Below are 114,429 nucleotides of genomic sequence, written 5' to 3' on the forward strand. Positions count from 1 at the left end.
GTTGATAATTAAAAATTATTAAATGATAATTTAGTCAAATCTATCAATTATCTAACGAACTCTTAACTATCAATTTCACGTGAAGATAATTTAGGCGATGAAATTCAACAATTACAGTACCGAACCAAACATGCAACAGCAATAGCAATACCTAACATGTGAGGATGTTGCTGGGATTATTACTATACATGCAATACCTAACATCCAACAACTTCTTTTGGGGATTTCTACTACGTACACATAAAAAGTACCTCTCTATATTTTCTATAAAAACTTAAAAAGTGAAAAAAAAATGAATTATTTCCGTGTAACTTAATAAGTAATTAAGGTTTTAATGAAAATTATTTGTTCACATCACAAGTCACAACACCCTATTAAATAACGATGTTAACTTAAAAAAATGAAAAGAATGTTCAATTATTCACATAAATCAAATTAAAGTCAATAAATTAATTAAAATGGATTTACCGACAAATAATACTAATAAATCAATGAATTTGGATTTAACAGATGAGAGCCTTTTTATAGTGACATCTTATTTTTCAAAAGCATATAATAGATCAGATCATCACAATTAGTGAAATGTGGGCACAAGATATGATTAATATAATTAGTTGTTTAACTATTTGTTCCTTAATCATTATCCTAGATCCTAAAAAAATATTAATATTTTCATTTGTTTAGTATAATTAGGATGCACACACTTTATTTTCTTATTATTATGGTAATAAGCAATATCAATTTTATGATCATATAATTCTAATCAAGAATCAATGCATTTGGGAGTTGACGGGATTGACGGTGCAATTGTTATTTGCCACGATTGGCAGAGAGCATTGACGATGTTAATGCAAAAATAATTACATCCCAACGACCCTTTTGTCGCTGGGACCTTCACCCTTTAATTCCTTCCCACATAAGGCAACAGTTTATTTATTTATTTATGATTCAAACCAAACACACGAAAAACATAGAAATGATGTTTATGGAGGCTAAACAGTTTAAGGTGGCTACATACATTTTATAATGTGAATTTTAGATAATTTAATATGTTTAATTTTTTGTGTGTATCTTTTTAATATGTTTGATTAAATTATTTAAGAATTTATAATATTATTCATATATAAAGATGTTTTTATTGAAGTAACCTCTAAATTTTAAATATGAAAGAATAATGAGTATGTATCTTTCTGATCCACATTTATACAAAATACTAATATAACATCCATCTAAAAAATAAATTATAGTTTATGGAGTATATTTAAAATATTTAAAATATATTTATAAAAAATTGACTAATATTATTTAAATATAAAGCAAAAAAATAAAAAATATTGATCACCTAACATTTTTTATGACAATATACCATTGGATATATGTATAATTTCTTTTTATATATTATCATGAATATAAAATAAATTTTATTCATAATTAAACATTTTTAAAATATAATTTAATTTTGATACTCTATACGTATAAAACCGTTATACATGTTTATTTATTTAATCACATAACGTCACATTAGTAAAAATAATTACTTTTTACGATCATTCGAAAGAACGGTTATGATTGAACGACTATCAAAATTAAACCCTTTAAAATATGGTGAAAACTCAGGTGAAGTCGACTTCATGTGAAGTTAATATCTGAGAGCTGTTAGATAAAAATTTAGTCAAATCAGTCAAATCATCTAACGACTATCGGTTATCAACTTCACATAAAATCCACTGCACCTTTCCACCATTAAAATATATATTAAATATATTTTAAGAGATTGAGAACTACTCCTCCTAAATATATTTCTTTAATTTTAAATTGCTCTCCAAAATTGTATATAAACACCCTCACAACCACACTTTCAATGCATCCCAATAATCCATACTACTACTACTAGTGTTTGCACTAATCATCAATTATTCAAAACATCATGATGATGAAGAAGGTGTGTGCAGTGTTGGTGGTGGCACTAATGGTTCTTGTGGAGGTGGCTCCAATGGCTGAGGCTGTGACTTGCACCCCAACAGAGTTGAGCCCATGTCTTGGGGCCATCACCGGCGGCTCACCACCATCAAGTGTATGCTGCCAGAAGCTGAGGGCCCAGAAGCCATGCTTATGTAATTACATCAAAAACCCAGCCTTGAGGACTTATGTTAACTCTCCTGGTGCTAGAAGGGTTGCTAGTTCTTGTGGGGTTCCTTTACCTTCATGTTAATTCACTATGTTCCTTTTTCTACACATAAAAATAAAAAATATTGTTAGAATTATTTCGACGGAAATTATAAATAAGCATGCATGATGGTTCGTTATTAGATGAAATAAATTAAAATGGTTCATTTGACCAATTTAATTTAATCATTCATCTAATAATCGATAATCATACATGCATGCTTGTTTATTATGTTCTGTCGATTAAATTCTAACAAAGTTTCTCGTTGTGCTCTTTGGTTTTTTTTTTCTTTCTTTTTGAACTTTTAAATAATGGGCTGGATGATATTCTAATAAGGGTATTATTTAGTTTTGAAGTGTTTATTGTATATCGTTGCTTGTGTAACAACGATGTATAATTAGCGTCTATTTTGTTATGTGTAACAAAACTTAAAAAAATTAATGGAATAATTCCTTAATCTCTAGGGTCTAGAGTGGTATTTGTTGTATATATATATATATATGAAATGAACTATGTATGTTGAATAATTTAATAACTCATGAATTAAGGTTTATCAGTATAAACTACATCTTTTAACAATATAAAACTATTACAGGTATGATAATTGAATTGCTAAGTTTAATTATTTTTTTTCGAATGATCTTCAAAGAATTAGTGTTTTTATGTATTGATTTTAAATTAATTGAGAATGAGATACGTGAAGGAGAGTTCATGATAACTCAATACCAAGAAGGAAAAAAAAAAATTCGGCATTTATTAGTAGTATCATATCTATATTCATCACTTCAATAAAGTGGTCACTAGCTACTACTAGTAAAAAGAAACAATGACGAAAATTCTAACATGTTTATATGCTATAAATTATTTAATCTAAATCCTAATCAATTTAATACTATAAATTGACTATAAAAAAACCCTTACTTAATTTTCCACTATTATCAACGTAAGGTTGATGACGAGGCTTATAGCCTTATATGCATTCGAAGATAAAAAAAATTGAATAGCACACATTTATCTTCCATAATAAAAATTTTTAGCCTAATTATTTGTCGGTATTTATTTTTAAATGAAGTGAGTATGGTCACATCATGGTGAGCACGCATGGCAGTTATTACAAATTGTGGTGGAAATTTCCTTTGCCTTGTGCCCCATTACGTGTCACTTCAATCTCATATGTATGGTCATTGGCAGGCAAAAAAAAAAAAAAAAAGAAGGCAATACACACATTTAAGTGCTTGTACTGATGAATCAATTAATGTGTATGTACTATACATGATAGAAAGGTAGTTATGAAATGTAAGCACCGAATTTTCTTATGAAAATGAAATACATACCCTTCAGTTTAGGTAGTAACAATAAGTAGCAACCAATAGAAAAGAGTACACCGGCAGCTATAGGAGGAATGATGATCAAGTCTCTAATTAAATTAACAATTTCGCTAGGTTATCAACATTTCTGTCAACTTTTACCAACTCTTATTTATAACTATGTTTAATAGAAATATTTTTGTGGATGTATTTAATAAAAATATTTTTTTATGATTGAGTTTAATAAAAATATTTTTATAGAAGTATTTATCAAATATATCTTTTTATACATGTGTTTAAAATATAATAATTAATTATTATTGACAATAAATTAACAGATAATCTATTAGTACTTTATACTTTTCCTTAAATTAATGTGTATAATTTCTAGTAAATATAAATATAAATTATATATATTTTTTATGTGTAAAATTTTTATAAATATAAATGTAAATTATTATTAATTAAATATTAATAAAAAAATAATAATATTTATTCGTCATACAACATTAATATTGCTCGGTATCGATCTATTTAATATAGCGAAAGAAGCTAAGCTAAGTGAGATCAGAGAACAATATATAGGAGACCATGTTTGTAAGTAGCATATAAGAAATTATTATGCGTTTGGTGTATGGTCTTCATCAAAAAGAAAATGAGCAAAACATAACATAAAAGTACGAACGTACCATATTATTCTATCCTATAATAATATAGGAAGATTTTTAAGTGTACTATTTCAGTAATTTTTAACCGTTGGGTACTTGAAAGTTTTCCAATAATACAAGCATTAAGTTTTCTTAGCTAGCTATCTACTTGAACAATAAAACCAATAATTAGTTTGAAGTGCTAAACAAGTCTGAAGAACATTATTAATGTATCATGCATGTAGTTTTCAATGCTCCACTTCTACTTTAATTTTCCACTTGTCGTTCATATATATAAATCATATATATGCTGTCATGAATACAATACGACCATAACATAAAATACAATACAGTTCTATATATTAAAAGGCTAATAATAGAAAATAAAGGAGATTCCATGTTGAAGTGGAAAAAGAAAAACTTCCAACTTTTTAAATAAAGAACATTTGATTTTCCCGATATTTACATGAAAGCATAATTGTCTGGGTGGTGTAGTTGGTTATCACGCTAGTCTCACACACTAGAGGTCCCCGATTCGAACCCGGGCTCAGACATATTTTTTTTTTTTCCTTTCCTTCAACGTCTATGTTTTTTTTTGGGCCGGACGAGGTGGGATGGGCTTCAAGTAAGATTTTTGTGTGAATCACAAACAACTATCTGGGCCTCAGTGAGTGGAGAAATGTTCCACCATCACCAAAAAAGATTAATTTTAAATATTTGGTCCAATGCCATGTCCAAAAGAAAAATATTTGGTCCCATTTAAATATAAAAAAAAATTAGGAGTCAATATTTGTCAATATTTTTTAATTAATATTAACAAATATTTTAGATTAACATTTATTTTTTATATTATTACAATTTAGAATTTTAACTTTAGAATTTAAGATTTAGAATCGTTGGCAAAAATTTATATAGCAATTACTTTATGTAACTGTAATCACGGGTCTTGATTATTGGTTTTTATATTACAAAAGGTTTCCCCTATTCCATCATGAGTTACTTTCCGTTGCAATACATAGCAATCAAATTTTTCCCTTAATATTTTGGATAGTAATACCTTAATTATTGTTCCATCATACCTAAATAGTAATAGTAATCTAAAATGTTAGGGACCAATTTATTAATTGTTTTTGAAAAAAAAAATGTTAAGAACCAATTTAAAAAATTTTATTCAATAAGTAAAGTTTCAGCAAATCATATACGTTTATTATCATTCAGTTTTAATGAATAATGTTTAAAGTCATGAATTGTTTGGTGAAATTGATCACTACTGATTGGATAAAGGTATTGCGTAGGCAGTGACAAAACAAGAGGAGGTATATATATCCTACAATTTCGAATTCAATTTTTAATTTGGAAACAGATAGATACATGTTATCCATGTTTGTTTTTATGTATCATTGTCTATTATTAATTATTAATAATTGTGGAATAATGGTCAATATATATGGTCAGCTGTTATAGGTAACATTATTTAAATGGCTTGATCTTGAAAATTAATAAACGGCATTAAACTTAGAAAACGGCAGTACTAGATAAGAGCTTCACCAAACAAAACCTTATTTTTATCAATAATGTGATGATCAACCCTAATCCTAATCTTTTTTACGTCTTTTATTATTCTATTTCTCTAACAACTGCCATGCATGGCATATTGGCCTATACCCATGTGTGGTTTTCCATGTGGATGTTAAAATATATGAAGCATGGCCATTAATATAGGACGATATGGAGGGGTGGCAAAGCGGGGTAGCCCAACCTATTCTGCCGCAGATTTCAAAATCTAGTTCAATCCATTTTTTTGGCGAGTTCGACGGATTGGTTCGACAAATTTGGCCTATTTTAAGATTTTACTATCTTTAATAATATGATATGATTTTTATTTAAGAATTATCAAATGGGTTGTAGTATATATCATTAATCATTAATTCATTAGTTAAAATAAAAGAGCTAAGATTCATGCATATTAATCAATACAACCTTTTAGCTAAACGAGAGGAATAATTATAATCTCGGCATTGAAATATATAAATTATTGTAAATTTGAGTAGTAATAATATGATTATTCGTCACACACACTTATATATAAATTAATTATGCACCTATTACATTGAGAGGATAATAGTGATTTAGTGAAAAATATATCAAAGGATCATAAATCAATGAAAAAAAAATTAAAATAGTCTCTGATAATTATCTCAAAATACAACGAGATCTTTGACAAAAAAAAAAAACTTAATCCGATCTCTAACAATTACCTCTAAAGGACAACGAAGTTTTTGTGCCAGAAAAAAAGACAATGTTATTTTTTTTTGGCATAGGAACTAATCTGTCCCAAAAATAAAAATTAGAAACAAAATTAGGTGTTTTTTTTTTTGGAGTCTCATTATCCTTTTAAAATAATTGTCAGAAATCAAATAGAGTATTCACTCTAAATCAATTTGTCAATATTAGACGTCTCAAATTTATCGATTTCTCAAAGATACAATCATACAATAATACATCAATTTGGTCATTTCATCCATTTGAAATATCCAATAGTAAAATATTTTTTTAATTATATGTTATTTAGACAGAAAAAATTAACCATAAAATTAATTATCTATATCAAATACATATTAAAAATATATAAAATAATATATAGTGCATTATTATATTGGTCCAACTTATGGTCTTGTATATATAGTAAATACACCATAGCTAGGTACAGATCATGCGTTCTCATTCCTTAGATAATTTTGTTAAAAAAAGGACTCCAAGTCCCTAGATATAGGAGTGCCGACCTAACAGCAAATAATTCAATTATTTATTCATTTATTTAAATAATAAAAAATCAATTATGTTACATGTACATTAAAATTAATCACTAAAATCAATAATTAGTATAAAATATACGTTAAAAATAAATTAAATCATACATGTATTTATTGGTAATAACTGTATTTTTTTTAAAAGGCGTTGAAAATTGAAAGTATGGAAGATACGCGGAGGCACGGTGGCGCTCCCTTGAATTAGGTTAGTATGTGTCTCAAAAAGTTGGCATTTTTTTACTCTTTCAAGCTTTGACTCTCATAACAAAAAAACGCTAATTGCATTGTCATCATGCCTTAATTTTCATCCTTATCTTACTCATCAATTACTCCCATCCAACTCACTCTTTTCAATTTCCATTTCCATATATATATACCCATCAAACTCCTTCGATTTCTCATCATCGTCGTAAATTCATAAATTCATAATCATATTCATATTCATATTCATAATCATAGTCATGTCTTCTGATCTCTCGAATATTCTCCCTCGTGTTCTAATTGTTTCAAGGCGCACCGTTCGGAAGAACAAGTTCGTTGATTTTGTTGGTAAGCTAAGCCTCTTCATTCTTCAATCACATCAACTACTTTTTCAGCCATGTTATTTATATTATTGTTTATTTAAGCCTTTTTTGTTAATTATTATTATTGCATCAAATCAGAAAGAGATTTGTTCAAAGAAAGGGGATAACAATGTTCAAGAAAATCTGTTGAGTTAGTTGTACGTGTATTCAAGAACTACTGTAGATATAGACTGATTTGTTGAGTTGTTTTTATTAATTCTCAGGTGAGTATCACCTTGATCTTATAGTAGGATATGGTGCAGTACCAGTGATTGTTCCACGTGTTTCTGGGGTTCACACCTTGTTGGAAAGCTTTGAGCCAATTCATGGTGTTCTTCTCTGTGAAGGAGAAGACATTGATCCTTCATGGTATGAACAAGACACCACTGATCTGTCACAACAAGAGTTGGAAGAAATAAGGAGGATCCATGCAAGTGACACAGCCATTGATAAGGAGAAAGATTCAATTGAGCTTAGTCTTGCAAAGCTTTGCTTAGAGAGGAACATACCCTACTTGGGAATATGCAGAGGCTCACAAGTTCTTAATGTTGCTTGTGGGGGTACCCTTTATCAGGACATAGGTAAAGAGCTTTCAAAGAATGTTCCTTTGGAACAAAGAGTGATTCATATGAACTATGATGACTATGATGGACATAGGCATGTGGTGAAGGTTGTTGAAAAAACACCTTTGCATCATTGGTTTAAGGATTCTTTGGAAGAAGAGGGAATGAATATTTTGGTAAATAGTTATCACCATCAAGGTGTTAAGAGATTGGCACAACGTTTTGTTCCCATGGCATTTGCCCCTGATGGTTTGATTGAAGGGTTTTATGATCCTGATGCTTATAATCCAGAAGAGGGTAAGTTTATCATGGGATTGCAGTTTCATCCTGAGAGAATGAGGAAGCCTAATTCAGAAGAATTTGATTATCCTGGATGCCCTTTTGCTTATAAGGTATGAACTTGGTTTTGAAGTATTAGTAAAGACAATAATGTTCTTAAAATTGGATCAAGTTTAATTTTACTCTGTGAGTAACATGCATTCATGTACATAAATTTTGCAGGAATTTGTGAAGGCAGTGATTGCTTATCAGAAGAAGTTGAATAGCTTAACATGTGTTAAGAAGCCTTTGAAGCTTAATCAGGAGATGGAGAACAAAAGAAAAGTTATAGTGCGTAGTTTCTCACTTGCCAAAAACCTATACAATGCTGGCCATCATATAAGCTCCACCAAAGATTCTGATCTTGAAGCTGGGGCACAATTTCTTGAGGTAACACCAAATTTTCTCTCAAATGTTCATCCTAGCTAGCTGGTTTTGTTTAAGATTTTTGCAGTTAAAGTCTTAATTAACACCAGCATTATTACTGTTACAACAATAACAAGAATCTCTTATCCTATTAAATAGGTTAGTTATATGAATCAAACTTTGTCTATATTTACACAATCAATCATTAAGTCTAGAGAAAAGAAATGGGTTGTATTTATTATATGCAAATCCATGACTAATTTTTTATGTACATGTAACATTTTTGTCATAATTAAAGTGAAAAATTCTGTTGGATCACTGTTAGTATTGTATGATTGAAATCATATACAGTAGTGTGTATTAATTTATGTTGGAAAATGAATTTGCAGTCAAACACAGCATTGAGTGTGCAACAAGAGAAAAGGCTAAAGCAAATGGGTGCAACAGTGAGGAATGCAGGGTCATACATAGAGAGACTGAAGCTGAATCAAGAAAGAGAGAAATTGGCAAGAAAAGTTATGGAAAAAATGTCTGTGGAACAATTATCTGATTTACTGTCATTCTACAACTCAATGGGCCAAATTTGCAATGAAGTTTTGGAAATTAAGATTCATGGCCTTGAAATTGTCAATGAAAATGAGTGTGTATTATAGCCCATGATTTTGTTGACCATGGTTGGTGTAAGTAAATGTATTAAGTTAGGTGTGTGCTTTTAAATCTGAATTAGGTGATGTGATCTTTATTTTTTTGGTGGGGTTTTGATGTGTAGAGAAAATTAAATGATGAGAACCAATGTACAATATTTGGATAAACTTGGAATTAAGTCTATATATACCACTGCCATGGCCATACCAGTATGGTCACATTTTCTGAATTCGTTGATATTATGTGTCCACAGAATTTAATTATAACTTCTTAAAAGAAAAAGAAAGTAATGTAATAAAATGAGCATAATTTGCATTTTTCAGCTAAATGAAAGAGACTTCTCACATTTTTAATTTTATTTATTGGACCAATAATCCAGCTTTAATATAGATTGGGTTTATGTATAAAAGCAATATTTAAATTATAATTTTAGTGTATGATGATTATTATTTTTTGAAGGATTAATATCTAATAATTCGGATAATCTTGTTAATTTAAATTAAGTATAAATATATGCATGCTCATATATAACTAATTTTGGATGGAAACATGTTCTATACTAAAATTTTAACAACTAGTTATATAACTTCCAAAGAATTTTAACAAGTAGTCAATTATCTTTTTTTTTTATTATTATCTAGTTTGAGAGAATTCACACAAAATAAAATCATCATATATTACTAATAAAATCATTTTCATTAGTATTTAGTTGACAAATTTTTTAATTAAGAATCGTATTGTCTCAAAATAATATATTAAACCAATAGTCATATTATTTTTTTAAAGTTTAATATAATTTTATACATTAATTGATATTTAAATTTAATTTTCATATTAACGTTTATTTAATATTTTTAAAATTTTAAAAATTATTTTATTGAATGTACTTGTTATTATTTATACTTATTAAAAATTATTTTTAATTTAATTTACCAAATATAAATATTATAATTATCAAAGAATTATATTTTAAAAATAAATTTTTATAAACTATTTTTAAAAAATAAACATTTTACTAAGTCTCAAAGTGACACCAAAAATAAAAAACTATACATATTTCTTTAACACGCGCGGCTTCCTCATTATTAGGAGATGTCTAGAAGAGGGTTGTTAGGAATAATTAAATTAGGTTAATATCGTATTAGAGAGAAGTAAGCCATGTGCAGCTTATGACTATAATTTAATCAAGACTATATAAATGTAGATCTATATGTTATAATAATAACACTAATAACAATAACAATACTGATTTATATTTATCAATAAATTATAATTCAAATGACATAATTTTTCCATACTTATCTATCTTCGATAAAAGAAAAAAAATACTGATTCATATTGGCCCCATTTGGTGCATGGATTCATTTCAGTTCTAAGTCATCAAGCAACGAAAAAAGCTTATTGAACCAAATATAAAAAATATAATCCATGCATGCAAATCTCGATAATGCTATTAAAAAGGGAAAAAATAATTTTTTTTTCTTCTTTTCTTAAAGAAATCCACCACATTAAAGCTAAAGGCATTCATATCCTCTTTTTATGGTGTCTTTATAAAAAAATACAATGCCACTCATTCTTGATAATATCACTTTTTAGTTTTTACATAATCTTTTCTGTATTATATTTTTGTATACATTTACAAAGAAAGAAATAATATTATTAAAATAAAAATGACGGTAATATTTTTTATTTTATTATATTTACCACATTTTTTATTAATTATGTTAAATATATATTAAAATATAAAATATAATTTAAAAATTAATAAAATTTATTATTTTTTATTAATACTTTTTAATTATTAATTTAATTTTTTTAATCTAATAATTTAATAATATATTTTTAATTTATATTTTAAATATTACTGACGAATTAATAATTACTGATTAAAATAATAAATTTTAGTAATATTTTTATATTTTTTATATATACATAATAATTTTTTTTTTATATATATGATAGGAGTCACACTTTCACACAAACCTAGCTTTCACAACTAATCAATCCTTATCCGATCCTATAAAATATAAATGCATAACAGTTATTTATATAGGTCCAAATAAATCATTGGAGTCCGTAATATATAAAATTATAAATACAAGCTAATAAGCTTTTAAGCTCTTCATAGTTCTTCATAGCCAGTGCAGTGCAGTGTCAATTACCCTTCATTTTGCATCATCAAACCTTAGAGATATAAAGTGATAATGTCTTCTGAGCTCAATGCAATTCTCCCTCGGGTCCTAGTTGTTTCTAGACGCACCGTTCGCAAGAACAAGTTTGTTGATTTCGTTGGTATGTTTCATTTCCTTTTTCCAGATTAAAAAACAATGAAAAAAGGTGTAGGAATTTATTCATTAGAATTATATGTTGATATTTATGGTGACTCTTTGTCTTTGATGTTACTAATAAGAATCATGGTAGTTATGTTACCCAACAATTATTGTTATCTATGATACAACTTCTCTGTCTTTATTTTCTGTTTTGCAACATTTACCAAACACTTTTGATCAAAATGGTTGTTATGTTTGTGTGTGATTTTCAGGTGAGTATCACCTTGATCTTATAGTAGGCTATGGTGCAGTACCAGTGATTGTTCCACGTGTTTCTGGGGTCCACACCTTGTTGGATAGCTTTGAGCCAATCCATGGTGTTCTTCTCTGTGAAGGAGAAGACATTGATCCTTCATGGTATGAACAAGACACCACTGATCTGTCACAACAAGAGTTGGAAGAAATAAGGAGGATCCATTCAAGTGACACAGCCATTGATAAAGAGAAAGATTCAATTGAGCTTAGTCTTGCAAAGCTTTGCTTAGAGAGGAACATACCCTACATGGGAATATGCAGAGGCTCACAAGTTCTAAATGTTGCTTGTGGGGGTACCCTTTATCAGGACATAGGTAGTGAGCTTTCAAAGAATGTTCCTTTGGAGCAAAGAATGATTCATATGAACTATGATGACTATGATGGACATAGGCATGTGGTGAAGGTTGTTGAAGACACACCTTTGCATCATTGGTTTAAGGATTCTTTGGAAGAAAGGGGAATGAATATTTTGGTAAATAGTTATCACCATCAAGGGGTTAAGAGATTGGCGCAACGTTTTGTTCCAATGGCATTTGCTTCTGATGGTTTGATTGAAGGGTTCTATGATCCTAATGCTTATTGTCCAGAACAGGGTAAGTTTATTATGGGATTGCAATTTCACCCTGAAAGAATGAGGAGGCCTAATTCAGATGAATTTGATTATTCTGGATGCCCTTTTGCTTATAAGGTTTGAATTTCTTTGTTATTAATGTTAGAATATGGACTCATTAGCATTTTGGAAATTGCATTGCACTTTTAATGATGAAAAATATGCAGGAATTTGTGAAGGCAGTAATTGCTTATCAGAAGAAGCTAAATAATTCAACAGGTGTTGAAAATTCTTTAAAGCTTAATGAGGAAATGGAAAACAAAAGAAAAAGCATAGTACGTAGTTTCTCACTTGCCAAAGACTTGTATACCACTGGCCTTGAGTTAAACTCTGACAAAGAGTCTGAACTTGAAGTAGGGGCAGAATTTCTTGAGGTACTAGCATTATTAAATGTTGTAACAGATAATAGGAACATTCTTCAATCTTTTTTAGCCCTTTCCACTAATTATTATTTAATCTATATTTGAATTTGAAGTCAAACACAGCAATTAGTGTGCAACAAGAGCATAGGTTAAAGCAAATGGGTGCAACATTCAGGAATGGAAGGCCATGCATAGAGAGACTAAAGCTGAGTGAGGATAGAGAAAACAAAGCAAGAAATTTGATGTCTAAAATGTCAGAGGAGCAGTTATCTGAGTTATTATCTTTCTACCACACAATGGGGCAGATTTGTTCGGAAGTGTTGGATTCAAAAATATATAGCCTTGTCCAATGATTTTAGTTCATGATTTTGTTTATTTCCCTGTGTTTTGTAACCATGTGATTGTTGTAAGCTAGTTTGGTGTACTAAAAATAAGTTAATTATGAGATTTATATTAGGACAAATATTCATCATGAGTCAAAAGGTTTAAATGTAATATAATTTGAAATTGACATACTAGATATGTTTGATTTGTGTTTTTGTTTTGATTATGATGAAGATAAGAGGTTGATACAATAAAACAAAAATATAAAATATTATGATAAGTGACATATTATAAGTCATAAATAAGTCTTCTCATAAATTCTAACAAATTAATAAATTAGGTGTCCATTTAGATTAGCTACTTTTGGAATTTTTTTTAGTGCAAAAGTATTAATTTTTTTTATTTTAATTTAATAATATTTTTTAAAAAATAAAAAATAAATATTTCTTATACTTTTATCCAAATATATAATTATTTTAATAAAAAATCGAAAAAGAAAACTCTTTCTTAAACCTTTACATTACCTTAGCATGCTCCTGGCAACAGTGGTGCTGTTTGATGCACCGATGTTCACCATAAAATTTCTCTCTTTGATGCACCAATGCACAAAGAACCCAACATTATTTTCCTTCAAAGTTCGATTCTTTGGGTGTTTCACTTCCCAAAAGTTGGCACCCAAAAGAGCTAACAGAGAGTTTGCTGGGGCACTCAGAGTCCTTAACCTTGTAACCCCAAAAAAGAGTCTCATTGATGTTGAAAATCGTCGCAGTCATCTTCAGCTTATCGAGGGCATGCTGCAAAACGATGCCACAAAAACCATTGTTGTTGATGATTCTAGTTTGAGGGCCACAAAATCTGAAAGGAAGGTTCGTTCCACTGTTATTATGGAACAAGATTTGGAGATTGACGTGTGCTTCTTGTCACGTGCTGTGAGCTCGTGTGGCTCCCACCGTGACCTTTTTGGAGGTGTTCAATATCATTGCTTGGCAATTACAACTGGGTTCATTGCCAATGTCTATGTTGGAAGCTCTTTGATTAGTTTGTATGGTAGGTGTGCATTGTTGGGTGATGCATACCGGGTGTTCGATGAAATGCCTGAGAGAAATGTAGTTTCATGGTCAACAATTATCTCTGCATTTGCACAAGAATGGAGGGTTGATATGTGTTTGGAGCTCTTTTGTCAGATGAGGGGCTTGGCTGCGTTGAAGCCGAATTGCTTTACATTCACTAGTCTTCTTAGTGCTTGTATGGGAAGTGGAGCACTTGGACATGGAAAGGGTGCTCATTGTCAAATAATTCACATGGGTTTTCATTATTACCTCCACATTGAAAATGCTCTCATTGCCATGTATTCTAAGTGTGGGGCGCTTGACGATGCCTTGTTCATATTTGAAAATATGAAGCAAAGGGATGTTGTCACTTGGAACTCCATGATCGCAGCGTATGCGCAACACGGGCTGGCGCAAGAGGCAATTTCTCTTTTTGAAGAGATGATGAATCAAGGTGTTAATCCAGATGTGGTTACTTACCTTGGCATATTGTCCTCGTGTCGGCACGGAGGTCTTGTTAAAGAGGGTCAAGATTACTTGAATAACATGATTGAACAGGGCGTGCAGCCAGAACTGGATCATTACTCTTGCATTGTGGATCTTCTTGGTCGGGCTGGCTTGCTTCTGGAGGCTCGTGATTTCATCCGAAACATGCCTGTTTGTCCCAATGCTGTGATATGGGGTTCACTGCTTTCATCTTCTAGGCTTCATGGAGATGTTTGGATTGGCATCGAGGCGGCAGAGAGTAGGTTGTTACTTGAACCAAGGTGCACTGCAACACTTCAACAGCTGGCGAATCTGTATGCTAGTGTAGGTTGGTGGAATCAGGTAGCACAAGTGCGAAAGTCATTGAAGGACAAAGGTCTGAAACCAAATCCTGGTTGTAGTTGGATTGAAATCAAAAGCAGAGTTCATAGATTTGAAGCACAAGATAAGTCAAACAACAAAATGACTGACATTCTTTTGATCATGGGTAATTTGGTTGAGCACATGAGTAGTTTAGGTCTTCAGTCTCAGATCTCTGGTGAGGAAAATGTGTGGTCTTCATAATGCTAAGGGGATCTCCATTATTGGGCAGTTCACATTTATGCAGTACAAGCAAAATGGACTGTGTAAAGCTACCTTCATGTAAAGAAGATGTTGTACAAGACTTTGGCCCTTCATTCAAAGGAGATTCTGTTTGCCAAACCAGTAAGTTCTATATTCTAAAGAATTGAGGATGAATTAATTTGAACCATGTTTTTTATTCTAATCACCTGGAGAATGCTGTTGGATAATGTGGACAGGTGCAGCTTTGGTAAAGTCTGGTTCAATTCCTTGAGAGTTGAGACATGTGAACAAGATTGATCCCTGTAAGCACCCACAAAATGCTTTTAAGTTTTAAAGAAGTTTTTGTGGCAGGTTTATTGAATGCTGCAGGATCAACCATGACATGAGATGCTACTGGTGTTCTGAATATAGAAAATAGAGAAAGGTTATACAGATATATTTGACAAGAAAGGAGAAAAGAAAGGTCACTTGAAAGAGTTATAGACAATATTAGATAGAAACAAGGATATGTCACAGACCTGTACTAGTTTACTGAATAATTTTTTTCCCTCTTTAATCCTAGGCCAATAATCTGAGATTAAATTCTGTATTTACAATAATATGTAAGGTATTCTTTTGTCCCTTGGGCTTGGTTGGGTCACTCTCAAAATTGGCCTAAGCTGAGAAGTGAGAATCCATCAAACAAGTAGTTGATTTTATTCTGCATAGTATCAGTAGTTGGCAGATTTAGTTGTAGTAAGACTATTGGTGATTGCATCAGTTTCTGTCAACTTCATAAATGAAAAAGAAAAATGTGTTAGCCATCTTAATACTTACTTGTTACCATACGACCAAGTCTACTTAAAGACCTTACCAAAATAAAATAAGAAAATTTACTGAAATAGTTACTTTTGACCACTTCTATTAATGCTAGTTGTAAAAATGATCGTGATTCATCTTTAGAATATTATGCCGTTTATTCAAGGCATACTTTTCTTTGGATTTTAACTTTCTAAATTCCAAACTGTATATGCGAAAAAGTTTACAGCATTTTTTTTAATGGTAAGTATTCTTAAGATAATTGCTAGATAAATTCATAATTAGTTGTGCAATATGTTGGCCTAATTAAAATCCGGTATGTTAGTTGAGACAATAACACCGCTTTTTAAGTATATAACAACATTTTCTTTGATGATCCATAATAAAATATATAAAAGAAAAATAATTTTGGTGTTGTTTGCTTAGTACTCTAAAAATTGAATGAGGATTAAATCTTAAATAAATTATATGGATCGAATATGTATAAATAATGTTTAGTATTTTTTTTATTTGAATATTTAAATTCCTATATACACGTATACTCTATATATAAGTCAACGAAACTCTACAATACTTTATTAGTCTCAATTACTATCCTTTTCTTTGAATTTTCATGTCTTGTATTATCCCTTTAGTCTTGTTTAATTATCTGATTCATTTTGCAAAGTTAAACACATACACTAAGATCCTCTGCTATTTTCTAAAATGGCTTCTCTGCTTGTTATGCTTCTCCCTCACTTAATGATCCTCTTGATAATGATTCAGATTCCTCCATACTTAAGCTCCAATGATGATAACTATACAAGTTGTGCTGATACTCGCTATGATTGTGGGAAGATTAACAACATTGGTTTTCCATTCTGGGGAGGAAATCGTCCAAAGCAGTGTGGCCACCCTCTTCTACAACTCAACTGTGATCCTGATCATGACTCCACTACTTACATAACCATCAAGAACATGAGATACCGGGTTTTGCAAGCATACCCGGAAAACCAAACCATGAAGATAGCAAGAGTTGACTACTTTGAAGGTCTATGCCCTTCAAAAGCAGTAAACACAAGCCTTGACTTTGAGCTCTTTGATTATGGGCCTGGCAATAAGAATCTTACCCTCTTCTATCATTGTTCTTTAAATAATGGATTGTCCAATTCCATCCCCGGATTTCTTAATTGTTTCTCAAATAGAACTTCAGATGAATACTTTTATGCTAGGCCTGAAGCTCTAGGTGCTCCTCCTTCTAGTGTTGTTTGCACAACAAGTGTGTTTATTCCATTGTTGTTGCAATTTGATGTTAAAGTGGAGTTGACATGGAACAACATAGAAGGTGCTATCCAAAATGGATTCTTGGTGAAATGGATAGGAAGTGTAGCAGAATGTTTCAAGTGTATGAACACAGGTGGAGCCTGTGGCTATGATTTGAATTCAAATCAACCAACATGTTATTGCAAAGATCAGTCTGGCTATTCATATTTGGATGATGGGCACATCAAAATCTGTGATGCTTCTGCCACCTCACCAACTCAAGATGATCTTGGACGTTCAGGTATATGTCATATTTCTAACATGCAATTTGTTTTATAACTATATACAAGAAATAATATCATTTCTTATAGTAGTAGTAACTTATTATAGTCCTTATTAGTTCCTCTATATAACCAATTGTTTCTTTAGTTGAGTTTGATTGTAATCCCATACATAGTTTTCTGTTCTTACTTCTTACTCATATGGCTAAGTCAAATATAGCTTAAATATTTTAAACTAAAGTCATTATCTTACCCTTGCCTCCAAATAGATATCATTTATAGTGTAGAGCCACCTATTGCTATTAGAATATTATTTAATGAGTATCTTAAGAATATTTATTAAGAATATTATAAGTATATAGTTTTTCCAACTCTTAATTTCTTATATAGTGGTCAATTTCTAAATTTCTACGGTGACTTAAGCTCAAATTTTCTTTTCCAGCATTGTCTAATTTTTTATTCAGTATGATGAATTATATTACATATTTTTTAGATAAATTGGTCTATCATATCAATTTTGAAAATTTGTGACCGGATAATAATTTTATTAACAAATTAATACTTTTTTATTAATATTAGTGAATACTTTGAGTTAATATCTTATTTGTATACTTCGAGTTTAAATTATTGACCAAAAAAGTAGTAAATTTTGTTAGTCATATAATATTATTCATTTTTAGTTCTTTTTCCTTTTTTTCGTTTAAAAAGAGTTTTAGAGCAATGATTGAGTTGTCTCCGTAATGAATTCAAGTCGTGAAAATAGCCACTAATATTTATCAAGTTAGGCTGTATACATTATATTTTTCGGATATAGACCTTTTTTATTTCTACGATAATGTAGGATGCTTGTGCATCGAGATACCTTTTCCTATATTTTTTTGGTCCACATATATTGGAAAGTTAAATCTATCTAGGTTTGATTTTTCATTCCTCTGCCCTTCCATATTATGAATATAGTTCATCCTTTGAATTCTATTTTCCTTAGCTAAGCTAGTCTTAAGTTATATACTAATTTTCTTTATTTCTTAAGCTATTTTCCTTAGCTATGCTAGTCTTAAGTTATTTCTTTATTTCTTAAGCTATTTTAGTCAATAGATTTGACTAGCTAGCAAAACTCATATAAGTTTTCCTTTTTTTTTTTAAAATTAAGATGTAGTATTGGCTTGCCAATGAGTAATAGCTCAAATGACATAGTTTCTCCATACTCAATTAAGAGGTTGCGAGTTCGAGTCTCCTATCTTTGGTAAAAAAAAAAAAGATGTAGTATTGGCTTGTCAAAACGAAGTTTAGTTGGTCTAGTAGATAGTTCACTAGTCCGTTTAAACAAGTGTCGGAACTCATATAAGTTTTTTTTTTTTAATTAAGATGTAGTATTGGCTTGTCAAAACCAAGTTAGGTTGGTCTAATAGATATAGCTCACTAGTCCATTTAAGTAAGTATCGAAATTGGAATCCTGCCTTATACATACAACTCAAATAAAAGTATTGCCTTGTCAATCTTTTTGTTTGCAATGTTTTTTTTTTCTTTGTTTGTTCATATCTTTCCATCTAGATTTTGTTCATACTTTCCCCAATTAATTAAGTGGCCATCCTCCTCTCATTACAGTTTTCCACTACTTGTAAACTACGTTACTCGATCTCACAACGTGTATGAAGCGAAGCTAATTCCGTGTATGAAGCTAATTAATTAACCTCCCTAGACATTTTGATTCTTTTCCCTATATTTTCATTTTCATTATGACATCAGCTATGTGTTGTTGACGTCATCCAGCTTCTGCTTCTCCACTGTGTCCATTATTAGATTAACTGGGAATGAGATAAGTTGAATTCTTGTAGCACAAAATATATGTAAAATACAACATAACGCGTTTCCAAATTCCAAGTTATTTGAATGGACGTATATATTTTTATGTAGTTTGAAAGTTTAATTTTAGTTGACATGCACAAATAGGAAGAAAATTAGTGCACTAATTAAATACATGAGAGCGATGTAAATTATTAAGGAAGCTAAGGTGGTCAAAAAACGGGACCTCCGAGGATCCCCTTCTAGAATCACACTTTTCGGAATTCTAATTCAGAGAAAGTGGCAGATTTATGAGATTAATAAAGTAATTAAGTTCATCATATATAACAATATAATTTCTTTTTTCCATGTTCCTTTGCCTCAACTTTTCTATAATAAACCACTCTAATAAGATAAAAATTCACGTATAATTGTTTTAATGTGAAATTGATAATTAAGAGTCCTCAAGTAACAATTTAGTTAAATTTATTAAATTATCTAACGAATTTTGGTTATTATTTTCTTTTTGAGTACTGCTAAAGAGCCAATGACCTAAACGTACAATGTGTACAATGAGCTAAATTTTTTGTCTATGAATAAAATGAACATCACCCATACTATCTAGAATAACCATATCCAAAGATTGAACTATTGATCTTTCGGATCTAGAACTCTAATACCATATCATGAAACCACTCATCCCAAAAGCGTAACCTGACAGGACAATATAACACTAATGGTCATATTTCTAATATTTCCTAAACCTCCATTATACACATTGTACGCTTAGACCATTAGCTCCCGGTACTTATTCTTTCTTAATACAATGTAATATTTGAACGTAGAGACTCACTTGCCGTTTTCTTCGGTTAATGTAATAATATAACAACCTCCTAGAAACACGGCTTTTATATTTTATTATATATTCATTATTCAGTCTTCCTCTGTTTGCTGCACTTTGAACCCAACTCCTATATATTTTCTTCTTCTTTTCCATCATCACTTCTCCTTCTTGTTCTTCTTCTCCCTTTGCAACAATGAAACCTCTTTGTCGTCTTCGCCACCTATATTCCATATGGATGTTCATCTTAGCTCTTATTGTCCTGGCAACCCACGTTCCAACATCTGTAGGTGCCGCTGATAACGTTTATTACTTGGCGTGCAAGAACACTTTAAGCTGCGGATCCATCAGCCAACTCACTTACCCTTTCTGGGGTGAAATTGACAACACTAATGACAGGCCAAACTATTGCGGTGAGCCTAACTTGGAGATCACATGTGAAGATAACAACCATAATAATGGAGTCCCAAAGTTCACAGTGGATTCTGTCAAATACAGGATTCTTGATTGGGACGTCGGTAAACAGAATCTGACAGTTGCTAGGGACGATTACTTTAGTACTAGCATTGATTTCTGTTCAGGAGATTTCAGCAACAACACCTTGAATGAAACCATACTTCAATATGATGATAACAGTGTTGTCAATATCACAATCTTATACAAGTGTTCTTCAGAAACAAAGCCTTCAGATCAGTTTAAGATTGTTCAGAGTTGCGGCAGCAGTAGTGTCTACTATGCTGAACAAGATGATAATAAGGCGCTGCCTTATTATGAAGGTTGCAGCACTGTTATTTTTCCTGTTTCAAAGGCCCTAGCTTCGGCTTTTGCTAACAGTGCCAATAACCCCACTAGAATTCAGCAAGCGTTGCAAGGTGGTTTTGTCTTGAAATTATTGCCTCAAATCAATGATCAGTGCAGAGGATGCACTAACTCAGGTGGCAATTGTGGCAGCAATGATGGACATTTCGTCTGTTACTGTAATGATGGAACTCATTCAAATTCTTGTTCAGGTAAGTTTGTTTCTTAATTATTATTCATGATCATGCCTGCATGCGTGTGCTGGTTTCTGTCTTTCTGTTACCGCAATTGCTCCATCCAATACCCTTCTATATTTTGCTCGTGGTGGTTCATCCATGCAACAATTTCATGGACCAAAATTTATGTTAATAGTATTAGATAGATATTCTTAATCGAGATTAATTACTTAGGATTATTGTTAATGGGATTAACATGCGTCAAACCCTCTATCTCTTGATTAAGGGTATGTAGCTCTATTTTCTTTCTTTTTTTTTTTTTTTTTTTGCCTCATCAACACTATACGGAATCTGAAAGAACACATACAAGGTCAGAAATTGCTTGCAAGTTGATGTTTGACTTTTGGGGTACGGTACGCGGAAGAGTTCAGCTCCTTGATAAATTCCCATGTTGACCATTTCATTATTAGACTATTATATACGTAGTTTTCACTAAATTAATAGTAAAATATATTATATTATTATATAGTTTTATTCTTCTAATGCTTAACTCACGCCTGCCTCTCATCCAGGCATTGTTTTTATTTCACATCTTAGCAGCCCCCCGAGTTTCTAGTTATGTGGCTTCAAACTTCATTCAATTCTTTGATTTGGATTTTGTGTCCTGATTTTTTTATTTTTTCGGGGTACCATATGCTTAAGATAAGAATTTCCACTTGCATAAAATATTGGGGACTAGGACTTCAATTTATATTAAAGTTGATTTTTTTTTTCTGCTTTTATATTTGGAAGGTGTTCAAGTAGATATTAACTTATGATGCCAAAAGTAAAAGTTAAAACTGTGTTGCACCTCTTTTGACTTTTGAGTTCTGTTAGGCTGCGTTTGTTTCCGATAACAGGACAAGATACTGATGGACAGAGATAAAATTTTGTGTTCTTATATTCTATTTGGTGATAAACTAGAATAAATTATGAAAATTTAATTTATTTTTATTTTTTTTCATTAAAAAATTTGAGATGAAAAATATAATAATAAAAAATATAATTATAAAAAATTAACAAGAATAATGAAAGAAAAAAATAAAAAATAAGTTGTGTTTCTTGTTAGTGTCTCCGTGTCCTTCCTGTCAAGATGGACATAAAATATACTAATTTAGTGTCACTTGACACATTGTCTCTGCCTATGTCTTCTCTGCCAAACACGATTTTGTGTCTCTGTGTCTCTGTCTCAGTGTCCTATCTCTATAAACAAACGCAGCCTTTTATATATAAACCAAGAATTCAATAAAGGACCTAATTTTTTAGTTAATATCAATAAATTTTTGTAAACTTTAAATTATAAATTCTAATTTAAAAAAAAAAATTTTTAAAATTTTTTTTATATTAGACTAATATTAATTAATTAAAAATTAGTGTCTATATTTATTCATTGATAAAACATAAGCTCAATGGATATATTAGAAGGGAAATATTTGATAAAAAAATTAATAAAAAATAATATAAATTTATCTTATTTAACATTCATTAATTATTATTAAAATTAATAAATATTAAATAGAATAAATTTAAGTTATTTAGACTAATTTTTTATTATCTCTATAACATTACCGTTATTAGAGAGGTTATACATTATGTTTGGTCACTAATAGCCTAAACTGTTTGACTCTGGAGCAGTAGTGATCAGTGATGAGTGATCACCAACCCTTAAATTTTAAAAAACATTTAGCAGAATTAGGTAATCCCCATTTCCAACATAAAATATTACAATATTAATAGGTCACCTAAATTTGCATTCCTTACAATTGTGGTGTGGCTTATAAGAAGTCAATGGCATTACGCATCTCTCTTCTATATTTTAGTGTAATGTCATAAGTCTCTTTACCAAGCTATGTTTCTGAAGATGCAAATTCTTCATCCAATGAGTATCTTTTCCTCATTTTTGGTCACCATCATATCCATCATATTTCTGAATCAAGCCCCAACATCATTTTGTGCCATTGGTATGAGGATGGATACAAATTCAACTACTCTTCTTAATGGTTATGCCTCTTTGTTGAATGAAAGCAATAGTTTGTGTGGTGATGAATGCCCAAAAAGTGGTGGCCACTGTGATCTAAACCCTGTTTCAGGGGTTTTATCTTGCTATTGTAAAGATGGATCTGTTGTTCAATCTTCATGTCCATCAAGTAAGTATACTCATTACTCATGTAAGCTTTATAATACACTTTGAGTATGATTACTAACTTAATTAGTAGAGTGAATACCTCACTCGACTCCTCACAATTATCTCGAAAGGACAACGAGACAAAAAAAAAAAAAACATCTAACCCGGCCCCTGATCTTTTTTTTTTGGGACTGATTAGCTCCTGTGCAAAAAAAAAAACAACATTCACTTTTTTTGGTACAGAGGCTAATCAGTCCCGTAAAAGTAAAACTCAGGAGCCGGGTTGGTTTTTTTTTTTTTGTCGAAGATTTCGTTGTCTTTCGAAGTAATTGTCAGGGACTGTTTTGGGTTTTTCTCGAATTAGTAACCTAACAATATAAATTATACTTTGGATGAGAATTTTTATGATATTGAATATTTTTTAAACTTTATTTCTATTTTTAATGGACTAAAAATTTTTGTATCTAGATTTTCAATGATAAATATCTACGAGTTAAAAATGTTAATTGAGTCAATATTTGAGGGACATTTATATGATATGAATGCTTCTACTTAAGAATTGGTCTATGATGCAAAATGTGATTATTTTATTTAATTTATTTTCTCTCCATTTGTTTTTACCAAGTCAATAATATCTTGCAGCTTTACTACGTCATTGTGTAGTATAATTCTTGTATTAGGTAGAAGTAAGTAGCTATTAGTCCTTGTGAACACTGCACATATAATATTTAAAAAATTAGAGGTTGCTGTCTTTGATTGCAATTAAACTTCTTCTTTCACATTTTATAAAGTCAACAAATACAGGAAATTCATCAATTCTCTGCTTACTATTATTAGCATCTTAAATGCACTTAATTACATTTACAGTGAGTTTTAATAGGAGTGAAATTGGAAAACGGGTCAACAAGTTTTTTCAATTTTCTCCCTTTATAAGCAAAAAGTCTATGTGCATTAGTCAATATAGAAATTGAATAAGCTCATTTAAACCTCTTTTACATAGAAATATCATGGTGCTTGCAAAACAAGTGATTATAGTGTGTTGGAACTTGGAACATATATGCTTTTACAATTTGACATTGAAAAATATATTGACTGTGGACTATTCTAAGAGCTCACTTAAATTTGATTTGAAAAACTTACACAGTTCATCAGTTATTTCTGTTTATGTTTATCTTGTTATTCTTCCTCTGTTTTAATTTTTAACTTCTTTTCAACACAATAAAACATTATTTACAAAAAGTCAAACATTAAAATGGATTATTTTATACGTCTCTATTTATAACATTTTTTATAAAAAAAAATAGCACAATTTTTAACTTAAATCAAATTATCTAATATTTAAATTAAATAAAAATTCATATAAAATTATCTTTATATAAAATTAATAATTAAAAATTATTAAATAATAATTTAATTAAATATATTAAATTATCTAATAATTTTTAATTAATTACTTTATATAAAGATAACTACACGTGAATTTCCACTGTTCGAACTAACAATCTTAAAACCAAAGCTACACAAAGCTATTTTTATTTTGTCCATTGATTAGTTGCTAGCAGCTTTCAGTCCTATTTCTAGATTTTGACCAGTCTCCACTCTCCATTGAACCAACCGTACAAGAGACTATATGTTTGACCATCAAAGTAATACACCCCCCTCATTTTCTTTTTATATTACACATGTTGGTCCAGGACCAATTATTTTATTGAACCAATATTGGATTATCAGATGATACTATTAAAATATGTACTCACAACTTATTTTAAAGTTATTTTCTTAGGTAAAAATTCAGGTGCAGTCAACTTCACGTAAAGTTGATATTTAAGAGCTGTTAAATTAAAATTTAGTCAAATCAATCAAATCATTTAACAATTCTCAGATATCAACTTCACATAAAACCGACTTCGTCTGAATTTTCACCTTCCAGTAAATGTAATGAAGTACTAACCCGGCTGCTAAAACTAACAACATATAAAAACACTCAAATTCAGTACATGTTTTTGCATGCTCTTCACGTACATCATAAAGTCCAAGTCAACTAAATCCATCTTACTGTTCTTTTCTTTAATAGTTTCATAGTAATCAGTAACACCAAAACCAACAACTAACACTTTTAAAACAACAAACTAACTAAACCCAAATGAGTAAACGTAACCAATAATGAAACAACAAACTATGTTGTCCCTCTCTTCTTTCTCTTCTTTCTCCATCACCATTTTCTTCTTCTTTATCTTCATATTCTCTCTTCTTCACCCTACAACTCCGCTACCTTCCAATGCATCATTCTCCCTCTGCAGCAACACTACATTCAACTGTGGCAACATCACCAACGTTTCCTACCCTTTCACCGGCGCCGACCGCCCCTTCTTCTGCGGTCCGCCGGAGTTCCATTTGACATGCAACGACGGCGTCCCTGAGTTAAACATCTTGTTGGTTCGCTACCGAGTCCTCCAACTTGATTCAGTAGCTCAAAGCCTCACCATAGCCAGAGCAGACCTTTGGAACAACACATGCACCAACGTGCACTTAAACTCAACCATTGATGATGGAACTAGTAGCTTCACCTATGGTTCCGGGAACAAGAACCTTACTTTGTTCTATGGGTGTGGACCATCTATGTTAAACATAACTCCTGTTAATTTGTTTCACTGTGATAGTGGTTATGGGAATAAAAGTGATTCCTACTCTTTGATTGGTCCTTTGCCTATGGATCCTATTCTTAGCATTGTTCATTGTGAGCTTGGTGTTGAGGTTCCTATTCTTGAAGATCAGGCTAATAGGCTCATAGGGAACAGGTCTTTGCTTAGGGAGGTTTTGATGAAGGGTTTTAATGTGAGTTATAGCAATAATCATTATGAGAGCGAGTGTTTGAAGTGTGTTATTGGTGATGGTGGCCAGTGTGGGTTTGATTTTGATTCAAATAAAGTTATTTGCATTTGTGATGATCAGTTGTGTTCATCTTCAGGTATTGCAGCCTCTGTTTTTGTGATGAAAATTCTGATTGTATGTACCAAAAAAAAGATTGTTTTAGGGATGATACTTTATATAATATACTAATTCTCTTTGTTATCATTATATGATTCCTTGTTTTGACTGTTCTTATTTTGTGGAATGTTGCAGGGAAAAGTACTAACAAAGCAGCTATTGCAGCAGGTACTTCACATACATTCTTGTTAATAGTTGAAGTGAATTCTAATAATGCCTAATAATAATAATGAATTTTGATAGTAAAATGTTCTAGCATTGTCTTTCAGGTGCTACCTCAGGAGCTGTAGTCTTTGTTGTCCTTCTTATAGGTACACTTTTTGTGATAAGAAGAAGGAGAAGAAATGCTGAAAGATCAAGAAGCAACAAGGATATTTTGCCTTTGAGTGGAGTCCCTCTTACATCTTCAACTACAAGTAGTAGTAACACATCTCAGAGTGTTTCTTCTTACCCTTCCTCCAAGTCAGATTCTGTGCCAAAGAGTTACTACTATGGTGTTCAAGTGTTTGACTATGCTGAACTTGAAGAAGCTACCAACAATTTTGACCCTTCTAGAGAACTTGGCGAGGGAGGCTTTGGCACTGTTTACAAAGGTAATAATAACAACAAAGTCTTCAGTCTATACTTGAATTCTTGCAAATATACATAAAGAGTTTTAATTTTTTCACACATAATACTAACATTTAATCTTATAATGATTATTGTTGAGCAGGTATGCTTCAAGATGGGCGTGTAGTTGCAGTGAAACGCCACTATGAAAGCCATTTAAAGCGTGTTGAGCAGTATATGAATGAAGTTGAGCTTCTAGCACACTTGAGGCACAAGAATTTGGTCACACTCTTTGGCTGCACTTCAAGACACAGCAGAGAACTCATCCTTGTTTATGAGTTCATACCTAATGGAACACTAGCCGATCACCTCCATGGAAGCCTTGCAAATTCCACCTTACTTACTTGGAATGTAAGATACAAAGTTGCACTCGAAACAGCCGAGGCGCTTTCCTACCTTCATTCTAAGAAAGTCATACACAGAGATGTTAAGTCCACAAACATTCTGCTGACAGAGACTTTTCAAGTTAAGGTTGGTGATTTTGGACTATCAAGGTTGTTTCCTAAATTTGTTACTCATGTCTCAACAGCGCCACAAGGCACACCTGGCTATGTTGATCCGGAGTATTACCAGAACTACCAATTGACCGATAAGAGTGATGTTTATAGCTTTGGGGTGGTGTTAGTTGAGCTTATATCTTCACTGCAAGCAGTGGACATAACCCGGAACCGGAATGAAGTTAACTTGGCTAGTCTTGCAGTGAATAGGATACAGAACCAAGAATTGCATGACATGGTTGATCCATGTCTTGGATTTGAGAAGGACAATGATGTAAGGAGGATGGTAACTGCTGTTGCTGAATTGGCATTTAGGTGCTTGCAGCAGCAGAGAGATATGAGGCCCTCCATGGATGAGGTTCTTGAGATCTTGAGAGGGGTAAAGGGTGATGAGTTTGGTGCATTAGAGAGAAACTCATCAGAGTCAGCGGTGGGTGTTAACCATAATAAGACAGAGGAGGTTATACTTTTGAAGAAGGTTCTACCACCAGTTTCACCAGATTCTGTTGCTGATAAATGGGTTAGCAGCTCTTCTACATCTAGCACTTCATAGCTTCTAAGATTATTTTTTCCATTTCTTTTGTAATGGTTTCACTGAGCTAGTTTCAAAGTTCATCATACCCTTCACAATTCACATCTCTTAAGATTCATTTTGAGGCCTTTTATGTATGTTTTCATGTTAATATGTGTGAGAGGTTGAACTCAATATTGAAAAATAGGTAATATGATTAGAGAAGAGAGACTTAATAAATACTTTTTGTGTAAATATTTTTACTCTAATCAGTTTCTTTGATTGATATATACACATAAAGAGGAACATGTTAGTGAATTATGTTTGAATTTGGTTTTGGAAATGATTTTGAATTTAAGCAGAAATCACCTAAAATTGTTAATCGACCCTAATATATAATACAAAGTTAATATTTTAACCATTTTCTTTGTTTTATCCAAATTTTTTTTTAGTCATTGCTCATGAAATTTTACAGAGTGTGACTTTTCAAACATTTTGTTATACAAAGAGGACTTAAATTAGTGATAGTGAAATTAGTTAAGAAGTGTGTTGGTGATTGGCACATGACAAGTGCTGAATTTCCCTCATCTTATTACAGCAGTGGGACATGCTAAGAAGAACTTCTTAACACAACATGTGCACTTCCTTAGTCAGGATTACACAACTACATTGATACATTTGACAGGTAGGTTGTTCTGGTACTCTATATCCACATGCTTGTCATGGTTAATATACAAGCCATTTTATTCATGTTTCAGCTACTCTTGCTTGTGTAGTCACTGAGTAACTCAGGAGATATTGCTGAAGAATGTGTCATTTTTATCTTTTATAATGCAGTTGTGATTATGGGCTTGGAATGCTTCATTCTCCTGGAAGACATTCCCAGTATGGACATGTGAATTATGAACCTTAGTATATTAATAGAATGTGGGACATTTTCTTTCTCTTCCCCACATTTTCCTTTTCTTACCACTCATTCAAACTCACTAGGATTTGTATATTAGGTGTGCTAATTTGTAAATGCAACCTACATGCTTACTATATATTCTTTTATTTCTAACAGAGGTTGTAGAATTGTAACATTTTAGTTAGTTATGTAAATTTTCACTTTTCTAAGCCTTCACTTCAAATTCATGCATAATTTTTTTTTTTGAAGTAAAGGAGCTCAACACAATAGAGTGGAGCAATAAAAGTAGCTAAAAGTACCATCGAAAGTAAAAACCACAACCCCTAGTCATCTTCGGCATGGCTATCAACAACCAAAGGGCTCACCACCAATTCATTCCTCCAGATACGTAAACGACCTGTTGATAATTTCCACCACACTTGAAGCCTGATTTCTGAAGAGCCTGCCATTCCTTTCCAGCCAGACTGTCCATATAACAGCAAAAAACCCAATAAACCACCTCTTCCTGTCCACCTTCCTTGGTGATGAGTTCGTCCAGCTTTCAAAGTGGTGCTTTAGTGTACCTGGAAAGCACCACCGCCGTCCAAAGGCAAGCAGCCAAGCACACTACACCTGCCAAGTGATTTTTTTCCGATTTTTTGATGCATAATTTGATATCTAAAGTACCCTTTGTTGAGCAATTGATTATATCATCTAATCACTGTTTAATATCTAACTATGAATATATAAGAAGTAAAAATAAAGTGTTGGAAAATATTTGGAGTGGACCACTAAGTGGATTCATGGCAGTTGGGTCCACTACTTTTGTAGGTGTTCTGAGTATGCTTAGCAGAATAAGTCCTATCTCCTTTGCAATCACATGCTACCCCAAATTGGACTTGGGCTCTACACTCCTCCTTCTTCTTGTTATCCACAACTCCCTCAAAACAAAAACAGACTAAGACACATTAACTCACTCCAAACAAAGCCATTCTTTATATTAAAAAATAAATTAAATCTCATACTATAAATATTAAATAACATCAATTAAATCATATTCATATTTTGTTATTGTTTAGGTGTGACAAATCAAATCATACAGGTATATGATGGAAGATACTATGGTTGATTCGATGTTTATATAAAAGGAGTAGAAGAGAGATAAAGCCACCTTTTATATTCTCCCAATAAAGCCACTTCCTTAGTAACTCTTCTCTCTCTTTCTCTCTCTTCCTTCAGATCTCAGTTTCTCTCTCTAAAAAACCGTTCCTAAATTAAAATTTTCTGCTAAATGCATCACAAATGCCTAACCTTCATAAATTCAAGCTCTTAGCCACTCAATGTTCCGTCGCCGGCAGTCCAACACGCAGCCCTACCACCAGCCCTGTTATTCATCTCCGCCGCCGCAAGACCCTCCGCATGCTCCTAACTCGCCCTTCCTCCGACCACCACCGCCGACGCTTCCATCCTCCGCCAACGCAAGATCCCCCCGACACCACCACCACCACCACCAGAGTCCGCCACAAGCTCAAGGACCTCTTCGTCTCCTCTCCATCGCCGCCGCCAGCAGAAAACACCGCCGCCGCCAAGAGCTGCCGAGAATTAGAACAGCAGCAACAGCTCCACCACCATGAGCAGGACGGATTTGTCTCCGGCGGCTCCGCTTTCGGCGTCAGGTTCCGCTCCGGATCTCCACTCCGACGCAGCAGCGGCGCAGCTCTCCGGCCAATAACATCGGCGTTCCGGTACCGGTTACTCCGACGAGCATGGCGACCGATGTTAGTGACAATTCCTGAGTAGTGTCATGACTGTACGGATAAGCTTAATTCCGGAATTTTTATTTTTTTATTTATTTATTTCATTACTTAACTAGTTAACTTAAATTTTTGAGAAAAAAAGAAACAGAAAAAAAAAAGAAAAAAAAAAAAAAGAAAAGAATAATATTCTCTGCTTGCTGCTAACGTGCTCCGCGTGCGTTTGTTATATCATTATGGGTGTGCTTAACGACTTAACGTAACTACAACGTTTGGCGCATTTTTATTTTTTAACATTACGGTAGCATCTATACGACGCCGTATTTGTTGGAAGTTGTACGTTTGACTAACGATGCCCAACGGCTTCTTTTGTATTCTTGTAAATTTTTGTTTTGCGTGTAGAAGATCAGAAGAAAATGGCATGCAATGCAATGCGATATTTTGATTTTTGTTTTTTGACTTTGGAGAATCATTAGTTAATTAATTAAGTGATTGATTAATAGATAACTAAATTTAATAAGTGTACGTGTTAGTACTTAGTAATATTGGGACGTGGATGAGTTAAGAGAACTAGGATGCTTTCCAAAAAAAACAAAAGTCTCTCTCTATTTGCAGTTTCCATGTGTCTCTGCCCTGAGATGTTTTCTTGTTTTCTAAGTACTACTAGTGTCTTTATCTTCTAGTTTTGTACTAATGTTCTAGATTAAAGGCATTTTTAGATGTTCTCACACTTAAGCATAAGTAATAATGCTTTATTTAGGTTGTTGGTGTGCATAATGAGAAAGTGAAAATTAATAATAATGATGTCTTATTGTGGCTAAATTCTAGTATAGTGTTTAGTTCTAGTTCAATTATTAAAGGGCAATAATACATGCACATTATAAATATTCTTTTGTATTTGTATAGTCCTAAACACTTGATATGGTAGGCCCGTGTACGAATTTCCATTCAGTGCATAATGTGGATTCTGCATTTGTTGTACATTTGGAAGCCTTTAATATTCTAAACTATGGGGTTCCTAAATAATGATGTTGGGCATAATGTTGGCAAGTGATGATGCTACCTAGCTAGAGAGATTTCAGATCTGAGATTTAATTGTGAGTAAATCCGTTGTGATTAATATCTTAATCACAAGTTTATCGTTATCTTTTGTTTCATAGGGACAGAGTCAAATTTGCAACCTAAGAAAATGACAATGTTTTATGCTTGCCAAAGAGAAAGAGTTAAGTGTACCCGTTTAGGGTTGCATGGTATCTAATTGCATATACATATGGCAAAATATGCTGAGCCACTTTTGTTTGTATTCTTTGATTAAAATTGACCTCAAATTGTGTGAAATAAGGTTAACTATCTCCACAGTCCCTACCATGTGCATTATTGAGGATTTGTTTTATCTAACAGCCTTTATATATATATATATATATATAGGTTTGCCTTTTACTCTAAGTCTATTTATAACAGATGTGAAATTCTTATGCCAAGTTAGAAGTTAGAAGGAATCTTTTTTGCTTCTTGACTAGCTAATTAAGACAAAAGCAAATTCCAATTAAGAAAATTTCGGTCTAGGTACATTTTAGTCCAAAGTAACAAAATATATGAAATTATCATTGAATAATATATCTTTTTAATTACAATGGGATCAGGGTAAGCAAAAGTAGCTGTTAATGAATTAATGGCACAGGGTGTTCTCATAAACAAGCTAGAATTATGTTTAATCAAAGTCATCCAAGTGTAACCGAAATTGTTGCTTTTAATTGATTAATAAATCGCTTTCTGAGTTTTGATTGTATGGTTAGTTACAACTTACAATTACTTTTCACCTAATGCTTTGACAAAATCCAATAGAGTGAGTTGCCTGGGTCTATGTATTTATTGCACATATACACTTGTTTCTTTATTTTTTAACTCATACTTTAGGTAATAAGGAGTATAGTTTTCCTATAAATCTCAATGATAAACAGCATGCAATAAAGTATTTAATTACACTTTCCGCCCAGTATGAAAATTAAAGCATATTTTCATGTATGCCTCATAAGAGGGAAAGACATACACAATTACAATCTAAGTGAGAATATAACTTACAGTATAATTACACTACACATGTTAACTCATTTTATTTGATGGAAACAATCTCCTCAACAATTTCAGGATCCTCCTCATCTGTACTGCTATAGGAGATCCGTGAAAGCTGTGAGATAGATACTTTTAGAGAATATAATACAGGTTTTGGAGGATATGACACTAATTCAAGTGGCCCTTCTAACATCTCTATTACTTTATCTATTGATGGTCTATCTGATGGATTTGTTTGAATACACCATAAACTCACCAAAGTAATTTTCTTTATCATATCATTTTCTTCTTCTGTAGTGGGCAAACCTCGTCCAAGTGTATTTTGCTCGAGATCCTTGTAAATCCAATCTGGAAAATACATCTCACTAGTAAGTGATCCACTGGTGTTGTAGTTCTTTTTGCCTCCCACCAATTCAAGAATCAACATACCATAACTGTACACATCAGATTTATGAGAAACTTTACCAAAGGTTCGACTAAATACTTCTGGTGCAATGTATCCAGGAGTTCCTCTTGTACCTATTATAGATACGATACTCTCCTTCTTCTTGCAAATTTTTGCCAATCCAAAATCAGCGATCTTCGGACAAAAATCTTCATCTAACAGAATATTTTGAGGCTTAATATCGAGATGCAAAATTCTTGTATTACAACCTCGATACAAATATTCTAATCCTCGTGCAATACCAATTGTAATTTGAAACAGGGTGTTCCAATCCGTATTACAAATAGCATTTGACGATTCTTGTTTGTAGATGAACTTATCCAAAGAACCATTTGGCATGAATTCGTAAATGAGTGCCCTTTTATACTTCTCATAACAAAATCCCAAAAGCGAAACAATGTTCACATGAGATGTTCTTCCAATACTAGCTACCTCATTTAGGAATTCCTCCCCACTTCCGCTGGATTCGGTTAATACCTTCACTGCCACTAGACGACCATCACTTAAGCATGCTTTGTATACAATGCCATATCCTCCCTTTCCTAATTTATCATGAAATGAATTTGTCATCTTTTTCACTTCAGAATAATTATATCTCTTTAACATCAAAGATCCATAAGTTTTCATAAATTCTTCAAATTCATTATCAATAAATGGTCCTGTTTTCTTCCACAAAATCCATTGTAAGAAGCTAAGACACCTCTTCCGGTTACAAATAATTATAACCAAGAAAACAAGACCTCCAATACCTGCTGCTGCTGCTATTGCGCCTGCAATGAAAAAATATAATTACAAACAGCGACCTATATCCATAGAAGAAAGCCGTGCAAATAGATCATTAGTGTACCTTTGATCCAAGCAGGTGGATTTCTTCTCTTGTGCGAAGGATTTCTTCCCTCAGGCGAAGGATTGCTTCTCTCGAACGAAGGATTACCTTCAGTATTCAGGTTTACCCGACGTGAGAAATCGGGAACTTTTCCTGATAAGTTGTTGTTGGAGACATCGAGATTGTTGAGTTGATGAAGAGATGTGAAGTTTTCAGGTATTGAACCGCTTAAATTGTTACCACTTAGATACAAGTTTTCCAAATGAGTTAATTTACCAAACGCACCCGAGATAGTTCCTGTCAAATTCTGCCTTGTGAAATTCACGGTTGTAATCATAGTCGCAGTACATGCAACAAAACTCCAATTATGACATGGATTATTTCCTCGCCATGAACTGGCCAACAAATAAGGATATCCAAATGCAGATGCAATTTCAAGCAAAATGGTAACTCTCTCATCACAAGGATCAAAGTTGTCTCGACAAAAGGCATTGGCGGTGTTATTAGTGTCAGAAGCTCCGAAAAAAGTAGGCATAGGGCCCTGAAAAAAGTTGTTGTTCAAAGTAACAGTTTGCAGGTTCCTGCTACTGAGATTTATCAGAGAATCTGGAATCACACCTGTAAACCGATTGTGCGCAAGTCGTAAATCTTGTAAGGCGGTACAACGAGACATGTCAGGGATATATCCACCGAAGGAGTTCCCCTGAAGCCACGCTTCAGACAAATCGATCATATTTGAAACAACATCCATTGTACCTGAAAATCCTTTGCCCTTCTGGTCGTTGAGGTGCAATGTGGTAATCTTGGACCTTCCAAAAGACTCAGGCAAGACACCAGTGAGGCTGTTGTTGGAGAGAAGAAGAGTCTCCAAACTTGTCAAGGAGTCAAATATTTCTGGTAGAGGGCCCATGACATTTGTAGCAGCAAGCTTGAGCTCTTTCAGTTGTGTGGAGTGAGTCAAGTCGGGGAAGGTCCATGGTGCAAGGTTGGTGTTGTTTCGCAACCACAGCCACGTCAAAGAGGGTAGACCCTGGAAGCAACCTTGGGGGATGGAGGTAAGGTTGTTGTTGGAGAGAGAAAGGGTTCTCAAGTAGGGGAAAAAATGAGACAGGTTTGGTAGGGATCCCATTAGATTTGTAGCCTCGAGAAAGAGGTCGGAGAGTTTGAATGAGGAATGAGTCAAATCGAGGGGGAAGGTCCATGGTGCGAGGTTGGTGTTGTTGGCCAAAAAGAGGCCATACAAAGTGGTTAGGTTGTGGAAGCAACCCTCAGGGATGGAGGAGAGGTTGTTGTTAGAGAGATCAAGATCTCGCATAGTTGGGAAGAAATGGGATATGTTTGGTAGGGATCCCATGAGATTTGTAGAAGAGAGGTAGAGGATATTGAGTTGAGGGGAGTGAGCAGTCAAATCCGTAGGAAAGTTCCATGGTTTGAGGTTGGTGTTGTTATTCAAGATCAAGTACTGCAAACTAGTAAGACCATGGAAGCAACCATGAGGGATGGTGGTGAAGTTGTTGTTGTGGAGGTACACTTCCTGGAGGAAGGAGAGGTTGGCGAGAGAGGGAACAGGCCCACTCAGATTATTGTAGGAGAGATCGAGTACTGTGAGTTGGGAGAGTGAGTCGTTGAGGCCTGCAGGAACTGTTCCCGTCAGAGACTTTGAACTGAGATCGATCTTTTCAATCCTTCCACTTGGATTGTTGCAAGTCACGCCAGTCCAGTGACACATATGGGTGGTGTTGGACCAGCCAGGGGGTTTGAGTGCATTCATAAGCTTCAGCATGTATGCACCTTCGTTGCTAGCTTCATCAGAAAGGACAGAAATCCTGAAGAAAGAAGAAAACAAGAGTACAAGAGTATAAAATCCAATAATAATTTTGAATTCTGATTTCAGGTATGCCATTGGAGAGAGCAAGTAACAAACTTGGATGATCTTATACTCTTGTTCATATAAACTTGTTATGATTCTTTCTGCCTTGGCTGAGTACAGTGTGTACGTAAAGATATATCAAACATGAACCGAGTAAAAAAAATTACAGCTTATGAATGTGATACAATATTGAAGCTCAATGCATCACCATCATGATGCCAACTGTTATATGAATCACTCTCAACAATTATCTATACATGATAGAATTTGAACGGGAAGACGAGGAATAATATGCCAATTGGCAGCCAGGGTACTAACAAGCATCTCAATTAAGTCCTCAGCCGGCGCTAAACCCTTTTATCATTTTTATAAACTCTGACCTTAAAAAAAAAATAAAAAATAATTAATTGGGTTATGAAAAACAAGCGTGGAATGAGATATGTAAAGTTTCATAATATATCTTAGAACAATTGCAATATTATATCTTCAACTGCATTCTAATTTCTATGGTGACACTTAGTTCTCTTGAATTAGTTATTGAAGAATGCTAGAAGACTATAAGAATTCATTATTTTTGGTCATCCATTAGTTATTAATATTTAAAAATATGAGATAAAGAATGTTGTTGAATAATTAGACTAAAAGAACTAAACTAAAAGAATTAAATTAATAACTAAATAATGGCCAAAAATAAAAAATTTTGATAACCCCTAGCATTTCTCTTAGTTATTTATGTATTACATTGAGTTTCAGGTGTCTGTCAATTTTGTCTTCCTTTGCTGCCAGATTCATTAACTGCCAGACATACTAAAGGGTTTAACACTGCCCATTATTTTTGTAACATTTGCGTGACCTGCACAGTGAGAATAGGAAAGGATGCAAACCACAAACTAATTATGATTCATATTTACTTTTAATCTAAGTAGCCAAGAAGTGGAGTAAATTTTGGATATATGTTATTATTTGTAGATCAGGAAGGGGACCCTTTGGGAAAAAGAAAGGAAAACAAGAAAACAAGAGATAAACAGACTGCAGAACTTGAAACAAGTTGTAGAATGGTGCTCTGCCAAGGTTATATTTCTTTTCTTTTCTCACCCTTTTCCTATTATTATATATCCTCGCACTTGGATCATTATAGCTAACAAATTTAATATCATCAATTATCTCTCATCTCAATCAAATATCAATGGACAAAATCATCACCAATTATCACAGTCTTTCTGTTTTTTGCTTCATGATTCCAGGGAGCCATCTTTCACCATGGTAATTGAATTGGACTGATCATCCATGTTGCTGGAAAGATATATGTGAAATTTGTAAGAAGTAGAATACAAGAAAGGCTTCGGAGAAAATGGTATTTAGTGTAGTCGTCCTTTTAATATTTTTACTACTTTATTTATTGATAGTTTATTTGATGTATTTGTTTGAATGCACCACAAACTCTCCAAAGTAAGTTTTTTTTATCAGATTATTTTTTTTCATCCGTCATAAGTGAGTACGAGATGATATATTGCATTGCTCAAGATTTTTATAAATCCAATCTAAAAAGTATATTTCGTTGAAATTTGACAATCAACTCTCCTAATTCTTTTTTCGTCCAATTATTTCAAAGAATTAACATGGCATAACTTTATACATTATATTTGTAAGAAATACCATCATACATGCGACTAAATACATTGATGGTTATCAGTGGCTAAGAGAAGGGGGAGTTGAATCTTAGCCCCCTTTTTCGCTTGATAATACTTGCTGACCTTTGAAACCAACTTTGAAAACTTCTTGTCTTTTTATCTCGTTACTAGCCACGAGACTTTTTCTTTTGTCTCGTCCCTGGCCACGAGATTTTTCTTTTTGTCTCATCACTTGACACGAGATATTTTTTGTTTTTGCTCTTGTGCAGTAGAAACAGAAATGGAGTAGAGAAGAGAGAAAATTACACCCAGATATATCCTGGTTCGGCTGCTAAGTGCAGTGCAGCCTACATCCAGTCTCCATCACAAACATGATGGAATTTCACTATAATCTTCCTGATTACAATTATGACTTTTTCTTTTAATTTTGCACTCTCTGTCTTTTTCCGCTCTATGGCTTTTTCATACAAACCTCACTGTTTGCCTTTTTCCATGAGACTCAAGACATGACAAAATTAAACAGAAAAATTACAAAACAGAATACATTGAAGGAGAAGAAAAATCTGTTAGCTCAGGTAGCTCTGAGAACTCTGTGCCTTGCACTCTCAAACTTTCTCCTTACTTCAAACAGTGACTGTTCTCTCTTTTTATAGAAGAGGGAAGCCTCCACTTTTGAAGCCAAAAACCAAGCCAACTTCTTCTTCTCCAAGAAACAAAACCGGTTCGGCCACATAGAGAGAGAAGAGATAACCATGCAAAACCCAACATGCAATTACCTCTAGTCCTTTCTTGGTCATCACCATTCATCAATCCGAACGCTCCATCCTTGGCTTGCTCTCCAAGATGGATTTCTGACCCTTGATACTTCATGATGATGATGGCTTCATCTGCTCCAGTCTCTGCCTCTTCCATCACTTCGCCACTCTAGCTACTTCCTGTGGTGGTTGAGCAGAATCAAAGACAAGTCATGCCTCCAAGAATCTCTTTCTTGTTGGCCGAGATCTTCTTCTACCATTTTTGGTATGAAAAAGCCAAGATCTCATCACCATATCTTACCATTCATGGTTGAAGATCTTAGCCACAGCATACTTTTCTTTTTCTTTTTCGTGCCATCATTTTGATGGTCTTGTAGCGTGCTTCTTTTTCTCTTCGGTGGCTATGCTTAGCTTCCATGGTTTCTCTGTGTTATGACCGAAGGTTAGAAGCAAAAGAGAGAAGAAAGGAAGGTATGAACATTAACTAAAGGATTTAGACAAAATAAATTAAATGTCCACTTCCTTTTTGTTTCTTGGTAGTGTGCCTTTCATTAAAGGCCATCAATCAAATCAATGAAACTTTCTCTCTCATATTTCCCATGCATTTATTAGCTTTACTCAATAAAATTTTGAATTCTACTTTTTGATGAGTAAAGAAGTTCTGTTGGAAGCAATAGAACTTTGCTTTCTATGCTTAGTGGATTCAGATCATGCATTGGATCTTGTAGCATCAATATTAATTTGGGCTTGTAACAATAATAGCTTCAATTTGGCCCAAATAATATCACATCAATATTAATTTGGGCTTGTAACAATAATAGCTTCAATTTGGCCCAAATAATATCACAACAATTCAGCCATACTTCTTTGAACATTTTTGAATCAAATCTGAATTAGAAATAAAATCACACTTGGGCTTGTAGCAATTATATTTTATTTTCGGCCCAATTATAAAACCTGCAACACAAAATTATTAATTAACATATGTTAGATGAAAATCAAATTAATAAATTTGCAATTAATTATTTTAATAATATTTAATCATCACAAATATTAATTTAGAGTTTTCCAAACTCATCATACATCAAGTGCAATAGTTCTCCTTGTTCCCAACACAGACACAATACTCTCTTTTGACATATTTTGGGACAAAAATTTCCGTTCAAAAGAATATTTTGAGATTTAATATCAAAATACAAATATTCTAGTCCACAAGCTATGTCAATTGCAATTTGAATATTTGATACAATGTGTTGCAATCCAAATTACAAGTAAGAGTTCGAGATCCATTTCCATAGATGGGAACTATTAAAAACGAACTTAGAAATGAGTGCCCTTTTATTTCTCTCATACAAAACCCAAAAGTGAGACAATATTCACGTGCAAATGGTTTACTGATACTAACAACTTCATTTTCGAATTATTCTCCACTCCCTCTTCATTCACTTTTCACTTTCACTGCAACAAGAGAACCATCAGCTAACTTCCATTCTTCCACGACACCATATCCTTCCTTGCCTAATTGATCACAAAATGAATTTGTGATTCTCTTCACTTCTGAATAATTATGTGATTCATTGAATATTACGTGAATTAAATAGAAAAACATGCGTCAGATTTAATTACCTTATGGCAAATATAATAAATCTTGCGAATTCCAATGGATCAGGGTGAGTAAAAAGTAGCTGTTAATGAAGTAATGCACAGTGTTTTCCCGTAAACTATCAAGAATTATGTTTAATCTAAGTCATCCAAGTGTAACTGAAATTGCTGCTTTTAATATTGATTGATAAGTCACTTTCTTAGTTAAATCTCCTCCCTCTTTGATAAGTCACTTTCAACCCGGTATCACCGGTTCTTAATTCACAAACCTGTAACTAGAAACTATAAAATTAAAGCATATCAGATTCATAAATTAATTTAATTTTAATTGGATTTATAAGAACCTCTCTTTCTATAAGTACTAATAGGCATTTTGAGGCAATGAGTAATAGCTCAAATGACATAGTCTCCCTATACTCAATTAAGAGGTTGCGGGTTCGAATCTTCTATCTTTGGTAAAAAAAAAAAAAAATAGGCATTTTGAGTATTTCTTGCTTAACTTACACACCACCATCTACTCGTCCATATACATATTCAACTCATTGAAACTTAAATGAAATATAATTTATTCTATATATATATTTATTATCTGTCCATGTGTTGATAAAAATGCATTAAAAAAAAAAACCTCATTCAAACATAGCTTCACAGAGGAATTCAATACCAACCTGTCTTTGAGGTATCAGCTTATACATTGCTTCAATTCAAGCAACGGATTGTTTTGCAATCAAATAGTGTGAGAAGTGACTCATTCCCTGCAATTGTTTTTACTATTTTTAAGAGTTAAATCTCAAAGTGGTCCGAGATTCACGGTTTGCACCAATTTAGTTCCTGACTTACCAATTGCACCATTGGGCAAATTAATGAACGCCGGCAGTGACCTGGCACTAGAAGCCACGCCCGCCCAACCTTCTTTCTTTCTTCACTTCTTCTCTGAAACCCAGCCCAGCCCGCAGACCTCCACACCAGCCTTCTGTCCGTCCGTCCGTCCCTACCGCCGGCGACCACCGTCGCTAACCCTCCCTCCTCCCTTCTTCCTTTTCTTTCTTCCCTATTTCTCCATTTCTTTCCTCCTGTACGCAACACCCCTGTTCGTGGCGCCACCTATGTCTGCACCTTCCAGTTCCGGTGAAAACCACCAGCGGCGGCGAAACTCTGTGCCACTACGACACTACCTCCGCTCCTTACGCTATCTTCTTTTTTCACTCCTCAACGCAGGTTCCATTCCATCCTCTGTGTCTGTTTCTTTTTTTTTCTAATTATTTTTTTTTATTTCAGTGCCTTTTGATTCTGCTTTTACTGATCTTGTTAGACTTAGGATAGTTGATTATTTGTGTTTCTGGACTGAATGTGTATTGGCTGGTTGAAATTTTTGGGTTGATTGATGCTTACATTAAATTGAAATTGCTGTTTATGAATCCTGCATACAACCTGTTCGATAAATTGCCTGAAAGTTAAATCTTATGTCTGATCATCATAGGCTTCAAATTTTGTTTTCATTAGGCATTGTAACTCATATTGTGCAGTTTTCTATAAGTTTTTATGATGATTTAGATTGAATTTTGGTTATGCACTTGGTGAATGTTCTTGCTTAACACCAAATTGAACTAAAATAGTAGAATTCATTCCTTGTTTAGTGTTATATGTTAAGTGCATACAGAGTTAGCAAGTGAATTGATGATATTGCGTATCCCTGTAGTTGTTGAACATAAATGATCATATACACAATCACACGACGATGCCATGCTAGAAATTGGGATTAAAACTAGGTATAGGGACCACATTGGGTCAAACAGTTTCAATTGCCACCTCAGCTTGCCGTTATCTACGCCAGCGTGGCTTCTCAGTGCCAGGTCACTGCTGACGTTCATTAATTTGCCCGGAAATGTGGCTAGGGACAACCTTGGTGCAATTTTTACAAAGTCAGGGACATAAATAGTGCAATTGGTAAGTCAGGGACTAAATTGGTGCAAACTGTAAATCTCAGGAACCACTTTGGAGTTTAACTCCTATTTTTAATAGAAGGAATGCAAGGGCCAAAAAGGAGAAAGAAAAAAGTTATGGAAAGCAATATATGTCTCATAAGGGGAAAATGCATGCAAAACTACAATCACAATGAGTATTACTTACATTACATTTATTTTGCAAATTTTGAATTATTGATGGAAATAGTCTCCTCAACAATCTCAGAATCCTCCTCATCTGTACTGTTATAGGAGATTCGTGAAAACTGTGAGATAGACATTTGAGGAGAATATAAGACAGGTTTTGGAGGATATGGCACTGACTGAAGTGGTCCTTCTAACATTTCTACTACTTTGTTTATTGATGGTCTATCCAATGGATTTGTTTGAATGCACCATAAACTCACCAAAGTAATTTTCTTTATCATATCATTTTCTTCTTCAGTAGTGGACAAACCCCGTCCAAGGATATTTTGCTCTTCGAGATCCTTGTAAATCCAATCTGGAAAGTACATTTCATTGGTAAGTGATCCGCCGGTGTCGTAGTTCTTTCTACCTCCCACCAATTCAAGAATCAACATTCCATAACTATACACATCAGATTTGTGAGAAACTTTACCAAAGGTTCGGCTAAATACTTCTGGTGCAATGTATCCAGGAGTTCCTCTTGTACCTTGTATAGATACAATACTCTCTTTCTTTTTGCATATTTTTGCCAATCCAAAATCAGCAATTTTTGGACAAAAATCTTCATCTAACAGAATATTTTGAGGTTTAATATCAAGATGCAAAATTTTTGTCGCACATCCTCGGTGCAAATATTCTAATCCTCGTGCAATACCAATTGTAATTTGAAATAATGTATTCCAATCCAAAATACAAATAGCATTGGGAGATTCTTGTTTATAGATAAACTTATCCAAAGAACCATTTGGCATGAATTCATAGATGAGTGCCCTTTTATATTTTTCATAGCAAAATCCCAACAGCGAGACAATATTCATATGAGAAGTTCTACCAATACTAGCTACCTCATTCAGGAATTCCTCCCCACTTCCGCTAGATTCGGTCAACACCTTCACTGCTACTGGACAACCATCACTTAAGCATGCTTTGTATACAATGCCATATCCTCCTCTTCCTAATTTATCACGAAATGAGTTTGTCATGCTTTTCACTTCAGAATAACTATATCTCCTTAACATCAAAGATCCATAAATTTTCATAAATTCTTCAAATTCATTATCAATAAATGGTCCTGTTTTCTTCCACAAAATCCATTGTAAGAAGCTAAGACACCTCTTTCGGTTACAAATAACTATAACCAAGGAAACAAGACCTCCAATACCTGCTGCTGCTGCTATTGCGCCTGCATGCTTGAAATGAAAAGTATAATTACAAACAGCGACTTTTATCCATAAAAGAAAGCCCTACAACTATAAAACTGATACTGCATTGTAAGTTCATATATACACACACACTCACAGACTCATATATACTTGCAAACAAGCTAAACATGCATACATAGACTGATGCACAATGCAAATAGATCATTAGTGTACCTTTGATCCAAGCAGGTGGATTTCTCTTGAACAAAGGGTTACCTTCAGTATTCAGGTATACTCCACGTGAGAAATGGGGAATTTTTCCTGATAAGTTGTTGTGGGAGACATCGAGATTCTTGAGCTGATGAAGAGTGGTCAAGTTTTCAGGTATTGAACCTTTTAAATTGTTACCACTCAGATACAAGTTTTCCAAATGAGTTAATTTACCAAACGCACCCGAGATAGTTCCTGTCAAATTCTGCCTTGTCAAATTCACGGTTGTAATCATAGTCGCAGTACATGCAACAAAACTCCAATTATGACATGGATTATTTCCTCGCCATGAACTGGCCAACAAATAAGGATATCCAAATGCAGATGCAATTTCAAGCAAAATGGTAACTCTCTCGTCACAAGGATCAAAGTTGTCTCGACAAAAGGCATCGGTGGTGTTATCTCCAACATTCGTACTCTCGGTAATTACGGAAAAGATAGGCATAGGGCCCTGAAAAAAGTTGTTGTTCAAAGTAACAGTTTGCAGGTTCCTGAGATTTATCAGAGAATGTGGAATGACACCTGTAAATCGATTGTGCGCAAGTCGTAAATCTTGTAAAGCGGTACAACGAGACATGTCAGGGATATATCCATCAAAGGAGTTCCCCTGAAGCCACGCCTCAGACAAATCGATCATATTTGAAAGGACATCCATTGTACCTGAAAATCCTTTGCCCTTCTGGTCGTTGAGGTGCAATGTGGTAATCTTATTGGGTCTTCCAAAAGACTCAGGCAAGACACCGGTGAGGCTGTTGTTGGAGAGCAGAAGAGTCTCCAAACTTGGCAATGAGTCAAATATTTCTGGTAGAGAGCCCATGAGATTTGTAGCAACAAGATTGAGCTCTTGTATTTTTGTGGACTGAATCAAGTCGGGGAAGGTCCATGGTCTGAGGTTGGTGTTGTTGGCCAAAGAGAGGACATTCAAACTGGTTAGGTTGTGGAAGCAACCCTCAGGGATGGAGGAGAGGTTGTTGTTAGAGAGTGAGACTAGGTTCAAATGTGGGAAGAAATGAGACAAGTATGGTAGGGATCCCATGAGATTTGTAGCCTCGAGGTCGAGGTGGTAGAGTTGCAATGAGGAATGAGTCAAATCGAGGGGGAAGGTCCATGGTGAGAGGTTGGTGTTGTTGGCCAACTGGAGACTAGTCAAACTGGTTAGGTTGTGGAAGCAACCCTCAGGAATGGAGGAGAGGTTGTTGTTAGAGAGATAAAGATACTCCATAACTGGGAAGGAATGGGATATGTTTGGTGGTAAGGAGCCTTTGAGATTTGTAGAAGACAGGTCGAGGGTATGGAGATGGGAGGAGTGAGCAGTCAAATCGGTAGGAAAGTTCCATGGTGGGAGGTTGGTGTTGTTATTCAAGCTCAAGTGCCGCAAACTAGTAAGACCATGGAAGCAACCATGAGGGATGGTGGTGAAGTTGTTGTTGTCGAGGTACGCTACTTGGAGGAAAGAGAGGTTGGCGAGAGAGGGAACAGGCCCACTCAGATTATTGTCGGAGAGATCGAGATATGTGAGTTGGGAGAGGGAGTCGTTGAGGCCTGCAGGAACTGTTCCCGTCAGTGACATTGAATTGATAAAGATCTGTTCAATCCTTCCACTTTGATTGTTGCAAGCCACGCCTATCCAGTCGCACACGGGCTTCGTGTTGGACCAGGCAGGGGGTTTGAGTGCATTCATAAGCTTCAACATGTATGCAGCTTCTCGTTCATCAGAAAGGACAGAGGTCATGAAGAAGAGCACAAGAGTATAAAAGCCAATAATAATTTTGGATTCTGATTTAAGGTATGCCATCGGAGCAAGCAAGTAGCAATAAACTTAGATGATGTTATTACAAAACTCGTTATAATTCTATCTATCTGCCTTGCTTTACTGCACACCTCTCTCGTAAAAGACTTATTCAAACATGAACCCAGTAAAATGATTACATCTCATGAATGTAATAGAATGTTGAAGCTCAATAATACATCACCAACACCATGCCAAATATTATATGAATCAAATAATGTTACCTACATACAATAGAATTTGAGTAGGAGAACGAGGGATAATATGCCAATTGCCAGCCAGAGTAACTGGGAATATAGTACTAAAAAAATGACTAATGTTAGGTGAAGGTACACTTTAATTCGTTGCCATTCAAAGCTAACCTAGCTGCTTCTTTTGGACTAAATGTACCCACTAACGTTAGTGGTCTCTAGCATAAAACAACCAATCAACCATGGTCTCTGGATTTGTTATTGTTATTTTATACCACGCATGCAACATGTGAAGATCATCGATTTCTACAGATTTTATAACAAAAATCCTATTTATACACTAAAATCAATCATCAATATATTTATATATAGATATATACGTGGTTTAATTTATTTTTAATGTATATTTGTATTCTAATATATATTTTACACTAATAAGTAATAACTAACTTTGATGACTGATTTTAATATACACATAACATAGTTATTCTCATCATGCATGCACTAACAAAAACATAGAGTGATATATTAGCCTCTAAAATATTAGATATGCTAGATAATTTAGTACTTCATAAAATAAAAAGAACAAATTATTCTTTTAAAGAGTCTTAAATAAATATGTTTAAACAGGATAAATATGGTTTACATAACTCTTCTATTTATAGATCCTCACATTTGGATAATTATAGCTAATAAATTTAATATCATCAATTATTCCTCATCTCAATCAAACATCAAAATCATCACCAATTGTCACAGCATTTCTCTCTTTTGCTTCATTTGATTCTTGGGAGTCATCTTTTACCGTGGTCATTGAATTGACTCATCATCCATGTTGCTGGAAGATATATATGAAATTTGTAATGGTAGACTTGAAGTAGGATATAAGAAAGGCTTAAAAAGAAATGGTATTAAGTGTAGTGGTCCTTTTAACATTTTTATTATTTTATTTATTGATGGTCTATCCGATGAATTTGTTTGAATGCACCATAAACTCACTAAAATAATTTTTTTTATCAGATCATTTTCTTCATGTGACACAAGTGAGTGAATATGAGATGGTATGTTACCTTGTTCAAGATCTTTGTAAATCCATTTTGAGAAGTATATCTTGCTGGAATTTAACCCTCTACTTTCATAGTTCTTTCTTCCTCCAATCATTTCAAGAATTAACATACCATAACTATATACATCAAATTTGTGCGGAACACCACCAGTCCACCATACATGCAACTAAATACTTCCAGTGCAATATATTCAATAGTTTCTCTTGTTTCAATATGGCCTGGACACAATACTCTTTCTTTTAACATATCTTGGCTATTCCAAAATAAAAAATTTTAGGACAAAAATCTTCATGAGAATATTTTAAGGTTTAATATCAAAATGTAAAATTCTTATACCGCATCTTCGATGCAAATATTCTAGTCCACAAGCTATGTCGATTGCAATTTGATATAATGTGTTCTAATCCAAATTGCAAGTAGGAGTTGGAGATCCATTTTCATAAAAATGATTCTATTAGATGATTAAATACAAAATAAAAATATTTATTATATTTAAAAATAAATTTATGAGAAAAAACACTTTTATTATTTTTATTATGTATACTTTTTTTTATTATTTTGTAATATTTTATATATAATTATATTTTAAGATCTTTATAATTATACTTATTTAAATTCGTTATTTAAATCAAAGAATCAATTTTATTTTTTTTAGTACTACTTTAAATTTGTATCACTTAAAACATTGTCTGACAGAATGAATAAAAAAATATTAATAAATATTTTTATTTTATGCTTTTTAAATTATTTTTATTAAAAATAACTTATTCAAAATATATATATATACACATACAAAATATACATATTCTAAAAATTTTTAATCTCACTATTATAGATGTCATTGAAAAATTATATGCACTAGGAAAAGAAGAAGAATAAGTAGATGTCAGAAAAAAACTTACAAAAAATACAATTTTTGTATTACAACATAAAATATTATTAACATGTATTTTTACTGTATGCTATTTAAATTATTTTTATTAAAAATAGTTTATTCAATATATTATTATACACACACAATATATATTCTAAAAATTTTTATTTTTACTATTATAGATGTCATTGAAAAATTGTATATACTAGGAGAAGAAGAATAAGTATATATCAAAGAAAAATCCACAAAAAAAATTTTTTTTTGCGCTACAACATAAAAAAAATATTATAGATTCAAATTATAAATTTTTTTATCAAATTCTATCAAATTATACCTATCATAAAAAATTCTATCAAATTATAAATTACTAATTCAATAATTATTATAGATTCAAAATTAAATTAAAGATTTTAGATCAAAGTGCTACAATAACTTTTGTACTATTTGATAGAGAAAAAAAATAATTGAATACAACTATCTTAAATCTAATTACACTCCAAGATAGCAATGACACTTAAGTATCATCCCAATCGAAAAATTTAACTTCATACTTATATTTGAAATAAAAAAAAAGGATTTTAACTATGCTCTAAACAATACACAATTACCAAAGGCATTTGTCCCAACAAAAAATACAGAAATTCAACTCCTATTACAACAATAAAACAGGTAATATAACAAAAAGTTTATTTATTCAAAACATCATTTATATTATTCATTTATATTTTTCATTGATGGTAGGAACTAACTTTACTAATACTAATATCATCAGACCTAGATGAGATAATAATCAAGAGATTAAGGAAAAAGAAAAGTAAACAAATTTAAGACACATCTTCAGATAAAAAATATATATACAAAGATGGAACAAAAAAAAGATAATAGATCAAAAATATATACAAGTCAACAGTTTAGAAAAAAATATATCTCCATAAAAACATATGATAGGAAGAAGAAAGAAACAACTTCGATCCAATAACAACCAAAAATAAAAAAGGATAAACACCATATAAAAAGACTAAGTCTATTAATTAAAAGTGATGTTGGAATTCAGGTAAAATGTGGAAATATTCTCTAATGAAGTTTGAAATCTCTGAGGAAAGTTTATGAGGAAATTGTCACTTTCAATCCGGTATCACCAGTTCTTAATTCACAAACCTGTAAATTGTCACTAAGAAAAACTAGAAACTATAAAATTAAAGCATATCAGATTCATAGATTAATTTGATTTTAATTGGATTTATAAGAACCTCTGTTTCTATAAGTACTAATAGGCATTTTGAGTATTTCTTGCTTAACCCACCGCACCACCATCTACTCGTCCATATACATATTCAATTCATTGAAACTTAAAACTTAAATGAAATATAATTTATTCTATATATGTATTTATTATCTGTCCATGTGTTGATAAAAATGCATTAAAAAAAAAATAACCTCATTCAAATATAGCTTCACGGAGGAATTCAATACCAACCGTCTTTGAAGTATCAGCTTATTCATTGCTTCAATTCAAGCTCCGGATTGTTTTGCAATCAAATGGTGTAAGAAGTGACTCATTTCCTGCAATTGTTTTTACTATTTTTAATAGAAGGAATGCAAGGGCCAAAAAGAAGAAAGAAAAAAAATTATGGAAAGCAATATATGTCTCATAAGGGGAAAATGCATGCAAAACTACAATCACAGTGAGTATTACTTACATTACATTTACTTTGCAAATTTTGAACTCATTTTATTGATGGAAATAGTCTCCTCAACAATCTCAGAATCCTCCTCATATGTACTGTTATAGGAGATTCGTGAAAACTGTGAGATAGACATTTGAGGAGAATATAAGACAGGTTTTGGAGGATATGGCACTGACTGAAGTGGTCCTTCTAACATTTCTACTGCTTTGTTTATTGATGGTCTATCCGATGGATTTGTTTGAATGCACCATAAACTCACCAAAGTAATTTTCTTTATCATATCACTTTCTTCTTCTGTAGTGGACAAACCCCGTCCGAGGATATTTTGCTCCTCGAGATCCTTGTAAATCCAATCTGGAAAGTACATTTCACTGGTAAGTGATCCGCCGGTGTCGTAGTTCTTTCTACCTCCCACCAATTCAAGAATCAACATTCCATAACTATACACATCAGATTTGTGAGAAACTTTACCAAAAGTTCGGCTAAATACTTCTGGTGCAATGTATCCCGGAGTTCCTCTTGTACCTTGTAAAGATACAATACTTTCTTTCTTTTTGCATATTTTTGCCAATCCAAAATCAGCAATTTTTGGACAAAAATCTTCATCTAACAGAATATTTTGAGGTTTAATATCAAGATGTAAAATTCTTGTAGCACATCCTCGGTGCAAATATTCTAATCCTCCTGCAATACCAATTGTAATTTGAAACAATGTATTCCAATCCAAATTACAAATAGCATTGGGAGATTCTTGTTTGTAGATAAACTTATCCAAAGAACCATTAGGCATGAATTCATAGATGAGTGCCCTTTTATATTTTTCATAGCAAAATCCCAAAAGCGAGACAATGTTCATATGAGAAGTTCTACCAATACTAGCTACCTCATTCAGGAATTCCTCTCCACTTCCGCTAGATTCGGTCAATACCTTCACTGCTACCAGACAACCATCACTTAAATATGCTTTGTATACAATGCCATATCCTCCCTTTCCTAATTTATCACGAAATGAGTTTGTCATACTTTTCACTTCAGAATAATTATATCTCCTTAACATCAAAGATCCATAAGTTTTCATAAATTCTTCAAATTCATTATCAATAAATGGTCCTGTTTTCTTCCACAAAATCCTTTGTAACAAGCTAAGACACCTCTTTCGGTTACAAATTATTATAACCAAGAAAACAAGACCTCCAATACCTGCTGCTGCTGCTATTGCGCCTGCATGCTTGCAATGAAAAGTATAATTTCAAACAGCGACTTATATCCATGAAAGAAAGCCCTACAACTATAAAACTGATACTGCATTGTAAATAGATCATTAGTGTACCTTTGATCCAAGCAGGTGGATTTCTTCTCTTGCCCGAAGGTTTTCTTCTCTCAAACGAAGGGTTACCTTCAGTATTCAGGTATACTCCACGTGAGAAATTGGGAATTTTTCCTGATAAGTTGTTGTTGGAGACATCGAGATTCTTGAGTTGATGAAGAGATGTGAAGTTTTCAGGTATTGAACCGTTTAAATTGTTACCACTCAGATACAAGTTTTCCAAATGAGTTAATTTACCAAATGCATCTGAGATAGTTCCTGTCAAATTCTGCCTTGTCAAATTCACGGTTGTAATCATAGTCGCAGTACATGCAACAAAACTCCAATTATGACATGGATTATTTCCTCGCCATGAACGGGCCAACAAATAAGGATATCCAAATGCAGATGCAATTTCAAGCAAAATGGTAACTCTCTCGTCACAAGGATCATAGTCGTCTCGACAAAAGGCATTGGTGGTGTTATCTCCAACATTCGTACTGTCAGAATCTCCTAAAATGTTAGGCATAGGACCCTGAAAAAAGTTGTTGTTCAAAATAACAGTTTGCAGGTTCTTGCGACTGAGATTTATCAGAGAATCTGGAACCACACCTGTAAATCGATTGTGCGCAAGTCGTAAATCTTGTAAGGCAGTACAACGAGACATGTCAAGGATATATCCATCAAATGAGTTCCCCTGAAGCCACGCCTCAGACAAATCGATCATATTTGAAACAACATCCATTGTACCTGAAAATCCTTTGCCCTTCTGGTCGTTGAGGTGCAATGTGGTAATCTTGGACCTTCCAAAAGACTCAGGCAAGACACCAGTGAGGCTGTTGTTGGAGAGAAGAAGAGTCTCCAAACTTGTCAAGGAGTCAAATATTTCTGGTAGAGAGCCCATGACATTTGTAGCAACAAGATTGAGCTCTTGTATTTTTGTGGACTGAATCAAGTCGGGGAAGGTCCATGGTGTGAGGTTGGTGTTGTTTCCCAACTTCAGCAGCCCCAAATAGGGTAGAGCCTGGAAGCAACCTTGGGGGATGAAGGTAAGGTGGTTGTTGGAGAGAGAAACGGTAATCAAGTCGGGGAAGAAATGTGATAAGTTTGGTAGGAATCCCATGAGATTTGTAGCCTGGAGGTCGAGGTAGGAGAGTTTGAATGAGGAATGAGTCAAATCGAGGGGGAAGGTCCATGGTAGGAGGTTGGTGTTGTTGGCCAAAGAGAGGACGTCCAAACTGGTTAGGTTGTGGAAGCAATCCTCAGGGATGGAGGAGAGGTTGTTGTTAGAGAGAGAAAGATATCGCAGAGTTGGGAAGGAATGGGATATGTTGGGTACGGATCCCATGAGATTTGTAGAAGAGAGATCGAGGACATCGAGTTGAGAGGAGTGAGCAGTCAAATCCGTAGGAAAGTTCCATGGTGGGAGGTTGGTGTTGTTATTCAGGAGCAAGGACTGCAAACTAGTAAGACCATGGAAGCAACCATGAGGGATGATGGTGAAGTTGTTGTTGTCGAGGTACGCTACTTGGAGGAAAGAGAGGTTGGCGAGAGAGGGAACAGGCCCACCCAGGTTATTGTAGGAGAGATAGAGGTATGTGAGTTGGGAGAGGGAGTCGTTGAGGCCTGCAGGAACTGTTCCCGTCAGTGACATTTCTTTGAGAAAGATCTCTTCAATCCTTCTACTTTGATTGTTGCAACTCACGCCAGTCCAGTGGCACATGTGGGTGGTGTTGGACCAGCCAGGGGGTTTGAGTGCATTCATAAGCTTCAACATGTATGCAGCTTCTCCTTCATCAGAAAGGACAGAGGTCATGAAGAAGAGCACTAGAGTATAAAAGCCAATAATAATTTTGGATTCTGATTTGAGGTATGTCATTGGAGCGAGCAAGTAGCAATAAACTTAGATGATGTTATTACAAAACTCGTTATAATTCTATCTGCCTTGCATTAGTGGACACCTCTCTCGTAAAAGATTTATTCAAACATGAACCCAGTAAAAAGATTAGATCTCATGAATCTAATAGAGTATTGAAGCTCAATGCATCACCAACAATAGAATATATATACATGACAGAATTTGAGTAGGAAAACGAGGGATAATATGCCAATTGCAAGCCAGAGTAACTGGGAGTATAGTACTAAAAAATGACTAATGTTAGGTGAAGGTACACCTTAGTTTGTTGCCATTCAACGCTAACCTAGCTGCTTCTTTTGGACTAAATGTACCCACTAACGTGGTCTCTAGCATAAAACAACCAGGGTCTCTGCATTTGTTATTGTTATTTTATACCACGCATGCAAGCCTGCACGTGAAGATCACGGATTTTTACAGATTTCATAACAAAAATGCTATTCATACACCAAAATCAGTCACTAAAATCAGCCATCAATATATTTGTATATAAATATATGTGTAGTTTAATTTATTTTCAATGTGTATTTGTATTCCAATATATATTTTATATTGGTGACTGATTTTAGTGTACACATAAAATAATCGTTCTCATAATGCATGCACTAACATAAACTTAGAGTGATATATTGGTCTCTAAAATATTAGATATGCTAGATAATTTAGTAGTTCATAAAATAAAAACAAATTATTCTCTTAAAGAGTCTTAAATAAATATGTTTAAATAGGAGTTAAATATTCTACATCACTGTTCTATTTATAGATCCTCACACTTGGATAATTATAGCTAACAAATTTAATATCATCAATTATCTCTCATCTCAATCAAACATCAAGGATCAAAATCATCACCAATTATCACAGCCTTTCTCTCTTTTGCTTCCTTTGATTCTACGGAGCCATCTTTTACCGTGGTTATTGAATTGGACTGATCATCCATGTTGCTAGAAGATATATGTGAAATTTGTAAGGGTAGACTTGAAGTAGAATACAAGAAAGGCTTAGGAGGAAATGGTATTGAGTGCAATTGTCCTTCTAGCATTTCTACTATTTTATTTATTGATGGTCTATCTGATGGATTTGTTTGAATGCACCATAAGCTCACTAAAGTAGTTTTTTTTATCAGATCATTTTCTTCTTCTGTCACAAGTGAGTGAATATGAGATGGTATGTTACCTTGCTCAAGATCTTTGTAAATCCAATCTGGAAAGTACATCTCGCTGGAATTTGACCCTCCACTTTCGTAGTTCTTTCTTCCTCCAACCATTTCAAGAATTAACATGCCATAACTATATACATCAGATTTGTGCGAAATGCCACCATACATGCGACTAAATACTTCAGGTGCAATATATCCAATAGTTCCTCTTGTTCCCAATATGGACACAATACTCTCTTTCTTTTGACATATCTTGGATAATCCAAAATCAGAAATTTTAGGACAAAAATCTTCATCCAAGAGAATATTTTGAGGTTTAATATCAAGATGTAAAATTCTTGTACCGCATCCTCGATGCAAATATTCTAGTCCACGAGCGATGCCAATTGCAATTTGATACAATGTGTTCCAATCCAAATTGCAAGTGGGAGTTGGAGATCCATTTCCATAAATGAACTTATCCAATGAGCTATTAGACATGAACTCATAAATGAGTGCTCTTTTGTTTCTCTCATTGCAAAATCCCAAAAGCGAGACAATGTTCACATGAGATGTTCTACTAATACTAGCAACCTCGTTTATGAATTCTTCTCCACTCCCTTTTGATTCATTTATCACTTTCACTGCAACAAGACGACCATCAGATAACTTCCCTTTGTACACAACACCATATCCCCCTTTGCCTAATTGATCACAAAATGAGTTTGTGATTTTCTTCACTTCTGAAAAACTATATCTCTTTGGGGCCAGAAAGCCATAAGTTGTGATGAAATCCTCCACATTCTGGTCATCAGATTCCCCTGTTTTTCCAAAGATTAACCTCTTTTGTGCTAAACTGAAGTATCTCTTGCGGTTGCAAATGACCACAGCAAAGACTACAACAATTCCAACACCAGCTGCTGTTGCACCTATATATATTGAAAGAACACCTATAACTTTAAAAATACATTTTCGGTAACTGATTTTTTGTATATATATATAAGATGATTGTTGTTCTAATTATAAAAGATACTAGCCACTGTATCCTAGCAAAAGAGATGATGGTAATAATTATTGTAAAAGGAACTTTAATTAACTTTTATTTTTACCTATAGCTGTCTTAAGCCGCCAGTTCCACTTTGAAGATGATCCTAAAATTTAAAAGATCAATAACTTAGACGTGGTAAAATTAAAGACAAGATTAATACTTAGATAATACATAATAATCTCGTGAAATGCATATAACTATGCAGTTAAAACACTATTAATTAGTAACACGGAAGTAACAGTGTTAGTGGTTCTATAAAACCTCTTGGTTTAAGATTATACTTCCTTATTGCTAAAAGCCTGTTTTGATAGAGTTGATTTCAACATGAAAATGGCAGTACATAGTTTAATTTATAGACAAAATTTATTGCAACAGAATATAGAAGTCAACAGGCGCATGCATGTTCATGAAATTAAGAAACATATATACCCGATGAACAAGAATTAGAACGAGTTCCATCATTACAGAAACAGGCGAAATGTCCATCATTGCTACCACAATTGCCACCTGAGTTAGTGCATCCTCTGCACTGATCATCAATCTGAGGCAATAATTTCAAGCCAAAACCACTTTCCAACGCTTGCTGAATTGTAGTAGTAATGGGGTTATTGGCACTGTTAGCAAAAGTCGAAGCTAGGGCCTTTGAAACAGGAAAAATAACAGTGCTGCAACTTCCATAATAAGGCAGCGCCTCATTATCTTGTTGTTCAGCATAGTAGACACTACCGCTGCTGCAACTTTGAACAAACTTAAACTGATCCGAAGGCTTTGTTTCTGAAGAACACTTGTACAAGAGTGTGATATTAACAACACTGTTATCATCATATTGAAGTATGGTTTCATCCAAGGTGTTGTTGCTGAAATCTCCTGAACAGAAATCAATGCTAGTACTAAAGTAATCGTCCCTAGCAACTGTCAGATTCTCTTTACCGATGTCCCAATCAAGAATCCTGTATTTGACAGAATCCACTATGAACTTTGGGACTCCATTATTATTGTTGTTATCTTCACATGTGATCTTCAAGTTAGGCTCACCGCAATAGTTTGACCTGTTATTAGTGTTGTCAATTTGACCCCAGAAAGGGTAAGTGAGTTGGCTGATGGATCCGCAGCTTAAAGTGTTCTTGCACGCCAAGTAACTAACGTTATCAGCAGCACCTACAGATGTTGGAACGTGGGTTGCCATGGCAATAAGAGCCAAGATGAACATCCATATGGAAGATAGACGGCGAAGACGACAAAGAGGTTTCATTGTTGCAAAGGCAGAACAAGAACAAGAAGGAGAAGTGATGATGGAAAAGAAGAAGAAAATATATAGGAGTTGGGTTCAAACTTCAAAATGCAGCAGACAGAGGAGAAAGGAGAAAGGAGACGAAGACTTGATATAATAAAAATAAGGTAAACGATATTTGCATCCATGGAGATTATTAGTACATGAATGAGGCAAAGAAATGGAGTAACGCGTTTCGCTGACTTTTTCAGTGCACGAAGTCGTTGTCACTGCTCACTAGTCAGCTTCACATGGATAATATATAGTTGAAATTTCGACAGCATGAAAATTCAAAGCAAGGCTAACAAATTATTTGAATTGCATATTAGATCATTAGCTTATTTGTTTCGAAAGTACATACATGAATAATAAATTTAGAAATTGAAGGGAAGGTAGGAAAACTTGTTTAAGCGGCTACTTACAGGAAATACCTGCAATTGAAATAGCCATATATCATGTATATAACATACCTGAATTTGGAAGGACATGATCATCTTGATGAGGTGGTGAGGTAGCAGAAGAATCACAAGTTTTGATGAGCCCATCACCCAGATTTGAATAATTAGACTCATCTTTGCAATAACATGTTGCCTGTTTTGAATTCCAATCATAGCCACAGGCTCCACCTGAGTTCATACACTTGAAACATTCTGTTACACTTCCTATCCATTTCACCAAGAATCCATTTTGGATAGCACCTTCTATGTTGTTCCATGTCAACTCCACTTCAACATCAAGTTGCAACAACAATGGAATAAACACACTTGTTGTGCAAACAACACTAGAAGGAGGAGCACCTAGAGCTTCAGGCCTAGCATAAAAGTATTCATTTGAAGTCCTATTTGAGAAACAATTAAGAAATCCGGGGATGGAATTGGGCAAACCATTATTTAAAGAACAATGATAGAAGAGGGTAAGATTCTTATTGCCAGGCCCATAATCAAAGAGCTCAAAGTCAAGGCTTGTGTTTACTGGTTTTGAAGGGCATAAACCTTCAAAGTAGTCAACTCTTGCTATTTTCATGGTTTGGTTTTCCGAGTATGCCTCCAAAACCCGGTATGTCATGTTCTTGATGGTTATGTAAGTAGTGGAGTCATGATCAGGATCACAGTTGAGTTGTAGAAGAGGGTGGCCACACTGCTTTGGACGATTTCCTCCCCAGAATGGAAAACCAATGTTGTTAATCTTCCCACAATCATAGCGAGTATCAGCACAACTTGTATAGTTATCATCATTGGAGCTTAAGTATGGAGGAATCTGAATCATTATCAAGAGGATCATTAAGTGAGGGAGAAGCATAACAAGCAGAGAAGCCATTTTAGAAAATAGCTGAGGATCGTAGTGTTTGTGTTTAATCAACTTCGCAAAATGAATAAGATAGTTAAACAAGATTAAAGGGATACTGCAAGATATGAAATTTCAAAGAAAAGGATAGTAATTGCCTTTACTCTAACTAATGTAATGTTTCGGATAGTTTACTTGATTTAAATACAGAATAAAATTGTAATATTATTCATTGTACGTATTATATGAAGAAATTTGAGTATCAATGGTGTAAAATTAAAATCCAACTAAAACAAACTATATTAAAGTTCTGTTTGTGACAGATTGCACAGTGAGACAAGAGGTTTGATTCTTGCAGTTGAAGTAAAGACAAGAAGAAAAGAAAACAAAAGAAAAGATTACACACACTACTCATATACAACTATAACTACCAAGTGCCCCTAAAACAATGAGAAGCTTCACTTTTCTCACGTCAACAAATTGTTATAGCTCCACAAAACATACCATTTGAGAAAAAGAGATACCATGTAAGAGTGGTGTCAAGAATATAATTACATAAATATTGTTGCCTTAGGCAAACTCATTTGGATTGATGGAATCATTCTGCACTGAAGTTGATGAATCTGGCTCATGTGTATTGTCATAAGCTATATCTGGAGATTGCAACTTTGATCCTTGAGGAGAATACCACATTGGCTTCGGAGGAAATGGGATAGAATCAAGTAGTCCTTCTAACATTTCTATCACTCTTTTCATGGACGGTCTATCCGATGGATTTCTTTGTATACACCACATGCCTACTAAAATAATCTTCTTTACCAAATCATTTTCATTCTCTGTGTTTGTCAAGCATCTTGTTGAAAGATTATCTTGCTCCAGTTCCTTGTAAATCCATTCTGTAAAGTATATTTCACTAGTACGTGTATCTTTATCATTATAATTCTCTTTTCCTCCAATTACTTCAAGAATTAACTTCCCATAACTATACACATCAGATTTGTGAGAAACTCGAGAAACTCCACTGTATATCTGATTATATACTTCTGGTGCAACATATCCCACTGTTCCTCTTGCATACTGTAGAGATACAATACTCTCCTTCTTTGTGCATATTTTAGCTAATCCAAAGTCAGCAATTTTAGGACAAAAATCTACATCCAAAAGAATATTTTGAGGTTTAATATCAAGATGTAAAATCTTGGTACTACATCCCCAATGTAAATATTCTAATCCTCGAGCAATGCCAATTATAATTTGATAGAGTCTGCTCCAATCCAATTTTGATGCTTTTTCATCAATAAATTTATCTAAAGAACCATTTGGCATGAATTCATAAATCAAAGCTCTCTTATTTGTCTCATAACAAAATCCTAAAAATGGGACAATATTCACATGAGACGTGCTATTAATACTTGCCACCTCGTTTATGAATTCTTCTCCATTAAATTCTTCTCCATTCCCTTTAGACTCTTTCAATATCTTCACTGCTACGTGACGACCGTCACTTAAACTTCCTTTATATACAACACCAAATCCTCCTTGTCCTAATTTCTCACCAAAGAAATTGGTCATCCTTTTCACCTGCGAATAACTATATCGTTTTTGCACCATAAACCCATAACTTTGTATCAAATCCTCAACATTGCGATCAACAATTGTTTTCTTGAACATGATTTTCTGTAACCTCTTGCTTTTGTAAATAACCACCACACATGTTATCAAAATTCCAACACTGGCTGCTGATAAGCCTGCACGTATATAATGCAAGGAAGTGGATACCAATTACAAACAATAATTTAAATCTTTTGAGAAAAAAATCAATTAGTTTGATAATACTAAAGCAAAGGATCAACAAAATTTTTTAAGTATGTTAGCATGATAAAATCTAATTAGATTCTTTAAATACCTGTCCAAAATATTATTAAGAATAAAGGACAAAAACAGATATGAAATTATGTAAAAAAAAAATACTGTAAAGTAAATGTTGATTCATATAATAAATATAACAAGAAGTGAACATGAAATGAGAAGATGATTTAATTATATTTTATTACATAATTTATACATATTAAAAATTATTAACATTGAAGATATATAGTATTTTATATAAAATTTTGAGAGTAAAGTATTATTTTGGTCTACAACATTTGTACTGAATTCTAATTTGGTTCCTAACATTTAAATATTTTATTTCAATTCCAACAACTTTTAAAGGTCCTATTTCAATTCTAAAAAAGTTTTAAGTGAGTTCAATATTGTCTCACCATTAAACTTACAAACAACTTGCATATTAAAGAGTCAATAACATTCAATTTCAGTATGTAAGTAAAATCGATCGACCAAAGATCACTAATATAAAAATGTTTTCTTTGATTTTAAAGCGTTGACTATTAATTGTTAGAATTTTGAATTTTAATTTGTACAAAAAGAAAATGGAGGAGAAGAAGTGTTATTCGAAGGTTTTAGTTATGTTTTTTTAACACATAAAAAAAGATATGACTTAACTAGTAACTTATAAACGTTCACGTCACTCATTCTGTTAACTATTATTGTCAAATTTAAAGGTAGGACCACATTTAAAACTTTTTGAGATAAAAATAGAATGTTTGAATCATTTAGGACCAAATTAGAATTTGACCCAAACGTTGAGGATTAAAATAGTACTTTATTCAATTTTTAATATATGTTTATTGTATTTAATTAGTACTTTATTAATTGTAATAATAAATAAGAATTTTTTAATTTTTTTTAAATTTTTTTATTAAAAGATGATTGATTAATTTTTATCTTTTGGTAAATTATTAGAATTGCTAACATGGCATCATTAACACAAAAAAAAATATTACTTTAACTTATTATAAAAAAATTGGTTACAACTTTATATGTTATAAATAGATAAATAAAGAGCTATGTTATAGATAGATAGCTAATTTGTGCGTATAAACGAAATGAATAATTGTTAAATATGTTTTACAAATTTATAAAAAAAAAATTATAGTATTTATCTTTTAAGTAAATTAAATAATTAAAAACGATCATTTCAAATTAAAACTTGTTATGCTATACGTGAAGGTAGGTGGAAGTACCTGTAATCAAAGCTGTTGGGATTCGCCCATTAGAAGCAAGCACAGGAAAATCATTGCCTGTGGCAATAAAATTGACCTTTGGTGAGAATTTGGGAATATTTCCAGCAAGGTGATTGTTAGAGACATTCACAACCTCAAGTTCATGCAATGTTGTCAATCCTTCAGGTATTTCACCTGTCAAATTATTCCCATCCAAATACAATTTCCGCAAATCTGTTAAATTGGCGAATGCAGGTGAGATTGTGCCCGTCAATTTTAGATTTGATAAATTGACCATTCTGATCTTGTTTTTGTCATCACATGTAATGAAACTCCAGTTTTTACAGGCATTATTTCCTCTCCATGTACGGGCCAAGAGAATTGGATAGTTGAATTTTGCAGCAATTTGAAGCAAAATGGTCACTTTGTGATCACAAGGTCCTGGATCTTTGTGACAGAAGCCATTTGTGGTGTTAACACCAAGATTCACATTCTCCTCAGGATAAATGGCAAATTCGGGCAAAGGACCTTGCAAAAAGTTATTGTTCAAAGAAATACGTTGCAGCAAATCGAGTGTTGTTAGAGAATCTGGAACTACCCCTGTTAATTGATTGTAACCAAGTTGTAAATCTTGTAAAGCAGCGCAATGAGACATGTCAGGAATAGGTCCTGTAAACGAGTTCCCTTGAAGCCAGACTTGAGATAAGTCGAGCATGTTTGAAAGGACATCAATCGGACCCGAAAACCCGTTACCCTTCTGGTTATTGAGATGCAAGGTGGCAATCTTGGTCCCTCCGAAAGACTCTGGCAAGACACCGCTGAGGTTGTTGTTGGAAAGAAGAACAGTCTCCATACTTGGCAAGGAGTGAAATATTTCTGGTAGAGAGCCCATGACATTTGTAGCAGTAAGATTGAGGTCTTTCAGTTGTGTGGAGTGAGTCAAGTTGGGGAAGGTCCATGGTGTAAGGTTGGTGTTGTTTCCCAAGTTGAGACTCACCAAACCGGGTAGACCTTGGAAGCAACCTTGGGGGATGAAGCTAAGGTGGTTGTTAGAGAGTGAAACTTCGTTCAAATCTGGGAAGAAATGAGACAAGTTTGGTAGGGATCCCATGAGATTTGTAGCCTCGAGGTAGAGGTAGGAGAGTTGCAATGAGGAATGAGTCAAATCGAGGGGGAAGGTCCATGGTGGGAGGTTGGTGTTGTTGGCCAAAGAGAGGACATACAAACTGGTTAGGTTGTGGAAGCAACCCTCAGGGATGGAGGAGAGGTTGTTGTTAGAGAGATCAAGCCGGCTCATACTCGGGAAGGAATGGGATATGTTTGGTAAGGAGCCCATGAGATTCGTAGAAGAGAGGTGGAGGAAACGGAGTTGGGAGGAGTGAGCAGTCAAATCGGTAGGAAAGTTCCACGGTGGGAGGTTGGTGTTGTTGGTCAACCACAAGGACAGCAAAGTAGTAAGACCATGGAAGCAACCATGAGGGATGGAGGTGAAGTTGTTGTTGTGGAGGTACACTAGTTGGAGGAAGGAGAGGTTGGCGAGAGAGGGAACAGGGCCACTGAGATTATTGTGGGAGAGATCGAGTACCGTGAGTTGGGAGAGGGAGTCGTTGAGGCCTGCAGGAACTGTTCCCGTCAGAGACATTGATCTGAGCTCGATCTCTTTAATCCTTCCACTTTGATGGTTGCAACTCACGCCTCTCCACTGGCACATGTAGGTGGTGTTGGACCAGGCAGGGGGTTTGAGTGCATTCATCAGCTTCAACATGTATGCACCTTCACCATCACTATCGATAGACTCCACACAACCCATGCACACCACAATCATACACAAACTAATAATAATACTTCCATTTTTGCATCTTGATTTCAGGTATGCCATAGATGATGAACAAACAACTTGTTACCTTTCACTACGTCGATGCTCAATCACACACATTAAGCACCAACACATATAATAATAATGAATGAAACAACTCCAAACTTCAATTAACAATATTCTATTTGCAAAAGAAAAAAAATATTGATTTAATTTTTATATATTAATATTATTATTATCAGATAACATTGTAATTCTCATTCATTATTTTGCACTAATTCACATTCTCATCTTCCTATATTTAAACGATAAAAAAATCTATAACCAAATACATGTATTGTTTAACTTATTTTTAATTTATATTTTATATTTTAATATGTAATTTTTGTTAGTGACTAATTTTATTAGCTGATTAAGTGTACATCAAAATTAATTATTAAAATTAATTACTATATATTTGTGTATCAATATATATATACTGTTTAACTTATTTTTAATGTATATTTTATTTTTTAACATGAATTTTATTATAATTTTGCTACTTTTTATTTTAGTATAAATTTAATTTTAGTTTGTATTTTTTATTAGTATCTTTATAAAATATAAAATAATTAAATATTGTGTTTGATTGAAAAAAATATAATTTATTACAGGTAGAGTCAGTAAGATCGGATAGCGAACTTTAGAGTGCAAATAGAGTTAGAGTTAAGAGATTCTCAACTCACAAATAGAATAGAGTTGAGTTTAGAGTGCAAATAGAGTTAGAGTTAAAAGATTCTCAACTCACAAATAGAATAGAGTTGAGTTTTATAGAAAATTTAAATTTGCGAGCAGGGTTAGGGTGGAGTTTAAACGACTTCATCCTACTCTACCCATTACCCAATACTCATTGCTACTAAATTCATTGGACTAACAATTTTGCCTCTAAAATTAAATTTTGGGTTAAACGAATTAGCTAACTCGAAAAAATAATGAATTAAACCGGACGGCATATTTATCTTTTTGTATCGTTAAAAAAAATAATAAACGAATCAATTCAATAAATTAATGGAATTGATCATAAATAATCCGATTAAAAATTTTAATCCCTTAAATAAATCAGAATTAAATAGGTCAACTCGTTTATTGTGTATACTTAGGTGGTAGAACTTAAATAGGATGAATTATACGGTAAAGATGTAAGTTTACAGATCTTTCCTTTTATGGGATGAAAGAGAAATTAAAAAAGGTAGGATCTACACTTAAAATAATAAAAAATAACTATAAAAAGAATTTATTTTCTCTCTTTATACCACTTTAATCGTATAGTAGAGTGTCCCCTTAAATAAATATTGAATTGGTCCATTTGCCAGTCTTATAATCTTATTCATTGTTAGCTCTAATTATTCTTTAAGGTCACATTGTTAGCCGTGGCTGACCTGTATTTTATTGTATTTCGCCTACTAAAGTCATCTCAAAAGTATGCATTATCAATTTATCATTTTGGGACCACATTGTATTTATCATCTTTGTTTTATTTTACGGGAAATTTTTTTTTTTCCTTTTTGATCATGAAAGTATGCATCGTTATTGTTGTGGACGTTTGTGGTGGAAATGTGGAACAAAAGAGAAATAAACGTGCAGCACAAAAATATATGCATTATCGGTATAATTAAGTATAAAAGATGGAGGGTAATTTATTTTCTAATTGGTGCACAAAGATTTCCCTTATCCATTCTTTTTTCTTTTAATTTTAATTTTTAGTGCAGGGAAATGGTCAATTGCATGTGTTGTATCTTCCATTGATGGTAAAGCTAAGGAAAAACCAGTTATATCGATGGTGATCAGAAAAAAGAAAAGCTTACGTGCAAAATGTGCAGATCGCTGAAGCTAGTTTCCTTTTCGTTTTCTTAGCTTACTTTTTATATCATCAATGTGCAAACAATAAAGAGCAGGACAAGAAATGCTGTGAATTTTCCAACCAGAGAGTAATAATAAGCCGCTTAAAAAAAAAAAAAAAATCATACTTCAAATCTCTATATTGCTGAAATTTAAAATGAATTTATTATATCACCAATTTTATAGTATCTATCATTTAGTGTCGAATTTTTATTGAATTTATTTTTTATATTTAAAATTTATTAATTTTTATATTTTTAAATTAAATTTTAACTTTGCAAAATGATAAGATAGTTAAACAAAATTAAAGAGACAATACAAGACACGAAATTTCAAAGAAAAGAATCGTAATTGAGACTCATAAACGTATTGTAAATTTAGCTTGACTTATATATATAGAATATACGTAATACGTGTATATAGAAATTTAAATATTCAACATAGTACTTTTAAAAAAAAAATATCAATATTATTAAACATTATTTCTACATAACAAACAGAGTAGCCATCATAGAAAAATTGAAGGATAGACAAAAAGAGAGATAGAGAAAAAGACAACAATGACTTAGAATATTATTTTTGGACTTTTTTGAGACATAATGTATGTAAGATACAATACAATTGTTAAACGTATTCCATGAAAGAGACAATATTAGAGACTCACACTAACGTAGTGTTTGGGATGATTTTTTTTTTTTTTTTTGTCGGTTTGAGATAGTTTACTTGACTTATATACAGAACAAAATTATTGTAATATTCTTTTTATGTATTATAGGAAGAAATTTGAGAATCAATGTGTAAAATCCAACTAAAATATACTATATTAAAGAGTTTTGTTTGTGACAGATTTTAAAGTGAGGCAGGGGTTTAATTTTTGTAGTTGAAGTAATTAATAAGAACTAGAAGAAGAAAAAAAAAGAAAGAAAATATTAACTCATATAGCAAGGCATTGAATCTTCAGTTGTTTAGTTATAGCAAGCAAACCACACAGCTCATGTACAACTACAGGTGCCTCTAACACAATGAGAAACTTCACTTTTCTCAGGTCAACAAGTTCTTATAGCTCCACAAAACATACCACTTAAAAAAAAAAAGATACCATGTAAGAGTGGTGTCAAGAGTATAATGAGAAATATCTTACACAACAATTACATAAATTTTGTTACCTTAGGCAGATTCATTTGGATTGATGGAATCATTCTGCATTGAAGTTGAAGAATCTGTTTTATGTGTATTGTCATAAGCTATATCTGGAGATTGTAACTTTGATTCTTGGGGAGAATACCACATTGGCTTTGGAGGAAATGGGATAGAATCAAGTGATCCTTCTAACATTTCTATCACTCTTTTTATGGACGGTCTGTCCGAAGGATTTCTTTGTATACACCACATGCTTACCAAAATAATCTTTTTTACCAAATCATTATTTTCATCCTCTATGTCCATCAAGCATTTTGCTGGAAGATTATCTTGTTCGAGCTCCTTATAAATCCAATCTGTAAAGAATGTTTCACTGGCACGAGAATCTTTACTATTATAATTCTTTTTTCCTCCGACTACTACAAGAATCAACTTTCCATAACTATACACATCGGATTTGTGAGAAATTCGAGAAACTCCACCATACATTTGATTATATACTTCAGGTGCAATATATCCTGGAGTTCCTCTTGCACACTGTAAAGATACGATGCTCTCTTTCTTTGTGCATATTTTAGCTAGTCCAAAATCAGCAATTTTAGGAACAAATTCCTCATCCAAAAGAATATTTTGAGGTTTAATATCAAGATGTAAAATTTTGGTGCTACATCCCCAATGTAAATATTCTATCCCACGAGCAATACCAATTATAACTTGATAGAGTATATTCCAATCCAATTTGCATACTGCATTAAACGATGCCCTTTCATCAATAAATTTATCTAAAGAACCATTTGGCATGAATTCATAAATCAATGCTCTTTTATTTGGCTCATAACAAAATCCTAAAAATGGGACAATATTCACATGGGATGTTCTATTAATACTTGCAACCTCATTTATAAATTCTTCTCCATTAGTTTTACACTCTTTTAATATCTTCACTGCTACTTGACGACCATCACTTAAACTTCCTTTGTATACGACACCAAAGGCTCCTTTTCCTAGTTCCTCACGAAATGAATTAGTCATCTTTTTTACCTGTGAATAACTATATCGTTTTTGCACCATAAACCCATGACTTTGTATCAAATCCTCAACATTGTGATCAACAATTGTTTTCTTGAACAGGATTTTCTGTAACCTCTTGCTTTTATAAATAACCGCAGCACATGTTACCAAAATTCCAACACTGGCTGCTGATAAGCCTGTACGTATATATGCAAGGAACAAAGTGGAGATCAATTACAAACAATAATTTGAATATAATCCTTTGAGAAAAATTCTTAAGAAACATGGACCAAAAAATCAATCACTCATGACTGTTTATATTGATGAGCTGGTCAAACTTTAAAAATGATTCTACAAGTTAGATATTTAAATAATAAAGTAAAGGATCAACAAAAATTCTTTAACTGATGAGTTACCATGATGAAATCCAATTTGAAAAGTGTTTCATGCATTTGATTTCTATACATTCTAGTACTCTATTATGCATATTAATTTATTATTATTTATATAATATTTGTCTAATTTTTTAAACAATTTAAAAATCTTGAAATCTCTGTATATACATAAAAGAAGGGGAAAAAAAATCTCAAGCATGTCCCACTAATTAAATAAATCTATATGTACATGCATGGACCAGCAAATAATGACATATATAGCATTCTATATCATAAATCACTCATTTATGACTAAACCACTGAAAAAAATTATTAATTCTATAACTGAACTGATAATATAATCGTATATAGCAATAATGATTGTACTTACCTGCAATCAAGGAAAGTGAGAATGGAGCTTTAGATGGAGCAACTGTGGTTGGCTGAGAAGCATTGATGAGCAGAACATTACCCTTAGTATTGAGAGTGACATCAGGTGAGAAATGGGGTATGTTCCCTGACAGATTGTTATTGGAAACATCAAGAATCTTAAGTTGAGGTAGATCTGTTAAGCTCTCTGGTATTGGACCGCTCAAATTATTTCCACTGAGATACAACTCCCTCAAATCAGTTAAGTTTGTAAATGCCGGAGAAATGGTCCCTGTCAAATTCTGTTTGGTCAAATTCAGGGTTCTGATCTTGTTCTCTACGCACACAACAAAACTCCAGTTTTGACATGGATTGTTTCCTCGCCAAGATCTCGCCAACAAGAGAGGATACCCAAAATCCGCAGCAATTTGAAGCAAAGTGGTGACTTGCTTATCACAAGGCCCTGCATGGTCTAAACAGAACCCATTATTGCTGGTGTTGACATCAGTAAAAGAGGATTGAAACACAGGCAATGGACCCTGAAAATAGTTTCTCTCCAAATGGACTGAAATCATGGAGAGATTCATCAAGGAAGGTGGAACTAAACCAGTTAACAAGTTATCTTGAAGATCCAGATAACCCAAGTTGGTGCAATTGGAAAAATGAGGCAGGGGACCAGTGAGCTTGTTGTTAGAGAGGAAAAGAGAGTACAAGCTTGGGAAGGAAGTGCATATGTCTTCCGGTAAGGTGCCAATAAGATTTGTAGCGTCCAGTCGGAGGCCTTGGAGTTTGGAGGAAGACTGAAGCAAATCAAGAGGGAAACTCCAGGGTGGGAGGTTGATGTTGTTACTTAGAGTGAGGGTTTCCAAACTGGAAAGACCCTGAAAGCAATGATGAGGGATGGAGGTGAAGTTGTTGTTGTCGAGTTGAACCTCTGTGAGCGTGGAGAGGCCGGCGAGAGAGGGAAGAGGCCCCGAGAGAGAGTTGTTGTCTAGAAGAAGATGGTTGAGTTGGGTGAGGGTGTTGTTGAGATCTGAAGGGATTGTGCCGGTGAGGGACATTGAAGAGAGTTTAAGAGCGTAGACTTTGCCCTCCTTACTGCACTCTACGCCATTCCAATTGCAGACATATGTGTCTTCGGACCAGTTGGAGGGAGCTGGCTTCAGAGCTTTCAGAAGCTTCCACAAGTAGCCAGCTTCTGGATCTCGAGCTTCTTGCAAATCGGAGTGGACGCACAAGATGAACAAGAAGAAGATGACTATAGCAAAATTGGTAAAACCAACTTCAGATTTTAATATTATTCTGGGAGCCATTCGATTTAATTTGAGGTTTGAGGCACCAATAATGTAGCATGCAGCAACATAACATACATATTTTAACAAACAACCCAACTTCAAATCTCTGGTAATATTAAGTTGACTAGCGGTGACTATGCCCAGCCAATAAACAAAGAACACGTCTAGCATAGCTGGGATAATTAAGTTTCAGCCTAATAAAGTTTTCTACTTAACACTTAATTACGGAAATGGATCATCTCCAGTGAAAAAAACACTTGAGAGAATAAAGTGTGATGTTTCACCTTTAATTCTCTGAGTGGAACCAAAATTAAATAGAAGAGAAAAAGTAATGAAGAGTTAGATTACACATTGAACAACATCTAGTCTTTTTTTTCACGGCAGATCCACTCCCAGACATTACTACTCTTCAAAAGTGGCCATTAATCATTCAATCGAGGTAGTGTCACGGTGACACATGTCTGTTGTTTGGTTTGGTGAGACACAAATTTTTGATGGACACAGGAGGATACGGATGGACACGGAGACACTAAATTTGTGTACCTCCAATTTGATGAGACACTGAGACACAACTTGTGAGACACTAATTTTTTACTCTTTTACCTTTATTCAATTTTTAAATTTTCAAAATTTATCCTCTTATCTCTTCAAATATTTCTTCTTTTATTTTCTCTTTTAGATTTTACAACTAAATTTGTTCCCCATTTTTTTCAAAAAAAATTATACATTTAACTTTTTATTTATTTAAATTTTAATTAATCTTTGATAAATTTTAGGCTTTGGTTTTCTATTTTTTTTAAAAAAAAAACTGTATATTTAATATTTGAATGATAATTTGAAATGATATTAAAAGAAAAAAAATACGAAAAGAAATAAAAATTTAATTGTAATGACATATGTAGCGTTTGAGGTGATGGATATGTAGTGGTGTTGATAAAATTGTGGTTAAATGAAGGGTAATTCAGTCTTTTTTAAATATTTGTGTCTTATTCATTATTTTTACCAAACACAAATATTTTATGTCTATGTCTTTAATGTTTATGTCTCATCCTATACATCAACCAAACGGAGCCTCAAGTTACACCAAAATTAAAGTAGTGTGGATTATTGCTTTATTTTCTTGTGCTTTAATAAAGACACTTTCATCAATTATTAGGGCATACATTGACCTATGCATGCATGCATACCCCACACGATGATTCAATCATACGTGTTTATTAATTGGCCACTTTTTTTACGGTATGTTTGTTAGAGACTTTGAATTACCTTAGATGTTAGAACTATTTTTTTTAAATAAAAAAGTTATTCCGATCCATATATATTTACTAATGAATACTACAAAAAACTTGGAAACCTAAGTTATTCTAATCTCTATTCAGAAAATAATTTGTTTTCAGCAAAAAATTTCATTTATTTTATTTTTTTAATAGTTATTTTTAGGATATTCATTAATGAAAGTGTTGTATGTCATGACTTTGTGTCTACCGTCTTCTCCTGTTGATTATAGTTCCAACAAGAGATAATAAGCAAGTTAGAACGTTCATTGGATTCCTTCAATAATTCAGTTATTAATATCACATCACTACTATATATATCAATGTTCTTGTTTCTTGGTGGGTGTGTTACTTTTAAAAAGAAAATCTTGATTAATATGGAATATATATCTCACTAATTACTATGTCAGTCCCACCATTTGCATTATGTGAAGTGAGCGAAATAAGACATACACATGTCCAAAGTTATTTTAAAAAATATATTCAAAGTGTTAGTGGAATACACAGCTTTCTAAAGTGTTTAAAGTATATATAAAATTAAAGTTGGAAGGACATGTAAAAGTAAAAGTATTCAAGTCATAAAGAAGATAAAGGAAGACATGATGGCATGAATGCTACTATGCTACTACCAAATATTGCATTTGGGGTTGGTTGGTGTTGGACCAACCGTGGGGAGCTCTCAACCATCGGGGAGATTTCGCCGCAAAATACCGCGGGACACGCCGTCCGAACCACCTTTATCGGGTCTGATACCACTTGTTGGGTAGGCCAACCGTAGAGAGATCTTAACTACCGGAGAAATTTCGGGGAGGAATCAAGTGAGAGAACATAAGATAGGATGACACCACATCCAACTCAAAATCTTAAGGTGTCAAGTTAATGGGTCTCTCATCTTATAAACTCCTCACTCTTCCTTGCTTTCTTTGATGTGGGACTAATTTCAACACTCCTCACACTTGCAACACTAACAGTTGGAATCTATTGCATTCCTACTGCAGTGTTCATCTTTGTGATTTTGGTCATCAAGAATTATATTTGGAGTCTCAATATTGGACATAATGCACAATAATGTACTTATGAAGGTGGTTATAATAATTTGTCTAGAATATGAAAACTGGAGGAACAAGCATTGTACTTCCATGTAATATGGTTTATCATTATATCAACGCCATTAATCCCATTATGGCCTTATAAATGTACATAAATAATTAAATGTACACAAATAAAATAACATGTATATCCCTTAGATTATTCATTTATGATGGATGGTAATTTCAAATTAAATATTCAGATTTGTTACTTAAAAATAAAATGACCGAATAAAAAATAGGCAGAGTATTAGAAAGTATTGTGGAGATGCAAGACATTAGAGCTAATCAACTTCATTCCCCTATTGAATATATAGTTATTAAAAGTATACTATATATTGAAACTATATTGTTTAAAATTTGATTTATATAATTGATATAATCATTGTGCAACAGGAGAAGTTTATAAAAAAATTGGCAGAAGTTCAAGTCCAACATGCCGAGACTCAAGCATAGGGAATGGAGCTATCACTAATTGATGAAAACTTGATTTGGGAGGAAGTATGTAGTGGGCAAAAGAAGAGTCGAGTTTACAGAAAATGGTCATTCTTTTCTAGCTCTATCAAGTCTGAAACCACTTCTACTAATTCTGTATCTGAAAGAGCACTTAGAAATTAAAATTCTGTTCCTGATTTGCGAGAATAGATTCATAATCTCAATGAAGAGCTTTTTCAGCGTGTTACTCAACAAACAGATGAGCGTATTAGTAAGTTGTTAGATACACGCTTGGTTCCTTTGGAAAAGACTCAAAAGAAGTTAAAAAAGTTGGAACGGATAATTGGAAAGGCCAAAAGAAAAGCTGAAACAGAAGAGATGGAATGAGACTTATGTTAGTTATTATGAGAATGTTAGAGCGTCAAGTAGTTCAAGTGCAGTTCCACTACCACCCACCGTCGCCACCCTCAGTGTCTTCGGATGAGGACTATGATGATGATGAAGATGAAGATGACACTGAAGACTATAGCTGATAGTTTTAGCATGGTTGAACAATATACTAGGAATTATAGTCGATGATCAATACACTTTGTTTATGTTTTGAATTATATTGACTTGCTTGTTTATAGTACTTTTCTTTTAGTTTGATAATACGATGAATTTGTTTATTTTTTGAAATATTATAAATATTTGAATACAAATTAGATAAAAATTTGTATTAATTTTATATTTATTTTGAATGAAAATAAGTTTATTTTGTAATTATAAAAAATTAAACAACTTATTGACACATCAACCAATCAAAATTGACACATCATAAAAAATAAATTATATATTATTTTAGAGAGAGTAATCAATCCTAATAAGTTGTCCTTTATAACTTATTGAATTTGAATTGCCATTAAGAATTAATTAACCAGTTGTTTGATGTTTATTAGCTTATCCAATGGCAAATGGATATATATATGAATTTAAAATTTGTCAACTGTAGTGGCGTTGGTTCCTAAGAATCACTAAACAAAAATAAATTAAACATGATGAATGCATGAAAAGGAACAAGGAAAACAATTGAGACTACCATGGATTCATTTAAAATGGATTTGAGAAATTATTGTGTAGTGTTGTGATACTTGACAAAAAAAATTAAATGATCACATGTTCTTTGATTTTAGTGGACGAATTACTTGGTTTCTACTTCATTGGAACAGGAAACAAGTTGCAATTAGATTTTAGATAAATTATCTCTAATTCTTTCATCCTGTGTTTGGATTTTTTTTATATATATATATATTTTAGCTTTTATTTTTTTATTTTTTTTTGTCTAGAATCGATTAATAAATAATTGAGTGATTTGGGAAGAAGAAAAAATTAGACTTTTTAAAAATCTCTTGTAATTTATAAAAATGGTTTTATTAGGATTGAATGATTTGATTTTTAAAACTAAGTTACTAGATGGTTAATGTTTATTATGATAATACAATTGAATTCCTCAAATAATTATTAAACAAGTCATAGAGAGTAATTTATTCTTTATTTATGAGATAATTGATTAGAAATTATATATATATATATATATATATAAATTAACATCAGTAATTAATTTAATTCCCTACCTGCTAATAAGTTGCTGTTGCCTTTTATTTCATTTGGTAGTAGCATTCATGCCATCATATTTTTTTTTTAGGAAAAGTATGAAAAATCAATAGAATATTTGTATAATGTATACAATGGAGGATTAGGGAGTATTAGAGATATAATCATTAGTGTTACTTTTTACCATCAATTGAAGCTTTTGGGATGAGTGGTATCATGACATGATTAAGCTTTTGGAAAGATGTATTCTTTATTACAGACATATTTTTGGTTACCGACGAAATTAGGATTGATTACTCTCTCTAAAATAATTAAAATAATCATTATATTTTTGGAAAGATGTATTCTTTATAATCATTAGGATTGATTACTCTCTCTAAAATAAGTTTATTTTGTAATTTTGATTGGTTGATGTCTCTTCTCCTTCACACTCGGCTCCGGATTTTCTTCGACAGCTCCCTTCTCCATCCTCTTCCTTCTTTTCCTCCACGGCGCCCTGCCAAGGTCACCGCAGTATTCGTCGCGCGCCTCACCCAGCCGAGTAGAACGTCGTCGCGTCAGAGAGCGTCGCCGTCTTCCTCGTTCCAGAGAGCATCGCCGTCTTTCTCGTTCTTCATCACCGTCGTCAGCCTCTCCCTTTCGGTAACTCCCCCTCTGTGATTTCTTTTAATTATTATAGCACTGTAGTGATTTCTGTAATTAATGGGATTTACTTTAATTTCTGTGATTTTATATTCGTTGTTGTTAATTTTGTCAATTCTTGCTTTAATCCAAAGTCTGCCTTAATGTCTGCAATCAAGAAGACTAACATTCAATTTTTTTTATGATTCATCAAGAATGGAGCAAAATGTAATAATCCTGGTTGGCTAATTACCTTGTGGTTGGTCTTGAACCAATCACCAATGAACAAAGTGAAATCACTAGCAGGGTTTGGATAAGGGATTGGGATGACAGATCTGTGATAGATATTGAGTCCTCCAAATCCTCCAGCGGCTTTGTGAAATGCAGTTGATGGAAAGTAGGAAAAGGTGCCAATCTGATCCTTGGTTTGAAACTTGTATGTGTAGTTTGAGTTTGGAGGAATGGCACAGTTTGTTCCCAACACTCCATCTTGCCATGAGTTCTTCTTTTGCTTAATGCCATTCCTAAATATGTTTTTTGCTTCTTTTTTTTTTTATTTGTGTTCAGAAAAATATTCCTGGCATTGTTGCTGCCATGAATTATCTTCCCACCTATTTATGCCTTGTATAAATTTTATTAATCATGACCTAATAATGTGATTTGACTATCATCATCTTATGCTTAATAAATTTACCTCTCTTGCACCAGCTATGCTTTAGGTCATCTCAAATTAATGTTGGAACTTGCAGTTTAAAGCATTATTTTGGGTTATCATCTTGTGGTTTGACTATTATCATCTTGTTTGTTATCTGCCATAAGCATGATCTGTTATTTTCTATACACACTTGTCTATTTAATTGCAGGCATTGGTGAAGATGATGGCTGTTTGATGTACCTATCATCGAATTACTGCAAGTGCCTATAATCTTTTAGATGTGGTTCTTTACCAAGCAACTTATGGTAATCATGTGAAGATTCTGTTATATTTGCTTCTCATGTAGTGTAGAAAGTAGAGTCTATCCATCATTATTGTTGCCAATGAACTTGTTCGAGTTTTGCTTATTTAGGCCACAATATATCAGCAAAAGGTGGTCGATATAAATGAGAGGGAGCTTGGGCTTGATCATCCTGACACAATAAAAAGCTATGGGGACCTTTCTGTCTTTTACTATCGTATGCAACAATACGAGCTCGCTTTGAAGTAGGTTACAATGACTCTCCTCTTCAAAATGGTTTAGATGCCTATGCCATGAAGAATTTCTGTTGATTGTTGTATTCAGGGCACCAAAAAACTGTGACTCTTTTAATGCAGTGTGTCAGATCTTCTGGATTTTATAAGTCCCGAGCTTGATTCTAATGGAAATGAACAAGCTCAGAGAAAACAGCAGCGTGGGAAGGTTCTCTGCCAAATTTTTACATGGTGTTACCTTATATATTTGACATTAATTGCTTTATTATTATAAACTGCTGCTACCTTTGTTTTGTAAAATTTTCTATTGTATTGCCTCATTATGCAAGTTGTCGTTTATATCTCTAATCTTTTAGATACTTCTACCAATAAGTGAACAAAACCTTCAACGTGAAGATGCACCAAGCAATGTGGGTGTTGTCTATAATGGCTTGGAATATGCTACTGGTACGGCAGAAAACAAAACAAAAGAAAGATCTGGCATGGTGGATTATGAAGTTATGAACGAAAATGGCAATAATGTCCCTATGTATAGTCCACCTACCAGTGTCAAGTGAATCTATTCACCAGGAGGAGACATCATCAGATGAGGGCTGGCAAGAAGCCAATTCAAAAGGGCGATCTAGGAACAAATTTTTCTTTTCTATTTAATAAAATAAAAAAGGAATTGAACTATAACCACATAATTAACAAGGTTCTTTTTTTACTTTACACTCTGCATAAAGAAAAACAGAGAAAATACAATGAAAAGCCAGCATCTTAATTATATAATGATATATATTTTTTATAATTAAGATCAATGATTAAAAATCATTAAAACATCAGGATATCGATACATTTTAAAATTCTTATTTGATTTATCCGTGATTTTTTTAACATAATTGACTGTGTGCTTTCATCATTGCTTTCTCATCTGAATTAATTAATTATGTAAAATACATTCATATTAACATCTTAATATTTGTTCATAAACGTTTATCACCATTCAATAATTCATATCTTTTAGGTGTCGTGAATAAAATATACAAATGATAGCTTTACATGTCAAAGACCCTCTGCTCAAGTATAGTATACACCTATCCCCCGGTCAATTTTAAACATTTATTTTTCCTTTTCTAATTAAATAAAATAAATTTAGAGATGAGATAATTTTGTAAAAGAGAGGAGAGAGAGAGTTGAAAGAAAACAAAAAGAAGTCTTCATATACAAATCCATACATTTGATTTAGAAAGCAATCAACGATAGAAAAGGACTGTTGCTTTTATCACTGTCTATTACTTTAATTAGAAGTACACTTATGAAGATAATAAGCAAGGCCAAGGTTTTGTAAATCTAGCTCTAAGAGCATCACTAATTGGCAAGTTTGTCAATATATGCTTCAATTTCTTGTCACCCTTTTCCTCTTTTCTAATAGCATATTTTCTTTCTAATGATAAACTTATCATCTCTGGCAGCAACTGTATTAGACCTTGGAGACTCATTTAGCCATAGACCATAGTTTCCTTTGCAGAAATGATATATGTATTATTGTCATCTTTTTTCTCCTTATGATATGGCTCATCTAAATTAATTAAAAATTTGAGAGCTGATCAAACATTAATCAAAGTCCTATCAGCATACAGTTCTATAGAAATTATTGAGCCTAAAAGAAAAGTGATAAAGTGCATCACTCAACTTCTCCATACTCGAGTCCTTCCTTGTAGAAAAATTTCATTGCTTCTAAAATTAAGAAGGATCTTGTGGTCAAACTTGGACTTTTCCACCAATAAACACACTGTCCAAAGGTCAAAAGTAGATATTGCCTTCTGTTATGCCCCAATTGTTATGTGCTAGTGTCATATCCCGTTGCCCAAATAGGTACATAGTAGATCAAGATTACAAGGACAAATGAGGCACACATTGTGATAATGGCATACACATAGGCTCTCCAAGGATGATTGCTTTCTTTCATTGCATTGAACTCAGCTGCAAAAGTTGAGGCAGTACTCAAACACCCCAAGAGACCTAACTGTGTTCCGATTACAATAGTGTCACAATCTTTGGTATTGACCTACAAAATTTGTAATGAGAAAAATGAGTTTTTCTTTTATTTTTGCAATGTGAAATTGGTTTCTCTTTATCTAAAGCTAAACTTTATATCACAAACCCTTTATAGACTTCGTACCAGCCATCGAATATCACATCAATCACACTACAACTTTTTTGTGAATGACTCATATGAATCCACCTTTAGAGGTTGTTGAAGATTTGGATTTGTAACAATAAAATCTTTACGTCAGGAATATATTGATGTACAAATGATTCTAATTTGCTATTTCTTGTATGTTTAACACAGTACTTTTGATGGTTGTACTAACCTTTTTTTGTACATTCATAAATTAATGTATCTAGACACAATTTTAACAATTTCTCAATTGTATCTAATTTAATTGCAATCCTATTACTATTATTAGGTTAGAGATTAGCAAATGCAGCAAATATTGGAGCACTGGGAGACAGAGCAGCACAAAAGAAACTTACTGCTTCCTTTACGGTGGAAAGTGCAGCCATTACACAAGCAGCTGATACATTGGCAATAAGAGTTCCAAATGGCATCCATTTAAACAACCCTGCCCTTCCTAATCCACGACGGTTGAGCCGAGCTAAGAACCATCGAATCCACATGCCTACAGGTCAAACCATGCAAGCGAACCATAACTCGGCACCACTTCCACCATTCTTGAACTTAGCCTTCACCAGTGCACCACTCACACCCCATAATATTCCTAAAATCACCAATATCGGCTGTTATATTCTTTCAACCTTCTAATAACTTGTACTGCAATATTTGTTTTTTTAGAATTTATATAATTGATAAAACTTGTATTGCAATTTCAAGCAGTAAGTGAGATAGATTATTAGATTTCTGGCACTAATATACAAATGTTCTATTCATGTCAGGAGAAGGATGCAAAGGATATTGAGATTCTAAATATTAGATGGGAAATTTTTGAGCTGATGATGAGGTCTAATAAATTCTGCAGCCATATCTTTTATATAAACTTTCTAGTAGTTTTTGAGCAACTAATATTCTTTTTATTTGATCGATGACCAGATTTATATACACGATCGACTGAAATCACTCTAGATATAGCTCAAGACCTTCTCCAAACAGCTGATCAATATCTATTAGAAGGACTTAAGAGGCTCTGTGAATACACAATTGCAAAGGTGAGCTAGCAAGTCTTGCATATGGCTGCAGTAATATTAGATTATAGATACAGAAAGTGGCAAAACCACTATCCAAATAACCAAACCCACCACAACTTATGTACAATCCCTCACAAGACCTAAACTTCGTGTTGGATTTAGACAACAAAGCCATTTAATTTTGCTAAAGCTGTTTGTTGCAGCCTATAATAATTGAAAGTCAAAACTAGTAACTGAGCTCTTCTTATCTGCCATCCTTGAGTAGTTAAGTTTGGCATTGATAGGGTTTAAAGTTTTTCCTTTTTCAGCCTCTACACACTCAATAAATAAAAAGAATGAATCAGAGATCTAACCAAAGCCAAGACCATCATAGGAAGTTTGTCTATAGGTATCCAAATCCATAATGTAATGGTTTCAATTTCTAGTTACACCACCCCCTTCTTCAAAGGCAACAAGAACACATCAAATTTGGGAATGCTTTTTCTTTTCTTTTCTGCTTAATCCAACAACGAGAGAAATTAAAGTGTTTAAAAGACTATATAAACATGGAAAATCACATGAACTAGAACCTGAAACTTGTTACACATACATCATAAAATCGTCAACAATATTTGATTATTTGAAATTGATTGATGTTAACAAATTTAAAGAATAAACAAAACATCTTCCATGTTTTTAACCACCAATTAGGCATCAGTGTCTTAAGATTCAACCTTTATATCCAAATACATCCTTGTCAATTAGATTGTTCAGAAACAAGAATAATAATAATGCAATCACACACTTTAGTTCATACTATGCATTGTATTTGTCTTTTTTAGCTCAAACGATGCAAAATTATTTGTAAAGAGACAAGAGGGCCAACACAAGCATGCCACAAATTCTATTATTTGTAAAGAGACAAGAGGGCCAACACAAGCATGCCACAAATTCTGAAGTCAAAGTCTTTCTTACAGAGAGGATGTTACCGGAAGGGAGAGGCTCACGACGGTGATGATGAACGAGGAAGACGGCGACGCCCTCTGACACGACAACGTTCTCCTCAGCCGGATGAGGCGCGCAACGAATGCTGTGGTGACAGGGCGCCGTGGAGGAAGCTTCTTCGTCTTCTTTACTGGAGAGAAGAGAGAGTGCGAAGAGAAGAGAGGGAGACAGAGAAGAGATACGAAGGTTCTGGGAGAAACCTAGGAAAAGAAAGAACAAAGTGATATTTTTTTTGTATTTTTTAAATTTATTTATTTTTTTGGTATGAATGAATGATTAAAGTTTATGAAAGTTGTTAATAAGATTGAAATAATTTTTTTTAGTATAGATAAATAATTAAATGTGTTTTTGTTTTTGTTTTTTAAATTTTAAAACTATAAAATTAAACAATTTAATTCAATTTAATTAATTTAAAAAGATAATTATTTAAAAAAGGGTATTTAAGTCTTTTAAAAAATTAAATAAAAAATATTATTTTTATTTTTATTAAATTATAAGGATATTTTAGTAAAATTAGTGATATAATATATATTTTCTTTTAAAAAAATTAAATGTCGACGTGGAAAATAAATTTCACATGACTTATTGTTATTTGTCCATATATTAAACGTATCGGTACGTATGAATTTATGATCGTACCGTAGCAAACACCATATATATAATTACTAACTATACTAATAATTTGAGTTGTTTAAATTTAACCAAAATTAATATTTTAACTATAATAAAAATAATTTGTAATTAACTTACGGTTTAAAATAACTCATTATATAATTTGTTAGAATATTAATAACTAAACCCTCCTTCTCCAAATCTTCTTGCCTTTAATGGTTTATGTTTATTAACGCTCGCTCCCTCTCATGGCTTTTATTTTATTTTAACATCATTGTTAGATCTGAATTCATCGTCATTGCCAAAATTAGATAGTAGTTGTTATGCAAATTGGTTGAATTACTTGAATTTGAAATTACAGAAAATAGAATAAATGATTTCAAATTAAAAAAAAAACAATAAATATTTTCAACACAGTTAAAGGACTTTAAATTTAAAAAGATAATGCAAAAATTAACATGTTATAAAAAATAAATTACATGTTCTTTTAAAAAAAATAAATAAAATTTACTCTTATATATTATTTATCAGGATAATGTTACATGTACACCAAAATTAGCCATTAAAGTTAATCATCAGTATAAAATATATATTAAAATACAAATACACATTGAAAATAAATTAAATTACATATGTATTTATACATAAATATATTGGTGGCTGATTTTAGTATACAAATAATATTTTTGTATTTATTAAGTACTTGATAGTGGACAAATTCAAATATTAGTGTGATTTGTGAACTAGCTAGAAATCTCTGTTATTATTGGATTATTAATAACTTCTATTGTATGTATAATTTATTTGTAAATAATTTAAATATATATAACATTATTTTTATATTTTACCAACTTGACTATTTTACTGGGGCAAATCGATCAAATGTACTACAACTAACAATGTATCATTTACTATATCTTCATATAAGAGGTAGTGATCAGGTATATTTTTTCTTGATCTAAATTTTGTATAATAATATTTCTCATCTTAATACAACAACCCTTTTGATCTTTCTTGTTTGCTTGATAATAGCAAACTTTAATCAATGAACTTTGATTTAATAGGACAGAGGCATGTAGCTGTTTTAAATTAATTGCTTCTTCAATAGGATAGGATTTCATTTTTGTTATATTTAGACACTTCAGAAGCAACAACTAATAATGCTTTATCTCATGCATGAATTTAGTTTTAGTCACTCAGAATCACCTTAATATAAATCATCAACATATATATTATAGGTCTATATGAGAACAACATTAAACATGTTTACCTGCACTCAAATACAAAAAAGGTACAAGATATTTTACAATCATATTAACATGAGACATTTTTATTGATCTCATGTATGGAACTACTTTCCTCTGTGGTTGTTAAAATTGTCTCATGCTTGCTACTAGAAGATGTATCTAACATTTCTAACTGAGACCTTTCAGGAGAATACAACACAGGCTTTGGAGGAAATGGCACGGACTCAAGTTCTCCATGCAACATCTCCACAACTTTACTCATTGATGGCCTATGTGATGGATTTGGTTGAATACACCACAAACTTACTAATATAATCTTCTTTATCATATCATTATCTTCATCTGAAATATCAGAGTGTCTACCAAGAATATTATCTTGATCAAGATCTTCATATATCCAATCAGGAAAATACATTTCACTGCGATGTGATTCTTTATTGTTGAAATTTTTTCTTTTTCCAAACATCTCAAGAATCAACATACCATAACTATATACATCAGATTTATCAGAAATTCTACCGTATGCTCGACTAAATATTTCTGGTGCAATGTAACCTGGAGTTCCTCTTGTGCCTAAAATAGATACATTACTCTCTTTCTTTTGACAGATTCGAGCTAATCCAAAATCTGAGATTTTTGGACAAAAGTGTTCATCTAGAAGAATGTTTTCAGGTTTTATATCAAGATGCAAAATTTTTGTTGTGCATCCTTGATGCAAGTATTCTAACCCTTGAGCAATACCAATTGCAATGTTGTATAAAACACTCCAATCCAAACTACGAAAAGCTTCGGCAGATTTTGCTTTGTAGATGTATTTATCTAGAGAACCATTAGGCATGAATTCATAAATGAGTGCTCTTTTGCCTTGATCATAACAAAATCCTAAAAGTGAGACAATATTCACATGAGATGTCCTACTAATACTAGCAACTTCATTTATGAATTCTTCCCCACTTCCCTTAGATTCACTTAATATCTTTACCGCAACTTGACGATCATCAGTTAAACTTGCTTTGTATACAGTACCATATCCACCTTGTCCTAGTTTATCACGAAATGAATTTGTCATTCTTTTCACTTCGGAATAACTAGATCGCTTTGGTGCCAAAAAATCATAACTTTTTATAAAATCCTCGATGTTGTGGTCATTGTATGTTGTCTTGAAGATAACTCGATGGATTAAATGAAGGCACCTCTTGCGGTTATAAATAACCAAAACAAGTATTATAATAACTCCAGCACTAGTTATCGACATAACTGTAGATATGCAAAAAATGGAGAACAATTACATACACTAACTTGGATCTTTAAAAGAATATAATAGTCACAATAAGTATAAATAACATGACAGAAGGAATTATTATTATTATTATTATTATTATTATTATTATTATTATTATTATTATTATTATTATTATTATTAAGTAGAAGGAAGTAGTATAGACATAAAAATAAACGACAATTCTTATTTTAACTCTCTTTTTTTTGGATAAATCTGAAAAATACTACTAATTAGCCAATATCAATTCATATAAATCTTGGATTTATTTTGAAATATTCAAGTACTTTTTATTATTTTTTATTATCTCGGTAACTAACGAGACCATCTCTTTTTTTATTGTTTTCTAAATAAAATTTTGAAGATGGACAGAATACTAATATGAAATTTGAGAACAAAATATCGAAATATCAAGTTAGACACATGACAACAGAAACAAAGTTAAAAACCATGGAAAATCAATAAAGCTAATGCTACTAAAATAGAAAAAAGGAACTAGCTTAGTAACCGTTAAATATGGTTTGATTTGCAAATTTGTAAAAGATAATTTGTAGTATTGTTTTTTTATTAAATTAAATAACTAAAAACGATAATTTGAAATTAAAACATTTCACTAAAAGATTCTTATATGCTACATGCAAAGGTAGGTGGAAGTACCTGTAATCAAAGGAGTTGAGATTCTATGGTAGGAAGCATTAGGAAAATCATTGTCTATGGCAATAAAGTTGACCTTTGGTGAGAATTTGGGAATATTTCCAGTAAGATGGTTGTTAGAGACATTCACAACTTCAAGTTCAGGCAATGTTGTCAATCCTTCAGGTATTTCACCCGTCAAATTATTCCCATCCAAATACAATTCCCGCAAATCTATTAAATTGGCGAATGCAGGTGAGATTGTGCCCGTCAATTTCAGATTTGATAAATTCACCATTCTGATCTTATTTTTGTCATCGCATGTAATGAAACTCCAGTTTTTACAGGCATTATTTTCTCTCCATGAACGTGCCAACATAATTGGATACTTGAATTTCGCAGCAATTTGAAGCAAAATGGTCACTTTTTGATCACAAGGTCCTGGATCTTTGTGACAAAAGCCATTTGTGGTGTTAACACCAAGATTCTCCATACTATCAAAATTACTGAAGGTAAGATTTGGTAGGGGACCTTGCAAAAAGTTATAGCCCAAATAAAGATATTCCAAATTTTGAAGAGCGATGAGAGAATCTGGAACCACACCTGTTAATTGATTGTGACCAAGTTGTAAATCTTGTAAAGCAGTGCAACGAGACATGTCAGGAATAGGTCCTGTAAACGAGTTCCCTTGAAGCCACACTTGAGATAAGTCAAGCATGTTTGAAAGGATATCAATCGGACCCGAAAACCCGTTACCCTTCTGGTTATTGAGATGCAAGGTGGCAATCTTGGTCCCTCCGAAAGACTCTGGCAAGACACCGCTGAGGTTGTTGTTGGAAAGAAGAAGAGTCTCCAAACTTGGCAAGGAGTCAAATATTTCTGGTAGAGAGCCCATGACATTTGTAGCAGTAAGATTGAGGTCTTTCAGTTGTGTGGAGTGAGTCAAGTTGGGGAAGGTCCATGGTGCAAGGTTGGTGTTGTTTCCCAAGTTGAGACTCACCAAACTGGGTAGACCCTGGAAGCAACCTTGGGGGATGGAGGTAAGGTTGTTGTTGGAGAGAGAAACTCTTGTTAAGTTGGGGAAGAAATGAGAAAAGTTTGGTAGGGATCCCATGAGATTTGTAGCCTGGAGGTTGAGAAAGGAGAGTTGCAATGAGGAATGAGTCAAATCGAGGGGGAAGGTCCATGGTGGGAGGTTGGTGTTGTTGGCCAAAGAGAGGACATACAAACGGGTGGTTAGGTTGTGGAAGCAACCCTCAGGGATGGAGGAGAGGTTGTTGTTAGAAAGATAAAGATTCTCCATAACTGGGAAGGAATGGGATATGTTTGGTGGTAAGGAGCCCATGAGATTTGTAGAAGACAGGTCGAGGAGACGGAGTTGAGAGGAGCGAGCAGTCAAATCGGTAGGAAAGTTCCATGGTGGGAGGTTGGTATTGTTATTCAAGCTCAACCGCTGCAAACTAGTAAGACCTTGGAAGCAGCCATGAGGGATGGAGGTGAAGTTGTTGTAGCCGAGGTGCACGTATAGGAGGAAGGAGAGGTTGGCGAGAGAGGGAACAGGCCCACTCAGATTATTGTTGAAGAGATAGAGGTATATGAGTTGGGAGAGGGAGTCGTTGAGGCCTGCAGGAACTGTTCCCGTCAGCGACATTGATCTGAGATCGATCACTTCAATCCTTCCACTTTGATCGTTGCAAGTCACGCCTCTCCACAGGCACATGTGGGTGGTGTTGGACCAAGCAGGGGGTTTGAGTGCATTCATAAGCTTGAACATGTATGCACCTTCATCATCGTTGGACTCCACACAACACATGATGCACACCACAACCATACACAAATTACTAATAATCCCATTTTTGGATCTTGATTTCAGGTATGCCATATATGATGACCAAATAAACAACTTATTGCTTGTTCACTAATCCGTCGATGCTCAATCACACACATGTATAAAAGAAACCTATGATGAACAACTCAGTCCAAACTTTTAACTCATAAAAATGCTATTTGCAAAAGACAAAAAGTATTGACTTATAATTTATTAATAGGTATAGAAAATTAATTTCTAATTAGTTAATATTAATTTTTTTATTATCAATAACATTGTAAATCTCATTCATTTTGCACTAATTTACCTTTGTCATCTTTATATTTAAAATATATCTAACTAAAAACTAGTTTTATCATAAATAGCATTTTTCCTTTGCTAATAAGCTTGGCAAGAAATTTTCTCATCACTACGTCATTCTTTATTCTTCTTTAAACAGGTTATAAAAACACTTTATGTGGTTTAAAATAATCACAACTAAGTTTTTTGTTTATAATATTATTCTTTTTTTAACAATATTATTCAAACATTATATCAAAAATAATAATATTTTTTTACTTTAAATGTATTTAATTAACAATAATAATGAATATATCTTATTAACACAATTTTGTTTTGGGGGTCGAACAGAAGCATTTTCGAATAGCAATAATTGTTTGTCTATGAGGCCACAGATTTTGCTGTTCACCTTTTTTTTTTTTTTTTCGTGTACTAAAGTCATCTAAAAAGTATGCATTATCTTGTTTCCTTTTTCTTTACCGAAAAATTATTTCTTCCTTTTTGGTCGTGAAACAATGCATTATTGTTGTTGTGGACGTGCGTCTATGGCCGCGGAATAAAAGAGAAATAAATGTGCAACACAAAAGTATACATTATCAGTATAAGTATAAAAAAGCTGAAGGGTAATTTAGTTTCGATTGGTGCACAAAGATTTCCCTTATCTATTTATTTTACTTTTGATTTAGTTATTGGTTGTTATGGTGTTTAAAAGGTAGTATTTAATTTATCAAAAAAAATTAAAAATTAATATTTATTTTAAAAATATAAAAATAAATTATTTTTAAATATGTAAAATTTATTATAAAAGATAAATTAAATAAAATTAAAACACCATGTAATAGACATTATAAAATTTACCTTAGTTATTTGAGAAAAGTTCAAGAATTAATAAAAATTTATTATTTTCTGTTAATATTTTTAGTTATTATGCGAGTTAGATGAATTAGAGACAGAAGAAAGTATAAAAGAGTATGCATTGAATGGTAGAACTCATCTTACACATGAGGTTTCAGGTCTTTATATACAATAGATAGTAGCTTGTGACTAGTCACTCATAATCACAAGTCTGTAACCAACTTCTCCTAATTAGTCCAACTAGCACTAAATTATTCAGATGATTAGTTGCTATATGTAACTGTATATTCTAAATACAAAAATTTAACAGCAGTTAGTTAGGAATCCTAACATGTATATTACGTAACATTTCCTTTATTTTTATTTTACAGTTCTATCTCATCTATGCTTTTCTTTCTTTCTTCTTTTTTAAATATTTTTTCAGTTGTTAACGGAATATATATATATATATATATATATATATATATATATGCATCAATCAATTTATTGGTGTAGTCATTATCACCATGAGACGATTTTGAAACGTTAGGAACTTAAATAGGACGAACACGTTGGAGATAAAAACGATACATAAAAATAAATTTAAATTTTATCTTTCAATAATCAATTTTTTACCGTACATAGTTATTGAATTATTTTATAATCATATTCAACTAAATTACACTTAATCACATTAATTTTATTCTGAATAAATTTATTTTTTTTTATAGTTTTACTTTTAAAAATTTTTACTCATCATAAAATATTTATAAAATGATTAGTACATAAACTTGTGAAAAAAATGATACATATACAATAAAGTAATGTGATTCTAGTCATTTTATAAATATTTTATAATGAGTAAAAATCTTTAACAGTAAAATTATAAAAAAAAATAAATTTATTTAGAATCAAAATAATGTGATTAAGTGTAATTTACTTAAATGTGATTAAAAAATAATTGAATAACTATGAACCGCAAAAGATTAATATTAGTAAAGGATAAAATTAAAATTTATTTCTATGTATCGTTTTTGTCTCCAACGTTTTCGTCCTATTTAAGTCATTAACGTTTCAAAATTGTCTCAATTTTGTCCCGTTATCAATTCCGTTAACAGATTCCTAACGACAGGACAATATTGAGTCAATTTTGAAACGTTAGGGACTTAAATAGAACGATTCAAACGTTAGGGATAACTTTAAAACTTATCTCAAACGTTGGGGACAAAAACGATACTTACTCTTTTTGAGTATATTCGAGAGATTATTTTGAGAAAAAGTATAAGATGTGTTTGGAAAAAAAAAACTATTTTTGTAATTGATTTAGTTTGATTTGAAATTAATTGAATTGAAATGAATTATAGTGTTTAAAATTAATTATGTAAAAAAAGAAATAATTTGATTTAAAAAATAATATAATAATCTAAGATAATATTTTTACCCTTTATTTAACATTGTACAAAATTCTATTGGCTCCTCATACTTTTTCATATTTAAATTATTTACAAATAAATTATACATACAATAGATAGAAGTTATTAATAATCCAATCACAGAGATTTCTATAGCTAGTTCACTCCAATATTTGAATTTGTCCACTATCAAGTTGATGGTTTCAGTGGCTAAGAGAAGGGGGTTGAATCTTAGCCCTTTTTTGCTTGATAACCCTTGTTGACTTGTGAGACCAATTCAAGAAACTTTTTGTCTTTTTATCTCGTTACTGGACACGAGACTTTTTCTTTTGTCTCGTCCCTAGTCACGAGACTTTTCGTTTTGTCTCGTCACTTGGCACGAGATATTTCTGGTTTTTGCTCCTGTGCAGTAGATACAGAAATGGAGTAGAGAAGAGAGAAAAATTACACCCAGATATATCCTGGTTCCGCCGCTAAGTGCAGTGCAGCCTACATCACAAAAGTGATGGAATTTCACTATAATCAATCTGATTACAACCTGTAAAGTGCTAATCCAACTTACAAGGGGATTCTCACAGAATCATGAAACACAACATAGATGAACAAAGGAACTCTAAGACATCTATGACTTTTTCTTTTAATTTTGCACTCTCTGCCTTTTTCCGCTCTATGGCTTTTTCATACAAACCTCACTGTTTGCCTTTTTCCATGAGACTCAAGACATGACAAAATTAAACAGAAAAATACTTAAACATAATACATTGAAGGAGAAGAGCAAACTGTTAGCTCAGGTAGTTCTGAGAACACTGTGCCTTGCACTCTCAAATTTTTCTCCTTGCCTCAATCAGTGGCTGTTCTCTCTTTTTAAAGAAGAGGGAAGCCTCCACACTTGAAGCCAACACCCAAACCAACTTCTTCCTCCTTCAACAAACATAACCGGTTCGGCCACATAGAGAAAGAAGAGATAACCATGCAAGACCCAACATGCAATTACCTCTAGTCCTTTCTTGATCATCACTCTTCATCAATCCGAGCTCTCCATCCTTGGTTTGCTCTCTAAGATGGATTTCTGGCCCTTGATGCTTCATGATGATGATGACTTCATCTGCTTCCATCTCTGCCTCAACCATCACTTCGCCACTCTAGCTACTTCCTGTGGTGGTTGAGCAGAATCAAAGACAAGCCATGCTTCAAGAATCTCCCTTGCTGGCCGAATCTTCATCCTCCATTTTTGGTATGGAGAGGCTAAGATAACATCACCATATCTTACCATATGTGATAAAAAAGCTTAGCCACAGCTCTTTTTTATTTTAGTATGTTTTCTTGCCATCATTGTGATGGTCTTGTATCTTGCTCTTTCTTCACTTCGGTAGCTCAATGTAGCTTCCATGGCATCCATTGTTTCCTGTGTAATAACCGAAGAAGAAAAAGAAACGAGAGAGAAGAAAGTATGAATAAAAGCAATTGAGTGTATCTGAGTAAATTAATTAAAGTGAATTGCTTTTACTTCCCTTAGGTGGAGTAGCGGGTAGCAATGCTAAACCCCATCATGTCAACTTGTCAAATTCTCTCTCATAGTTCCCATGCAATAAATGGCAATTGAATGAGTTTTGGAATCCATCACATGTTTGAATTCTTGGATCCGTTGGAAGCAATTTTGCTTTCTTTCTTCATTTATTTCGGATCATGCATGAGGAACTTTTATCAAATATAGAATTGGGCTTAGTTGCAACAACAACAATTAATTCTGGCCCAATAATAACATTTGCTTTCCTGATGAAATTTGGATCATGCATTGAGCATATAGGAAAGCATGTATTTGGGCTTTTAGCAATAATAACCCAATCTGGTCCAAGTAACAACATATTATTTCAGCCACAATAATTCAACATCAAAGCTGAAATTCTTATAAGCACATTTGGGCTTGCACCAGATTTTCATTTTTTGCCCAAACTAAACCTGCATTGCAAAAATTACTTTAATCATTTTAATTTAATATCAATAATTTTTGCAACTGATTTTATTAATAATGTTTGATCATCACTTAATTAAAAATAGAGTTTTCCAAACTCATCACAAGTATTTAATAAATAATATATAAAGATAAATTTTACTCAATTTTTTTCTAAAATAACATGTAATTTATCATTTATAACGTGTTACTTTTTAATTGATTGATATTTTAATTTAATTACTAACTATATTAATAACTTAAATTTAACTAAAATTAATATTTTAATAATAATAAAGACAATTTATAATTAACTTATTATCTAAGAAAAATATTATATAATTTTTAAAATATTAATAAATAAACTCTCCCCAAATTTTATTGGCCAAAGAAGTTGTTAGAATAATTAATATGGAAGATGTTATTGATGAACTATTACAGTTTTTTTTTTTAAAGTTAGAAATGAAACTCAAACCTGTAATCTTTAAGTGGGTATGAAAAAAGAGAAAAATTATGTCATTTAAGTGTAGTCGACTTTATGTAAAATAATTGAGAGTTGTTAGATGATTTGACTAAATTTTTATTTACTGATTTTCAACTATCAACTTCACGTGAATTACATTTAAATTTCCACCTTTTAAGTTATAGCTCATTGGTAAGAACTATTACAAATTTATTAACTTAAACAATATTAGTTCTAACTAACAATTAGTTAGGCCCTATGACCAGGACAAAGCATAAGGAACCTGTCCTAACATAGAGAGCATTTAGGTAAAATTTGAGGGGCTTGTAGAAATTTTGATTTGATTAGAAAACAGTACCAAATGAAAAACCACTCTCGCACACACTTCGATTCTCTGCAATTCGTTTTGATAATGCTGGTGAATTTACTTCTCAAACTTTTGATGTTTACTGTATGATTATGGAATAAGCGTTGAATATCCAGTAGTTTATGTTCGCACACAAAATGGGTTAGCAGAATCACTTATTAAACGCCTCCAATTAATTGCTAGACCCTTACTTATGAGAACAAATCTCTCAACATCGGTTTGGGGACATGCTATTTTACATGCCGCAGCACTTATTCGTTTGAGGCCAACGAGTTATCATCAATTCTCTCCTATGCAATTAGCTTTTGGCCAGCAGCCAAATGTTTTCCATTTAAGAATATTCGGGTGTGCGATATATGTTCCCATTGCACCACCTAATCGCACCAAAATGGGACCCCAAAGAAAATTGGGGATATATATTGGATATGATTCTCCCTCTATAGTGAGGTATCTCGTGATACAAACTTGAGATGTATTTAAAGCCCGGTTTGCGGATTGTCATTTTGATGAATCAAAATTTCCAATATTAGGGGGAGAGAATAAGCTTACTGAAAAGGAACTTAATTGGAAAGCATAATCTTTGATGCATTTAGATCCTCGATCAAGTCAATGTGAACTAGAAGTTCAAAAGATTATACATTTGCAAAGAATAGCAAATGAATTGTCTGATGCATTTTTCGATACAAAGAGGATAACCAAATCTTATATACCAGTGAAAAATGCCCCAATTCGAATTGATGTCCCAGTAGGACAAGTAGCCACTAAAGCAAATTCACGCCAGGCAGGCCTGTCGGTTCCAAAGACAAAAATTTTCGAAAAATAAAAGAGGTAAATACTATTCCTATTGAAAAAGACATAGTAGAGACACATGCAGTTGTCCAAAATTCTGATATAGTTTTAACGTCAGAAGACGTTCAGGTACCTGAAAATTGTGAAAATGACGAGATCTCGATAAATTATGTCTTTACAGGAGAAAAATGAGACCGAAATAGGACAATTGTCAATGAAATATTTGCATATAATGTGGCATTAAATATCATGCATGAAAGTAAGGATCTTGAGTCAAGATCAGTCGAAGAATGTCGACAAAGGAATGATTGGCCAAAATGGGAAGAAAACATGAAGGCTGATCCACTACAACAAATTCGGGTTGAGGCAACCCTTTAAAAACGTTGCCTAGAATAAGGAAAAGTGTTATCTTTGATCAAAAGCAACACTTTCCGACAAAACGCAATGCTTTTTGGGGGGTTAGCTATACGGCCGTTACCTTTGGTCTAAGGCAACGCTTTTGTGTATTAAAGGGAACCCTTTTTATGGCAACCTTCAAAAAGCGTTGCCTTTTCTACAAAAAAAAGCAACTCCTCATGAGGGTTGCCTTAGAGGACCCAAACACAACACTTTAGACAAAATTTTATGGCAACACATTTTACAAGTTGTATTTTCTAAAACATAAAGCAACACTTGTCCAGGTTTTTTTATGTTGCCTTTTCATATACTTAAAGCAACACTTGTCCAGGTTTTTTTAAATTGCCTTCTTCGTATACATAAAGCAACACTTATCCAAATTTTTTAAGTTGCCTTTTTCATAGACCTAAAGCAACACTTATCTAAGTTTATTTGCAGTTGTCTTTTTCTAATACCTAAAGCAACACTTTATTGAGTTTTTCTTAGATTCTCTTTTTTTTTTATATCTAAAGCAATATATTTTTTACCTTTGTTAATGACAATTGAAGGATATATAGCACACACTAATAATATTTAAAAATTTAAATTCAATTTATTCAATATAGGGAGAATAGGCTAATAATATATATTGCATGTATATAGAAAGGTGTTCCAAGTATCAATTAACATATACTTGCTAAGTTACCAAGTCAAATAAAAATTAAACATAAGCAAATAAAATACATGTTTTTCTCATGATGAACTTGAACAAAAAAAAATTAATTTTTTCATTTGAAACCAAAAGGACTTTGTGCTTTACTATTGTGCCAAGAATCTCCTTTATCTCTTCAGAAAACCTCATCCAACTATAAGCAAGTTGTAGCCAAATCTAAATCGACAAAAAAAAAATATAGTCAAAACATCAGTTTAACAATAACAAGTATACTCAAGTGTTACAACAATTTAGCTATACCTAATCATGATTTGGTATATGAGTCGATGGAGATTGGTCCAAATTCTTAAAATATTAACATGTTTGAGAAAAATATGAATACATTTATTAAATATCCCTCTGAAAAAGAAACTAAGAAATCCTCGAAGATTATAGGATATGAAATAGAGGATTTTCATCTATTTTGTAGTGGGGTGTAAATTGTTTAGAGTTTAGTGGGAAAGGCTCCATGTATGTGATTTGTCTAATAGTTTAATGGATGGCAGTTCACAGCCGCTTGTTTACAGTGTCACCACAAATGGATGCCTCAGTAACATAAAAGAAATCAAAAGAAAACTCTTAGGAGAGACACTCACTGCTAAAGAGCCAAGAAATGGTTAGGTTCTCCTATCTGTATACTTTGTGTACACAAACATCCACAATAGTACGAAACTTATTGTTACCTTTTCAAAAACTATGGCCATAAAGATCTACTGAGCTATAATTCTAAAATTTCTCCAACTATTCAGTTTTGGTGTATTTCCTTATCCTATTCAGTAATCAGTACTATGTATGTAAGTATGTTAAATGAAAGTAGTAAATTTCAGACAAACCTCGAGTTCAAATGGCATTGATAGCCCTCCGTTACTGTTCTTGGGGTTCAACCTGGGCAACAATGACTCCAGAAAAGCTTGCCCTCCTTTACTAATAAATATCAACAGAGGCAGAAGTTTGGCTTTAGTCCACTCAAATAACTTTATCCATGAAATGATGACAGTGATGTAACCATAATGTATTAATTTGGAATTAAGACATTACCGATTATATTCAAATATAAGTACACAATCTTTCATTGATATTGCTTGAAGGGAGCCCAGATTTAGAAGTATCGCATACTCATGAACCTAACTCAAGACAAAGAAACTGAAAATTAATTGATATAAAAGGCAAACTGCAGTGAAATCTAAATTGACAAAAAAATATAGTCAAAACATCAGCAATAATATGTTTGAGAATCTAAATTTCTCATTTGGAGGGTGTACATGATAAATAAATGTGACACTCAGATTCAAACATTTAAAACCAGAAATGAATATTACATACAAATATAAATCAGTGTATCAAACATTTTTGGAAAATGAAAAACATCAAACAGATCCAATCCTACAGGATAAAACAGAAAGCATAGTTATATCACTAAGATTATGCCTTGGAATTGGCATAGAACAATAATAGCACGTCCAAGTAATCAACAAGTTAAAGCAATAGTCTAATCTTGGTACCTGAGTCCACCAAGATAAAACTTTGCATATCTTGTTATTAGAGACCTCTATATACTTGGAGAAGGCAGGGACAAGATATAACACAACATTAACTGCATTACTTGTTAAGTATATGGCTGCCGCAACCATATAGGATGTAAAGCACCATTTCTCAACCAAGGTTCCATACTTAGTAGAATAACAAGTATATTTTCTTCTTGAATTAGCATAGCAAACAGGAAGAACAATAGTCCATATAAGAGCAAAGATCAGCTTCATCAAGAGTTTCACTTTTTGAGAATATTCCATTGTATATCTGGCTTTCCATGTAAAAAGGTGATGTCTAAAATTGCTGTTGAAAAGGAGAAATAACTGAAAGGGGGATCCCAAGTCATGGCAAGCAATGATTATGATGGTCTGCAACCAGTACATAACTGAATTTTAGACTATCCATTACAAGGGAAAAGAACAAAGCTTGTTAAAGACAGGAATGAAAGAAAAAGTGTACATGAAAAAGGAAGCCACTGTAGTAGAGAGCGAATATAGCCGCAAAAATCTTCCCTCTTGTGAGCTCACCCGTGGCTCCTATGACAGCACTGCAAACGGAGGGTCCACCTTATCTATCACAAAAATCATGGCAAATAAACTGAGAAAATTACTGAATAAGTAGTTCATTTTTCCAAAGAGATGAATTATAAGTCTCTGTTTTGAGAGGGAATATATATTTTGCTAACAAGATCTCAGTTTTGCCGGCATAATCATAAAGAAAAAGCAGCTCGAAAGGAAAACAAAATAATTTCAAGAGTATTGCTACAAGTTTTGTCATGCTATTACTTCTTTTAAGCAACACTTTCTTATTAGAAACACATGTGAGTATCCAAAATTGTTTGGAAGGAGCCATACACTAAAATACTGAATTTTAGTTTTTTCAGAGAACAGCAACTCATGTTTTTTCAGAGAACAGCACATCACAGAACATCAAATCAGACAATTGCAAAATAATTTACTAGCTAAAAATTAAAATCTAAGTAAACTGTAATGAATTAATTCAAAGAACATGAAAATCATTTTTCTCAAATACCTGGAAACAGAGGAATAGAGGAAGAATAAGAAGGAGAAGAGAAGGGATAGGGGTTTCTTGCGATTGAGCACCGCTCCCGTCGAGGAGAGCACCGTGCTGTCGCCGTACGTAGAGGAGTGCACCGCGATTGAGCGCTGCTGTCGTCGTTAGGAAGGGGAGAAAGGGTGCGTTGTTGCAGTGGCTATGTTAGGGCTTGTGGAGAGCACCACACCGTCGCTCGTCGAAGATAGCACCGCACTGTCGCCGTATGTGGAGGAGTGCACCGCGATTGAAGGCTGCTGTCGCCGTTAGGAAGGGGAGAAAGGGTGCGTTGTTACAGTGGCTATGTTAGGGATTGTAGAGAGCATCGCGCCATCACCCGTCGAGGAGAGCACTGCGTCGTCGCCGTACTTGGAGGAGTGCACAGCGATTGAACGCTGCTGATCTGCTGTCGCCGTTAGGAGGGGAGAAAGGGCATGGTGTGTGCTTTGTTGCAGGGGAGAATGGCTATGTTAGGGCTCTTGTGGGCGTGAAGTGGAAGTGGAAGTGTGGAACTACTGAAGCACATCTGTTTTTTTATGTTTAAGTTATTTTTTCATTGAAAAAATTTTATTGGTGGGAATATGATTAAAAGTTTCTCTCTAAAATTTTTAACCATAAATAATTTTAGGCAACTCTTTATAAATGTTATTTGTTCAATTTTTTTACAATTCTTATAAAATGTTGTATTTTATTTAAAAATGTTGTCTTAAAGTTTTTATTTTGTAACATTTTGTAAATGTTGTTTTAGATATCAAAGACAACTCTTTTTATGGGTGGCCGAAAATTTTGTTATCTTTGCCTTACTCAAAGACAATTCGTTAAAAATGTTGTCTTTACCTATCTAAAGCAACTTTTGTTAAATGTTGCTTCTAATAAGGGTTACCTTAGGCCAAAAATGTTGTAGTGTGAGTTAGACTCACTTGCAAAACATGAAGTCTTTGGACTTGTAGTCCGTACACCAGAAGATGTAAAACCTGTTGAATACCGATGAGTATTTGTGAGAAAACGAAATGAGAAAAATGAAATTGTACGCTACAAAGCTCGGCTTGTGGCACAAGGTTTTTCACAAAGGCCCGATATAGATTATGAAGAAACGTATTCCCCTGTAGTGGATGCGATAACATTACGTTATTTGGTCAGTTTATCTGCATATCATAAACTACATATGCATTTAATGGATGTGGTAACAGCCTACTCATACGGCTCATTAGATCGTGATATCTATATGAAAGTCCCTGAAGGACTGAATATATCTAAACCATCCAATGGATATTTGCAGGGATTATACTCAGTCAAATTGCAAAGATCTTTATATGGTCTGAAGCAAGTTGGACGAATGTGGTATAATCGTCTTACTGAGTATCTGGCCAGAAACGGATTCAAGAATGATGATATTTGCCCATGTGTTTTCATAAAGAAATCTGCATCAGGATTCATTATAATTGCTGTGTATGTTGATGATTTAAATATCATTGGAACTCTTGAAGAGATTCCAACAATTATTAAAACTCTAAAAGAAGAGTTTGAGATAAAAGATCTTGGAAAGACTAAATTTTGTCTCGACTTGCAGATCGAACATATGAAAAATGGGATCTTTATTCATCAAACAACATACATAGAAAAGATCTTGAAGAGATTTTATATGGATAAGTCACATCCATTAAGTACCCTAGTGATCGTAAGATCTTTGGATGTGGAAAAAGATCAATTCCGTCCTAAAGAAGAGAATGAAGATATCCTTGGTCCTGAAGTACCATATCTTAGTGCCATTGGAGCGTTAATGTATCTTGCTAATAATACACGACCCGATATATCATTTGTTGTGAATTTACTAGTAAGGTATAGTTCCTCTCCAACCAGAAGACATTGGAATGGAATCAAACAAATCTTTCGATATCTTCATGGGACGGTTGATGTGGGATTGTTTTACCCATATGGATCCAAGTCACAATTAGTTGGCTATGCAGATGCTGGATACTTGTCTGATCTACATAAAAGGAGATCTCAAACAGGATACCTGTTCATATATGGTGATATAACTATATCATGGAGGTCCACAAAACAGACGATAGCAGCAACCTCCTCTATTCATGCTGAAATACTAGCGATACATGAAGCTAGTCGCGAGTGTTTTTAGCTCAGGAGTCTAATCCAATATATTCTGTTATTATGTGGACTGATTGATCATAAGATAGCTCCAACTATCCTGTTTAAAGATAATACAGCATGCATTGCTCAACTTAAGGGAAAGGCGATAGAACAGAGCATATTTCTCCCAAATTCTTCTTCACTCATGATCTTCAAAATCAAGGGACAATTGATGTCCAACAGATTCGCTCAAGTGATAATCTGGCAGATTTATTCACAAAGTCACTCCCAAAATCCTCTTTTGAAAGATTGGTATATCAGATTTGGATGCGCCGATTTCGAGATATTAAATGATGTCGACAAGAGGGGGGAGACTGTACTCTTTTCCTTGGTCAGGTTTTTTTCCATTGGTTTTTTTCGACAAGGTTTTTTTAATGAGACAATCCGCATCACAAAGGATTTTGTACTATTTTTCCTTCGCTAAAGTTTTTCCCATTGGATTTTCTTTAGTAAGATTTTAACGAGACATAATCCTAAATGGTCATCCAAGGGGAAGTGTTGTGATAAGGATGAATGACGTGGATGACCATTTTTCATGAGACTTAGTTTACCAAGAGTGATTGCATTTAATTATGTTTGAAAAGTAAAACTTCTTTGTGCTTATAAATAGCAACGTAATATGAAGCATATGGAACACACATAGAAGTAATAAAATACCCTTCTCTCTCTTTATACACTACTAATAGTTTCTCTCGCTCTTATATTTCTTTATTTTATATTTGTTATCTCTTCCTTATATTTTTATTTAATTTTTTCATAACAGACAATACGTTTATTGGTCTTAATTACTATCCTTTTCTTTGAAATTTCTTGTATTATCCCTTTAATCTTGTTTGATTACTTCATTCATTTTGCAAAGTTAATTAAACACATACACTCCGATCCTCTGCTATTTTCTAAAATGGCTTCTCTGTTTGTGATGCTCCTCCCTCATAACTCTATTCTTCTATACTTAATGATCCTTTTGATAATGAATCAGACTTGAATATGGGCCTGGCAATAAGAATCTTACTTAATGATCCTCTTGATTTGGTGGAAATATTTTGACCGGACCGATGTCAGAGTTTGATCACTCTTCTTCATTGATAGTGACTACATTTCTTGTTGAACCTCCAAATCTTTATGTAATTTATTTACTAGAGTTATTTTCGTGGCTTAATGCAAAGAACATTTGCAAATATGAAACTTTAAAATAATATAAACACCTTAAACAAGGAAATATTCTTAACTAATTATAGAAGGGAATGAGTATGACTTTAAACCTTCATATGGCACCTAGTATGATACTTTATTGGCAATATAAATTCATTTCGAATTTCTCCAACGCAGAGACTTGGAGTAAGATTTCTTTTTTAAGCAGCTTATTATTATTCTCTGATTGGGAAATTCACATGAATTTCTTATTGTGGTATCTTATTCCTGCTCTTCTTTATTGTTTGCTCATTGATAATATAAAAGTAATAAGATAATGAAAAAAGCAAACTAGGTTCAGCGATCAACACATTTTACAATTTCTTTGTCGAACTTCTAGTGACATGCCAAGCTGGAATGGTAACGGTTAGAAAGGATAAGATAGAACATAAGAGAGAACATTAAAAAAAAGGTTTATGTGTATTCAAATTGTATAAAATTATACAATATAAAAATATATTTATATGTACTAAAAAAATCGAAATAATGAAAACATAATATCTTATAATAAATATATAGATATGCTAAATAATTCTAATCAAAACTAATTGATCCTAATATATTCTAACAGCGACCATAATGATTCTAACTTGTATTCAAGAAGTGAATTGCAGTGGATTATTGCATGACAGGGAGACTGATAGATTATTGGATGGCTTAGGACCTCGGTTCGTCGATTGGTGTTATCCCAAGCCACTTGCAGTAGATGCTTATCTACTTCAAAGTGGTTCATGGGTTTAAGCCTCCATTTATTAATAAAATTAAGTTACAAATTAGAGTAAAGGATATGTATAAGAAGAGTAGTGCTAGGAGGTCAGCATCTTTTGTGATTTGTAGTTATCAAATAGTCATTAATAATGATTTTAATGGTATAAGATTAGTGTGAGATTTCATCCAATGACTCACTTTTCTTTGTTGGTTGGCCAGAATTTAATAAAATTGTTGGTCCCTAAACTTTTCCTTTGTATAAAGCTTAGTCCATTTTACACTTAAAACTCTTCCCCTCTTCCCCTCTTCCCATCTCTTCTAAAATTCACTAACATAAACGAGCAGTACGTTACGATAGATTGATTTGTGTTAACTTTAATCATTAAACTACACTAATGATAATTCTTTCTCTTATTAAGCTTGTTTTACAAATAATACAAACAATCCAGAGTACGTCCCATTTGTAGTTAACAAGCTTGTATATAAACACAATTAGTTTATGACAAGGGGGAAATAGAAGTAATTTCCTAGTCAAGTACTCAAATTTTCGTGCTTCATGCATGTTTCATAGACAATCATGAATCAAAACAATCTCCGGAATATACTCAAAAAGTTATTGGGGTGTAACGGAACACTTACTTTTACTTTTCTTGAAAAACATTCAAACCTCCCGTTCTCATTCTTTATAAAAGAGTAATAGAGGAGCATTGGTGATAATGACCACGCCAATGAAGTGATTCATTTTAAAGAAGATCATTTACCTGCACTTTAGGTTAACAACTTAAAAACATAATATTAGGCTTACACTATTCGCATATTTTATACATAAATTGTGGATTAGGGAATTTATAAAAAATTAAAGTTAGACAAGATTTTATAAAAAGTAAAAGAGAAAATATTGAAAAAAAGAAAGAAAAGCATAGACGAGATTGAAGTGTACAAAAGTAAAATAAAAGAATTGATATATTTTTTGTAGATTCATCTAATATCTAATAGGGAAAAGCTCTACATCCATATAATTTTTCCATCCAAGCTATCTAAGTAACTTCAATCAGAGACGCGCCTCTCCAACCTCCTTACGCGTTTGTTATTATACATGCGCCTCATATAACGTATATAACGTAAACCTTCTGCTGCATGATAAACCATTTTTAACGTAAGCTTTGTTCTCTTTTCGCGTTTTCCTTCTTCTTCTTCAACCAAATAAAATTCGTCGTTCTCCTCTATTCGCGCTTTTCTTCTCTGCTCGCATTCTTTATTATTGATCTGCATTGAATTCAATATAATAAGCTCCGTCGTTCTTCTTCTTCTTCGTTTTCTTCTTCAATCTATACTTCTGAATGGAAAAAATGAATGATTCAACTTCAAATCAGTTGAATGAGGTTATTACGTTGAGAAAGCTAGGAAATGATTGCTGCATGCTATCACAATAATCTTATAAACACTGAACAAAGTAAAAGGAGGCCACCGAACTGAACAACATTCACCAGGTGAATCAAAATCATAAAGGCTACCGAACCGAAAAATGTTCATGTAGTGAATAAATGGTGATCAACTTTCAATCAACAAGAATAGTATTTCTCCTCCTTTTCCTCCTCCTCCTTCTTCTTTTAAATTCGCGCTCTTCTTCTTCTTCTTTCGTTATAATCATCACCAACAACCAGTGACGGACCCAGAAAATTTTTATAATGAGGACAAAAATACACTAAAATAATTTTTTTTAAATATCAATATATTTATAATTTGAAACTAAAATTATATATATATATATATATATATATATATATACATAAAAAAAACTAATAATTTTACTTATATTTATAATAATTATGTATAAGAGTTAAAATAAAGAATATGAATTAGAATTCAATTAAAAAGTTAATTTTTTTCAACTAATTTCAATCAATATCAGTCAATTTTTTTTAAAATTATGTTATTTATCTTAAGATTTAAATCCTCAAGTCTCTAAAAAATTAAAAATTTTTATAATTAAAAAATAATTAATGTTAAATAACTAAAAGTCAGCTTTTTATAAATTTATTATTATTTAATATATAAATAATTTTTTTATCTCAACTAATTTAAAAAAATTTATTTATATTTAAAAAACTAAGCATCGATTTAGTAATTAATTAATTGACTATTTTAAAAAGAACATTTTCATTATTTATTATTGTTATTTTTTAGTTTTTATACTAAATTAAATTTAATGCGATATATATAATTACATATTAAATTTAATAAAATATTTTTTTAACGTAATTTTCAAAAAAAATAATTTATAATTTAATATAAAAAAATAATATAATAATAGAATCAAATATATTCATTTATATATAATTATTATTAATTTTTTATTACCTATTTATATATAATTATTATTAATTTTTTATCATCTAATGGGGGCAAGTGCCCCCTCTCTCCCTAACCTAGGTCCGTCCCTGCCAACAACACCAACATTTTGCTCGGTTAAGTGGAGTTGTTCATTTTAATTCACTTGATTATTAATGTGTTCAGTTGAGTTCTTGTGCATGCAAAAATATTTTTCTTATTGATTGAATGCTTATCACGTTTTATTTAGCATATGATTGATGTTCGGTACGGTTCAGTGGTGTTGACCATTTCAGTTCACCTGATTGTTATGTGTTCAGTTAACTTATTTTGCATGGAAAAATGTTATTCTTGATGATTGAATGTTTACGACATTTTATTCAGCACATGAATGTTGCTCGCTTCAGTGGAGTTATTCATTTTGATTTACTTAATTGTTAATGTGTTCAATTGAGTCCTTGTCCATGTAGAAATATTTTTTTTGATGATTAAATATTTATGACGTTTTATTCAACACATGAATGATGTTCGGTTCAGTGGAGTTGGCCATTTCGGTTTATTTTTGTTCTGCATAATTTAAAACTCTTCCTCCTCACCTTCTACTACTTCTTCACCAAGGAGAGAAAGAGGAAAAGACAAAAAAATACAGCAGTAATAATAACAGAAGAATGAAGACAAGGAGAAAACACGTGAAGAAGAAGGAACGTGAAAAAGAAGGAGGATGATGAGGAGAAGGAGGGAGGTGAATTTCTGTTGCTGTTTTTGTTCGTTTTTTGTTATTCCTTGTCAAATCTTCTCGCGATTATTCTCCAGTAGTAGTTTTTACAGAGAACGTGACTGAAGTTTGAGTAATTTTGAGAGAAATTCGAAAAAAAGGAACAGTTTCGTATAGCGATTTCGTGTTGAGAAAGAAGTAACGTTTTTTATAATGAACGCGAAGTAACGAAGAGTTTTCAAACGCGTGTTTACACTTGTCATTACTTGGATCAATTTGATGACATGGTTACATAGATATGTAGCGCGCCCTATATAATATTATTATTGTAATTGTGTCACTTATTACAATCTCATACACGCAATTAATCACTTGCCCGCCGTAAAATGATTAGATAAATGTTAGTGGGTGAAAATTTATTATTTTTAATTATCGGTCAGTAATATTTAAAAATATAAATTAAAAATATATTATTAAATAAAAAAATTAGATTTAATAACTAAAAGTATTAAATAAAAATAATAAATTTTATGAATTCTTAAATTTTTTTCAAATAACTAAGGTAAATTTTATAATGTCTATTACTAGGGACGGACTTAGAGGGGACGAGTAGTGGCCTCGGCCCCCCAAAATTTTTAGAAACTATATTTATATATGAGATATGTATTTAAAAAAATAAAAAATATTATATAATTTAGTATTTTTATATGTATTATTTTTTATTATGTAATAGATTTATGTCTTAATTATTTAATTCACTAATATTTTTCATTTAACTAATTTAATATCATACCCTCAAGTCTTTGTAATTTTTAAATTAGTTTTTATATAATATTTTCTATATTTATATAAAAAATCATTTGTTTATTTTATATTAACATATTTAAAATTTATATTATTATATTAATATTTATTTGCGTAGTTATATTTTGGTAATCACATTATGTACTTTAGATATTCTTTTCTTATAAAAAATACTTATTTTCTTTTAAATTTATGTTGTTGAAAGAAAAACTTTTATAAAAATATCTTATCTCTTGTATTCTATAAAGGTATTGTGTCTTTCAAATAATTAATAATTTATCATTTATTTTCAAATTTTAAAAAATTTTTGAAAGAATTAATTTTAATTAATAAGATATGTGATTATTTTTAACTAAACACGCTATAAATTATTGGTACTTTATAATTTTATAATGTACTATTGATATTGTTATATTTTTTTTATGTAACTATCATATTAAAAATAAAATTGTAAAAAAAATTTAAAATTATATATATATATATTGATAATTTTTTTGAAAAATCAACTCTAATAACTATATGTTAATTATTTTTATGAAATGAAAAAAAAATATCTAAAATTCGGCCCCTCCACACTAAATTTTCTGGATCCGTCCCTGTCTATTACATGGTGTTTTAATTTTATCTAATTTATCTTTTTTAATAAATTTTACATATTTAAAAATAATTTATTTTTATATTTTTTAAAATAAATATTAATTTTTAATTTATTTTTGATAAATTAAATACTACCAATTAAACACTACAACAACCAATAACTAAATCAAAAGTAAAATAAATAGATAAGGGAAATCTTTGTGCACCAATCGAAACTAAATTACCCTTCAGCTTTGTTATACTTATACTGATAATGTATACTTTTGTGCTGCACATTTATTTCTTTTATTCCACGGCCATAGACGTCCACAACAACAATACTGCATTCTTTCACGACCAAAAAGGAAGAAATAATTTTTCTGTAAAGAAAAAGAAAACAAGATAATGCATACTTTTTAGATGACTTTAGTACACGAAAAAAAAAAGAAAAACAAATAAAGGTGAACAGCAAAAAATGTGGCCTCATAGACAAACAATTATTGCTATTCGAAAATGCTTCCGTTCGACCCCAAAAACAAAATTGTGTTAATAAGATATATTCATTATTATTGTTACTTAAATACATTTAAAGTAAAAAATATTATTATTTTTGATATAATGTTTGAATAATATTGTTAAAAAAAGAATAATACTATAAACAAAAAAAATTAGTTGAGATTATTTTAAACCACATAAAGTGTTTTTATAGCCTGTTTAAAGAAGAACAAAGAATTACGTACTGATGAGAAAATTTCTTGCCCAGCTTATTAGCAAAGGAAATGCTATATATGATAAAATTAGTTTTTAGTTAGATATATTTTAAATATAAAGATGACAAAGGTAAATTAATGCAAAATGAATGAGATTTACAATGTTATTGATAATAAAAAAAAATCAATATTAACTAATTAAAAAGAGGAGTGCTAGAGGCTAGTAACTTTTGTGATTTATAGTTATCAAATAACTATCAATAGTGATTTTAATGGTGTGAGATTTCATCTAATAATTTACTTTTTTTTACTTTTTTTTGCTGGTTACATGCTACCCAGAATTTACAAAAGTTGATGGCCCTAAATTTTTCCAATTAGAAATTAACTTTCTATACTTATTAATAAATTATAAGTCAATACTTTTTGTCTTTTGCAAATAGCATTTTTATGAGTTAAAAGTTTGGACTGAGTTGTTCATCATAGGTTTGTTTTATGGTGGATACTACAATAAAGATGGCATAATTGTCTTCATATGAGTATATTTCTTTTTGACCTTTGGATGATGGATTGTATGGTTAGATTTTGATATTTATAAAAGTGTTGTTTTTGTTTAAAGTGTGGCTAAATAAATAAACCACACTTTTAACCAAAGCATCTTCATGAGAAGATATTTTTGCCATCTTCATTGTAGTATCCACCTTGTTTTATACATGTGTGGGATTGAGCATGGACGTACTAGTGAAAGGTAGCAAGCAATAAGTTGTTTGTTGATCATAGATGGCATACCTGAAATCAAGATGGAAAAATGGCATTATTAGTAATTTGTGTATGGTTGTGGTGTGCATCATGGGTTGTGTGGAGTCCAACGATGATGAAGGTGCATACATGTTGAAGCTTCTGAATGCACTCAAACCCCCTGGCTGGTCCAACACCACTCACATGTGCCAGTGGATTGGCGTGACTTGCAACCATCAAAGTGGAAGGATTGAAGAGATCGAGCTCAGATCAATGTCTCTGACGGGAACAGTTCCTGCAGGCCTCAACGACTCCCTCTCCCAACTCACGGTACTCGATCTCTCCCACAATAATCTCAGTGGCCCTGTTCCCTCCCTCGCCAACCTCACCTTCCTCCAAGGAGTGGACCTCGGCTACAACAATTTCACCACCATCCCTCATGGTTGCTTCCATGGTCTTACTAGTTTGCAGTACTTGATCTTGAATAACAACACCAACCTCCCACCATGGAGCTTTTCTACCGATTTGACTGCTCACTCCTCCCAACTCCGTTTCCTCCACCTCTCTTCTACGAATCTCATGGGCTCCTTACCAAACATATCCCATTCCTTCCCGAGTATGAGCCGGCTTGATCTCTCTAACAACAACCTCTCCTCCATCCCTGAGGGTTGCTTCCACAACCTAACCAGTTTGGATGGCCTCTTTTTGGCCAACAACACCAACCTCCCACCATGGACCTTCCCCCTCGATTTGACTCATTCCTCATTCAAACTCTCCTACCTCTTACTCCAGGCTACAAATCTCATGGGATCCCTACCAAACTTATCTCATTTCTTCCCCGACTTGATTACCGTTTCTCTCTCCAACAACAACCTTACCTCCATCCCCCAAGGTTGCTTCCAGGGTCTACCCTCTTTGATGTGGCTGTGGTTGGAAAACAACACCAACCTCGCACCATGGACCTTCCCCGACTTGATTCAGTCCACAGAACTGAAAGAGCTCAAACTTGCTGCTACAAATGTTGTGGGCCCTCTACCAGAAATATTTGACTCCTTGACAAGTTTGGAGACTGTTCTTCTCTCCAACAACAACCTCAGCGGTGTCTTGCCAGAGTCTTTCGGAGGGACCAAGATTGCCACCTTGCATCTCAATAACCAGAAGGGTAACGGGTTTTCGGGTCCGATTGATGTCCTTTCAAACATGCTCGACTTATCTCAAGTCTGGCTTCAAGGGAACTCGTTTACAGGACCTATTCCTGACATGTCTCGTTGCACTTCTTTACAAGATTTACAACTTGGTCACAATCAATTAACAGGTGTGGTTCCAGATTCGCTCATCGCTCTTCAAAATTTGGAATATCTTTATTTGGGCTATAACTTTTTGCAAGGTCCTCTACCAAATCTTACCTTCAGTGATTTTGATAGTATGGAGAATCTTGGTGTTAACATCACAAATGGCTTCTGTCACAAAGATCCAGGACCTTGTGATCACAAAGTGACCATTTTGCTTCAAATTGCTGCGAAATTCAAGTATCCAATTATGTTGGCACGTTCATGGAGAGGAAATAATGCCTGTAAAAACTGGAGTTTCATTATATGTGATGACAAAAATAAGATCAGAATGGTGAATTTATCAAATCTGAAATTGACGGGCACAATCTCACCTGCATTCGCCAATTTAACAGATTTGCGGGAATTGTATTTGGATGGGAATAATTTGACGGGTGAAATACCAGAAGGATTGACAACATTGCCTGAACTTGAAGTTATGAATGTCTCTAACAACCACCTTGCTGGAAATATTCCCAAATTCTCACCAAAGGTCAACTTTATTGCCACAGACAATGATTTTCCTAATGCTTTCCACAATAGAATCTCAACTGCTTTGATTACAGGTACTTCCACCTACCTTTGCATGTAGCATATAAGAATCTTTTAGTGAAAAGTTTTAATTTTAAATTATCGTTTTTAGTTATTTAATTCAATAAAAAAAACAATACTACAAATTATCTTTTACATATTTGCAAATCAAACCATATTTAACGGTTACTAAGCTAGTTCCTTTTTTCTATTTTAGTAGCATTAGCTTTATTGATTTTCCATGGTTTTTAACTTTGTTTCTGTTCTCATGTGTCTAACTTGATATTTCGATATTTGTTTCTCAAATTTCATGTTAGTATTCTGTCCATCTTCAAAATTTTATTTAGAAAACAATAAAAAGATGGTCATTAGATGCCGAGATAATAAAAAATAATAAAAAAAGTACTTGAATATTTCAAAATAAATCCAAGATTTATATGAATTGATATTGGCTAATTAGTAGTATTTTTCAGATTTATCCAAAAAAAAAAGAGTAAAAATAAGAATTGTCGTGTATTTTTATGTCTATACTACTTCCTTCTACTTATTAATAATAATAATAATAATAATAATAATAATAATAATAATAATAATACTTCCTTCTGTCATGTTATTCATACTTATTGTGATTATTATATTCTTTTAAAGATCCAAGTTAGTGTATGTAATTGTTCTCCATTTTTTGCATATGTACAGTTATGTCGATAACTAGTGCTGGAGTTATTATAATACTTGTTTTGGTTATTTATAACCGCAAGAGGTGCCTTCATTTAATCCATCGAGTTATCTTCAAGACAACATACAATGACCACAACATCGAGGATTTTATAAAAGGTTATGATTTTTTGGCACCAAAGCGATCTAGTTATTCTGAAGTGAAAAGAATGACAAACTCATTTCGTGATAAACTAGGACAAGGTGGATATGGCACTGTATACAAAGCAAGTTTAACTGATGGTCGTCAAGTTGCGATAAAGATATTAAGTGAATCTAAGGGAAGCGGGGAAGAATTCATAAATGAAGTTGCTAGTATTAGTAGGATATCTCATGTGAATATTGTCTCACTTTTAGGATTTTGTTATGATCAAGGCAAAAGAGCACTCATTTATGAATTCATGCCTAATGGTTCTCTAGATAAATACATCTACAAAGCAAAATCTCCCGAATCTTTTTGCAGTTTGGATTGGAGCATTTTGTACAACATTGCAATTGGTATTGCTCAAGGGTTAGAGTACTTGCATCAAGGATGTACAACAAAAATTTTGCATCTTGATATAAAACCTGAAAACATTCTTCTAGATGAACATTTTTGTCCAAAAATCTCAGATTTTGGATTAGCTCGAATCTGTCAAAAGAAAGAGAGTAATGTATCTATTTTAGGCACAAGAGGAACTCCAGGTTACATTGCACCAGAAATCTTTAGTCGAGCATATGGTAGAATTTCTGATAAATCTGATGTATATAGTTATGGTATGTTGATTCTTGAGATGTTCGGAAAAAGAAAAAACTTCAACAATAAAGAATCGCATCGCAATGAAATGTATTTTCCTGACTGGATATATGAAGATCTTGATCAAAGTAATATTCTCGGTAGACAACAGGCTGATATTTCAGATGAAGATAATGATATGATAAAGAAGATTATATTAGTAAGTTTGTGGTGTATTCAACCAAATCCATCACATAGACCATCAATGAGTAAAGTTGTGGAAATGTTGCATGGAGAACTTGAGTCCATACCATTTCCTCCAAAGCCTGTGTTGTATTCTCCTGAAAGGTGTCAGTTAGAAATTTTAGATACATCTTCTAGTAGCAAGCATGAGACAATTTTAACAACCACAGAGGAAAGTAGTTCCATACATGAGATCAATAAAAATGTCTCATGTTAATATGATTGTAAAATATCTTGTACTTTTTGTATTTGAGAGAAGCTAAACATTATGTTTAATGTTATTCTCATATAGACCTAAAATATATATGTTGATGATTTATATTAAGGTGATTCTGAGCGAGTGACTAAAACTAGATCCATGCATCATGAGATAAAGCATTATTAGTTGTTGCTTCCGAAGTGACTAAATATCACACTATGAAATTCTATCCTATTGAACAAGCTATTAATTAAAACCAGGTACATGCCTCTGTCCTATTAAAAACAGCTATTAAACATTTTCTTTACTGCTTTCTCTTACCCTTTCTAATAGTTACCATTCCCGCTTTGCATGTCACTAGAAGTTCGACAAAGAAATTGTAAAATGCGTTGATCGCTAATCCTAGTTGCTTTTTTCACTATCTTATTACTTTTATATTATCAATGAGCAAACAATAAAGAAGAGTAGGAATAAGTTACGGCAATAAGCAATTCATGTGAATTTCCCAATCAGAGAGTAATATGCTGCATAAAAAGGAAATCTTACTCCAAATCTCTGCGCTGGAGAAATTCGAAATGAATTTATATTGCCAATGAAGTATCATCCTAGGTACCATATGAAGGTTTAAAGTCATACTCATTCCCTTCTATAATCAGTTAACTTGAAGTTAAAGAATATTTCCTTGTTTAAGGTATTTATATTATTTTAAAGTTTCATATTTGCAAATGTTCTTTGCATTAAGCCACGAAAATAACTCTAATAAATAAATTACATAAAGATTTGGAGGTTCAACAAGAAATGTAGTCACTATCAATGAAGAAGAGTGATCAAACTCTGACATCGGTCCGGTCAAAATATTTCCACCAAAATCCGGGGATAGAGTTGGAGAAACCATTATCAAGAGGATCGTTAAGTAAGATTCTTACTGCCAGGCCCATATTCAAATAGTTCAAGTAAAGAGGAATCTGAATCATTATCAAGAGCATCATTAAGTATAGAAGAATAGAGTTATGAGGGAGGAACATCACAAACAGAGAAGCCATTTTAGAAAATAGCAGAGGATCGGAGTGTATGTGTTTAATTAACTTTGCAAAATGAATGAAGTAATCAAACAAGATTAAAGGGATAATACAAGAAATTTCAAAGAAAAGGATAGTAATTAAGACCTATAAACATATTGTCGAGTTTAATTTGACTTTATAGAGTATATACATAATACGTGTATATAGGAACTTAAATATTCAACTAGTTAGGTATTTTTTTTCTTAAAAAATATAAATATCATTAAACATTATTTCTACATAACATGCAGAGTAGCCATCATAGAAAAATTAAAGGATAGATAAAAAACTAGAGTGAATACAAGACAACAATAACTCAAATATTAGTTTTAGACTTTTGAAATTCATATGTAAGATACAATATAATGATAAATGTGTTCAATGACAGAGACAACATTAGATACTCAAACTAATGTAGTATTTGGGATGGTTTACTTGACCTGTATACAGAGTAAAATTGTAATCTTATTCATTTTATGTATTATATGAAGAAATTTGAGAATCGACGTTGTAAAATCACACTAAATCACATTATATTAAAGAGTTCCGTTTGTGACAGATTTTACAAATGGGAAGCTTCACTTTTCTCACGTCTAACAAGTTCTTATAGCTCCACAAAACAACACCATTTGAGAAAAAGAGATACCATGCAAGAGTGGTGTCATGAGAAATATGTTACACAACAATTACATAAAGCTATATCTGAAGATTTTAATTTTCTGGCTTTGGAGGAAACGCGACAGAATCAAGTGGTCCTTCTAACATTTCTATCACCTTTTTCATGCAAGGTCTGTCTGATGGATTTTTTTGAATACACCACATACTTATCAAAATAATCTTCTTTGTCAAATCATTCTCATCATCTATGTCTGTCAAGCATCTTGTTGAAAAATTATCTTGCTCCAACTCTTCATAAATCCAATCTGTAAAATACATTTCACTGGTATGTAGATCATTATTATTATAATTCTTTTTTCCTCCCATTACTTTAAGAATCAACTTTCCATAACTATACACATCAGATTTATGAGAAACTCGAGAAACTTCAGTGTATATTTGACTATATACTTCTGGTGCAATATATCCTGCAGTTCCTCCTACGCGTTGTAGACATACAATACTCTCTTTCTTTGTGCATATTTTAGCCAGTCCGAAATCAGCAATTTTAGGAACAAAATCTTCATCCAAAAGAATATTTTGAGGTTTAATATCAAGATGTAAAATCTTGGTATTACATCTCCAATGTAAATATTCTAGTCCTCGAGCAATGCCAATTATAATTTGGTAGAGTCTGCTCCCATCCAACTTACACACCTCTTCATTAATAAATTTATCTAAAGAACCATTTGGCATAAATTCATAAATCAAAGCTCTTTTATTTGGCTTGTAACAAAATCCTAAAAATGGGACAATATTCACATGAGCTGTTCCAATAATACTTGCAACCTCATTTATGAATTCTTCTCCCTTCAATTCTTCTCCATTAAATTCTTTTCCATTATCTTTGGACTCCTTCAATATCTTCACTGCTACTTGACGATTATCGCTTAAACTACCTTTATATACAACACCAAATGCTCCTTTTCCTAATTCCTCACAAAATGAATTGGTCATCTTTTTTACCTGTGAGTAAGTATATCGTTTTTGCACCATAAACCCATAACTTTGTATCAAACCCTCAACTTTGCAGTCAATCATTGTCTTTTTAAACATGATTTTCCGTAAACTCTTACTTTTATAAATAACCACAACACATGCTACAAAAATTCCAACACTGGCTGCTGCTAAGCCTGTACATATATATGCAAGAACTGGAGATGGATTACAAATAATAAATTGAATGCTTTGAGAAAATTTGATAAGAAACATAGACCAAAAATTCAATCACTCATAATTTTTATTTTGAGCTGGTAAAAATTTAAAAACGATTCTACAAGTTTGATATTTTAAATACTAAAGCAAAGGAACAACAAAATTCTTTTAAGTCTGTTACCATGATAAAATCTAATTCGGAAAGTGCTTCATGCATTTGGTTTCTATATACACTTTACTATGCATATTAATCCATTATTATTTATATAAAATATTTGTCTATTTGATAAGAATTTCCAAATCCTGAAAATCTCTATGTATATATCCAAGTATATATCTAAAAAGGGATCTTGTCACCGCCCAAAATAAGCATAATTAGCGTTTAGGAAAATAGTCTCTTAGTAAATCTAATAAATTTAAATATAAATTAAACAAAAAAATTACATATTATTTTTAACAAAAACATAGAATAAATGAGTATGATTGAACTAAAACAGTATGCGACTAAACAAAAATAAATTTACTTTTATGAATAATAAATTTAAAATAATACTACACGCTAAATTGGAAAAGTATATGGAACCAAAAAGTAATTAGCCAAAAAGTAAACAAAACCGTTTAATTAGAATCACTTTTTGAATAATATGTTTGAAAACTGCTCCTGGAATCACGGAGCACAAACGAAAACCCGATTTTTCATGGAGCCCAAACACATTTTGGCTGGTTTTTGGCTGATATGCTTTTGGTTCCCTAGTTGTTTTCGCATAAATTTTATTGTCAGCCAAGTCTAACTAAATCACTACACGCATAAATTTTATTGTCAGCCAAGTCCAACTAAATTAGTCACCATTAAAAGAAGGGGGATGCTCCCATAAAGTTGTAGAAAATGTCTTTTTATAAAGACGCCTACGTGTCGTCATATTATTGGACGTTTTTAGTGAACCAATTTTTTTAAAATTTTTTAATTAACCAAAATAAAACCAATTTCAATATTCTAAAATCCGGTCAGACCGACCGGTCTAATCGGTTCAATCAAAAACCGACTTAAAAAATGGTCTGATCCACTTTCCAAACCCACCCCTTCCCCCTAACAAGTAACACCCACCCATTTCCCCTAGCACCCACCCATTTCCCCAATACGTGAATCATATATCACTATCACCTGAAGTATGAACCCATAGCACCTTCCAAATTCACCCTACCAAAACCCTAAGTTCTCCCTGCAACCGTTCTGCCGCGGTGCCGCCGCCGTCCGTGCTGTCGGCGCCTCTGCTTCCTCTCTCGTAGTTCGGCGTCCTCCTTCCCCCTGTCCCCGTCCTCCCTGGATTCTCTCGAACTTGGAGCAGCTCGCCGCTATGTCGCCACTCGCTGTCGTCTCGCCGGGCACTGTCCATGTCGTCGTCGAAGGTTAGCGGCACTGCCTTTACTTCGGTTCTTCTCTTCCTTTTATGCCTTGTTGTTGATTTTTTAATGTGAAACTGTGACTGGGTTAATGAAAAATCAAATAATTGATTTTGTGCTGTTGCTCTTTTTTTAATTCCTGAAGCTTTTGTTGAAATTTTCTTGCTGCTGCTAAAAATAGAAATCAAATCATTACTGAAATTTTTGTTTAGCTTTATTGATTTCACGTTTAGTGTGATTAGGGATTACTTGTTACTGATTTGTAACGATTGTTGCTGAATGCTAAAAATGAAAATCAAATCAAGTGTTGTTTGCCTGAATCTCTTGATCTCAGTTTGTATGTCCATGAAGGGCTTCTTCTCCATGTTTTCCTTTTCGCATTCCAACATCCTTTGCCTCCTCACCATCGCCATCGCTGCCACCTTGTCCTTTGGTTCTTGGTGTTTCGCCTCTTCCTGCACGAAATCTCTGTATAAGTTAGGGAATGTTCCGCAGTGCGGACTCCAAATTTTAACTTTGTAGGGAGTACAAGGCTGTCCAAAAGATTTTACTCAGGGACCACTTATTCAAAACGCAGTTGAAGCATAAAAAAGTAAATAACTAAAGAAAGCATGAAGCAAAGATCATAATAAACCACACTCAAAAGCCTTCAAATATAGGGAAAAAAAACAACACAGGAAAAAGAAAATCTATGAATAAACTATAACAACCAAGTCTTGTCCAGTAGATGTCTAGATGAGTCAGTTATGGCCCCATTTGATAAAACTTCAACTTTTCAAGATTTGTATTAGCTATGTTTGGTAAATCAAAATAAAAGTAACTTTTAATATGCATAAGCTACAAAAAATGCATTTGGTAAAATTACTTTACCATTAGTGAGTACTAATACTCGCAATGCAACAATAGTTATAATCAACATATCACAAATTTTCACCCCTAGTTTCTATCAAGAAAAAAAAGGGGACAAAATACTTAAAAATGGATTAATAAAAATATACATGTCTAACTCAAACATATCGAGTTATGTTAAGACGACATAACCTTTTTAAACTCATCTTTAACTCCTTATTCATTCACTAAAGGATGGATGAAGAGTGAACCCACCATCAAAGCAAGTTCCACACTCTATCTTATGATGATGTAGTGATGAGTCAAAGTATGAGTTTTTAAGAATTGTCACCCCAACATTTATCGTAAATAAAATACTACTTAACCTTGAGGATTACGACTTCTATCTTCAATTTTTTCCAGCACAAGGATATTACCCTTGTTGTCCCTTCCAATCCTCATGGTGTCATCAACATATCTATGAGAAAGATTGAAATAAGAAACAACAAGAATTTTCATCAATGATAGAATAAAAGACAGAGAAAAACAAGCGTGTTTCACAAGCGTGTTTCTCATTTACTTTGCGCCAAAAATTAAAATTTTATTCAAAATCGCCTTTTAATTTTCGGATATTTCAGTTTTGGAGTGCTTCTCCCTCGTATCACATCTAGCTAGCTAGGTTACCACGCCAAAAACCCAATCTTTTTTCAGACCCTAAATAGTTATATTTTATTTAACACTATTTTGGATACAGCCTCTCAAACACTTGATTAGGAATAGGATTCAAAAGCTTCTCAATTTCCTTCTTCTTATCCGGATTATTAACAGCATCATTCTTGAGCACTGCAAGAATCTCATCAGCCGCGCCGCGAACAATGCTGAGAGGCTGCCGGCCAAGATGCTGTTGAATGACACTAAGCATGGCCTCATAGGCAGCCCTAGTCTCTTTGGTCTTGGGCTGATACACGCCTTCCTCAGTGGCAGTGAGGACACTCTCTTCCAGGAGGCGCCGGCGCTTGCCCTGTCGAGACAGGGGCTCGGTCAAAGGGTCACGCTCCTAATCATCACTGCATTCTTTTCCCGTTTCTCTGCTTCAAGAACCCTAGTCATCACCTCAGGTTCTCTCTTTGCTCTGCTTTCTAGTCTATTTTCTTTAATTAGTTAGTTAGTTAGAATTTGCATGTTGTTAGTGGATTTAAGCGGTTAAGATAGGTTAGGATTAGTTTAGTAGATCTTTGTTAAGTTGCAAGTGTTGGATTATGGCTATTATGGATTGAATTCCGCTGAAAATTGCTTGATTATGCTGAATTTCTGCATTGCACACCACATGCTTGATTGAATGCCTATGTAATGTTTTGCATTTTATTTATGTGTTGTATCTACTATAAAGATTAAATTGCGAAAATGTTAGGCACACTGTTCTTGGATGAGGCACTTTTGGCTATATTTTGATGCTTGTTCAACTTACAATTCATTAGCACATTGATTTTGTTGTTTTGTCAACACCTATAGGATTTCTATGTTCATAATTCTTGAATTTTGGGTGAATCCTCAATTTGTGTGCATTTAATTTGTTGTTTTCTACAAGTAAAGAACCTTCACCGAGAGAATGTTATCTACTAAAAAAAATGAAAATAGCTAACAACTTTGAGTATGCTTTATTTTTTGTTCTGGAAAAGAAGGATGGTATTTCAAAATTTATATAGGTTCCAATGAACAACATGTTCTAATAGATCAAGCATAATCCTAAGATGTAAGCTTATGACAGTACTGATGTAAGCATGGTCTGAGTAAATTGGTGCCATCTTCATTTGTCCACTATAGACATTTTAACATAGAGCAATACTTGAGATGCCAAATTTCCAAGGTCCCATCCACTTTAGGTAATTTGGGTTTGTAGCTTCTATCTATTTCTTTCCAGTAGCCCACCACTTGCCAATAACTGCTGGATGCCCCTCATAATTTTT

At 32.8% G+C, this 114,429-nt stretch overlaps 14 protein-coding genes, 2 long non-coding RNA genes and 1 other non-coding gene across 30 annotated transcripts; 9 read left to right on the plus strand and 8 right to left on the minus strand.

The window, feature by feature from the left end:
- Positions 1-4,601: 4,601 nt before the first annotated feature.
- TRNAV-CAC (transfer RNA valine (anticodon CAC)) lies at positions 4,602-4,675 on the plus strand. Its single transcript has one exon. It is a non-coding gene; the product is annotated as a tRNA-Val (tRNA).
- A 2,400-nt stretch (positions 4,676-7,075) lies between these two features.
- On the plus strand, positions 7,076-9,615 carry LOC112798213 (putative glutamine amidotransferase GAT1_2.1). The gene is made up of 4 exons (XM_025841433.2): positions 7,076-7,480; positions 7,719-8,449; positions 8,559-8,765; positions 9,131-9,615. Exons 1-4 carry the CDS (start codon positions 7,393-7,395, stop codon positions 9,392-9,394), a joined length of 1,290 nt encoding a protein of 429 aa, XP_025697218.1. The 5' UTR covers positions 7,076-7,392; the 3' UTR covers positions 9,395-9,615.
- Positions 9,616-11,437: 1,822 nt separating this feature from the next.
- Positions 11,438-13,474, plus strand: LOC112798225 (putative glutamine amidotransferase GAT1_2.1). Its single transcript, XM_025841455.3, has 4 exons — positions 11,438-11,678; positions 11,929-12,659; positions 12,749-12,955; positions 13,057-13,474. The coding sequence occupies exons 1-4, from the start codon at positions 11,591-11,593 to the stop codon at positions 13,294-13,296; spliced, it is 1,266 nt and encodes a 421-aa protein (XP_025697240.1). The 5' UTR covers positions 11,438-11,590; the 3' UTR covers positions 13,297-13,474.
- A 323-nt stretch (positions 13,475-13,797) lies between these two features.
- On the plus strand, positions 13,798-16,175 carry LOC112798224 (pentatricopeptide repeat-containing protein At2g37320-like). Its single transcript, XM_025841454.3, has 2 exons — positions 13,798-15,507; positions 15,603-16,175. Exon 1 carries the CDS (start codon positions 13,798-13,800, stop codon positions 15,364-15,366), a length of 1,569 nt encoding a protein of 522 aa, XP_025697239.1. The 3' UTR covers positions 15,367-15,507; positions 15,603-16,175.
- Positions 16,176-16,749: 574 nt separating this feature from the next.
- On the plus strand, positions 16,750-29,848 carry LOC112798222 (LEAF RUST 10 DISEASE-RESISTANCE LOCUS RECEPTOR-LIKE PROTEIN KINASE-like 1.4). Of its 11 annotated transcripts, none has more exons than XM_072215652.1 (6): positions 16,750-17,707; positions 26,572-26,604; positions 26,706-27,029; positions 27,149-28,062; positions 28,652-28,738; positions 28,891-29,169. In XM_072215652.1, exons 1-5 carry the CDS (start codon positions 16,870-16,872, stop codon positions 28,679-28,681), a joined length of 2,139 nt encoding a protein of 712 aa, XP_072071753.1. In that variant the 5' UTR covers positions 16,750-16,869; the 3' UTR covers positions 28,682-28,738; positions 28,891-29,169. The 11 variants fall into 11 exon arrangements, with proteins under 11 accessions (XP_072071753.1, XP_072071754.1, XP_072071756.1 ...); XM_072215653.1 differs by lacking the exon at positions 28,891-29,169 and adding an exon at positions 29,210-29,340 and having other exon boundaries at positions 16,775-17,707; XM_072215655.1 differs by lacking the exon at positions 28,891-29,169 and adding an exon at positions 29,215-29,255 and having other exon boundaries at positions 16,775-17,707.
- A 77-nt stretch (positions 29,849-29,925) lies between these two features.
- LOC140178503 (uncharacterized) lies at positions 29,926-30,900 on the plus strand. Its single transcript, XM_072215659.1, has one exon. The coding sequence runs from the start codon at positions 30,242-30,244 to the stop codon at positions 30,737-30,739; it is 498 nt and encodes a 165-aa protein (XP_072071760.1). The 5' UTR covers positions 29,926-30,241; the 3' UTR covers positions 30,740-30,900.
- A 1,882-nt stretch (positions 30,901-32,782) lies between these two features.
- On the minus strand, positions 32,783-36,234 carry LOC112798216 (receptor-like kinase TMK3). Its single transcript, XM_025841435.3, has 2 exons — positions 34,059-36,234; positions 32,783-33,981 (listed from the first exon to the last, which is right to left on the minus strand). Exons 1-2 carry the CDS (start codon positions 35,938-35,940, stop codon positions 32,807-32,809), a joined length of 3,057 nt encoding a protein of 1,018 aa, XP_025697220.1. The 5' UTR covers positions 35,941-36,234; the 3' UTR covers positions 32,783-32,806.
- A 4,381-nt stretch (positions 36,235-40,615) lies between these two features.
- Positions 40,616-42,261, plus strand: LOC140178504 (uncharacterized). Its single transcript, XR_011871674.1, has 2 exons — positions 40,616-41,113; positions 41,595-42,261. It is a non-coding gene; the product is annotated as an uncharacterized lncRNA (long non-coding RNA).
- On the minus strand, positions 41,954-45,681 carry LOC112798218 (receptor-like kinase TMK4). Of its 2 annotated transcripts, XM_025841439.3 has the most exons (3): positions 44,118-45,605; positions 43,422-43,979; positions 41,954-43,228 (listed from the first exon to the last, which is right to left on the minus strand). In XM_025841439.3, exons 1-3 carry the CDS (start codon positions 45,250-45,252, stop codon positions 42,033-42,035), a joined length of 2,889 nt encoding a protein of 962 aa, XP_025697224.1. In that variant the 5' UTR covers positions 45,253-45,605; the 3' UTR covers positions 41,954-42,032. The 2 variants fall into 2 exon arrangements, with proteins under 2 accessions (XP_025697224.1, XP_025697223.1); XM_025841438.3 differs by having other exon boundaries at positions 43,422-45,681.
- Positions 45,682-46,009: 328 nt separating this feature from the next.
- Positions 46,010-57,210, minus strand: LOC112798215 (uncharacterized). 2 transcript variants are annotated; one of them, XM_072215648.1, is made up of 6 exons: positions 56,214-57,210; positions 54,535-54,576; positions 53,464-54,354; positions 50,397-52,163; positions 49,079-50,287; positions 46,010-48,941 (listed from the first exon to the last, which is right to left on the minus strand). In XM_072215648.1, the coding sequence occupies exons 1-5, from the start codon at positions 57,058-57,060 to the stop codon at positions 49,086-49,088; spliced, it is 4,749 nt and encodes a 1,582-aa protein (XP_072071749.1). In that variant the 5' UTR covers positions 57,061-57,210; the 3' UTR covers positions 46,010-48,941; positions 49,079-49,085. The 2 variants fall into 2 exon arrangements, with proteins under 2 accessions (XP_072071749.1, XP_072071750.1); XM_072215649.1 differs by lacking the exon at positions 56,214-57,210 and adding an exon at positions 54,903-55,880.
- Positions 57,211-57,303: 93 nt separating this feature from the next.
- Positions 57,304-62,051, minus strand: LOC112798221 (receptor-like kinase TMK4). The gene is made up of 2 exons (XM_025841443.3): positions 60,114-62,051; positions 57,304-58,775 (listed from the first exon to the last, which is right to left on the minus strand). Exons 1-2 carry the CDS (start codon positions 61,969-61,971, stop codon positions 57,598-57,600), a joined length of 3,036 nt encoding a protein of 1,011 aa, XP_025697228.2. The 5' UTR covers positions 61,972-62,051; the 3' UTR covers positions 57,304-57,597.
- Positions 62,052-64,715: 2,664 nt separating this feature from the next.
- On the minus strand, positions 64,716-68,161 carry LOC112798219 (receptor-like kinase TMK4). 2 transcript variants are annotated; one of them, XM_072215651.1, is made up of 3 exons: positions 66,703-68,132; positions 64,953-66,134; positions 64,716-64,866 (listed from the first exon to the last, which is right to left on the minus strand). In XM_072215651.1, the coding sequence occupies exons 1-2, from the start codon at positions 67,991-67,993 to the stop codon at positions 64,954-64,956; spliced, it is 2,472 nt and encodes an 823-aa protein (XP_072071752.1). In that variant the 5' UTR covers positions 67,994-68,132; the 3' UTR covers positions 64,716-64,866; position 64,953. The 2 variants fall into 2 exon arrangements, with proteins under 2 accessions (XP_072071752.1, XP_025697225.2); XM_025841440.3 differs by having other exon boundaries at positions 64,716-66,134; positions 66,703-68,161.
- A 4,582-nt stretch (positions 68,162-72,743) lies between these two features.
- LOC112798229 (uncharacterized) lies at positions 72,744-78,531 on the plus strand. The gene is made up of 7 exons (XR_011871673.1): positions 72,744-73,007; positions 73,202-73,393; positions 73,850-73,946; positions 74,054-74,187; positions 74,299-77,180; positions 77,270-77,385; positions 78,186-78,531. It is a non-coding gene; the product is annotated as an uncharacterized lncRNA (long non-coding RNA).
- A 1,633-nt stretch (positions 78,532-80,164) lies between these two features.
- On the minus strand, positions 80,165-84,426 carry LOC112798217 (uncharacterized). The gene is made up of 2 exons (XM_025841436.3): positions 82,144-84,426; positions 80,165-81,464 (listed from the first exon to the last, which is right to left on the minus strand). Exons 1-2 carry the CDS (start codon positions 83,999-84,001, stop codon positions 80,275-80,277), a joined length of 3,048 nt encoding a protein of 1,015 aa, XP_025697221.1. The 5' UTR covers positions 84,002-84,426; the 3' UTR covers positions 80,165-80,274.
- A 6,614-nt stretch (positions 84,427-91,040) lies between these two features.
- On the minus strand, positions 91,041-94,038 carry LOC112795491 (uncharacterized). The gene is made up of 6 exons (XM_025837421.1): positions 94,009-94,038; positions 93,692-93,872; positions 93,119-93,225; positions 92,168-92,253; positions 91,963-92,053; positions 91,041-91,306 (listed from the first exon to the last, which is right to left on the minus strand). Exons 1-6 carry the CDS (start codon positions 94,036-94,038, stop codon positions 91,139-91,141), a joined length of 663 nt encoding a protein of 220 aa, XP_025693206.1. The 3' UTR covers positions 91,041-91,138.
- A 9,378-nt stretch (positions 94,039-103,416) lies between these two features.
- Positions 103,417-107,486, plus strand: LOC112798220 (receptor-like kinase TMK2). Its single transcript, XM_025841442.3, has 2 exons — positions 103,417-105,524; positions 106,186-107,486. Exons 1-2 carry the CDS (start codon positions 103,673-103,675, stop codon positions 107,376-107,378), a joined length of 3,045 nt encoding a protein of 1,014 aa, XP_025697227.2. The 5' UTR covers positions 103,417-103,672; the 3' UTR covers positions 107,379-107,486.
- Positions 107,487-108,269: 783 nt separating this feature from the next.
- LOC112798226 (LEAF RUST 10 DISEASE-RESISTANCE LOCUS RECEPTOR-LIKE PROTEIN KINASE-like 2.4) lies at positions 108,270-111,627 on the minus strand. The gene is made up of 3 exons (XM_029297683.1): positions 111,436-111,627; positions 109,246-110,044; positions 108,270-108,325 (listed from the first exon to the last, which is right to left on the minus strand). Exons 1-3 carry the CDS (start codon positions 111,625-111,627, stop codon positions 108,270-108,272), a joined length of 1,047 nt encoding a protein of 348 aa, XP_029153516.1.
- Between the last annotated feature and the right edge of the window lie 2,802 nt (positions 111,628-114,429).

Source organism: Arachis hypogaea, chromosome 14, assembly GCF_003086295.3.
Source record: "Arachis hypogaea cultivar Tifrunner chromosome 14, arahy.Tifrunner.gnm2.J5K5, whole genome shotgun sequence".
NCBI lineage: Eukaryota > Viridiplantae > Streptophyta > Magnoliopsida > Fabales > Fabaceae > Arachis > Arachis hypogaea.

Excerpts from the sequence above, each read along its gene's own strand:
- LOC112798218 (XM_025841438.3), bottom strand. The coding sequence starts at position 45,252 with ATGGCATACCTTAAATCAGAATCCAAAATTATTATTGGCTTTTATACT. Across the intron at positions 43,229-43,421 it reads TCCACCTGCTTGGATCAAAG|GCGCAATAGCAGCAGCAGCA; the intron begins GTACACTAATGA and ends TCAAGCATGCAG.
- LOC112798226 (XM_029297683.1), bottom strand. The coding sequence starts at position 111,627 with ATGGACAGTGCCCGGCGAGACGACAGCGAGTGGCGACATAGCGGCGAG. Across the intron at positions 110,045-111,435 it reads AGGGAGAACTTAGGGTTTTG|GTAAAAAAGATGACCAATTC; the intron begins GTAGGGTGAATT and ends ACTTACTCACAG. Across the intron at positions 108,326-109,245 it reads AAAGAAGATTATTTTGATAA|ATTCCTCTTTACTTGAACTA; the intron begins GTATGTGGTGTA and ends ATAATGATTCAG.
- LOC140178503 (XM_072215659.1), top strand. The coding sequence starts at position 30,242 with ATGCCTAACCTTCATAAATTCAAGCTCTTAGCCACTCAATGTTCCGTC.
- LOC112798216 (XM_025841435.3), bottom strand. The coding sequence starts at position 35,940 with ATGGCATACCTGAAATCAGAATTCAAAATTATTATTGGATTTTATACT. Across the intron at positions 33,982-34,058 it reads TCCACCTGCTTGGATCAAAG|GCGCAATAGCAGCAGCAGCA; the intron begins GTACACTAATGA and ends TTTTCATTGCAG.
- LOC112798213 (XM_025841433.2), top strand. The coding sequence starts at position 7,393 with ATGTCTTCTGATCTCTCGAATATTCTCCCTCGTGTTCTAATTGTTTCA. Across the intron at positions 8,450-8,558 it reads GATGCCCTTTTGCTTATAAG|GAATTTGTGAAGGCAGTGAT; the intron begins GTATGAACTTGG and ends TAAATTTTGCAG. Across the intron at positions 8,766-9,130 it reads CTGGGGCACAATTTCTTGAG|TCAAACACAGCATTGAGTGT; the intron begins GTAACACCAAAT and ends ATGAATTTGCAG.
- LOC112798220 (XM_025841442.3), top strand. The coding sequence starts at position 103,673 with ATGGCATACCTGAAATCAAGATGGAAAAATGGCATTATTAGTAATTTG. Across the intron at positions 105,525-106,185 it reads CTCAACTGCTTTGATTACAG|TTATGTCGATAACTAGTGCT; the intron begins GTACTTCCACCT and ends GCATATGTACAG.
- LOC112798219 (XM_025841440.3), bottom strand. The coding sequence starts at position 68,146 with ATGCTAGACGTGTTCTTTGTTTATTGGCTGGGCATAGTCACCGCTAGT. Across the intron at positions 66,135-66,702 it reads CTCACTTTCCTTGATTGCAG|GCTTATCAGCAGCCAGTGTT; the intron begins GTAAGTACAATC and ends ATATACGTACAG.
- LOC112798215 (XM_072215648.1), bottom strand. The coding sequence starts at position 57,060 with ATGGCTTCTCTGCTTGTTATGCTTCTCCCTCACTTAATGATCCTCTTG. Across the intron at positions 52,164-53,463 it reads TTACAAAGATCTTGAGCAAG|GAGAAGCTGCATACATGTTG; the intron begins GTAACATACCAT and ends TTTCTGATGAAG. Across the intron at positions 50,288-50,396 it reads TCCACCTGCTTGGATCAAAG|GCGCAATAGCAGCAGCAGCA; the intron begins GTACACTAATGA and ends GCAAGCATGCAG.
- LOC112798225 (XM_025841455.3), top strand. The coding sequence starts at position 11,591 with ATGTCTTCTGAGCTCAATGCAATTCTCCCTCGGGTCCTAGTTGTTTCT. Across the intron at positions 11,679-11,928 it reads CAAGTTTGTTGATTTCGTTG|GTGAGTATCACCTTGATCTT; the intron begins GTATGTTTCATT and ends TGTGATTTTCAG. Across the intron at positions 12,956-13,056 it reads TAGGGGCAGAATTTCTTGAG|TCAAACACAGCAATTAGTGT; the intron begins GTACTAGCATTA and ends TTGAATTTGAAG.
- LOC112798221 (XM_025841443.3), bottom strand. The coding sequence starts at position 61,971 with ATGGCATACCTGAAATCAAGATGCAAAAATGGAAGTATTATTATTAGT. Across the intron at positions 58,776-60,113 it reads CCCAACAGCTTTGATTACAG|GCTTATCAGCAGCCAGTGTT; the intron begins GTACTTCCACCT and ends ATATACGTGCAG.
- LOC112798217 (XM_025841436.3), bottom strand. The coding sequence starts at position 84,001 with ATGGCATACCTGAAATCAAGATCCAAAAATGGGATTATTAGTAATTTG. Across the intron at positions 81,465-82,143 it reads CTCAACTCCTTTGATTACAG|TTATGTCGATAACTAGTGCT; the intron begins GTACTTCCACCT and ends GCATATCTACAG.
- LOC112795491 (XM_025837421.1), bottom strand. The coding sequence starts at position 94,038 with ATGCTCTCTACAATCCCTAACATAGCCACT. Across the intron at positions 93,873-94,008 it reads CAATCCCTAACATAGCCACT|CCACTGCAACAACGCACCCT; the intron begins GTAACAACGCAC and ends GCCCTAACATAG. Across the intron at positions 92,054-92,167 it reads CTTATATTTGAATATAATCG|TAAAGGAGGGCAAGCTTTTC; the intron begins GTAATGTCTTAA and ends GATATTTATTAG.
- LOC112798222 (XM_025841444.3), top strand. The coding sequence starts at position 16,870 with ATGGCTTCTCTGCTTGTTATGCTTCTCCCTCACTTAATGATCCTCTTG. Across the intron at positions 26,605-26,705 it reads CAAAGCAGCTATTGCAGCAG|GTGCTACCTCAGGAGCTGTA; the intron begins GTACTTCACATA and ends ATTGTCTTTCAG. Across the intron at positions 27,030-27,148 it reads CTTTGGCACTGTTTACAAAG|GTATGCTTCAAGATGGGCGT; the intron begins GTAATAATAACA and ends ATTGTTGAGCAG.
- LOC112798224 (XM_025841454.3), top strand. The coding sequence starts at position 13,798 with ATGCTCCTGGCAACAGTGGTGCTGTTTGATGCACCGATGTTCACCATA.